This window comes from Gallinula chloropus (genome assembly GCF_964237585.1).
Source record: "Gallinula chloropus genome assembly, chromosome: 9".
Lineage (NCBI taxonomy): Eukaryota > Metazoa > Chordata > Aves > Gruiformes > Rallidae > Gallinula > Gallinula chloropus.
Genome location: NC_140094.1, coordinates 16,288,230 through 16,410,125, shown reverse-complemented (window position 1 = coordinate 16,410,125; position 121,896 = coordinate 16,288,230). Strand labels below are relative to the sequence as shown.

At 41.0% G+C, this 121,896-nt stretch overlaps 2 protein-coding genes across 3 annotated transcripts; one reads left to right on the top strand and one right to left on the bottom strand.

Annotated features, from left to right (window-relative positions):
- Nucleotides 1-22,085: 22,085 nt before the first annotated feature.
- Nucleotides 22,086-28,529, top strand: LYSMD4 (LysM domain containing 4). The gene is made up of 3 exons (XM_084268333.1): nt 22,086-22,102; nt 23,668-23,955; nt 27,761-28,529. The coding sequence occupies exons 2-3, from the start codon at nt 23,683-23,685 to the stop codon at nt 28,370-28,372; spliced, it is 885 nt and encodes a 294-aa protein (XP_084124459.1). The 5' UTR covers nt 22,086-22,102; nt 23,668-23,682; the 3' UTR covers nt 28,373-28,529.
- A 2,388-nt stretch (nt 28,530-30,917) lies between these two features.
- Nucleotides 30,918-85,235, bottom strand: MEF2A (myocyte enhancer factor 2A). Of its 2 annotated transcripts, XM_084268343.1 has the most exons (11): nt 85,058-85,235; nt 79,728-79,931; nt 60,253-60,384; nt 60,050-60,187; nt 56,746-56,965; nt 56,467-56,526; nt 46,397-46,587; nt 44,767-44,790; nt 41,048-41,174; nt 35,430-35,556; nt 30,918-34,935 (listed from the first exon to the last, which is right to left on the bottom strand). In XM_084268343.1, exons 1-11 carry the CDS (start codon nt 85,109-85,111, stop codon nt 34,572-34,574), a joined length of 1,641 nt encoding a protein of 546 aa, XP_084124469.1. In that variant the 5' UTR covers nt 85,112-85,235; the 3' UTR covers nt 30,918-34,571. The 2 variants fall into 2 exon arrangements, with proteins under 2 accessions (XP_084124469.1, XP_084124468.1); XM_084268342.1 differs by lacking the exon at nt 60,253-60,384.
- Nucleotides 85,236-121,896: the final 36,661 nt, after the last annotated feature.

Genomic DNA, 121,896 nt, shown 5'->3' with positions numbered 1-121,896 from the left:
GCTCAGGGGACCTGATTTATACCGGTAATTCACAGTGGTAGTTTCCCCCCTTGCCCACTGTCACACCCTGCTTGTCACTGTCCATGTTGTCTCCTGACCACCAGAGCCACCTCCCAGCAGCTGGACCGAGATGGGTCCCCATGCACCCCCCACTTGGTGTGGAGTGTGCTGTTTGTCCCTTAACGGGCATGGTTTGCCCATGAAGTGACCTGGCCCAATGAAACGCCACTCCCTTGCTGGCCATTTTTGGCATTACTAATACTCATGTTGAGCTGTTGAAGGATCTGCCACTGGGCTACTCTGTTATCTTAGAAGAATAGTGCTTGCTATTATTATTAATAGGAATCAAAGGTGCTTTTAAATTGCAGGGGTCATTTTTCCTTCTGGTGCTGATCTGTCACCCGCCCTAGGCAAAAGGTGGGCTCCTAAAAAGGTGCATAGGAGAGGAAGGATTTTAATTCTTTAGACTTTTCACTAATACTTTGCTGCTGGCCACTGTCACAGACCTGTGGCCTGTCCCAGTATCCTGGGTAATGGACTTCAAAGGACATTTGGGTCCAAGCTCTGGGTCCTACCTAAGGAAACATGAATTTACAAGGAATTCTTTGGAATGTCTGAGCACTGAAAAACCACCTCACTTGCTTTCACAGCCCACAGGTTAGCGTGCATCGACCTTTGTTTTTTTTTATAATCAGAAACCACCGTTAATTAAAACCTGATGCCACACGACAGCTCCGTTTTACGACATCCGCTCCCTTCATAAGGTGACAGCCTTCCCATTTTGTAATGGCCACGAAAACAAGAATAATAAAAAGGTTTAATTGTGTTCAATACTCCTGCACTTCTGTTTTGCATCAGCTTTACTATGAATTTACAGCTCTGCTCTGCCCTCCGTTGCTACATACTGGTGAAAAGCAAGCTGTTTGTTTCAGTGTATCTATGACAATACTTGTTTTTAGTTGTTGGTAAGAGATTGATGCTCTTTTGATTACAGTGGTGGTATTTCCATATTGTAAACAATACTCTGTACTGTTACTAAAGTACTGTACATTTCTAGTTGCACAACTGTGTTATTGAGTGTAGATTCTCACTATCTCATGTATGGTGCTATTGTTTGTTGGTGGAAAAGGATCTTAGCAGTTGATTATTGCTTGATATTTTATTATAATACAGGGATATATTCTCCATGGCAATATCATTTAAGTTTTTCATTACAGAGTGAAATGTATATATTTTTCCATTAGCTAATTTGCATATGTACTGTAACCATGGTAATTTTCTTTTTGGTGCTGGTTATAAATAGAAAAGATAAAAACCCTTCAAACTGAATGGAAACAGTTGTAAATGAAAACCAAAAAAAAAAAAGAAAAAGAAAGAAAAGGAAAAGAAAATCATTCCATTTTGAAAAAAATTGACTATGTTGAATAATAAATTTATTTTTTCCATAACAGCTTTAACGAGGTTTCTGAACTTGAAAAAAGTACAAAGCGAACCAGCTAGCATGACAGTTAAGAGAAAGGAGTGAAGCTGTAAGTAGTACATTATGCATCTGTCTAATACTGGACTGAGGCTTTGGTTAAGTCAAGGCTGACTGTTTGATAGCTGTTGGTAGGTGTGAAAGGTCATTTGTCACCCAAATTCTGGCATCGTGGAGTTCCCAGTGCGCCAACAAATCAAGTTGGAAAATAAAGCATGGGGAATGTTAATACCTGATTAATTAACCTGATTAATGCCTTGCAAGGTCTGTGGTCAGTGACACAACAGTAGAAAATGCTGGTCTGGAAAAAGTGATCCAGGCTCCTTTTGAGGTATCACTGTGTCAGCCTGAGCAGGCTGCAGGGACGCTGAAGTGTGTGCAGAGCGGGAGGGACATCCTGCAAGCACTCTGGAGAAGGGTTTGCTTTCAGTGTGTGCCAGTGCTGAGACAAAGTAGCAGCTTGCTGTGTGTTTAATGGTAGCTGTTCCGTAGGCACAACCTGATAATGAAGGCTACTGAGCATGTGGAAATTTATTTTGGAGCAAAATTATCCCATCCATTGGAAAGGTATCTACATAACCTAGCTGCACACTTCCCTGGTGTGAAATAAACAGAATTACTTCAGTGCCAAGTGGTTTGGATGTCTTTGTTGTAGGCACTAGCCAGAATTTTTGTACTTTTTCATTTCCCCCTCAGCATGGTGAAGGGTTTTTTTTTTTGCAGACAGCTGAACAAAGATAGGCCTGTAGGATCCTCTCCCATCCTGTCTTACAAAGATGCCATCATCTGTATCCTGTTCCAGCTCAATTCTTGTTAAAAGGACGCTTCTTGGAATGGGTGCAGCACCTTTCCAAAGCAGCCTTAAAAACAAGCCGAAGTACGGTTGGTGTGAGAGTCCTCCTCCCAAAATGACTTCCAGAAATGGACTTTATACTTATATTAAAAATAGAGCTCATTTACTGATCTCACGCTGGCTTCTTGGTAATGGAACAACGCTGATAGGCTTCCTCATTTTCAGAGGTAGCCTTAGGAGATACCAGCCCAGCTGTGATCATACACACAACTGTTAACAGCAGCAAAATTGTAGAAACTCCATCCAAGTGTTGCTGTATATTAACACATCATCGTGTTTGTGTATTGCCTGGAGTCAACATATGATTGCAATTGTTGACCTGGTTAAACAATAAAACATAGCTGTAAGCCTTTGGAAGCCAAAAGGCTTTACATTAAGCTGGGATATGGCAATAGGTGGGAGGGGTGTAAGGAATGCTGTCATACATTTGGCTTGAAATTTTCCTGGTATCTGCCAATATCTTTTCTATAAATCCAGTAGGCTTATATACTTAGTTTGCCTATTTTGCATGCTGTTTTTCTCTTATTTCTAAACCCCATCTTCTAACCAAGAAGCCAGATGATTTGAGCTGTTGTCCTTCCCTGTGATCTCAGTTGTCTGTTTATTTAAGACACCTCAACAAAGGTCGTGAAAGGCAAGTGGGGTCAGATGGCTCTGGTTCTCTGGCATAAGTGTACCAGGAGGAAAGAATAATCTCTCCTTCTGCCTCCACCACCTCCACCTGCTGCTTTCACTCTCCTGCAAGTCCTGGTGTACCCAGCAGCCTTAGCTATCTCTTGGTCCATTGCAGCAAGCTGGTGGAACCCTGCTTCCCCTGGAAGGAAATTTCTTCCCAAAAACCTCAATGTGGATCACCTTATCCTGGCGTCAGCCTGTGCATCACCCAGAGTGCTACTGTTGGAGGACCTTGCTCAGCTGATAGAATGAAAACTGTGTGTTCCTTTATGCTCTCGCCAACACCACACAGTCCATTGGGAAAGGAATGTTTTCTTCTTACTGAAGAGTGACAGCACAAAGACCAGGATGCTGTGGAGTCCCAGACAGAGAAGAACCATGCCAGATGCATCACATTCAATGCACTCAGACTTCTCACATTGTAAGGAAAGAAGCCCAGGTAACCTCTTGCTGGCAAGTTACCTCCCTCACTTGTCCTGCTGCTGTGTGAATATAGTGCACCCAAAACCAGCAGGCTGTGGGAACTGCTCCTGAATAGCATCTCTTCTGCTTGGACCTATGCTGAACGTGCTTGATAATACTTCTCCAAACAAGTGGCACTTCATCATCCTTCTGGTTATCTTGATTTGCAGGCATATCAGTGAGAAGACAGGAGATATCAAACACTATTAATGCACAAAGGACATTTATCTTTTTTGTAGGTTTGGGGTTTTTTTTGTCCTTTTCTTATGTATCTGGCTTTTCTTCACACCCTTCAGAAATGGACTGCTCTGCCTTGAGAGAGACTTTACAACAGCATAACTGCTTCAGATGAGCAGGGCTGAAGCATCTTCACTCTGTTCATCAGGGGAGAGTTTAAACAAGAGTGTATGTAAGCAGACAGGCACCACAGACTCAGCTTAGCAGTAACTTCCCGAAGGTAATCAGAGAATCCCCAAGGCTGACCTCCATGTGTCTTGCATCACCTCATCTCCTTTCATGCCCCTTTCATGTGACAGACCCCATGATGAATGCCTGGAGGCTGCACCGTACCACATTCAGGATTTTGTCAGGGCTGCCGTGTCTGCCAAATGGTGGCCAGACACTCGGACAGGCTTTCCCAATTAGCAGAGTCCTGCAGCTGATGTCTGGGGCTTGTATATGTGTTTCCTGCATGTTACCACAGCCGAGACACTGGCCAGGTCCACTCCACGCGGCCTCAGATAGGTATCCGCCTCAGGCGCTGGCCTGGGGAGAAGCAGCTGGGCTTTCTTGAAAGCTGTGGTTTCCCTCAGCTCCTCTTGTTTGGGAAAGGCTCCTGTTTGGGTGTTTCATCCTTTCATCCCTCTGTGGCCTGGGTGGAGCTGGAGACTCCAGTGTGTCTGGGTCATGCCACAGGCCTTGGCATCCTCTAATCTGGGAGAGAGCAACTCTGCACACTCGCCATGGTGGAGCCCACAGGACATCTGCATGTGGGGCTGGCTCCTGGCACAACTCAGTCTCGAGGTGAGCCCTTGCATCCTCAGCATCTCCAGTCTCTCCCAAGTTCCAGTGTAACAGCAGATACACTTGCCTTGTCCATCCTCCTATATTTCCCACAGACATGCTTCATAGCCTCGCCTTCCCTGCATGATCATTGTCCCTTTCCCTTTAATCTCCTCTCTCAGCCCTCTGAAGAAAAATGTTTTTCTCATTGTACTCCTGTAGTAGCCTCATGTCTCCCCTCAGTGTTGCTTTCTGGCCAGCTTTTGTTCTGACATCTTTGTAATGATTTGGTGTTCTTTGTGCAGTGGCACTTGGAAGTTAGAACCAGACATATGGATCTGGAAGTTTCTGTAAGGTCACTGTGTACTACATCATCACCGTGCAGCCATCCCAGAGACAGGCAGGGAAACTGCTCAGACTTGACGGATCGCTGAAAAACAGGGATCCTCTACCAGGATCTGTAGGTTGCATGAAGATCAGCACACCCACAGCCTGGCCAGCAAAGCCAGACAAGCCGTTCTTGGGTTTTATTTTCACTTTCTTGGAAAAGACCTTATTTGAACATTTTGCAGCTTCCATTTATTTCCCCAGCTCTGTATTTTTCCCCTTGATTTTGTCTCTAATGGTGAAAAGACCCAACCAGGCTGCAGCTTTGTTTGGCACCAAACTTTCCTCCCGAGATGATCACACAAGAAGTCTTTTATCACTTCGGCGGCTCCGAGCCAGAGCTGCTTGTGGTGGAAGTCGCCGGGACCATAACCCCGGGCTGTTGTGGGACGAGAGTCAAGCTCGGGCTGTCAGCAAGGCGAGCTGCAGCAGTCAGAGATCCTGCCAGGACACGTCAGTACTTCTGAGCATGCTTCCCCTGGTACTGCTCTCATTAAGGAAAAGGTATGAAATCCACATCTAGATTGAATTAGCCCTTTAAAAAAAAAATTAAGTGTTGTGTAAAATCTAAATCCTGTACAGAATCATGGTTTAATTCCTTAGGAAATCACATAAACTGAATGAACCTCCCCTGCTTCCCATTGCCTAATAATAACATGTCACATCTTGGTTTTCTCGCAGAGCTGATTCGCCTTCTGCGCCGCTTGCACCGCGTTGGCTTCAGTACCATCAGATCTGCTTTATGCCCAGGTTTGTGTCAAGGAAGGAAGGCCTTGCTGAACTAAGAGACTGCTGCTCTCTCCAGACATTGGCAAACCCCCAGAGCTGCCAGACGCTCCCGCTCGCGCCTTCTTCCCCACATCATTTCACAACACCGGCCAGCAATACCTTGAGGAGGGGACTGTGACGCTGAGCCCCAGAAATGCTGTCGGTCACATTTCCCAGATGGTAAGGAAGATTCCAGCAGTTGTTTTTCTTCCCAACCATATTTTGCTGAAGAAACAATTTTAAAGGGGGGAAAAAGAAAAACCACATTATTGTGTAAGCAAGATGGAAAACAGCTTTCTGCGGGCTCCCAGGTATTTATGTGCCATTCTCTCTGTAGTGTTACTAGCAACAACATTGCCTTGGCCAGCCAACTATTAAGCGTGGATGGTTTTGCAACAGCTGTGTGCACAGTACCTTCCTTTGCAAGTAATGCCTGTTCCCTGCCTGTCCCCATGGCTTGGTTTATTTGTATGCAAGGCAACTGTGAAGTTATGAAGGCTTCCCATCAGCTGTACAAACTCACGGGAGAATCAGCTCTGTGTGTGTGTGTGTGTATGTGTGTCCCTTCTCAAAGTTATTGGGTTTGGGTAGTAGGCTCTTGGGCAGCAGAGGAGGGCCATGAAGATAATCAGAGGGCTGGAGCACCTCCCCTACAAAGAGAGGCTGAGGAAGCTGGGCTTGTTAAGCCTGGAGAAGAGAAAGCTGCAGGGGGACCTCATTGCAGCCTTTCCATCCCTGAAAGGAGCAGAGAATCAGGAGGGGAATCTCCTTTTTCAAAGGGCAGACACTGGCAGGACAATGGAGATGCATCAAAGCTGAAGGAGGGAAGGGGTTAGATATTAGGGGGAAGTTCTTTACAGACAGAGCGGTGAGGGGCTGGAACGAGCTGCCCAAAGAGGTGGTGGGTGCCCCGTCCCTGGAGGTGTTCAAGGCCAGGTTGGATGAGGCCCTGGGCAACCTTGTGTAGCTGCAGGCCTGGAGGTTGGTGGCCCTGCCTGTGGCAGGGGGTTGGAACTCTTATCCTTGGATTCTATAATCCTATGAGAGATCTGCTTTTTCTGATGTATCTCTCTAAAGGAATTGCTGCCTAAGCTGATACTACAAGCTATGGAGTATCTATAGCCTTATGTATAGGAAAGAAAGCATATTGGCTTGTTCGCTTTCCAGCCTCCCTGTAGAATGGCTCTAGAAGCAGAACTGTCTTTTGCTATGGAAAAAACATGGACAAAAACATCCTCATATTTGTCAAAATTTTCTTAGATGTTTTTCAGGGTATCACTAGGGTACCTGCCAGGCTCCTCCCCTTTCCTCCCCTGCCTTGCCCCAAATACTTCCATTTTTGGCTAAAAAATCTCAAGTTTGGAATTTTTCTGACCAATAATGTCAGCCAAAACCCGAGCTCTTTTCTCTTAATTTTTCCACTTAATTTTTAAACTATCTTCTGGCAAAACAGAAATATTGTTTTGATGGAAAATTTTCAACCAGCTCTGCTCATTAGTTACTGCCAACAGTCACACAGGCAAAACAGTGCATCTTCCAAGAGAGGAGACTGTCCGAAGGGCCGGACACGGGGCAGGCGATGACTAACGCTTCTCTCCCCAGCTCTGTGCCCCAGCCAGCACTGTGCTCTTCTGCAGGACTCAGCCCCTAATGAGAGCCATCTTTCTTGAGATGTTTCCAGACTAAATCTCTCTTGGCAAGTCAGCTCAGTACTTTGCCAGGTTAGAGGAAGATGTGGGTGCCACAGAAGGATGCCCTCTGACTGAAGGACCACAGGACTCACATGAGCCATGTTGTGCATCTCTTATACACTTTGACCAGTGTTTGGACCTCTCCAGGCAAGTACCAGTTGGCAGGGAAGGGTGGGAAGATGGGGCTAGTCCAGCTCACTTTCAAAGCAAGCTGTTGTTTAACAGAGATGTTTACATACACCAGCAGTGAGCCGTGCACAAGCATGAGCAGTCTCCATCTAACCCTGAGGACCTCCAGGTACAAGGTTCTCAAGTGGCTGATGGGCTGAAATGACACCAGTCACATCCCAGCTGTGATCACTACACATCTGTCCATGGGGAAGGGTTTATTCACACTCAATCTGGAGCATGAATTCCAGGGAAGCCCAGCTCCTCTCATTTCCTGGGTTCCTGTGATGAACTGGGAGACAAAGAAGGAAGACATGCTTGCAGAGCAGGGCAGGGCAAGAATCCCAGTTTCAGTGTTTGGCCTGTAGAAGCCAAAGGATCATCTGCCCATTGTCTACATGGGCAGTCTCCTCAGATATAGCCACCCATCAACAGTCCCCAATATTTTCAAAGTGCTCTGAGATCTTTCAGTGAAAGACCTTTTAGTTTACAGCCCTTCTCTGACCATTACTGATTTTAGAGGGTTAAGTTAGGATCAGGAAATATAGTGACTAAAGGAAAGCCATTAAATTCCACCCTTTGCCAGATAGTCCTGTGTTATCTTTGCTCTTTCATGAAATATGTTCCAGTTTTCATTGCAGGGCATTCTTTACAGGGGTAGCAACCGAGGAGCTGTAACTTGGCACATCTCCACCTGCTTTTCTGTAGCAGTGCACATTTGTGCTCTGGGATTTGAAGAATTTCCTTTGCCTTTAGAATTGATATGCAAACAGTCAGCTGTACAGACATCATTCTGTCCAGTAGACATGCCGCGTGACCTAAGAAATAATACAGGTGGTCAGCACCATGCTGGTGACTCCTGAATTTCTGGAGCAAACAGACTCATTTTACTATGTATAGAAGACAGGGGGTCCTGTATGTACCCTCCAGTAATGTAATCTGCTGTGCTTGAGTGATCACAAAACACCCACCAAGATTTCCCTAACAAAATTCTTGATTTTTGCCAAGGAAAGCAAAGATTTGCAGGAAATGAGAGGCCTGACCTTGCCACCTCACAAATAGCTTGGAGATCTCAAGATGCTCATCTCAGCAGAGAGATGCTTGTGCCAGAGAAAACAGAGAGCCCTGTGTGGTCAGCGCACAGCTCTTCCAGCATCCCTTTCTTTACCTCCTCCAACAGACATCAGCTCTGTTGTGATGACAGCAGAAACTGGCCAGCATAGTCTTCTCCTGCCTGTGTGCTGTGTTGGTGCAAGTCACACTGTGTATAGGTACTGCTGTGTGAGCAGTTATGGAATGAGGGAAGTTAAAACCAGGAGACCGTAGTGTTGCTGGCTGCTTAACGCAGTTCATACCATCTCTCCCACTCACAATTTCATCACAGCCAAAACCTGTGCCCTTGAGCTGCTGTGCACCCTGTGGGCAGTGAAAGCCTAAGGGAAACATTTCAGAGAGGAAGAAATGGGGCTCCAGCAAGCCCCATAACTCCAGGCAAGCTGTTCTCCAGGGCAGTTGCCATTCCTTTTAAAAAGAAACTTTTCATTTCCCATTGATATTTCTCAGGTTGCAAGGAGAACCATTCTTCTGCTCCTGAAGGCCCTAACTGCAGACACAGCCTTGGAAGGGAAGCTTGCTCTCATGGCTACAGCAAAGGAATGGGAAGCACGAGATCTGGCATGAAGTCCTGCTCCCATTGAAGCCAGTGGGATGTTTGCCATTGGCTTCAGGGGGAGCCAAGATTTCTGTCTGCAGCCAGATTTGCTGGTGTGTTGAGCTGTGCTGAGAGCAGGACCAGCAAGGGTTCTCAGTTCCCTGATAAAGCCGTTACTGCCTCAGTTCCTCTGCTCCAGTTTGCTGGTCTCTCACCTCACATTGCCCCCTGCTTGCTTTCATGTTTTCAAATCTTATTCCTTGGCCAGAAACTCCTTGAGGAAGAGGCTGGCTGCATGGTTTATGCTCCTTGTATTGTCCCACAACTAGAGCTCCTGGACAGCCCCACCAGCAAAATCATCCCCTCCACTGCAGCTTATGGGCAGTGCAAGAGAATGACATAAAGCAATAGCACAGGGCTGGGATAAGTGGCTTAAATGAAGTAAAACATGGGATTTGCTCCAGGTAAATTACTGTGCCTTTTCCTTCAGGCAGCAGCTTGAATCAGCTCTAGAATTAACTCTGAGTGGTTCAAGCCAGCCTGAAGAGGTTGTAAAAGCAGTCCAGGGATGAGCTTCCCGGCTTCACATTCACAGGAGCTGCTGGGAATCTTGATTTTATGAGCACCCCTTTTTCTCTTGTCTCCTCTCTTTCAAGGCTGGCCAGAAGCCAAACTGTGATAGTCATGACCCATGGTATAGATACTCACTAGCCTGCTAGTAAACTTTCCCAGGTTAAATTGATCACCCTGCTGATAAGCTAAGTCATTTTGCTGTGGTGCTGCAGTGAGAGCTGTTAAGCAGTGCATTACACACTGCTCCTCAATGCACGGAGCCCCCATGCCCACTCGTGCGACCCATACAGCATCCACCTTTGAAACACAAGGCAGGTTAGTGCCCTGCCTGGGAAAGCAGGTGACAGAAGTGATCTCAGAGCAGATTGAGATTATTGTGTTACGTGAGCAGCCCCAGCTTTGCCTATACAGGTTCCGTTGGTTTTATTTCAATGGACACATGGTGGAGCCTCTGTATGCCAAGGGCAAAAAAACCATTGCATGTAATTCGTCTTCTCTATTTGTATTTCTCCCTGATCAGGACATGGTGTGTCTATTCATCCTGTGAGTTTGGTCTCTACTGCCCCTTTCTGGGAAACATCTGTAAACGCATCACAACTATTGGAAAAAGCATGAAAGTTTATCTCCTGGACAAAGAAGCTGCCCTGACTCTCCTCACCTCTCCAGATGCCACAAGTTTGACCGCATCTTCTCCTGGCTAGCTGTAGCTTGGGGCTTGGTACTATTCCTTTGACATTTCCACAAAGAGTACCCGGTGAGAGCAGCTTTCTGTGATATATTTTGAAACCACTGTGATATATTTTTCCCCCCAGAAGCAAGGAGTCTGTAAGCGTAGATGCTCAAAGTCAAGGTAATGTTGAACATAAAAACCTAGTAGTTGTACTGTGATTTTCTCCCCAAGTTGAAGCAAAGCTACTCAGAAGTTCAGCACTGGTGCAGTAGCGCACCCCAGCGTCACCTCTTTGGACACAGAGATTTTACAGGCAAAACTACTCTTTCTTCCAATAATAAATTGAGAAGAATGGGGAGCAAAGCAAAGAAAAAAAACCCCAAACGATGCAGTATTCTCTGCCATTTGCTTAGCTCAGCTCCACAGCACCATTTCACATCATTCTGAGATAGTTCCCAAGAGTAGTTTATCAATAGATCTTTCTCAACTTAGTGACTGCCTCTGGGCCAACTTTTTTTTCTGGTTCAGTGACTGGCACAATGTTTGCATGAACTCTAAACAATCGACTTGTTGCTCTTCTTATGGTCTTGGCTAAAATGGTCCCTCCCAGCTCTCATGTTTCCTAGGGCAAGCACAATCAAACAAACTGAATCAGGATAAACAGAGAGAATTGGTGCTCATTCTTTTCTCACAACAGACCTGTAATTTTTAAATTGATTTTCTCTGTATTAGCAAATTCAATCCAGCTAGTATTGCAAAGGTTAATTCACTGTAGCTGCTATCCACGGGCTTTGGGTTAAACGTTAATGATGACATGAGGGTATAGAACTTTGATTATTGCAAGACCTCAGCATCTGTGTGCTTTGAATTTTAAGGAATGGGGTGACGGGGCGTTGCCACGTCTGCCTGGTTCTCTGTGGTATTCATTCTGTTGTTGGTAACATCCCACCTAGGAGTACAAAAGCAAGATGAAATTTTGCACCTTTTGTCTGCTCATTTGTCACTAATTCTCATTATAGTTCCTCTTCTCCCTTCTTTTCTTTATTTTTTCTCTCATACTTGCTCTGATTTCAGTCCTCCAGGAGGCAGCGCTGGGTCCTGGCATGGCTTCCCCAGGCCAAGCTTCATGACCATCATGCTCCCATGCACCCACATACCACACTGACGGTCTCCTCATGGGTGTGACCCCGGAGCCAACTTCTCTCTGACCTTCATGGAGGACACCATGGTGCAATTCCCTTCTTACATCCAGGCCTCAGCTCTACAAAGTCTTCCCTGTGAGGTTGGTATCTACATGGTGAAACGGGACTGTGGACCCGTGAGCCTGGCCCTCACCTCTGCAGCTTCTCAGGCTGCCTGCCCGCCACTGCCTGGGTGGGCATGTGAAGCACAAGGGCTTCCCACAGCCACAGAGGGTCAGTTCTGTCCTCCCTCCCTTCATCCTGGTCTCCTGGCTGCCTGGGCACTGTGCCCAGACTGGAGGTTGGCTGCAGGACAGCCTTCGGCATACAGCTCAGCTCTGTGCAGGCGGCTACTTGCTTCTGCAGAGCGGGGTGTAGGCAGGCATTGCTGCAGGATGGGGCCCTTCTGTTACATGTGAGATGTGCCTGCAGCTGGCAGCTTTGTCTTTGACCCTTGCCCTGAGTGAAAAGAAAGATCAGCATTTGGCCCTTGGCTTTTAGGAGACTTTCCTAGCACTTGCCTCAAAACAAGTGGAAACGTCACCCTTCTACTTTGGACAAGAACCCAATGCCAGGACAAGGGCTATGAGTGGGGATTTTTCTGCTTATGAAGCTTTTGGTGTGTCAGCTTTTTCTCCTATCATCTGAGAAGGTCCCTGGCACAGTAAAAGCCCCCACTGTCCACATAGACCACTGTCCTTGTAGTGAGAATGGTCCAGAGGGAAGGCCAAGGTTTCCCCAGAAGCACATACCCATTCCATGGCTCCAATTAGAGAAGATTTGTCTGTGTTTATTGCTAACAATGTTCTTCCTCGCGTTCGGCTCAGCTGGGAGCCCGATTAGCGACTTCCCAGTGGCCTTGAAGCCCAAAGCCCATGTTTCTTTAATTTTGTCCAATCTGTTGGATAGTTAGGGAAATGCCTGGAAATCTTATAAAGCAGCTTCTGGTAGTGAAGAGTCACAGCAGAGGATTGCATACACTCCTGGTAATTATTCTCATGCTGTCCTTCTGAGGCCTGCCTGTGCAGGGAGCCGCAGCGTCAGCCTGCAGGGTTACAGCCCACATATAAAACACATTGCTCTGCCTTTGCCATACAAGAACCTGATTTGGCTACTCTGGTACCTGGTGATCACACTGTTAAGTCTTTGTGTCAATTTGCTACCGAGCACCATTTGCATTTGCAGCTTTTTGAACTCGTTGTTGACAGCCAGACACATCTCTCATTGCTTAATGCTGGCTCAACGCAGCTTCCCAGAAAGCTGAACTTTGGGCTGTGGTGATGTCCCACCATGTGCAGCCTTGGGTGAGTCAGTTCACTTCTCTGTAAGTCAGGGAACCACTGTGTGATAGTAGAGGTACCATCACAGCGTTGCTTGGCTGCAGCTTCATGAAGTACTTTGAGCTCCTTGGGAGAACAAGGTTGAGTGTAAAACTGTCCTTTTGTTCCATGATTAAGGGTTACCTGATGTTATGATTTGAAGTGAATAGAAAACAACAGAGCAGTTTGGATGTCCTTAATGCTGGTCTGTTTGTGGGTCTGGGCATTTTCTGGGGCTACAGCCCAGTTACTGAAAGGGCAGAGCCAGCTCGGGGCTGGGACCCCTCTCTTGGGCAGTGTGCAGAACACAGGAGCTGTGTCAGGGCCATGCTTAGCCTTAGCCTTCACTGTAATAATTACAAGTGATAAAATGTCAGCTTTGCCAATTTTCCTCCCCACAAGATGGTTTAAAGGGAACGAAGGCAGATCCTGCTATAGCTTAGTACACTACTAGCCAACTCAAATGACTCCCCGCTGTCTTTTCATCTACATGACACTCTTAATGCCCTAAGTCTTTGCATGTCCTGGCCCATAGCCCAATTGAAGCATGAGCTCCAACAGAAGTTTTAAATTTAAATCTGTTTTTTTGGCTACAGAAATTTGCAGATTGAAGCTGAGAGATGCAATTCAGCTATTTACTTGCAGCTCTGCAACAGCCCTGCTGTGCTATTGCGCTCGGCTCACTCAGGCAGTTGTGTTAACAGGACTTTCCAATTAAAGTAGCAGCCTTGGTTAGAGAAAATGATTTTGCTATCTGGACATTTGTCTGATTTACTTTTTTTTTAATTACTCATGAAGCACAGGGCTGGTTTGTTTCCCATCCCTTATTATAATTAATCCATCATCATTTCTGGTGACTGGGCTGGCTTTTGCTGTTTTGTGGGGTTTTTTCTTTATTTCTTGCCATTTCCAGTATCAGCTTGGGCCATTCCCACTCAGACACCACATTACTCACACGATGGGGAACACTGATGTGAGCAGCCAGGCAAATATCAGGTGCACAAGCAACTTCTGAAGTACTGCTCTCCCAGAGCAGGAGAAAAGATGCCCTGTTCTGGAAGTAGCCCTGCCAGAAAATCCCAGAGCCTTGCTGTGCAAATGATGGCCACTTCCCTCACTAAAATGTTCTGACTCTGAAAAGTTGGCTTTAAGACCTTCACAGCCAAGATCAAGGCTTTCCCCCATTACCTGAACATTCAGAGTCTCTTCAGAGAATAAGTTGTATGAATCCTGCATCTTTTGTCATGGTGCACTCAGATAAGAGCACCTTTTTTATTCCATCTCACCGAAAGGGACACGCTGGGCTCCATCCTGCCTGTAGCACAGGCAATCTCGGCAACACTTGTCCAGTGGGATGCAGTGGAATCTGAACTGACACCTGGGATTTTCACTCCAGCCATATTTGCCATTGCAGACAATTCTGTAGCTGTCTGCTGGTTTAATGTTCTTTGTAACATGAGCACAGAACTTCTTAGGCTGGGACTGCAGGAACTGGAGAAGGACCAGATGCAATGACAAAAGCACAGGTTTTGGTGCTGACATCCTGTCCCGTGAGGCCACAAAGCCCCTCTCTCCTACAACATGCTTTTCCCATAGTGTGATCAGCTGTAGTTGTCACTCTGGGCTTGTGCCCAGCACGGTGACCCTCAAGTCTTGGAGCACCTCAAGGATGCTACAACCACAGACTCCCCGAGTGACAAGAAAGCAAAGCCTGCTGCTGCCCCCATGTGTTACTTGCTCATTATTGTTGCCACGCACCAGTACAGAGGTGGGAACCCAATTGGCAGGCGTGAAGGAGAGCCAGGCTGAGCACAGCACAGCCTCTCACCTACTGAGAACAGAGATCTTGCTTTGGAAGACTCTCTGTTTCTTCTGTTCCTCTTGCAAGCTCAGGGCCTTCCCTGGGGCACCATATATCCAAAAGTTGCAAAGTCATGTTTGGACATGTTTGGAAGTGAGACGCGCCGGGGATGGAGGCAGGCGGTAGCGCAGCAAAGCATGGCGGTGCCATCGTCCCGTTCTGGAGGGACGCAACGCTCAGGGGCTGCCATGCAGCGCCGAACAGTATCAGGTATCAGCACAGCGCGTTCAGGCTTGTTGGCTCAGACCACGAGGAGCGCAGAGCGAGAGACAGCTCTTGGCAGGCTGAGCTCACATGATAAGGTCATTGGAAAGACAAGTGATGCTTTCATCAACCTGCCTTTCTCCTGTATCAGCACAGACTTCAGCAAGGACTCACTTTGTGCTCCTGTAATATACTGTGCTCCGCACGGTGCCAAGGACAAAAGCTTCCTCACAAATACATTGAAGCTGTGTTTTTCCAACCAGTGTCTCAACCCCCAACTCCGATTCTTCTTGGCTCTGTCAGGTTCCCATTTTGAACCATTAAATGTCATTTTGGAAGAGTTACGTTCCTTCTGGATCAGTGACACCCCTCAAGCAGAAGAGAGAGCAGTCTGTATTTGCTGGCTGGCTGCTGCTCCCCAACAGTTATAATTTACCTCTTGGACATCCAATGGGGACCTCATCATTTTGTCCTTCTCTGTTGACCAGTATTTTGTTGGGGTTGCACATGCTAATTTTTCTGGAGCCTGTTAATCCCCAAAGCTGCCTGAAACCTGGGGTGACCAGGTTGGCAGCAGCAACCAAACTCTCACTGGCCCAAACGGACCCAGTTTGTGGCTCAGTGGGGTCATGTAGTACCATAGTTCAGATTGTCCGCTGTCCTTTTCACCGAGAACCTTTTTCAGGCCTGGCATCATTAACAGATGGACCAAGGAACAGTGCCTCAGCTAAATGCTGTCCACAGAACTACCCTGGACACTGCCTGGACACTTCTCTCTGAGAACATCTGAAGGGAACAACATGCGCTGGCAGGACTTATGTGCTCCAGCAATTGGGGATTGCAAACACATGCTTCAGCTATGCAAGAAATCTTTGACTTGTTCTGAATGCGATTCTGCCTGGGTTTCTTCCCAGGAACATTCCTGTTCTTCACAATTTACCAGTTGCAGAAAGGGAGAAGGCGGAGGGAGAGGGATTTTAAGAGTAAGGGAGAGGAAAGGGAACAAATCTTACAGGGCTTTCCCTAGCCAAATTCCTTCAGAAGGACAGGGTGTGGAGTATGGACTCCAGAATTTGGCACAGTCCCAAGGAAATATGAACTGCAGAATTAAAACCACTTTTAATTAGTCATTTGTTTTTATATAAAGAAGAAGTGTCTGCTTTTCTGAAGTAATTCAGTGTCTGCTATCACATAAACCAGGCAGTCCCTGCCAAATGGTGCTGCGTGATAGGAGGCAAGCAGAGAGCTGGGTCTCTGAGCAAAGACACGTTATCTCCTGCGGGAGACAGCAGCGCTGTTTAGATCTGCATTCTGGTCCCGAGATAAAAGTCTCATTCCAAAGAGTCACAGCGTACGTGAGAGAGTTGCAAACGGAGCCCTCGTAGGTGGGAGTAATATGATGTCTGAGCCGGAGATGAATGACGAAGCTGGGTCTCTATTATAACACCTGCTACCTTACAAACAGGAGAAAACATCTTGTGAGGGTGGAGGGAAGAGCTGTTCTTCTGCCCTGGAAGAAATCAGAGGGATAGGGTACCCAACAACTCATACACTGATTCAGAGGGATGACAAATCCCTCTGCTCATTGCAGGCAACAGCAGGGCCCTACGTGGGGAGTGCTGCAGGCCACAGTCTCTGCCACAGGTTGCAGCCAGCCAGAGGGATGGGCTGGGTGGGGGCTGTTGAGCTGGGTGTCACACTGCTGCTGCATCTACCTTGATTAAGGACGGTGTAGGCTGTACCCAGGTTGGGCCACCCCTGAGCCAGGGATGCCCCTGCAGATAAGGTGTGAGGCTGGCTGTGAGCAGGGCTGCACAGACACAGGCTTTGTGCTTCTTTCCAGGTGTGACCACCTAAACCATCTTGTTCTGGAAAGCGTTACGTTTCAGCCCAGGACCCATCCAGGCCAGGCAATGGCAGGAGTAACATGCCTATGTGGAGTTGCCCATGGCTAAGTTTGGAATCTGCTGAGCTAGACAAGTCCTTCCAACAGGAGAAACCACTAAAAGAGGCAAGGTGTAACCTGATGCTACCAAACATGCACTCAGGGTAACCTCCTTAGCTCGATTAACTGTATTAAGTACATACACATGCCTATAATTAATTTAATTTAACTGAGGTTTTCTTCCCTGTGTTGTGTGCCTACAGTATCAATCTCTTGAACTTATTGCTGTGTATATAATTCAATCAAACATACACACAGAACCCACGTAAGCTTAGTCACTCCAGACACCAGGGAGAATATTACTTTGTTGTACTTGGCTCATTTGTCTGCTTTAACATGGGAGGGGAGGGGGGAGGGACACAACTTCCCTAAGATCTGTTATCCTACATTAGCTGAAAACCAGAGCAAAGCCCAGCATTTATATATTATTTGCATTAGAAGCATCATAGTTTCTATCATGCCATGTCCTTCACATGGATGTGGTTTGCTACAGCCGCCTGCCCAGTCTACTACAGGGAAACAATGAAGCAAAAAGACAGGAATACTCATCTTTTTTTATTATTCTTTTTCTTTTCTTTTATACTTTTCTCTTTTCTTTTCTTTTCTTTTCTTTTCTTTTCTTTTCTTTTCTTTTCTTTTCTTTTCTTTTCTTTTCTTTTCTTTTCTTTTCTTTTCTTTTCTTTTCTTTTCTTCTTTTTTTTTCTTTTCTTTTTTTTTTTTTACAATTCAGCAATACCTGTAATATCAGCACGTTCCTGTCACCTCACAGTGCTGTACAGGAGCCTTCCCCTGTATGTGCTAAACTGAACTAAAATTGGTTGAGATCAAGCAGCAGATGCTCCAGAAGTATTTCTTCAACGTGTGCTGTACATAGTGGCAGGATGGTAGTGAGGGTCTCCTCCTTCATCTTTTATTGCTGTACATTCTATGTTTTTATTGTTTATAGCCCATATGGTGAAGGAAATGGGGTAATGATTTCACTCTGTCTTGCTTTTATTAATCCCAAATTATGGATCAAGTCACATTTAATGATGGCCTTGGTGATTTATGAATTGCAATTCTCACTCCAGCTAGTGCTGGACAGTTGGAAACCACCAGATGCCAGGCTGAGCAGCTGTAGCCTGAGCATCAGTTAGCCCTGAGGAGCACTGCGTGCATGAGGGTGTGAAATGGCCCATCTCTGGGCAGGTGAGTGAACTGATGCCAGAGCCAGAGAGACCAGAACTGCTTTCTGCAGGTTGCACATTAAGGTACTGGTTTCCCAAGAGCAGAAAGCAGAAAATCACCAAGTGATCTGAAATCCAAGTAATAGATTTCATTGCAAAGTTTAAAAGGGCTGCTTAGAGAGAAGCAAAGAAAGGTGTGAGGGACATGTCTGACACTTCCAACACTTCTGAAGTGAGCCTGAAAAAAGAGGAACAAACCCAAAGCGATGAAAAGAAGCAAGAGCTACAGGAATTGCAGGGACAAAATAGGACAACTTTGTTCTAGATTATGCTCCCTTTGGAAGGCTCCAATCAAGACCTTCGGTGAAGTTTTGATTCTTTATCACACAGTGACGAACTCTGACGTTCCCCAGGAAGGAGTTTGCATCATGTCAGTGCTGGTGCCCAGCGTCATGGACACATCAGTACTTTAGATTAAGAGAAAATAAGCAGGCTTTCTCAGTTCTGCTGCCCTCTGCTTTGACCTAAGTCAGGGGTAGGAGGATTTCTTCCTGAAATTCAGGGGACCTATGACCTTTAGTAAGTTCAGTGTGTGTAATGACTGAACCATTCAGCTCTCAGACAGACTTCACTTGTTTGGGGCTTCGCTGTTCTCACAACCTATCTGCTAACAAAGGGAAATATTCCAATTATTTGGAATGATGACATCATCCATCCAACTGGCCCAGCACCAACATCAGTGCTCCTACGAAACCGACCATTATCTCTTGTTAAGGATTATCATACTCTTTGTACTGAGCACAGTTTGCAGCAATTGAGCTTCAGCACGGCGAGGCCACTGGGGAGCAGGAACTTTTGCAGTAGTAAAGCCACTGAGCACAAGCACCCCTCAGTTCATTTGGTGACCAGGTCTGAAGTGATGTGTCTGCTGATTGTTCACATGCCAGTGCATCTCTACTTCGATTTCGACAAACCTGGCCTATGCAGAATGTGGTGAAGAACTGCCAAGCTTGGAGGACCAGGAGGGACAAGCTGTTCTGAGGTGCAGAGTGAGCTATTCTGCTGTGAAATGCTTCAGGAAAGGCCAGGGAGTCAGCAAAAGCTGCTGGGATGGGGCACCCACCACCTCTCTGGTCAGCTCATTCCAGCCCCTCACCACTCTCTATGTAAAGAGCTTCCCCTTAATATCTAATCTAACCCTTCCCTCCTTCAGCTTCACTCCATCCCCCTTGTCCTGCCAGTCTCTGCCCTTTAACAAGCTGATTCCCCTCCTGTTTCTCTGCTCCTTTCAGGGACTGGAAGGCTGCAACGAGGTCCCCCTGCAGCCTTCTCTTCTCCAGGCTGAACAAGCCCAACTCCCTCAGCCTCTCTTCATAGGGGGGGTGCTCCAGCCCTCTGATCATCTTCGTGGCCTCCTCTGACCCTCTCCAGCAGTTCCACCTTGTATTGGGCACCGTGATCCAGACACAGTACTCCAGCTGTGGCCTCATGAGTGCAGAGTGGGACAGTCCCCTCCCTATCCCTGCGGGCCACTCTAAGAAGGACCTTTCCATGGGCCAGTGCAGAGCTGCCACCTGCAGAATCTTCCACAGGGAGTTAGGAAAAACCCTTCTGGATCTGTTTTGGGTTTCCATAGAAGTACTTTGTCAGTGTAAGTGCCTGTAGAATCAAAGAACTGAACTTTCTTCTGTCTTTTCCACTTGATAATGAAGGGCTGAAAGGCAAATAGTTGACAGATTTTGTCCTGATTCTTCATTAGGACTGCTGGAAGAATTTCTGGACAGAAGATAGATGGAAAAGAGGTCAGTATGTATCAGAGATGGCAGAGAAACCTGGGCGTTTGTCGGTGCAGGGGTGTTTAAATCTTGGTGACAGATTATAGGACACGTTTGCACATGGTAGTCTGGACATTGCACAGATTTCTTCCAGGGCAGGACTGCAAGCAAATGTCCCGCTCAGCCTGGACAAATACACAAATGTGCTTGAATTATTTGCCATCATTTGATGCCAGTCGAGTACTTCTGTGTTCCCCTGTTCATGATTTATGTAGACAGATCCTGAGAAGGGAAGTGATTTTGAGTCCGATTATTAAAAGCTTTTCTGTTTGATTTTCTTAACAGCTGTTTCATCCCAACAGTTGGGAGAAAAACCCCTTTTCACAAGGTTTCTGTAAGGACCTTTCAGCTGGAGCATGAAGCAATTTCCCATCTACATTTCCTGGTGTCTTTCCATGAGATCAACGAATAATTCTTTCTGCTATTTTAAAAGTTAGAAAAATAATGAGCAGCAAATGACAGTTAAGGACAAGTAGGCCAAGCCAGACTTAGCTCAGTCAGTGAAGTTCAGTGGTTTCCCCTGCATTGCCAGATCACCTTTACAGTTGTATTTTCCAGGTTTGAGGAGGTTACCCTGAGTAACCTGTATTTGTTTGACAAAGCGTGATTATTACTCATAACTTTTGAACCTCAATAGTCACAGAGAGATTATAAGTGGCTCAGAGAAAGCATTTTGGCATATCTTCATCTAGTCTCCACACTTGTAGAGCCTTCTGCAGCACACTAAATCCATCGTCTGTTGGGTCAGGAAAGTACGTAATCTTGGCTGAGCTCCAAAATCATCATGAGAAAGCTGGACCAGGGATGGAGGGAAAGAGCACCCTGCTTGGAGATGGGGTGCTGGCCAGCTGCTCAGAGGAGCTGGGCTCAGCTGCAGCCCTGCCTTGCCACTCTCCCACCACCTTCCCAGCCCAGCTGAAACCACTCAGCCCCGCAAAGAAGTGTGGGCAAGCAAAAGCTGTGAGGAAGCAATGGCTGTTGCTTAAAAAAATGATCTCGATGCTTGGGGAGCCATCCTTCTTCTCCAAGGTGTGACATTTGTCAACTGATGTTATATCTAACCTAGTGGTAGCAAGAGCTGGAGAGGAAATACTCTTCCCTGCCTCCGGCGCCAGGATTGTGCAAGAGAAGGCAAAGGGGTAGCTGGCAGCTGTGCTTAGAATGCTAATTTGACTCAAAAATAGGTTTGTCTGCCTCCTCCAGAGCAGCGTGTCCAGCAGCCCCTCAGGCTTCTGAGCAAAACCCAAGGCTGTCCCACACAAGAAGAGATCTTCACACAGTCCCCCGGGGCGAGTGGTGCCCGGTTAATTCCTACAACCAGCTACATGGAAGCATTTCTCCTCTCCCCCCACCCCAGAAAAGCTTTGCATGTGGAACTTGTTAAAGACTTGTCCTGAGCTTGGTTTTTAAACACAAGCCACGAGTCAGGATGGGCCAAGGAAAACATACCAATGCAGAATACACCTCATCAGCTCCACCAACTGCTCTGCCGGCACCGGCTTGGCCGCTGCGGGAGCCAACTGCAAGCGTGGGGTGGGGTGGGGTGGGGTGGCTGGATGAGGGGCTTGGCGCTGGGAGCCGTGGCCATGCCTCGTGCTAGCCACAAAGCCGAAGGGGGAAGGAGGAGATTCGTGGAAATCAGCACCCCCCAGCGCCACGCAGCCAGAGGAAACTCGGCGTGTGAGCCGGGCGGGCTGGCAGGGGATGTGCTGCGGGGGTAGCGCATCGGTGCGGGCATGGGAACGGCATCGCCTGCCCACGCCAGCCCCGCCGAGCAGCACAGGGCCCGGGCTGAGCGCTCCTCCGTCCGTAACCGCGGTCAGGGCAGCAGAGCTGGGCGGTCTGCCCGTGCGCGGCTGATGTACTGATAGTGTGAGACCTGAAACCGCGTTGTGACTGTAGTTATCGGCAGTGCGATGTACATCGTTGCAGCGATGCCACACGCAGAGCTGCACGCGCCGGCGCCGCCAGTCCTTCGGGCACAGCTCTCGCCTGGGCTGCGGGAGCACCGCGGGCCCTTTAAGAGGGCCCTGCCTCCTGCCGACACGTTCCAGCGCTGACCGCTCAACCAACCTTGCTTCACCCTTTCGCCGCAGCCCATTGGCCAGACGGCACTGAGGATCCCGCCTTCCGGCATTGTTATCCAATGGGAAGAGAGCTGGGCGAGAGTAGTTGCTAGGTTGGTGCGTGTGGCTGATGGCCGGCGAGTGGCGGGTCAGTGCAGGGGCTCGGGACAGGGCCCGGCCGCCCTGAGGGGTGCGGGGGCTGAGGGGAGAGGGGCCGGGCCCGCCCGCCGCGGGCCAGGGGTTCGGGTATCCCGGTGCCTGGAGGAGCGGGGCCCCCTGAGGCGCTGAGGGGGTCGGGGCCCCCTGAGGCGCTGGAGGGATTGGAGTCCCCCTGAGGCGCTGAGGGGGTCGGGGCCCCCTGAGGCTCTGGAGGAATCGGAGTCCCCTGAGGCGCTGAGGGGTCGGGGCCCCCTGAGGCGCTGAGGGGGTCAGACGACTCCTCTGAGGCGCTGAGGGGACCGGCGCGGGGCCCTCGCGCGGGGCGGGGGTGAGCGACGCGCCGGGCCCCACGGGGACCGAGGCAGGCTCCTGGTGGGCCGCCGCTGCCCTGTGGAAGCGGTGCTGGGGGCGGGCCGCCGATCTGGCGTTGGGGGTTCCTCTCCACCCTGCCGAAACGCGGAGAGTTTAGCGGGCTCCTGCCTGCCCGTGGCTGCCGGCACCGGGGTTGTCCGGTGGGTCGGTGCGGGGCAGAGGCCGGGCCCATCCGACCCAGGCGTGCGGGGGTTGGGGCAGCCAGAGCCGGGCTGAGAGGAGTTAGGCCCTCCCTGGGGAGAAACGATAGGTGAGGTGCGTCGGGAGAGCGCCCGCTGAGGATGGTGCTTGGCTTGCAGCTTATCGCCCAGGGAGCGTCCAGGGAGACCGTGGTCTTGGGTCTTTAGCTCTTCCAGCCCAGCAGTGACCCAGTGGGTGCCAGCCTCAGCACTGATGAAACGCCGTAGAACTATGGTAGTGGTTTGCCATAAGAATCCCTTATGGGTAGATTGAGAACATTGAGGTCAGTGGAGTTCTGTGAGAATGTGGGGTTTTCTCACCTGTACCCGACTCTGGCAACAAATTGTCTGGGGAGCTGAGGGCTGAGGAGGAGAAAAATAAACTTGCTGCTGTAGGCCTACCAGTAATTAATTAAAGTGCCCAGGTGGGTTCTTTATACAACAAAATTACCTTGTTGAAATTACGTGTAGCTTGAGCTGTCCCTATTAAAAAAATAAAGCAAAAACAAAGTGTACTTGCATGAAAATAAAACATGTATTCTTGAAGCGTGGAAAATTAAGGACTTGGGGAAAAGTGACATAAGGAGTAGTTTGGGTCAGTTTTTAATGTACGTTGTTAAGGGATCTGTTGTGTAGTCTTCTTTTACCACAGTTATAAGACTCTTAGATTGCTTTTTTAATGAAATTATAGAAAATAGTATTTATGGTGTGTGGCAAAGTGGAGTTACATGGTTGTTTGTCCACAGGTAGACAGAAAAAAAGTGTTTGAGAACTTTTTTCATTGTTGAAGTGTGTATACATAAGGGGTCTAATATTTCTGTCCTTGCTGTTCGTGTGGCATCATTTGGTTTTCCCCTTACAGAGATCTGGGTAAAAGGAAAGCTCTGTGTGTATGTGTGTGCGTGTGTGCGACTGCTGTGCTTGTTGGCTGTTCTCCCATATTTTACATGCTAAGAAATAAACATGTAATAGGGAAATTAAAACTGTCTGATTTTTGTTCCAGGTGCTGGTATAAAAGATGAGGCTGAATGAGAGCAGGACACGATCCTTCCAGGCTCCTGTCACCATCCATAATTACCCGGGCAGGCAGGTGTACGTGTTTCCCAATGGCCGATCTGATTCAGAAGAGTCATCAGAGGAGGAACTCAATGTTATGGAACTGCGACCCAGGGGCAAGGAGCAGCAGCGATGCAGCACTTCTCGGGACAGAGTTGGAGATGTGGTACTGCTGGAACGAGAGATTACAGAGGATGATAACCTTAACAAGCTAGCCCTTCAGTATGGTTGTAAAGTAAGAGCTATCTCTGTTTGGGTCTAATTACTTTAGAGGTATTTTACGTGTAGCTTAGTTACAGGAAAGTCTGCTGTGGTTGGATTAGTTTTGACACTGAAAAGTGTTTGCCCTGTGTGTTATATGAGTGGTTGATACCTGACTAAAACTGAGCTGGAGAAAGGAAAATCAAAAACCCAACAACAAAGAAAGAGTTCTTCAACTAGCAGCCTAGAGCAGCGTGTCAACCCCACGCCCTGCGTGACCTGCTTTCCTGTTTAGTTTGCGTGACTAAGTGCAGTGTAGCAGTCATGATTTGTACTTAGATATTTAAATAAGGGCAAAAACTAGGAAGCTGAGTACAGAAATGAGGGTGAGAGCCCTGCACCCAAGGAGCATATAGTTTCTTAAGCAATCCCAACAGTACGAAGAAGAGCCACTCTGATGGTGTCTGTTGTGGGGTTTTTTTCATTTGTTTTTTTGAAAGGTATGAGCTTACATAATTCAAGGAAGGTCTAAGTCTAACAGGGTGGATTTGGAGGAGAGATGCCAAAGTCCAGGTCACAGAATCCGGGTGCTGCCTGTCCATGTGGGTTTGGATTGTTTGCTGTCTTCCCCAGAAAGAAGGGAGCATGCGTGTGTGCTGAAGGGAGTGTGTGTGGGTGCTGGATTTTCTCTGGAGTTGGAACATGCTACAAAATAACATAGTCTTTGTTCCAAACCAGAGAGCTTTATGAGGAAAAAATGTTCAAAAGTTTTAATTACCTGATCCGAACATTAGAAATACCCTGTTGTTTAGCAGTTAAAGCTGTATTTTTAGAGCCTCCTTTATCTGCAAGCTAGACTGTGATTAAAAAGTTCCATGATGCAAACAATTGGACAGTGACCTGGATAGGGATAATGATACAGTACTGGCTCAACTGCTGCAATACTATTGCAGTCTGTCTTGCTTAACAAAACAGCTGTGTGGTGCAGCTGAAGCAAGAGAGCTGAGAGGAATTGCGACAATTCCTCCCCTCCCATTCCCTTAGAAACAAAAACAAAACAAAAAAGAAACCCTTCAAAGTTCTGCTGATGAGTCTGATGCATGTGAAGAAGCAAGTTTGGTAGGACTTGAATAGGCCTTGATTGGCACCAATGGAACATGAGAACTCAGAGCTACAGCAGTTGACTTTTGTAGTCACGACTGCTCATCCCTCAGCAATTGTGTTTGGTTTGCTGCTTGTGCCAAATCATAGCAGTTCAGTGAACTCAAAGGAGGAAGATTCTGAACAACTCCTGTTTTATGACATGAAAACTCCTGCTCTTCCCCCTGTTCAGGAGGGCTCAGTCCTCTCCGTATTGTGACTGTTCATCCATCTCCCCTGCTGCCCTGCTCCCAGAGCCTTTCATCCCCAGGAGATGCAGGTAGATCTGCTCTGCCTCACCCACTGACAGCTGCTGGATTTGTCAGGTTGGGAAAGCAAGCTGATGGGGAGGAACCACGTAGTCAGTGTTCTCCTCCCACAGGAAGGAGGGATCTGTGGCCACATATGTGTGTGACTTTAAAAAAATCCAGGATGAGCTTCTCCATGAAATTAAGGAACTTGTCTTTGGATTCAGAGCTATCAGCGCTTACTTGGGGTGGGGGTATTAAGACAGTGCACCACTTAGCTTTGTGTGTCCTACAGATAACTTGGCAGAGATGCAAAGCACTTCTTTGAAATTCTCATTTTCACTCTTGACCATTTATAGTCCTGGCCTGCTTTTGGCATTGTTCTTAGCTGGGACAAGAGGAGCTCACTGCAGCCAAAAAAACGAGTACAGAAAATAAGCCTAAATGGCTTGTGCAGCTTGATGCCCTTGTGTGCTTCCCATCAGCGTTGTTTGTTGTTTCTGCGCGAGTGCTGCTCCACTTTCTGTTACTAGAGCCTTAGCACAATATTGCAGTGTTTGATTGCAGACACTGCAGGGGATATTTACTGTCCTGATAATTTGTTTTCTTTGGAACAAAACCAAAAATTGAAGCACCACCTCAGTGAGGAGGCTTTGGGTGAGATTATTGTTTCATAACTAATTGTTCAGGGTTCAAGTCCTGATGTTACGCTGGGGCAAGCTGTGAGGAGTCTGAACCAGCAGCTGAGGATTCCCATTGCCTCAGGGACACCAGATCAGACATCCCTCTTTCAGATTTCTCAAGCTTTGCCGAGTAAATGTGAGACTCAGGCATTCATCTCACCTCTGCCCTTCAGCAGAGGTTTGCTTTCTGGCTGTGACGTAGCTGACTTGCCACCTTTCAGGGACTGCAATGTAGCTGGGCTTGATGTGCTGCTCTGTGACAGCCTGTACAGGCTGGAGGGGAGGTGGATGGAGAGAGGCAGCTCCTCTCTCCCGTGGCCCACTACAGGGTCCTCTGACCTGTAGGCACTGGTGCCAGGGAGGGAGCATTGCCTTTCCCTCTAAGAGGTGGCACCTCCCCACTCCTGGCAGCAGTGCAGCCTCCAAGTAGCACTGAACACTTGTTGTGGTGGCAGAGGAGATGTCCAGGCTCCCTTCTGGTGTATTCCTGTATTGCCTTGGAAAAGGGGATCTTTGCCCTGAACTGGCAGTGCTGTTGGCACTGATGGCACTTAACATATTTGTCCAGGAAGTGAAGCACGTTCTTGGTTTTAGTTTCTGAGTTTTGGTGATAGCCTGAAGCTTGTGAGGCTGCAGTGAACACAGTTCCTATGGTAATTGATGAGATTTCTCAAAGAACAAACAAACCAAAAACTTCCTTGAAAAGTGCTGTCTCTTCTGTATGGCGTATCAGAGGCAATTAAGCTGTTTGTGTTGCCTTGCGCTTTGGTTTGGGATCCTGTGGTTTTCTGTGTTTTGCATCCTCTGGCCTTTCCCTTGAGGTTCTTTAATGTCTCCTTGGCTGCTCTGGAGAGCTCCTTGCCCACGCTGACAGTCGTTTGCTTTCTTTGACCGAGGATTTAGGGCAACTTAGAAGGTCTTGTACTTACCTGTTAGATGCACACTGTACTAAGCTGTCCTCTCTTTATTTAACATTAAATAAAGAAACACTGCCTCGCCTTTGTCTTTTCTTTGTTATCAGCTGTCCTTGTGACCTATATGCTGCATGTATGGTTTGTTCTTTCTTGCTCTTCTTACTGCTGTTTGCATCAGTGGGCTGGGTGGAAGTGCCAGTCACGGATGGGAACCCTGCACCCAAACCACCGGAGATGATCACAGATGCACAGAGATGATACCTGAAGCAGGAGCATTTACTGACTGTGGAGGAACCAGCTGCACGGAGCTGCTGTTGTGCAGAAGAGGGGTGGTGCTTGGAAACGTGAGCAAAGGGAGAGGCTCACCTGCTCTCTTCCAGGCTGTGATCTTGCTGCTGTGTACACCAGAGGTGGAGCTCTGCTCACTCTGAAACTGCTTTCTGAGCAGTGGGAGGGTGTTGTCTGCTGGTACTGATGATGGCCTCTCAACTGAATCGCTCATGCTTTATTTAAGGTATATCAGAAACGTTTTTAAAAGGATCTGTTGTAAAGACTCTTCCTACCTTAACTTGGATGAGACAGTAAGTGAGAGAATGGTAAAGAAAGCAAAAGGAAGGAAAAACAGTATTAAGCAAAATGCAGCCTATGAGAGATACTAGAGGAAGTTATAGACTGTTTTGACATCTCTGTCCTGCAGGACCTGGAGCAGCCCTGGAACAGGCTGGGAAATCTCAAAACACCAAGGGCTTGCTTTTATTCTCTGGCTGCTGCTTGCACACTAGCTTTGTAGCTACTTCCTGCTTCAGTGCTGGATTGTCCTACACTAATACCCCTGTCCTTTTTGGATTCTGTAGGTTGCAGATATCAAACGTGTCAACAACTTCATCTGTGAGCAGGACTTGTACGCCCTGAAGTCCATCAAGATCCCGGTGAAGACCCACGGGCTGTTGACGGAGAACAGCACAGAGCTACGCCCGCCCCCCGCCGTGCCCTGCCAGGGCGGGCTGACATCCGTGGACTTCGCAGAGCCCGATGAGGGTGCGAGCAGCTCTGCTGCCGGCGGGCACCTGAGCGACTACTTCAGGGGGATTGACAAGAACATTCGGGACGCGGTGCAGGCAGAGGTGCGGCTGAGTGCAGAGTATTGTGTGGAAGCGCTGGAGAGGCCGCTGCCCGAGTCGGGGAAACCAGAGACCAGTAATGGTGCAGACTGTGGAATCCAATGGTGGAACGCAGTTTTTATTATGCTCCTGATAGGAATTGTCCTGCCAGTATTTTATATCATCTATTTTAAAACACAAGGCCTGGTGGCCCATACCTCCAACACAACAGTAACCTCAAATATTTCAACAGATGGATTGGAAGGGAAACTGCCACAAAGCTCAGTTGTAGAAAAAATATTCCTAAGGGGCAGAGGCAGCCAAACACAGCCTGTCCTTCCCACAGAGAAGCCCGGACACCAGTGACTCGAGTCAAGTGCATTCAGGGAGATAACAATACAGATTATTTTTATTTTTTTAAGTAGCTAATGTTGTAATCCTGAACTTGACTGAAAGGGAGGTGGTGGTGTGATTTATTGTGTTTTTTATGGAAGAATAAGGATGCTTTGTTGCTGATAAAGATCATCTGGCAGCTTGGCTTAACATTCATGAACTCCACTGAGGGAAAGTAGTTTAGTTTGTAGCAATTTACTCATTGTGGTTGCTCCAGGTATTTCTTAATGCCCTGTCTAAGCAGCACATCCTTTGCTGCTGAGATGGAGGGTGCAGTATTAATGTGATTGGAAAGATGGGCAGTGTTTGCATTTTAAGAAAAACACTTTTTTGCTTAAAGTAGAAGCAGGGGCTGTTTTTTTTCTCTGAAATGCCATTTTTTTGTCTCTTGCAGACCATGGCAGTGTTGGCATACTTAACCCGTAAAGGACGTGTGTTAAGCTAGGTGTGCCAGGGCAGGAAGACGCTGACCTTTTCCCCCCAGCCTTTTGGGGACGTGTTGAAGCTCAGGGTCCTTCAAGCCCAGCACTGAGAAGGGTGAGGCCAGCCCTCTTCCCTTAGATTAAATCCTTCAGAGACAGCACCTGAAAGCCAGAGTCGCTGCAGGCTGGACTGGTTGCTGAGTACTGCTTGTCCAGAGCCCGCCCTTCAACTTGACTGCAGGTGGGCAAAGAGTGTTGGAGGAGGGTGGGTGAGTAGTGTGAGGCTGTGATACATAGTACATGCTCCTCAAAGGCTCCTTTGCTGGAGGCAGGTCTAGCCAGTGTTACGTTTTAAAGCCAATAGTACTAATAATGGTGCATCTCAAAGGCCCAGTTTCAGTCTCGGCCTTGGGTAAACTTGTTCGTTGTCTTCACGTGAGGGAGCATTGCCGAGTTGCAGTTTGCAAGGTGCAGGAGGGAAGCCCTGAGTTACCCTAGCCAGGGAAAGAAGTGCAAAGCCTTTATAGCAGGGGGACAATTAAGCTGCTGCATGTTAAATGTTTCTGAGACCTGCTGATGTTTTCATTAACAGGCTTCTGAGTGCATAGGACAGACCAGTGAAGCTTTGGAGGCTGGTGGTGTCCCAAGATGTCGGTAAGCCTGAGGTCTGTGCTCTTTAGGCTGAGCCAGTAAACACTACAAAGTAGAGGTGAGCAGAAAAATGAGGCTTCGGGGAGCTTTGTTGCAGAGAAGCATTTGTCTCAGAACTAATTCAGAGACTGGGCCGAGGTAAACGTGCCCTAGAACCAAACACTAGGGAATTTTGCAGCCCAGGTGTGTGAAACTTGGCCAGGGACAGGGTAATGTAAGTGGCAGCACCTGACAGCAGCAGCTCTGTTTCCATGGGGGTCCCAGCCCTATCCTGGGCCATGTGTACAGGGCTGGGCTTGTCTCCTGCTGCAGTGCTGGCAGCTGCCTCGTTCTTGAGGGGGAGAGCAGAGCTGGCACATAAAGCCCTTGGTGTCCCATCCCCCCGCCTCCTCACCCACACTGGCCCCTGCTGCCCCAGTTGTACCTTCAGCGAGGCCACAGCAGTGCTGCCTTGGGGCTGGTGGAGGGGTGCATTTGGGGTCAGAGGGATGTATTTTTGTTGCTTACAGCTCTGTGAGCAAAGGTGGAGGTGAGTGAGAGCCACAGCACCAGCTGCTGTGGCCAAGAGGTGAGGCTCTTCCTGGCCAGAGGCTGAGCAGGCTGACAGCGTCTGTGTGGTGGGGTGAAACGGGGTTGAGGCTTCCCTGGCGCTGCGCGGAACACCGCACCGAGCAAGCAGAAGGGGGTGATGTTATAACGGTAACTCTGCCTTGCCGCAGCTGTCCGTGTGCACGGGAAGCCTTGAGGGAACCTCATTTCACAAACAAGGACTCTGAGGTATCTTATCCTGAACAAAGCCTTGTATTTTTCTTCTGTGAAGGAAATGTATCTGGGAGGGGGGATTGATACATTTTTAAATAAAACAAAGTAAAAGCACAAGGGGCACCAACCCCCCAGGCAGCTTGTACCTTTTTGGGGGTTTTTACCCGCCACCAGCGGAGCTGCTGCGCCGCGCAGGGCACGTCCCCACAGGTGGGTGGGTGCCTGACACGAGGAAGAGCCAGAACGCGCCGGCTTTTCTCTGCAGGGTTCTCACGCCAAAGCTGTTTGGTTCACAGCCGCCCTGAGCTGGGGGTGGTGCTGCTTCCTCTGTGCTGGTTTCACAACGCTGAACTGTGGCCACAGAGGCAGCACCACAAACTGCAACTCCCCAGCACCTCTGCACCAGCTCCCTGGCACCAACTGCCAGCAAAAAGGGGGGATGGAGAGCAACAGTGCCTGGAAAGGGGAAGAGCCAGCCTGCACCCCACCACCACCCTCCCTGCCCCTCCACATTCTTCCACAAGGGCTGGTAAGTTCTTCTGGTGATGCACTAAGGAGTACAGGCATCCCCAACTCCATACTTAAACTCAGCACCCCAAAACCCAGCCTGAGGAGTGTTTCCGCTACCTGGAGGGGGACACAGATGTGCCAAACAGGCTCTGCAAACACGAGAGAGGCCGGAGTACACAGTAAAAGCCAGTATCTTTACTTTAGTGAATGCAGGATACAAATATTTTACAACAACCTCTAGCATTTCTTAACCATTTGATAAAAAGTTCACTAGAATATTTATTGTATATTGAAGAAAAAACAACACATTCAGGGAAAAAATTGAGATTAACTTATTTTTTTCTTAAAAGATTCGTCTCAAGGATGGCAACAAAGTCCAGCTTGTGCCGCCAAACGGCTTATCATCATTAAACCGTGAACAGCTTCTTTGTGAACTGTTGACTACAAACATTTACCAAATACATAAATCTCTTTTAAAAAAGCCATTTTAAATATAGCAAAGCAGTGTTCTCTTGCACAGCAAAGTGAAGAAAGTTTCTACTACGATTTAAACGTTTACATTTTTAAGTCTTTCTTCTTTCACATTCTAATTTAACTTCTTCCCATGATCAATTGTTAGGAGTTATTTTGTTCCTTATTTACTATGTATTTCTTGTGCGCACAGTAATTCGCAAGTTTCTGATGCATTAGTGTCCTTTGAGTGAAAGGAAAGGCTAAAGCATTTTTCTCTGACGAATCCCTGATAACGTGTATTTTTAAACACTACAGTGAGAGCCCGAAGATGGAGAGGTGATTTGTCACGAGAGCAGATAAAAACCTTAAATCATTCAGACTCGAATGGGTTCAGACTAGGATTGGATCCACTTGCAACTTCATTCAGTCTAGGTAATTTAAAAAAGTATCTTTTCTCCTGTTGAAATACCTGTGCTATGTCTTTTTATTTTTTTTACAAAACTTTTATTTTTTTTTACAATTCCTAAAAAAGTATGTTCCAAAGTCAGTTACTTGTTATTAAAAATCAAGATTCCCATTTATTCAACGGCATGAGATCCTCCCCTGCCGCGGGAGGTCTGCGGAAAGACTTGTTCTGCTGAGTCTGGTGGTGGGTCTGGGGCAACACGAGAACAGTCCCTGGAGTGGTTCTTAAGAACTGATTATATTTTGTTTTAATACATTGGTGCAATTTCAATACAAACTCTAACCCTTATGTAGCTTTTTTCTTTAAGAACACAGTAATAGTACTGTTTAAAAACCTGCATAGAAATAAAGACTATTGAGATACAGTCAGCAAAGCCATCTTATAAGGCACACAAGAAAATAGACAGTAAATGTGAATGCAGAACTCCCACTCAGATGTACAGCAAAGTTCATATATGTGCATAAATAATGAAAAAATCACATAACTTTTCAGAGCATTAAAAGGTTCTCTGAAGTGGTAAGTGAATTCAGCCACTTTGGAAATGGATTTGCCATTAGAACAGGTTTTACTTTCCTCTGCACTTCCATAAACTGATCACTAACTGCAATAAACGGGGCGTCATTTGTTCCAAAGGTAAGTGGCTGAAAGGAACTGAAACCTGTACAGTTGTTAAGTTACCATGGCAACAGGAGCATGGTTTGGGGAGCTGTGGGTACTGGCTTTGTTCTTCACTCACACATGAAAGCAAGCAGACAGGAGGTCTCTGTCCCTGCTGTTTTTCCATTTTTCACACTTGTGAGTTACAGTATCAAGTGACTTTTTGTAATTACAAATAATTAAAGCCCAAGCATAAACATCAGGGATAAGGTGGAGGGCACGGGATAGCAAATGGCACCGTACTTTCTCTGCCAGAACTAGGACTACCAGCAGTAATAACTCAGCTGTACTCACCCAACTTTGCTCCTAGGACAAGGGAGGGGAGAGGCACAGCAAGGATCATAACAGAGACCAGAAAAGGTAGGCACGCTCCCTAACCCAATCCAGTTGGTATGAGCCAACACACCGAGCTGCTGGCTCCCCAGACTTTTTCCTGCTCACACGCAGCTCCTGCCCCTCGGAGCAGAAGTTGCCAGTGGAGCAGGTGGTGCCCTCCCTGTCCTTGCCTCACCTCACGCTACCCAGCCCCAGACAGAACCAAACCTCCCCTTGCCAGCACCAGGCCAGCCACACTCCCCCATTCCAGCGAAGGGAAACAACAAATTTGCTTTATCCCAAACCACTTACCAACTTAAACAACCTTTTGTGCTCATCTGATATGTGTTATTCCCTATCATGAGAAATTAGGTCAAGTTTTTCCACTTTTTTCTCCTTCCTCAGAAGAGGCAGTTTTAACATGATGCCTTAAAATGTGTTGTAACAGATTTTTTTTTTTATATATTTATGCAGGATGAACTTAACACCGGATTTTTTTTTGCCACTTTGCTATTTATATACATATATATAAAATGTATAATGAAGCTTAACCATACAGCACAGAGATTACAATTTAACGGCACACATTCACCACCAGTGAGGGGGACAACCCCTTTATACACCCTCTGAAAAATCTGGATAATAATATTAATAATAATTAAAATCCAAAGAAAGTACAGTATATTTAACAAAATAGTAAATATTAAACAGTGAATACTCTACTTAATAATAAGGACCTCGCCTTTTTTCAAGTTGGCGTCAATCCACAAAAATATACTTTTTAATCTGGTGAACGTACAATACATAGGTACTTACACCAAAGGTGATAATATATTTAGGATGCTATATACACAAAGAGTTTGGCTCAAATTTAAATTTACATATAAGTGTTCATGGCTTATTTTTCCCCCAAGGTTCCGCCTGCAAGTTTTTCCTTTTCATCTTTGAAAGCAAAAACTAGAAAGTCAAAATAAGATAAAACTATACTCTACAAAAAAGCTACAACATACAGCTTTGGCTTATATAAATAATTCATAGCAGAATGTGTTCAAAAGTACTGTATATAACTTTATATATAGTCTTCAATTCATTAGGGTATTGTTTTCTTTAATATAAAATATACATGAGCTAAAATCCGTTTCTATATTTTTCAAAGGTATGAACGTAAAAACAAATTTGTCAAACATATTCCAATTATAACTTAATATATTAATTTTATTTTGTTAATGTTCTATTTTCTAGGCTAATATTTTCTGAATATTTCATGCGAGTTCTCTATGTCTCTCTTTCACTCATTAAAAAAATCACTTCTTTGACCCAATACACTATTTTTTTTGCACGTGCAAAACAGGGTTTTTGTGGGGTTTTTTATTTCTTATAGCATCAGCCCTTCTCCATGCACCCTCTGCAATAGAGACCCATGCCAGGTTGGGTAATATAAAGGTCATTTTATGTACAGTATTGCTTTCTTCTTCCTGCTTTTCTACTGCTCTGCTGCTACAAAGCATTATTTCTTAACTACAAGTAACCATACAGCTTGAATAAAACACACAGGGACATTACTACAGGCGAGCCCTCTTGGTTTCTGCAATCTAGTGTGGTAGGGTTATAATGCGGGTACAAGGTTTCTCTGCAAAACAGGATATATTATTAAAACAACAAGTCCAGGTAAGTGCCAGACTAGATCAATACCTACGGGATTGTTCTGTTACGTTTTACCATGGGACAGCTGCAGCTATACAAGAAGTTTGTCGTAAGTGCCTGATGATTTTGTGTATGCTACACACACTAGCACATATATATGCATGTGGAGATATATATATGCATGTATGTATATACATATAAATATACTTATTTCATGTCCTTATTTATAAATTTAGATATGTCAGGACAGTTCATTTTGAGAACACAAAACTGAAGAGGCAACACTGCAGGCTTATGTCACCCATGTGTCCATCCTCATTCGTTTTACCGATGGACTCTCTCTATCTTCGGAATTCGGGGGCCTTCCCAGCACCACAGGTGAATGGAAATCGCTCCTCGGGTCTTCCCGGTCGCTGCCATCGTAGGAGCTGCTGGAGCTGCTCAGACTGTCAACAGGAGAGCGACCCATTTCCTGCCGCGACTGCTGTTGCTGCTGCTGCTGCTGCTGCTGTTGCTGCGGTTGTGGCTGCTGCTGCTGCGGGAACCCAGAGGGAGTTACACGGTCCCGGGGAGGTGAAATTGGTTCGGATTTTATGTTGATGTTTTGGTTGGTATTAATGGATAAATTTGAACCCTGAGATAGCTGGCTGCCAGTACTGGGAAAGAGAAAACCAAAAGGCAGAAATAAGACAACACAAACAAGGGAAAGAAAGCAACAATTCCTGTGCCTGGGTGATGGTGTGGTCTCGTGGTTCACCACCCGCAAAATGAGAATACAAATCAATGCAACTCACTGAGGAAACAAGGTTGAAAAAAGCATCAGTTAAAGGTCTGAACGCAGTGAAGAAGTCAAACTGAACAGGACCGTTTCCAAACAGCTCCGTTTACCAGGCAGGTGACTCCCCTGGTAAGAAGCTGGGCCTGCAGAGCTGCAGCCTGTCAGCTGGCGTGCTGACCTGACCAATGGGCACCCAGGAAGCACACACGCCTTTGCAGCCAAGGAGCAAACGCGAAAGGCAATGCAGCATCACCAGCCAGTGGGAAACCACAGCAGTCCTGGGCTAAACATCTCCCAGAGCAGGTTATTCAGCTTGAAGAGGCAGAAGCTCCCGACTGGGCGCAGTACCGTAACCTTACCGGCTGTACTTACACGAGAGAGCTGAGGGCCGCTGGACCGAGATGGTGCTGTTGCCAGGCAGATACCTGCCCTAAGGACAGCATCCCTGGGGAGTTAAATCCCTGCAAGGCAGACAGGTCTGCACTAGTCAAGGAGTAATCTAAGAGGGGAAAAACAAATAAGTAGTTTATAGATCTATTTTTGTTTATCTATATGTGTATGTGTATATGCACACACAGAAATACACAAGAATGAGATACACACACACAAATATAAATGCTTTCTGCCCAAAACAAAGGCCAGTGATCAGAAGGAGCCCACACTTGAAAACCCTGAAGTCTGGGAACAATCCTCCACATTTCACCAGGACCTTAACAGGACATGAGCCTCCAAACCGATTTTTTTTTGCATCCTGCTTTCAATCTGTACATGTTCCTCTCACAGCTGCTTCTCAACCCAGAGGTACAGCACATTTACAAATATATACATCTTACAGCAAGACAAGGTTTGCATTTCTGTAGATTTTGTTCTGTGTGGAAGTTTCAAAATGAAACAAAAAGGGAAAAATTCCTGTAAGTCACTGGGAGGGAACAGAGTTTCTCACACTGAGTGTACCAGAGACATCCCGGCCCTGGTTCAGTTCCCAGGCAGGAGGCAGCAGTTAGTCAGACAAGGCGCAGACACCATTTATCTGGCTCATGTTCCAGCCCAGTTTAGTCCTGCAACAACCTGTCTCCAAAGCCAGTGGAACAGCGCTGGCTGCTGCTGTCCTGGCAGGCAGAGGACTCAGCAAGGGCAGGGACTGGTGCCCACAGCAGCGACCCAGCCCGCAGAGGGATGGGGCACAGGCTGCCCTAAGGGGTAGGATGACTGGGGTCACTGCAACCCCTCTGCCTACTCCACACTCATGCAGCCCCACTGTAACACATCACCTTCTCCCTCTCCACACACCAGCTTCACTCCTTAATTTGTCACCTCTACCACAAACATTTTTGGATTTTAGAACAAAAAAATGTCATTATTTAGCAATACAACTCAAATGGATAACAGCAAACAATATATTCCTAATCAACAGCCTGTAGCTGGCTGTTACTTCTGGCTGGGTTACAATGCTTAGACAGTTCTCACGTCATTCACAGGGGTGAAGTTATTTTCACTCCATCATTATCACCCATGTTTTTCCTTCAGGTTTTGAAACAAAGCCGCAAACACTTCTCTGCTTTTAATTATTTTGTAATAGAGCCTCCCTAAAATAATTTCTAGACTCCAGAGAATGTGACAAAACACTAGCAGCCAAACTTCCTTTAACTGCCAGCAGCTGAACCAAGGTTTGTGTTTGGCTTTGGTTTGTGGGGCAGGGTTCTTTTGGGGGTGGGGTTTTTTTAGTGTTGTCCTAAAAAGCCACCACCATGATTTAGCTCCTGAAATAAGCTGGCTGGAACAACCTCCCATTCCCATCCACCAACTCGTTTGCTGTGGACAACTTCAAGGTTCCCCTACTGCCTGCAGAGGAAGGAGAGCTGGTGCCAGGAGGGTATTGTGCTTTTTGGAGAGGCAGATGCATCACTCCAAGAATCTTCCTTAAGACCCTGGGAACTCCAGCTGCACCCCAGCAGGTGACCCTACCTGAGCTGCCTTTTTGGTTCTTTTCTCAGTGGATATTTGTATCACAACTCTGAAAATCCCTCACAAGTGTTTCTGCACAGAAAGATTCTTCCCCAGCTGATTGATCCAAATTGTCAGATGTTGGAACAGGCTGCCCAGGGAGGTGGTTGAGTCACCATCCCTGGAGGGGTTTAAAAGAAGAGTAGATATTGTACTTGGTGACATGGTCTAGTGTTGGACCCAGTAGGGCTGGATAGATGGTTGGACTCAACGATCTTGAAGGCCTTTTCCAACTGAAACCATTCTATGGTTCTAAAGCCCTTGTGCAAGACTAAAACACTTAGAAAAACAAGCTAAAGAAAACCCAAACCAAACACCAACCCCAAGCAGCCCCCCAGTGACTAGGAGGTGCACTCTGACATCTAAGCAGCCAAACCTATAACAACCTGCAAGTGTCACAAACACGAACACCCGAGGTGGATGCACTATTCTGTGCCAAAAGGATTTCTGTAAGAGCAGACCTGAAAAAAATGTTTATAGGAATTTAATTTCCATGTATTTTTTTCCTTTGCAATTACAGCTTTTATGATAATGGGCAATTAACTTCAGACAGAACATGTCTGATGACAGGGGTTTGCGGAGATACTTTCCCAAGGAATACATATGCCACCACACAAATAGCTGCCTTATCATTTCTCTAAGTAATCCTGTATCTGCTAGCAGTAAAAGCAGGACACTCACTTCTAGGCGAGTGGCTTGATATGAGGAGGAAAAGCTGTGTGGACATGAGTGTCTTCTACATGATGGAAACCATTACTGCTGTGACCCTAACAAGACACCTCTGCCTCTGCAAGCTCGCTGACCCAAAGCCAGGAATGTAACTCATGGCTAGGTATGTTTGGGGATGTTCTGCTCAAGCTGAAGTTACTATTTAACTGCTCTCTGTAAAAATACTTAAAAAAAGCAAACCCCAGAATGTTTTAGAAAAAGTAACTCTGCTCATCTCAGCCCTTCCTCCAGTAATCTGCAGAAAGAATACTTCTCCAGGAAAACAAATTATATAAAATATCCTATTTATGCAAATCTGATACCTGACATTTTAATTAAGAAGCTAAGAGCTGAATCTATCCCTTCCAGCCCTAACAAAACACCCCATCAATCCAGACAAACAATTTAGGTGCTTAAATTTTATCTCAGTCCTTGAACTACGAAACTGAAATTGCTCCGTAAGTGGTGACTACTCTGAGAATACCCAGATGACAATTTGGTTTCAACATCAAATTTCTTTTTGCAAATCCCCTGGAAGGCTCAATCTAATAGAGACCATTTTAAAGTGTTTGAAAAACACTAAAGGCTAAAAGCTTTTCAGAAATTATTGCATTATCAAAGGAAATGGGCTGGTTTTTAAAACCATATCCCAGCGATAACAGCACTTGCCCACTGCGTAGGACACCAGCGTCAATTGTCTTCGCTGCTTCCCAAGACTCAGATTACAGCCCCTCTCATCTTTTTGATGGTTTAGCCTGTTTCAGTCTTCAGCTCCCAGGTTATTCTGGGTGAGGGTCATATGCAGCACTGCTTCCTGAAACCAAGACAGCCTGCACGAGAGCACCATGGGATTTGTGGGGTCACGGGTAAAGCTCAGTGTGGGGCTTCTGACCAAGGACCACAACTATTTGTTTGGCTTCAACAGCCACTGAAGGTACCAGATAAACACCTGGTCTGGTGGAAGGTGTCCCTGCCCACAGCAGGGGGTTGGAACTAGATGAGCTTTAAGATGAGCTTTAAGATCCCTTCCAACACAAACCAACCTGGGGCTCTACAATCTTTGTGTCAAGTACCAAACCAAGATCTCTATGTCCAGCAGTGTCACACTTCAGTTTATAATCCAAACCAAGTCACCAAGCATAACTCTTCACTCTGCTCATTCTACTCTTAGTGTAACTCTATTCATTTCTTTAGGCTTTATCCCTCCTCAGGGTTGCCTTCATTTGCATAAATGTTCAACAATTTGCTGGGGTGCTACTGCAGTATAAATATTTAGTGTTGTGGATGACTAAACAGCCCCTCCCCAAAGGCAAACCTCAGGCACCCCAGTAACTGCCTGGGGGGGCCAAGACAGCCGGAGTGGCTGAGGGGCAGTAAATGGCAGGTTACAACCACACTCATGCAAACAGATACAAATACAAGACAACAGGAGTTGTTTGGCTGGAAGGTGGCTACTAGTCTAAACTAAAAACTATAGTGAAGACTTTGAAAGCTAAAGAAGTGGAGAAAAATGTATAAAAATCCTGTCTTCTCTGGGAAGAAAGCAACTGTGACTGGGTAACTGTTCTATCTTTTCCACCTTCCAACATGACATCTCCTGGAGGTGCCCCTCCTCAGGGAAATAAACTATCAAACCTTTACAGTAAGTGGGTTTGGGGATCTGCTGAAAGCCTTGAAGGGTGTTTGGCTGAGGCTGATGGGTTTTTTTTTGTCCTGACCTTTGCACAGGACTAGGAACATTGGGTCACTGACAGTGGTTTTTACCCTTGCTTAAAAATGTCCTCACAGCAGAGCCACCAGCGCTGCCGACGGGCTCAGCCTCAGGCAGCAGCAGGTACATTTGGAAGCCAGCTGAAAAGCACTCGCTCCATCTGACACTGAGGCAGCTCCTGATCTATTCTTAGAGAAACCACCCCTGCACCATGTGTATCCCCTATCCCCACCCCCAAAACCTTACCACCTAAGCCAAATACAGCAGCTCCTCAAGGAAAAAGGGATTTATTCCTTCCTAAGTACACCCTGCACTGCCTCCCATCTTCTTGAGCATCTCACACCTGCCAGCTACTGGGTACAGCCAAAGAGAATACAGCTTGCAGGAAGAAAATGCCCCTGGGGAATCTCCTCTACTGGAGACTGAGATCTTCCTGGATCCATAGAAAGATGACAATAATTCTCTCAAGCCCTTCTGTCTACCCAGAGAGCTGATCAGCTGTTAAGGGAAGCTCAGAGTCTAGGAGGCACCATCGCAGAAAAGAGAAGCAATACTTTAAGTCTTGTTTGGTAGACTTTCAAATTCTAAAACTAATTTTAAAAAACACCACCACAGTGGTCCCCCAGTTCAGAAATTCCAGCTCTAACAAATTATAGCATTTATGTTTGAATGTCTTAATTAGACTTCATCTAAAAAGGACAGTGAACTGGGGAATTATCTCCTTTGTTTTCCATTTTAGGTTTAACCAACAGCTATTTTAACTTACAAAATTTATTGACACTTATCTGCGATGTAGTTTCTCTGCAGGTGCATTTGAAAATTAAACTATGCATCACAGATCAATGGTAATCAACCTGACACCATCAAGCCTGCAGCCTTTCAAGGAATTGATTACAAAAAAATTCCTTCACTGATTACACAGAGGGTCTGTAACGAAGAAAAAACCTCGAGATTGAAGTCCTAATTACTGCTACTGGTACGGAGACAGGGCAGGAGGCACCACATTGTGAACCACTTGCTGAAGTGGCACTTGTATTACCAAATTCCTTGCTTTACACACCTCTTGGATAAAAAGTCCTTTTAAGGTCCTTTGGATGACAGGGACTCGCGCTGGTGAGCGGCCAGCGACGCCTTCCCAGGAGTGACACCTCCCTCCCTCTCCACCAAACCGCTGAAAGGCGGCAGCCCCGTGGGTTGTTCTGTCCAGTGGGAGCCCCGGCAGAACCCCACTGCCTCCCCTGCTGGGGCCGAGCGGGGCAGCAGCAGGGGAGGCCTTTCAGCTCTCAGAGGGGCGGCTTGAAGACTCTTGCTGTGCGCAAGGCGCTCTCCTGCGTCTCTGCGCTCAGCTGTGTGCCAGCCGACTGACTGAAAGCTGCTTCCTGACTTCAGTCTCAACATTTACACGTTTTACAAGCTAAAGACTCATTTCTGATGAATAAGAGCCTTCACTTGAACTGAAGAGGAAAATAAAGTGAAGTGTCACAGAAATGCAAATTTTCTTGGCTTATGAATCACAAAAGCCTTGTGCATCTGACAAATCCAGCCACTTATTAGAAACAATGCTTACCAGTGTTGTAGGCAGTAGGCATGGCCGAGTACACCAATCCCTGCGGAGGCAAGCTCGGAGTTGTCACAGACACCACAGGGGTAGCAAGAGGCTGTGTAGACTGAGAACTACTTATCCTTTGGGTATTCTATAAATGATTAAAAATAACAACACGCCTTGTGATATCAGTTAGAACAATGGAAAATCAAGTGCTGATATAAAAAGAGCATTAAATTAAAATGTGTTTCTTCGCTTTACTTTTTAGCTACAAATACATCTTTTTGTCAGGATAGATTCTTCTAGACAAACTGAAACATTTCAAGACAACCAAACTGATCTTGGCAAACTGAGATGAAAAATTAACTGGTCCACTTCCCATGCATGCAGATTTCAGTGGTGTTAAGAGTTGGACATAAAAAATAAAAGTGATTTCTTAAGGATATACACAAGAATTCTCAGAAGTTCTTAAGTGATTTAAGAGCTTTTTGGTTGTATTTTTAAAGGGGGTTTGTTTCAGTGCAGATGGTGAGGTGCTGTTCCACCAGAAAAAAAAGTCTCCCACTTCCCAGTTGTTTATCCAGTTTTCAAAATTTTAGCTGCCAGTTTTGACACTGTGCTGAGTACACCTGTCCTGAAAGGAACACAGAGATCTTCTAAATTTGTGTTGATAAGACTTCAGTGATAAAATAATCTTGCTGTTCCCATGGTTCCTGACAAACTGAGAGAGTACTTGTTATAATGCAGATATGTTTCAAAGCAAATGACATTTGAGTTCACACAGAGCAACTGTGCTTTTTGACAGGAGAAATAGCTGAACTAGATCGTCTCAGATTATCCGACTGTAGGCACAATGTGCCCTTTTAATCACCCTCTCTCCTTCCCATATACCGGAATGAACGTCTGTAGCTAACCCATCACTCAAATTAAGCTCCTAAACAAAATTTGCTGGTTAGAAAGCCTTGTGTTCAACCCTGGGGTGAAGACCACCAGACAGCAAAGCTCCTCTGTCACAGAACATACTGCTCTTCACAGAGGCAACTTAAATCTTTCTTCATAATACGCACTTCAACATCATTTAACCATGACAGATACTGTCAAGAACAGGAAGTGCTGCATTTATTTTTAAGCAACAGATTTACCTGCAGTAGTCTCAGAAATACTAGAAATAGAAGGCTCTACAGCCTCCACAAGGCTCAGCACTTCTACATTCTTACAGACCTATTCCCAACCAAGGGAACTGGATTTTGACCTGCTGAATATGTGTGTTTCAAGCAGACCTGCCTCTCTGAAAAAATATTTGCTACAGAAGTAGCAATTTTTCAGCTCTGGTACAGTTCCATTTCCTAGTTTTAAAGACTGAAGATATTAAAGATACTGCTACCTGTGTTTCAGACAGGTATACAAGGATTTCAATATCTGCAGCACTTAATTTTTCCTCTCTGCTCTGATCTTGATTGAGCCAGCAGTATTAAAAATGCATGACTCCTTTTTTAATAACAGAAGCAGCAGGTACAGAAACAGGGCTGTATTCAATTTTAAGCTTAAACTTGCAAAGATGAACTGAGGGCTACAAGTCCTTGGCTTGTCTGTCTGTTCAATTTAAAGAGAGACTGTACACCACAACTACCACGTTCAAGTTAGTTACAGCCTTCCACTGGCCACCTGCTTCTGCTCTCTGCTTGCCTGGCTGCTGTGGAAATCCCACCTTTGAGTTGAGTCTGGCAGCATTAAGGTCTCTGCCATTTGCTGAGCAGACGTGCCCACTCCACTTCAGAGCTCCCACATTTCAAAGCTCGAAGTCACAAAGTCCCACTGATTTTCTGTGCAATTTATCCCTTTAAATCACTTATGTACTTCTGAAAACCTCCACTAGACCAAGTTTATCTGGCATAGAGATATGTTATTAGAGCAGATTTTTGTGTCTGTCAGGAATTGACCTTTTTCCAAAGCTTTCTTGGATGGCAGCCTATAAAGTTGGGATTACTATATAATGGAAAAGTTAGAGGAGTATACTGGGAAGCAATCCAGACCAGAGGATTTCCCCATGGGATTTTATGTTTTCTGTTGTTGAGTGGCTAATAAAGGTGGTTTTCTGAGGTAATTTATTTCTGAACACAATTCCTCAACACTCAGCTGTACAAAGAAGACACTAGGAAACAGTCACGTGTCTAATATTTGTTGCACTTGGAGATTCAGCCAACGATCATGGCAACTTCCAGGAATTTTTTCACTATTTTTTAACCTGGTGCAAGCAACAGCAGGGACAGGAAGAGTTCAGCATCTTCACTTCATGCTATGCTACCCTTCCCCTCCGTTTCTCACACTCAGTTCCCAATGTGTGCAGGCACATGACGTGGAACTGCTTTCCAGCGCGGGAATCGGCATCAGAAATTAGGGTGGGCAGGAGAGGCAGCGTTGCAGGTGTTCCTCATATTTCTTTACAGCAACTGAGGAGGCCACTGCTGCCTTCTCCCCTCCCACAGACGAGGGCCTGCGCCCCTGACACTGTCCCCACACCCCTCCTCACCAAGGCGCTGTGAGGAGCACAGCGGCTTTTAGCAGGTAGCACTCCCTTGACTCAAGGGCTTTTCCACATTCCAATTGCAAAGCTGTTTTGGTGAAGTGTTTTCCCATTCAATTTAAGGTCTATTTCTTGCACTGGAAAACAGACACTCCTCTCTGAAGGTGAGGGGAACATGCATGACAGCTGTTTGTAACAGCAAGTCATTCCAATAATCCCTAAAAATATAAATAATGACTTTCAAAAATCATTTCCCATTCCTTTTCTCAATTGATTGCTCATGTTTAAGGGGAAAACAAACCAACACAAACCATGATCAGCATGCATTCATCAAGAAATTTATCTAAATGACTACATTTTCCATGCTTTCATGCAATTAGAGCCTCATATTAGCAACAGGTCCATGTTCAAAACCAGATCAAGGTATGTGGCAGGCAGACTTCTTTGTGTATCTTTACAATTGCACTCTGATGCAGCATCTTCTGCATGGTTGATGCTACAGCAGCTAAAAAAATTTGCATTTCCCTCTAAAAATAAGTGACAAATTATTTTTGGCTTACGTTATTTTCCAGACAAAATGCCAAACTTTTTGGAAAAAAAATAAGAGAAACCCCAAATCCCAAGAGTTTCCTTTCAAAAGCAGAATATCTTTCCACTGGAAAAAGGTAGAATTATTCATTTGCAATTCCATATTCCTTCTGGTAAACAGGGAACACCCCTGTGGTTTGATAATCTCACGCAGGATGAAATAATTCTAAACTCTGAAAAGGTGACCTCACCAGCAATGATGTAATCTCCTTGAAATGAAGAGAAGTAACAAAGGGCTTGTGTTACAATCTGAAGAACTTTGTAAGTGAAGCCACTTTCTAAAAATATTCCAATAATTTTGGGGTAAGTGGGTATATTTTACATAAAAGACAGCCAATATCCTATACACATGGACAGTTACTCTGTAAGGCTCTTTTCCAATGTTCCCTCCAAGAAAAACAGAAATATGTTCAGGAAAAAAATTGTTTACAAATGGAAAGCACTAGACTTTGGATGTGTTTTCAACTTGAATTGGTCAGGTTTTGAGTTTGATATAACAAACGTTATTTTTGTCTGCTACCAAGGGAACACTGGAATTATTTAAAATATGTAGTGAAACTACAGTTAAAAAAACTGTAGCAAAAGGCATTTTCAGCATCTTGCTCTCTCTCAAACAGTAGCCCAAACTCACCAACTCCAATTCATCCTCCTCCGACTGTACTCAGCAAACAAGAGGGATAACAGAGTTACTAAAAATAGCATTGCTTTCAAAAACGAAAGAAAAAGTCACATTTGTGCTTCAAGATTTTATTTATTTTAATTAATGATGTGAATTTGCCACTGAATTCTGTAAATAGGACTAGTAGGAAGTAATACTTCACATAATTTGGGTCAAAGACACTGTGCAGGAAGACACTGTGCTTTGGCAAAATGAGTGCAGAAAGACCTTTGTAAAGACAAGGACACAGCTACACATTGACAACATATGTGGATATGGAGCACAGCAGTTTCTGGCTGGACTGATCCAACAAACATCCAACTCAGTAACAAGCTATTTTTCACATACACCCATTATACCATCCCAGCATCTGCACTCTGAAATCTCTTTCCAATTTCTTTAACGACAGACAAAACCTAAATAGGTATTGTACACTATCAACATTGAAACAACTACCATTATCAAGACCCTCAAGTATTTCTAATGAATTTAGAAGTGTATTTTCACTTTTAAAATTAGCAATGTATTCCCTAGGTCTTCTACGCTTCAATATTCCTAGAAAAACCTTAAATTTCAGGAACCATTACTCTGAGGATAATTATACCTTTTGTCACTTGGATTAATCTCATATTATTCATCATGAATACCAGTAACAAATGTAAGCACTTGTGGTATCTTAAAAACAAATAAGAATTACACAGGGAGTACTTGTATTGTTTATATCCTGCTCCTCTTGGCTATGGTTCATCCTTCCACACACAGAAAACAGAAAACACACACAGAGATGTTTAAAATTTCTACATGACAGCAGAAGACTAAGACCAAAGTATTTGGCCAACCAAATTAAAGGAAAAATAGAGTAACTCTTCCTGAAAGACCTGTTCTGGTCTGAGCGCTGTGGTTGCCTCATGCCTCACACGAAACGCGTGTGCTATTCCAAACCCAGGCTGAACAAACATTACTGCCCACATGCCAAACTGCACAGTAGTACTGAAAAGTACACAAATGGGGACTGAGCCTGATCCTCATTACTCTTTTATGTCTTCACTGACGACACGACATCCACCATCGGACACTCAAGGTTGCATTCCCACACGCCACATCAAACAAGCGCTTCTCTCAGATCATCATTACCACTGAAGCTCCATTTTACATCCCACAACCACTATGACCCAGGAAAAACAGGTACAAACTGTGCTTTGGGGCACGTTAATAGAGTTCACATCAGGAATGAACCATTCCTCCACAGCATAATGCAGAGCCCTTTTTAAAACCCACATCCTCCAAGCCAAGGTTCTTGGTACCCAGTCAGTGAGAGGTCAAATCAAAACAAAATCCCAAACTATGTCTCTAGGATTGCAGTCTAACCACATTTAGGACAGGCTGCTATTTTACATTTTGTAAAAAGAGAATTCCTTACAAAATTTAACTTCTCCCCAGGTAACAACTTGAAGTTTCAATTTTCATCAGTGAATTTTGGTAACACAAACACCTCTCTATTACTGTAACCTACAGTAAGCAGATGAGAGTTTCTCCCTGTGCACACAGACAGAACACTTCACTTTTACACCACCAGCTAAGGAAACAAAATGTTTTAACTTACCAGTGGTGGCATCATACCCTTGCTGGAGGGTGGGATGACAACACGGAGGTCTGGTTTGCGATTGTTCATTCCAAGATTGCCTCCTCCAGGTGGAGGTGGAGACTTTGTAGGCATGACTTTGCCCAAGCCATTCCCACCACCAGTAGTTCCGAGTAGACTTGGTGAAGCTCGAGAATTCACAAACCCATTTCCTGAAAGAGGGAAAGTGAACGTACCATGAGACTAAAAAGCAGCAGCACTGCATGGATTTGGTGCACAGGTACAAATGATGACCTGTTTCTTTTGTAAAACTTCCAGTAACAAACTTCACGAGGCGCAGCACTGAATAATCGAACCAGCCCCAGCCCCGTTCGCAGAAGATCGATACGTGAAGGTAACAGCACCTCAAGGACACGCTGTGGCAGCGCAAACGCTGAGAAGAGCAGATTGTCACAAACCTGTTTCTAATAACATCTGCTGCGTTTTTTTATTTTGTCCTTTGAAGTTCCTGCAGGCTGAGCTTGCAAAAAAGAGTGTGGTTTTGCACAAGCCCACTTCAGCCCCACGCCAGAACAAGACCTATACTGAATTGTTGCCTGTGAGAATCAAACAATCAGCTCTTAAAGTCTATTTCTAAAAATGTAGTCTTCAAATATCTTAAAGATCGTCTATACTCCAATATCTATTCACTCATACAGTTACTTTCAGTCTCAAACTTATCTTGTATCTGGCAACAATGAGGGGAACAAATCCTTTCTTTTAGAATTCATTCCAAGCTTTGAACACAGATATACACATCATTTATTCTCATCAATTTATTTTTACACAGGTTGTCTTCTCCCTTGCTACTAACACTTATTCCAAGTACTGTCAAGCAAAAGCCTACAAGTCTTCAGCACTGAAATCTCAGAAAGCTAAATCGGCTCAAGCCTCAGCTTGCACTCAGAACAGGAGAGAAAAGCAGCAAGGCAGTACAGAAGTACCTAGCAATCCATTTTCCTCTACTGAAAAAAGCACCAATCACATTTTTTCAAAATATATTTATCAGGGAAAAAATGTAAAGCCACATTCCAGTGAATTTATCATATTTATAGCAACAATTCCCAAAATACACACACCTTATTCAGCTGCAAGTGAAAAAAATGCTGCTAAGCCAGGGGAATTTCACAACAGGGCACCCTATAGTTCACACTACAGAACTTGTGTGTGTATAAATAAATACAATTCATAGTAAGATTATGTTCATACTAACACTGCATCTCTGAAAGCAGCCTTTATGGTCACAATTCAGGGAAAAGTCTGTTACACAAAGTTCACTCTGTGGAAAACTCTCTTCTAATTGCCCGCAGTGCCAGACTGGCACGAGCTTTGCATTATTATTCTAATTTGAATAGGTCCCTATGCCCAGTGCAATTTATTACATTAAGTACATATTAATCTAAAAGCAATTTAAATAAGAAAGTTGTCAGTGTCACATTCTACCTTCTTTAGCAAGGTTTTTAATGCATTTAAAAGCTTTGAAAGGATGAACAGTAACGTATCAGTAACAGCACCACACTTCATGAAGGTGGCGGGTACTGAAAGACACTTCACTAGTGCATGTGCAGAACCAAGGTGTGAGTTCACCAGGATGTTAATAAGGGAGCCTCCTTCTTTGCTAACAATACTTGTTACATGGCAGAGGAACTGCCAAATGCAGTCCTTTCATTTTCCCTATCCTCCAGAAATGGAACCCTATATATTACCAGTGTAGAAATGGAGAAAGAATAGTATATAATAATATAAGAATTAAAACAAAGCTCCTGTACTGATCTGAAGATATGTTCCTGAGTTTTATAAAGGTCATTTGGAAACAAGTATTGCTGAATACTCTTAAAGAAAAAACCTAAGTAGGTAGAACTTGCTAGCCTGGAATTTGCAACCACAGTATTCTTGTTCACACGTGGATCAGCAGTAAATTTACAACTTTAAAACTAGGATTTCAAATTCTTGATTTACTGTCTTCATGGATTTCTCATGTGCCAAAAGCCTGGCCATACATGGAGGATTTGCTATGTCCCTTGAGTTTTTCAAGGCTAACAAAGCAAGGAGGAGTTATTCTAAGTAGTATTTTCATGAAGCATTTAGACAGGTGGTATGGGAATGTCTTCTGCTAATTCTACCATTTAACTCAAGTTATGGGGAAAAGAAGGAACACAGACAGCAGAAAGAAGAAAAATCTTCTTATGTCAGCATTCTTCCTTCTGTATTAAAAACCAGAGCAATACCTCATTTTGTGATTAAAGCATCTACAATCCTCAGCAAAACACAGCAGAATTGGGATACTTCTAGGTTAGCGATTAAATTTTAAGTGGCTAGAACTGAGAACACCAGAGCTAAATATACTCTTTCTTGACTGCTAGGTGAGAACTAGCCACAGCTAGGTCACACAGAAAACCCAACCAACCAAAGGGAAATTAAGTTCCATTGCACCATAAGGTTCCTGAAACAGTGAGACAGTTTTCATAGAATCATAGCTTTGTTAAATACAGTTGTGCATCAATACCCATGCATTATAAATGAGTATAAACATTAGTTACAGACAGCCTACATAGCATCAGATTGCAAGACAAACCTTACACAACGGACAGAGTAAAATTTCAGTGTATTTGGAAACAGATGTGAGGGAGAAAAAATTATTAGAGAATGCTATTAGAGAATAGCAATTATTATTATCTTCCATTTTCATCAAAACCATCTGAACACTTAAAGAACTCACTGTTACAAGAGTAAAGTCTGAGCTTTAATCTAATAGTAAATAGCATTTTATTACTCACTAGGTTGTCAGCATCACCGTTGATATGCCAAAGCTGCCGTGTTGAATTCGAACTTCAGAACAATCACACTCTGTACAAACAATGAAGTTCTGTACAGCATTTTAGTCTCTCCTATGATACCATTTCCTGTCCTCTATGGTTTCAAGTATTTCAGTAGCTCATGTGTTAAATCTGGACAGTGTCTTTCTCCCACACCCATTACGGTCATTTCCTGCAGCCCTTACTGCAGGGCTCTGCCAATCCCTCAGAAACATTTCATGCTTTTAGCAGTGCTGTCAAAAACAACAAAGTCCTTGCCACTGCCTTCTCTGCACAGTATCATTCAGCAGGGCAGAGTCAAAGCATTTGTCCTAACAAAAGGCTGAGCATTTCTTTAAAATGAGGGTTTAGAAAAAATATATATTAAGAAGGGGTGAAAAAGCAAACCATAAGTGTGCAATACTGTGGGTATTATTGTAGTACCAGCACTTTGTTATAAATAACAAGCACAGAACATTTAAACACTGAAGTATCTATACTGATTATTATTATCTATGATTATGTGAACAGCCATATGCTGGGCCTGCAAGACTGTAGAATATTCATTTTTAACATGAAGCTTGAAGCCTTTTTCCTGTTAATAATCTAATAGGAAAATCAAATTACAAATTAAGAGTAAAAGAGTAACTTAAAACATGGTCTTTCTTAGAAGAGGGTCAGGAGCCAGAAAAAGATAATGATTACAAGATGATGCAACTCTACGGCAGGTTGCCAAACTGAGGCTTTAACAACCCCATAAATCCTACTTACTCTTTTGTGTAACAGAGAAATTGTACCTACCCCACCCACTATAGATCTTCCCCAAAGAGAATTACTTTATGTTTAAAAACACTATCAAACTGCAAAATGGGAACAGAATATAAAATCCTGTATCAGTGTCCAGACTAGTGGTTTGACTTCTGAAGAGTTTTATTTAAGCCTAATTCTTTAAAACAGCCTATGAAAGCATTTCAAAAACCTTCTTTGGAAAACAGACACCAATGCAAATAGGATAAGCTCTCAATTACATGAATCATTTTAAACAAGGATTAAAATTATAATTCAATTAGATTTCATGATAACAAACACTGTCAATGTACATTAGCATACTATGCTAGTCAGAAAATGTTTACTTTTGAACTAGCTTCTTTTCTGAAGCTAAATATTAAACCCCACACAGTTTAACCCCTGTGTATTCTACCTTCAGAAAGGTAATATAGCTTAATCTCATTTATTGTCCAGCAGCCCAAGACACAGCATTCAATTACATGAGCCAGACTCGTATTTCACTATATAAATCCCATCAGCTGAAACAATGGACACACGTGGCTGGAAAGTACTCCATGTCCTTGTTACTACTCAAGAAATAAATTACAGTCATTGATGCCATTAATTTTTTTTTTTTTGTGGTTCATTTTTGGAGAAACTGAGCAGTTATGCAGAGTTTGGGAAAATAATTGTGGGCAAGCAGCTAAGCAATGTAAGATCAAGCAAAAAGAAGAACAGTAGTAAATAAATATTTATGCCTCAAATGACATCATACAACCAATGTCATGTAATTAGAAGTAAACAGAGAACTGTGTCTGCAGTAAGCCATTCATTCACTGCACAACTACAAGACCAGATAAAATCTATTTAAGAAAAACATTTGCATGTAGGACCTTGAGGCAAAAGTAAATGCAACAATAGCATTTCTATGTGCATTAGCTGCTCAATTATTATTTTTAGTATAAAAGCTTTACATGGAAATTAAAATAAGCCAAACAAAATCCCTAAGTCTTTTTGCATTTCATACCAGTTTTAGCTTTGCACAGAAATCACTGTCAAATCATTTCAAAAGGCCTAAGTTCTCTGCTAGCTTAGAGACTTTACATCTCAAGGAAGCTGAAATACTTTTATTTACATTTATCAATACGTATCTATTTGTCAGATAATACAGTAATTTAAGATTTTACAACATTTTTACTTTTAATGCAGTACTTCAGATATTAAAATGCAGCAAAAAAAAAAAAATACAGATGACTAAGTGCCAAGGGAATGCTTCTCCTGTTACAAAACTAAAAAACCTCATTCCTCATGTTGCTGGAAATTTTTTTTGCCCAGAGCTCATAAAGGGAGAGAGAATTGTCAAGGATATTTAGGATTTAAATGGGGCTTCTTCAAGAGTAGTGTTATTATTCAGAAAGCAGCAGCAAACCTGAACAAAGGCATATTGCTTTTGTATCTAGATGTTATTCAACTGAGTGTGAAACATTAGCAGTGGCAACTGAAAGCCTTTTAGGCCTTTTGTCAACTAAAGCATTTACAGTTCATGAAATCAGAGTTCTACTTTCTGAACTTGTTGATTTCTCTGTTTCAATAGGAAGCCAGTATAAGGAACAGGCAAGAGAAATGGTATGCTTACAACATCTGAGGATGTGCATTGTGGTATCTGTGGCACAGTGACTATGTAATAGTTGGGATTTCACACAGACTGCAATACTTTGATTCAGCTGGGACATTAATAATTTGTGATACAGGTGGCAAATTCTAATCAGAATTGTCTTGTACCTCTATGTAAATCAGAAATTGTAGGGTAATGAACACACATAACATATGAAATATTAAATAAAAATGCAAGGGTAGCTCTGGGGCCGAACTGACCACATGTGGATGGGTGGTTTCCAAGGAAAGGCTGCTACAAGTGAGAAAAAACCTCCATGAATCAAAAAACCAACAGTCAACAACACTCAAATACTTTCATCTACCAGCATATTTTTCATGCTGATTTCAGCCAGTCATTTCTTGTGAGCTGATCTAATCAGAGGATGATGGATGGATCAAACTTTGTTATTTGCTGACAACATCTAGCAAAGGAAAAGGATTCAGCCTGCATGCTGTGAAACAGCTGGTCTGCAGTCCACTTTCAATATTTCTTTTCTTTGAGGAAAGCTTGGAAGCTGCAGGGTAAATAGGCTGTTCTGAAAGTTCTTCAGGGATCCTCCAGCTTCTACCTTGGAGTAGGGCAACACTGACTGTTGTATTTACCTGCATGAGCTTAAAGACCAATGCAAGGCAAAACATTATGCCAACACAACTGACATTACAAAGCAAGAACCTTTGCCCATTGCATAACCTCTTTCAATACCAACTAGGAAGAGCAAGGAGCTGTCTAGTGGAAGACTACCTGTGACAGGTACTACCTGTCACACTGAGGAGAAAGCTGATAAGAAACACCACAGCAACACAGCCTTAAGCAGGAATGTGCTCAAGGTTTACAGCTGCTCTCCTAAGGTGGTCAGCTACAACAGCGCCAAGCCTTTTATCTGATGTACATGACACAGACTGATGAGTCAGAGTGGGTTAGAGGGAGAACAAAGTCTGTTTTCTTAAAGAAGCACCAATCCAGTTTCAAGCAAGATTCCTGCAAGAGGTATGTTTTTCCAGAGTTAGTTGGACATTACAAGCTGCTTTGTAATTTAAGCCTTCTGGTGTATTCTTGAGAACTGCAGCATATTAGCCACTTGACTCAGACTTGTGAAAGACAAAGCTGAAAGATCCTTTTATCCTCAGATGTGTAGGAAAAAAACCCTCTCCCAGTCAGGCAAGCCCTCAAGATAAAGGGAATCATTTACAGGTGTGGCCTTTCACAGTTTTCTGTCTTGATCCCTTTCTGACAGGCAGTTTACAGGTGCACACAAGCTGTCAGTTCCACCTCTGCATAATCCCCCATGAGGCCAGGATAGAAAATCTCCCATGACCTAGACTCGCTCTTATTAGGGATCCAGTAGCTCACATGACAGTTTCTCAAGCAGGTAGATCCTTCAGTTCTATTCCAAAGAAATTAAGTATTCCTACAGTTACTTCACATGATCAGAATCTGAAGATCAGTGAAGACATTAAGAGAAAATACAGCTCTGGAACAGAGAGGAGAAATGCAGTACTCTAGCAGATCTTCCTTACTCATTCTCCTGAGACAAAAAAATTTTAAGAGGAAAAATAGTTTCTCAGAAGAATAACTGGGTCCATAAACTGCATTACTGGCCAGAAGGGCTGCTTAACTGACAATGAAAAGTATAGACAGATAATACTGTGTCTTTGCAAGACCACAAAGAGCCTCCAGTTCCAACTGCTCTGTCAAAATCTGGGAAGGACTTAGGAATCTCAGTCTAAAAGGCTATAGTTTTCATGCAGCCTCAGCCAGGCAGGTAACTCACGTCCTTTGCATGTTTCCAGCTCAATGCTATAAATGAAAGGTATGGAAAAAAGTAGAGATTGGGCAACAGTGGTGGCAATTTTGTGCCTCTCTGATCCTCAGTCTCCTCAGGGATGGGACAACCAGAAGTGCACCTCTTGGCAGCCTCTAGATGATTCAAGGCATAAAACCCAATCTGCTGGAACACAGTAAATCAAACCTCCTTGTTACAAATATGAAGGTAATCCATCCACAAAGTCCTTTCAGTTCAAAGTCAAAGAAACTCTTCCCCATATCTGGGTGCTCAAAGCAAGTGAGGCTATACTTTGCCTATTTAGAATCCACAGCCCTTTGAAAGGAGAATAATATAGACACACAGCATGTGTTCAAGCCACGATGATGTTGAGAACAAACAGCTAGTTGTACACAGCCTGGTGATACAAGATCTTTGAAGCATATTAGAAGCCAATCACAAGTTGAACAGGTTGCTCATGGTCACTGTTAAAACAGTATCCTTAATTAGATCAGACATTTTGGAGCTAGAATTTTAACAGAAAAAATGAGTTAGTGCAAAACCAAATATTGTTGTAATATTGGATATTTTTCCCCCTCTTGAATATGATAAAATTGCCAAGTAAAAACATTAAGCTTATTTTTTTGTGTGGTGGGTAAAATTTGAAATATTAAAAAATAAAACTGTTTTTTCAGTGTTATGAAATAAGCTCTCAGGATTACAAAATGATCACAAATTTTCTGTTGGAGACATAAAAAGCACCTAGCAATCTTTCCCACAACACGCAGATATTTTTACTCAAAGTTATTTTCTATAGAAAAACTGTTAAGTTGGCAGATCGCCTGCTAAAGCAAATCAGATCTATTCCAATCAAGTTACACAGGACTTGAGTCTCATGTGAAGCAAATGAGAGCTGTTTTATGCAGTTTGTTTGAACTGGGTCCTTTGTTAAGGTGGCCTTAACATGCTTTTTGCTCAAAGGCATATAAGTATCTTTAAATGAAATGAGAACAAAACCTTAAATGCTCTAAATTTCATCATGTCAAGTAAGTCTTGGGTTTTTCCTTTGTCTGTAAGTGGATATGGGTATGCCAGCACTCCATCTTTGTTTGACATCTCTCCTATAAACTAGAGCACTACAAAATTGACACATGACCTGTCACAACTATATCCATAGGAGAATTCTTCATTCCTGAGAAGTTTAAAAGATTGAAAGCTAAAAGAAGAAAATATTGTTTTTAAAGTGAATTCTACAATAAATGTAGCGAGAAACTCAACCCATTGTTCTCAGCACACATAATTAACTTGATATACGCACTTCAGTGGCAGCTGTCAAGACCAAATTGACAAGTTAGCAGATTTACTCTATCTGGTTATGTATGGTTTCTTAATTTTGGTTGCAATTGTGAAGGTTACTGTGCTCTTGACAGTGTTTAAAAGAAGCCATGCTATATCCTAGCAGAAAATGGAGCTCTGACAGCATAGGGTACTCTGTGGCTTAGCATTCTGGTGTTAACTAGATAGTTGAGTTTTACTGGTGGTACTTCTCATGGATGTTCCACTGTTCTTGTGCAGCCAAACTTGTATGAAAAAATTCTTTCTAGAAATGAGTGGGCATATGTATAACATTTTGGGTGCGATGTTCTGGAAAGTAAGAGATAAGCAATGCATTTTGACTTTTCACATAAACTATTAATAAATGCAAGGAGGAAAACATTTTACTGCATTAAATATGTTCACCAAGCTGCTGTAACTGGGTATTTCTACAGCTTAATATTCTAAAGCAAGAGCTGTAAACAACTGTTTTATTTGCTTATTGAAAGAACGAGTCTTAAATCTGAGACTACTGTTACTAAAACCTGATTTTGGAGAAGAGGCCTGAAACAACTTGATAAACTTATTTAGTCTGACTTGAGAATACTATGGACATCAACATCTGTCTAAAAATAGTAATTTTTCTCAAGTGAGGAAATTTCCTCCATTTAAAATCTTGCTTACCCACTGGAAACCACACTTTAATATTTCATATCTTTGCTGCACATAGCCAAAGAATGGATAAAGAATGGAAAGTCAATCCTGTGCTTTCAGCCTCGTAGCTGCAGCATTTTTTAATGTATAAAGTCAGTTGCCTGCCTTCATCTTCAAAACACTTTTCCCAGTTGCCAGACTAAGTGGCCAACGGGCAAATGCTGAAAAGTCAACAGCTGCTTCTCCAATTCCTTCCTACGAACACACTGTGAGGAGAGTTACATCTATTCCCAAAATGGACCCTCAGTCACAATGACACCTTAAGGAAGGGACATGCAGGAAGTGTCATTTATTTTGTCTTTCTTTGGCATGATAATTTTCAGTGGTTGCCTGCCCTCTACCACAGTACTGAATTTTGTTTAGGGGAGACAAAATATTAGTTGAATTGAGACATGCTATCATATCTTTTCACTGAAGACCAAAAATACCATGAACTTGATTTCTGGCAAAATCTCTAATTTCTTTTTGAAAGAAATTCTGATTATCTTCCAAAATTAAAACACAGCCTAGCTATCAGCTTCCAAGATTTATTGCTTTCCTAGTATAACTGCTAGAAAATAATGAGCAAGAAATGCTCAGCAATACAAACAATACAGTCTGTATTTGCTTCATTTTGACTGACCCACCACCACTAATAGCAAACATCCAGGTCTTCTGAATTAAAAGTTGAGAATTCAGCTGAGTTGCCTTTAGTGTAATTGATAGGCTGTATTTCATAGAAAGTAAGAAATCTGGCAAACAGAAGATCTCTTTAGAGTGCTATAATTACACTTGCAGAGAAACACAATAGCAAAAGCAGCATGCTACAACTGAATACCACTGAAATAAAAAAATGCAAATATCACTGAAGTGGAAAGGGCATGATGGTAAGAAGTTAAATGCCTGCTAAGACTTGACAATTATAAGGCAACTAAGAAAATTATAACCTTTGTTCGTTCACAACCACTTCTTCCAAGAGTAAAAAAAAAAAATTGCTTTTTGAGTAACTGTGGAACTAAAACCACAACACTGTTTTTCAACAAAGACACAATAGCATGCTTACCAACTGGACTGGTACCAGCTCCATTTGGCACTGTGAGGTCAGTTGTCCCCAGCATTCCACCTAATAAAAGTAAGACAGAGCATTAAACTAATTTGCTCTCATTACCTCATCATATCATTTTGTACTTCAGAAGTTAAAACTATTAAAAAAACCCCAAACCAATACTACTAAAAAAGTACCAAATTCTTGTTTGAGTTGGTTTGTGTTTTGGGTTTTTTGAAAGTAAAAGAAAAAAAAAAGAGGGTATAAAAGGAAAGCACAACAGTAGAGAAGTCTTACCTGCATTGCCAGTACTGGGTGGTCTCTGAGGGGCCCCAGGTGATACGTTCCGATGCAGGGTGGTCTGAGGTGGGGAGAGCATGGTCGTGTCCGTTAATGATGAACTGGCTGCCAGTGATGGGGATACAAGGGAACTCCCTGGGTTACTGTAGGTTAAAGTGTTCGGATTGGACACTGGGACTGTAACCGACATCGAGAAGTTCTGAGCAGGCAAACCAGGCTGGAGGAAAGAAGACAAGGTACACACAAGACAACAGCATTAGCATTGACTTTGTTTGCAGAAATAACACATTACAAAGATGGACATTTTTCATTTACCAGCAATTACTCAGATTTTTTTAAACAAGTTAATTATGTTAGTTTTTAAACTGTATTAAGCATACAATTTTAAAACATCCATTTGCTGTAGAGTATGGTGTTAAACTTTCACACATCATATAAATACAGTTCCAGAAGAATTACTCAAATGTCTAAAATACTGAAAGTTGAAATACAAAAAAAAAATATTGGAAGATATTAACATGAACTTGCAGGCTCAGAAATACAACAAATTTATCAGTTAATGTGGATTATTACAAAGCAATGAAAAACTAAACATGTCTACAAATCAATGAACTGCTGCACCTTCAAAATGGAAGCATAAACATGCACATTATATAGTCAGTTATTAAACCAAAAAAGAAAAAGTTAGTAATAACATTTTTAATAACATTGCCAATATATTGCCAGCAATTGCTAAAACTGCTTTTTCAGACTAAAAGTAAACAGATCTTTAAAAATTCACTACACCCAGTAACTTGAATTCAAACATTTCAATTGTCATTATTATGTGTTCCATAAAACCCTGCTTCAATAGCCACTCCATCTTTCTTCTTTTGCAAATCTCTTTTTTTAAAATTCTAATTTTTACAGCATTTGAAAGGCAGCTATTTTTCCTGAAGTATATATGTTTTTTATTCAATAGCTATTTGAATCAAAAGCTTAGATGCCTGCCCATCTATGGTACTCCTTTTGTTATGACTAACTTCTTTGGCCTTTGTTTCATTCCTATCCTTTGACAGTGATGAGTTTCTGAAACAAAGAGGGACTATTTTCTTTCACAACTTTTGTAATTACTGGAACCAAGCTGACAGGTACGATTTAAGGGTACAAATACTTTAGTATTTGTTGACAGAATATAGTATTTGCATTTGACCTCTAAAGTAGAAGCAACAAACACTCATGACCTATTAAGTATATTTAAAAAAAAAAATGCACATTTATCAAGTTCAGCTTAAAATTTACTTAGAATGACACTTCTGTACGACAATTTTGATAGCATTAGAACTACAACAATAACTATACTAATTAAAACAGCACAATACATATCTTAGAAGAAACAAAATCTCTTACTAGCAACAGCCAATGACAGTGTCCCTACTGAAGCATTCCTAAGAATAATTATCAATTTTTGGCACAGACAAAAGGAAAAAGTAATGAAGCACAGCAATGTAATGCTAGCAAATCTTTCACAGTATCTAACTAATGACAGGCTGTACTGGTGTTTGTTTAAAAGGGAAACTACTTCAAGAAGTTATTTAATATCTGCAAGAAAAAGTCAAGTAAAATTAAACCTTAAATACCTGATGTGTACTTAAAACAATGCTAGAAGTTAACAATTGGAACAGATTTCCTGGAGGTTTCTTAATAATAAAGCTAATAAATGACAACTTCCCCCCACACCTTACAATAAAGGCTGCCTCTGCCCATCTATGGTGCTCATTTGGTTAGGCCCTGATTCTTCCCACTTTGCCTCATTCCTATCCTTTGACAGTCATGAGTGCACTAGAACAGAAGAAACCCATAAATACTGGAAATAGAACCAGAACAGGTCCAGCTCAAGCTATAAACACAGAGCTATTGAGCTAAAAAATAATGTCACCTTTTTTATTTACACTGATGGCCACATAGACCATTTAGGCTGTTCAAGAAGACAACAGAAAATCAGGAGAGAGCAGGTTAACTGTACCATAGTGAGAGATGAGGCCTGAAGCTAACACACAAATGCTGGGAAGCAAAAGCTTTAAAACAAAGCAGATATGGGTTTCAATCAAGTATAAAGAACTTGCAGAGAGGAGCAACTGGGTGCCATGGCTGGCAGTTTGCTGTTTAAGTCCCCAGAGATGGCCTTATTGCCCTGAATAATGAAACAACTTCTACTATCAGCAAGTCATGTGGGGACACAGGACTCAATTACCCCATGGTCTGTGCTGGTTAACCTAGCCCATCTATTTACTTTAATTGCCACAAGATTTGCAATATTAAAAAATTTAAAGGCTCTGCCAGGGCCCTGTATTAGTGTTCTTAGAAAATGCTTCCCATGTAATACTCAACACTAATTGGCTTTTGCAGATGGAAATTAAATGTCATCACGTACACCTCGGGGAAGAACACTCAAGATTCATGCCACTATTATCCCCAAACGTCTTGGGTTCCAGAGTCCAAGAATTCTCTAAGAGTCCTTCTAAATCATCTTTTTGCCATATACCCTAAAACTGAAGAGGATATGTGAAACTGAGGAGAAAATGAACAATCTGCTCAGTCAATACATGGGGTTCAAACAATGGTAATTTACCTTCTGATTTAGGTAACTCTAAAATGAAAAATGATCATCTGATCACCCTATGGGATAGGAGATCATATCTTTCCAAAGCAATTTGGTGACTTGTGGCTGCAAATAGAGCCTTAGCACCATGGACACGTTTTCCAAAGTTCTTTCAGTGCCCAAGAAAGTATCTGTTGGAATTTCAATAGGAGTAAGACACCAATCTTATGAGGCACTCATAGCACACTAGTCTTCATCTTTAAACATCTAAATACCTTTCTACATCCAGTCTTCAACAAAATAAAATTCCACTGTTTTTATGATAAAATTAATCCAATCCAAGCCTGCTTGTTACATACTGTAAAAATCTCAATTAATAGATATATGAAATGTAAACAAACTATCCTACATCCCACGGCAAAAATCTATCTTTATAAAAATATTTTAGGTAGGGCTCCTGAAATTTAGAAACATTATCTCATGTTCACAAGGTACGAAAAGCTGTGAGTGCAAAAAAGAAGCCAGAGATGTCTTCTTATTCTTAAAGGTAAAATTATTTTAACAGGATCTAGTATCAGCTTCTCATTCTTCCTCAAAAATACATATTCCCTTCTCAAACCATTACATACTCTTGTCTCTGCAGTGGTTTTCAGTGGTAAGCAAACACTGTGAAAGTTCTCATGCACGTAATAGAAGCACAAACCATACTTAAGTACTCACTGCGATTTTATGATTCCGCATCATATTATCAAACTCTTCATTAATTTTTTTATATTTTTCTTCTGTATGTGGCGTGAGCACATATGAAGTGTCAGGGTCCGGGCTGTCGCACCCTCTGTGTTCCTTCTTGTTCAGAGCCTAAATAATGAAGTTAATAAAAAGGATCAACAAATAAAAAGTAGAGATAAAATAAAAGTACTTACAGGGCCTCGCTTGAAAATAAAATCACTATCTTCATTTAGTTTGCTGAATCTGTCCTCCGATAGTGGACTGTGCTCAAAGTAATCGTCAGCATCAGGGCTCTCACAACCATTAAGGCCTTTCTTTCTTAAGGTCTGAAATACAATTGGAAAATTCACATACAAATCATACTAACTTGCCAAGAAGTTTTGTACACTACTGAATCATTCAGAGCCACTGAAACTACATGAAACTTTCACAGACAAAACTCACTGTTCAACAGACAGGCTTAGTCTTTCAGAATAGTGGCTTAATACACAAAGAGAAAAGGTTCACTCAGAGGCACAGACTCTCCCAGGTGCCATCTCATGGGTAACCTTAACCTACAACCACTTCATCTGCCCAGTGTCCCATGCAAAACCATTTTTAGATACTCTCTCATGGAGTAAGGTTCCCTGACATACAGGGAACATTCAAGCCTATGACAAAGCAGTTGATATCATCTCTGGCAATCAAAAGCCAATTTACCAGATCTTTAATATATTTATTTTAGCATCCCAATTTTAATATTCACATTTAAGGAGCATACACTTATATTCTGAGAAACACAGTGGCTAAAATCATCGATCGAATTCAACAGCCGTAGTACATCGATATATGTAAAACTTGGTCTTGGTAGTTTATAAAAGCAGGATTTTTCCTGCACTTCTGTCATCCCATATTAGAACAAGAGCTGCAAAAAATTATAAAAAGAAATTACATAATTCCTCTCCAAGATGACTTAAGTTTGCTAAATATACTTTTTTTCAGACTCCTTTAGTCTAAATTTGATGCAACAGTTCTATTGGTCTACTTCCTGTTTTCTGATGGAGAACTAACATCCCCTAGAATAAAACCCAAAACCTTGTCTACAATATAAGCATTACAAATAAGAAAGGATGTGAAACTACAGGTCTCATGATCAAATGTTAAAAGATACTTGTATTCCTTGTCGTTTTTCACTTTCCTCCTATTACACAATCAGAAATCTTTCTTTGCAAGTTCTTGTTTATAACAACCCGAGATATGAAATGCTACATACAGAAAAGTCTTTAATGTTTTTTAAAAAGGTTTCAAAGAGAAAGCAATACAGATTTTTAAACAGGTACAGATCAGAACATAAGGCAGCAGTATGAATATACAGGCATGAGGGGATTTGTGTGCTTTCCTATGGTGAGAAATTTTCTACATTCTATGAAATCTCCATGCTGACATTCTCAACACCGTAAAGAAATTGCATCTGTTTTCCTACAGCAGCTATTTCTCCATAGCACACTGACTTTCTGATTAAAAGAAACATTTTAGACTATAGCACTGATCAGGATTTTTTTCTTGAAGCGCTATCTACTAATTACTAATGCAATAAAAAGCCCACAAGATTCTCTCACTATTCAAGTCCATGCAAAATACTGCCTATTTCTACTTCAGTTTTAAAGCGCTACTTGAAAATTCAATTACACCGCCTGAAATTCTTTAATATCACAGGTCACCATAAGCTGTAATTCCTTCTCAAGTTTCTTGGCTTGCTGCACATATCCCACACAGTATCTGGAACTCCCACAAAAATGTAATCACTAAATCAGCATATGGGGAAAACAGGTGTAGGTTCCTCCAGCACCTGTCACAGCACTGATCTTGCTCCCCTAACCAATCAGCTGGACACGTATAGGGACTTGGCCATACAAGGGCCGGCTGTTCAGCCTCTCAAGGTCGGAGCCTGTTATCCCTCTCCCAGCCCTTCCTAACAAGTCAGCTTACCAGTCTTCTACACTTTGATATCAGTAGGGAAAATGTTAACACTGTGTAATCTGGATTACACTTAACCCCTGCAACCCACAGGATTCTGTAAATAGAATCCAAACGTATCTTTACACAGTGCTCAGCATCAACACGCATACGCAGTGCCCAAGACACAATTAGAAGCTGCATCTAGATACTATAAAGATAGATCTTGCAAGAAATACACATACTGTCTATTTCACCTCCTTTGATAAAGATGTTTGAGCAAGCTTAAGTATTGCAGCATTCATTAATTCCCCTTTCAATATTCTAAAACAATCAAATGAGAGCTTTTAAGCATAATGCTGCTAATTTGTCTTCCCGGATCTGATTGAGAATTGTACTCAAAAGTTCTAATATAAAGGAAGAGATTTAGTTAAATATAAAAATGCATCCTTCCTCTTGGCAACCAGTTATTTTCGGTTTTGATAACAATGGGGTTAACTCTGCTTTGACTCATGAGGAAGGAAAATGCCTCAGTATCTCCCGCTTCAGATTCTGGAAACCTTCACTCCAGATGGGGTTCCTGTCATTGTGGAAGGATTTAAGCCACAGTTCACTGTTACAGATAATAAGTCTGGGTCCGATATCCAAAGCTCTGTCTCCTTATCACTTAAAGCATGAACTGCCACTTTGAGGACCTAACCATAAAAAGACTGCCAACTTTATCACTGCCCAGTAACATAATAGTAAAACATTTCTGCTCCGTGGCTCGTACTAACAAGTGGAATGCTGTGATCTGTTCACAGGGCCAGGCGAGGCCTACGCGAGACAGCCCAGCCTCAGCTTTCTCACAGGCTGCACAGAGAGACGCGATAACAGGCCCTCGCACAAGGGAAAACAAGGCAGGCCACGGCCAGTGGGAATTGCTCTGCTGGGGACACAGGAAAGCCACACTCCATAAACAAGTAATGACTCCAGCCCTGAGATTCTCTATCGCTAAAATTTGTTATTGCTCCAATTAATGTAAATAACTCACCCTCCTTGAGCTATTTCCAAGACAGTATCACATGGAGACTGAAATTTTATTAACTCTGAAGATAAGAGAGGGGTGAGAAAAAAAAGCAGCATATAGTGAGGCCAAGTAATATTTGTGGAACATGGAGAGTTTCATTTCCCTGCTGTGATACACAAGTTTGTTTAGAATAAAAGCAGAATTCTTGCAGTGGAGAACATAAGTCTTCTTACTACAAGAGGGAAAAAGAACATTAAATTTCAAGGTTTGCTACTGAACACTTACTGCAGTTACCTTCTGGTGTTAAGTCTTATTTTCCAGATCATCTAAAGGAGCGTGTAACATTTTGAGTTAACCTGTAGTACTTTCCACTTCCTCTAAGACTTACCCCAAATCACTGGAAATTGTTCCAACATGTTTGCCAACACACTGATATTGTGCAGCTTTGATATGAGACTGGACTAGCTAATCTGCTGAAGGAGAAGTACTGCTTTTTTGTCAGAAAATAATGCAAGGAACCAAGGCAGGTGTGAAATCTATTGTTTGCTTGATTCTCTAGAAAAAAATAGTTGTGTGAAATACAACGCTGCTATACAAGTGTTCCACACAGCTGTGGTCATCCTGATATTGCAGAACCACCCAGAAGTTTTAAAATACTTTTGGTTCACTGTGGAAAACTGAAATGTGCCAGTATTACAACTATTCGTTTAATATTGGTTTATTGAATTTAATTTTTTTTTCATGCCAGAGTTTTAGAAAAGTGCTGTATGGAAGTGGCTGGACTAGCTATGACAGGTTTAAATATTACATTTAAGCACATGGCAGAAGAGCCCCAATATTTTCCCAAACCTCCCCACACATATGCAAAGCACTTTTTAATTGCACTGCATTTTGCTAATTTAAGAAGCATGCCTTGGCAAGAAGCATCTAAGGAACACAAGATGTGCTTCTTGCAAAACAAAAATTAGTTTCTCTCTATAATTCAACATGAATTTTGCTGAAGCCAATAATGCAGATACCAAAGAGCAGAAAAATAAAGATATCTGTTGTATGATCCATGAGGAAGCAAAGATGTTATTCAACCATCACAGTGTAATTCTCTTAGCGTAAGCTTCCTTCCACAAAATCCAACAGAGAAACATGAAATGCAGGAGCTTATGCCTGCTGAGACTCCACAGCATGGTATCAAGTCACTACCTTCTCCAAGGCTTGTTCCAGCCAAGCTGTGCACAGCTTCTCACACAAACTTACACTGGCTCAATGTACCAGTCATCAGCAGTTCTGGAAATCAGAACCTCTGAACTAATAAACACAGATTACTGCTACCAGAGGTGAAGTTAACTGACAACCCCCAAATGTCCTCCTCCCCATGAAAGATCCTAGTTTTTATATCTGACTCTGAAAGGACACATTGCTAACTGTTAAAAAAAAACATAATGACCATGCTTTGTGCTCTGATTCAGTGAGTGTGGTTAAAGACAAGACTTCTGATATTAGACCAGGCTCCTTACCAGCTCTAGCAGAACCAGAGAGAACTTAAGGTTATGCTCACTGTCACCTCAGGAAGTAATATTTTTCTGCCTTGAAGCAAAGTAGGGTGACCTCATATGTAAAAAGTGTTATGAAGTGCAAAAAAGCATTAGTTCATTCAAAATATTTTCAGTGTTGTGTTTCTTGTAATATTACACAAAAAGGAAATGGTTGCTGCTATCAATGCTACTATGTATCATGTTAACAGCTCTATTTTTGTACTTACTATTGGAGCTGGCCAAACAGGATTTTTGTTGGTGTTTGATCCCAAACTATGAGGAAAAACATCTCCAAAATTTGACTAAGATTGAAACAAAAAGTGTTTTCCCTTGGAAAAGGCCAACCTTTCACTGAAACCCAGCAGCTGTTGCAGTGAGAGCATGGCCAAAGCTGTGAAGCAGCACAAATTTGGAGTAATTAAACTAAAAAAAAAATAAAATTAAGTATTCCTCAGGCCTAAAGTAATGGAAAGTAGTATTGCCAGACATTCCTGTTACTCCAGTAGGCACGTACACCATGGGTATCAAAAGGATAAGCAATTGAGCAGTCTACTGATACTCTAGCAAACTGCCATGCAATAGTGGAGAGGGAGAGAAGACCACTACCTCTTGCACCAAATGCCAAAGGCCCCTCACCCATAAATGCAGCCACTGAGCACTCTCAAAGCTCCGTGCAGCAAGGACAGACCTGAGCATCACTCTGACATCTGTGATACAAATAACGGTATCGCTGAGGCAAGAGATGAAGTTGACACCTCACATGAATCAGACAGAAAAAGTCAGCACTGTCAACCTAGGCTGCAACAGTGTCTATCCTGTCAATGTTCAGGATCAGTCTCCTGTTGCATCTTTACAGACAATTAGAGAAATCCAAGATCCATGTTTTAAGGTAACCACTGCTAGGTTTGTTTTCAGTTTTAGCAGGAATAAACTAGTTCACCCATGTGTCAGCTGAGCACCACAGTTACAAAGGAGGCAGAAGGAATGGCCTGTGCTTTCTGGCAAGCAGCAAACTACTGCCCCAGTCATCACTGATAAGCGCATCCTACATAAAAGCCAGAGATTCTGAGAAGTTCACAAAATGAAGGACAGATACAGTTGTCACACCATCAGACTCCCACCCAGTTTTCGTTCTTGTTATGTGAAACATCAGTGAAAAAAAAAAAGAGGGCATATTCCTTTAATGCAGTTCAGCTCCCTTCCCACAGCAGAGAGACTTCAGCTGGCAACAACAACTGCACGTCTCACTGCAGACTTTACATATAGAAAAGTCATGCTGAAAGCATGACAACTGCTTTATTATTTGCTTCCTGTTACGTACAGTTGCCAAGAAGCTGAGCCTAAAACCAGGATGGATTTTTCTTTTATAACCCATTTCACCTTCATTACCCTGAACAATACTACGGTGTATGACCCTTTACATGAAATAATTTCTTCCCTATTTATATATAAAACATATCCAAGGAACACTTTTAGTCACTGAAAGCTATTTATAGCTTTTAAACTTCCTGCAGGTCAGTTTGGCTTCAGAAGTATCACTATTTCTATTTCTTTTGTCAGAAGTTAACAAGGTTGTGCAAACTCAGAGCTTCACCCTGCAGTGTTGGGTGTACCAATTTCACCACTGTCTACCAGACAAGCAGGATTGAATCTTAAGTCCACCATACACATCAAAAGTGAACACTCAGAAGAAAAAATAATCCGTAATTCAACTCAGTAATGGTATTTTGTGTGTGAAGCTCATCAACATTATTTCTGTAGGCTTTAACTTCCTCCTTCGTAGTTAGACACACCGTGCAGTTTCATGTAATGTTTACAAAATGCCTAAGTTTTCCTTGGGCTCTATTAATATTTTCAACTTGAACCACTGAAGCATCTGCAAATTTCATCATGAAGCTGTTTTCCTTTCCTTTGAATTGGGAGGCTACTTAAGTTTAGCCCTAATACTATTCCCTTTAGTACCCCCGACACATTTTCAATTGCCTTTTGCTATGCTGTTAGAATTTCACATTCTCATTATAGCCACAAATACATGTATCTCAAAACAGCACAGTAAAGCAGAGTGTTGCCCAGCTTTCAAAACTTCAGTGAAATGCAGAAGAGGTCAAATTAGATTATGACAGACATTTCCATGAGATAAGCAATTTGGAGAGCTTAACTGCTTAAAGAACAAGGTCTCACCAATCTTTCTGGTAGGCTCCACAGCCAAAATAATGTACACTAAGTAAAATCTGAAAAGCTGACATACTTTTTTAGCTCACTTATTATTTTTCATACTTGTGCTCAGTTAGTATTGGTATTGTAACAGGAAAAATTTTCAAATGTAAATAATTAATATTGTGCATAAATATCTAAACAGACAAAATTCTGAGTACAGTACTTAGAATCTGTTCCAATGATTATATTACTTGGTCAAACAATGTAATCTATATAGGGGGTGAAAGGGTCTTTAGGCTTAATTACTTATTTCAGGGTTTGGGGTTTTTATAAAATAATAATTACAAGCATGCCTAGCAACAGGCCTTAAAATATAAGGGACGGCCCTTTAAGCAACACGCTGCTATGTGCAGTTTTAGACAAAGGCATTCATCAATTACAGATGAAAAATGTCCATGATTTGAAATTTTATCAGTGTCCCTGTTATATACCACTCTAAGAAAAGACAGAGTCTTGTTTCAAATGTTGGAGCACTTCCAGTATCTGGCAAGTTTTAACATGCATCCCTGGCTTGCCAAACATGAAAGCTAGCTGTCAAATTCCTCTAAGATATGATAAAGATGGCACTCAGGATTCAAACTCTCATTTATATAAAATAACACATACAAAAGGTTTTTAGACCTGATATGGTACAAAGCTCAAATTCTAACTTGAGGTAACTTTGCAGTGAAACGTTGTTTTAAACAGATAAGCCACAAGCATTTAGGAAAGAATAACCATCATATTGGCTACAAAATCCACTTTTCACCCCCAGAATATTACACAATCGACTAGAAGATATATGAAGAGAAGCTCCTTCCTTACATTTGTGATTTCAGAGAAATACTATCTGTAAACTGTGGACTGGTAAGCAGTTGCTGACCTACAAACAAGCTAGATCGCTCATCCCTAAACGGACTTCTTGAGACCTGAAGCGATTAGTGATCCATTAGCAGTGCTAATACCATTTCCACAGTGAAAGCTAAGCCAAGCTCTCAAAGTCTGATGTTTGATGCATTTGTCTTCATTTCACTTTCTATACAACTTACTAGATTATTAAATTTTATACTGTTGAGCAGGTTTTCATTTTACCTGCTTTATAGAAAGTACCAGCAACTAGGTTTTTCCATTACAGAATACTAAATTGCCAGTCTAAGTCGATCTTACTCCATCTTTTTAATAAAACAAAAGACAAAGTAGATCTATGTTCATCTTCAGGAAGCAGAAAATATTCTGTAGCATATAAATTAAATATATTTTATAGTCCTTTCAGGGAACACAGTCTGCAACAAACAAAATTAATGGTAAAACCTAGCCAAGAGCAGTTCTATGTCAGAATGTTCAAAGATATAAGTACTTCTTCTAATCCTTACTCAAGTGACAACATAGATATGTACATGCACATCTTCCCATATATACCTCTTCACATACTTGCAATGGTTAAAGTATAAATCAGTAACAGCAGTAGCTGACTGACTGCTTCCTTTCAGCAACAGTATATTGCAGATAAGCCATATGGAACATGAAAAGTTTCCAAGTGTAGCAACCCATCTGCATAATATCCTTCATAATCTTTTAGAAGTTTGCCAAGAAAAAATTTCTAAACTCTGATTACAATTCAGTGATATAAAAAGAATGGCTTTCTTTTGATCTACCTGCCTATGCATTAACATTGAATTATTTCAAACATTTCTCGTCCTGAATTTCTCCTTACAGCTTGAAAATTTGAAAGAATAACAGAAACTATTTCAAAATCTTACTACTGCAGATAGCTTCATATTATCAAAATGGTAGTTACAACACAAATAGCAACTATTCCCAAAGAAATGTTTAGGGGAATCTAAGGATTTATAAAATTATTAAAACACCATTGACATGTAAAGATTATGGGAACTGGCTACATTATCAGAACAAGTTTTAATTACCTTTAATACTGGTATAGAAGTGCCATTTCGTTTCAACTGAACAGTTGTCCTACTGTATAGGCAAACAGTAGGTGCACTTTTAAATAGGGGTTGTGTGGGTGTGCAAACATTATCCCAGTTCATAACATCATGGCAGAATATTTACCAAAGAAACCCAAAAATAAGCAAGTTAACTAAGACAACTGAAAGCAGGTACTTGAAAACAGCCACTGAGATAAGTACATACTACAGGAAGCAGCAAGTCTCTCCAGAAATAAAAGTAGGGTACGAGCAGATACATCTCTCTTTTTACTGAATTAAAATAATTAGAATGTAGGACTTCAAGACACAAAGCTGTAATAAGTATGTCACAACTCATGTTTTGAATACTGAACTTCTCAGTTATGTGTCAAAGGAATATACTTAATATGTTTTTCCTTGCATAACCTTCACTTAGTCTGAATAATTCAAAAGCCAAAGCATCTCTTTGAAGACTGTCCTTACCTAACCTGAAAAGGGGCTGGGAAATCAAAGGAGGGACCTAGAAAGGTAAAAACTATATGGTAATCAGGGACAGTGAAATATGACTAAGCTTTAATCTATCGTGTAATTCATGTTTGATATTGGATAAAGACTGGCTCTGGCATGCCTGATTTTTTAACAAAAGTCACTCTACTCAGCAAGTACTGAATGGTAAGTTAATGCCAAAAAGAACAGGGCTTTAAGCAGCATTGGTGTGTTACAGTTAGAAGAGTTTCAGGGGGACGACACACAAGAGCTGTGAACTAAAACCACATTCACAACATCCCCAATGAATCTGAGAGTTTTTATTTTAAAACATATTATTCATTTCTTATTCCAGGTAATTAATACTTCAAATAAAACATCGTTTAAAAATTCACACTGATGGCCAATTCCACTAACTTAACTAGCATTCCATAATCTACACTATAAATTGCAGGCATGTAAGGTCCCACATGAAATATTACATCACTGATATGACATTAACAAGAGGTAATAACTATCACTGGTAAGTCACAGAGACATTAAGACTTCACGGGTATTGATTTTTAAGCATTATCAAGAACAAGAATTATATTATATGCTATACTAAGGGCTGTTAGGAGCTTCACAGGTCTGTACCGCAAGAACTACCATCAGAAACACTGTATTTATTCAGCTACTATGCAAAACACACCAGGCAAAAGGATCAACATTAAGTCCTTTGTTCAGATGAGTGTTGAGAAGGTTGCTGCCTAGATGGGCCACATCACTTTGACTAAGACACTGGCAATGAACAAACCACAATCTCCATCCTACGATCAGAAGAATCTCATCACACCCACATAAACCTGTTACACAACCGTGCAGTTTCATGACAGGATGAAGATCTGGGTGATTTTTTTATTGGAGGCTAGAGGTGCAGAAGCACCACCTGAAGGCCCAAACATTGAGATTATTCAAAAGCGAAGTGTTAAAACCTTTTCAACAGAAACACAGCAAGTGAACATGCTGAGGTCCAAAAGGCCTCAAAGGAGTGAAACATCCTACACGTGACCATCTCCCTCCTTTTTCACAGTTTATGCTGAAACACTGGTTGATGAACAGCAACCATTAAGAAGCTAGCACCTGTGCTGTCCCTTCTGCAAGATAGTTAATCCTTGGCAGATCGGCAATGTTGACACCTGAATACACTACCAAACCCAAAAGCTGGGGTTACATTAACTCTCCACTGAAATCAAGAGGCTCACCAGAAAGGACAACTATTTGTATTACTGTAGTTCCAGGAGATTCATTGTTCTAGAATCTGTTTTTTCCATGCACTGCTTGTGTAAATTCACTCTACTCTTAATTCCCAGACACCAGTTCACGCTTTGAAATGGTGAAGTAAAAAAAATATATACATTAACTGTCAGTACAGAATTTCAAAAGCACCAAGTTCTGCAGCAGCACAAGGACTGCAGAATACATGAGACCAGCACAGCTTGAAGAACTTGTTAATACAAGTAAGCAATTAAGTCTTTGTGTGACTGCCTGCATGAACTCCAGCATTAATAAGCAGTGAGCTGTTACAGATTTTCTTGGAGTTGATTTCAATCCTACTTAGCACAACGTCTTCGGAAACGGATCTTCAATATCTTTCCCAAGCAGTGGGTGTGAGAACTGGCCTGTGTGTCTGCCCTATAAATTCCCAAACCAAAAACATTCTCCAAATACACTGCAGAATCAGTTGCACAAACATCACTTGCACAGCTGGGAAAAAGAGAAGAATTCATAACAGAGAAGAATCACTGCTGACTGGCAGCACACATTAAATACTAAAAACAGTGTCCAAAGAATGAGAGGCGTATGTAATTCACTAAGAAAAGAAGCGATATGAAATATTAAAGAAACCCTGCTTCCATTAAGTTTTGATTCTTTGGAATGTGTTACCCAAGTCTATTCTACAAACAAACAGATAAGCATGCAGCCTTAATCACCCTTTGCTTTTAAAGGAAGATGGCAAATAAGAGATATAGGATGTAGTAATCACTCAAAGAAACCCTCATGGACCAAAAAACTCATGGATGCAGGATAGATCCTTAGAGAATCTCTAAAAACACTCCTAGTAATTCCACTTGAAAGTGTTAACTTTATTATACAAATGTCAAAGAACACTTGACACATTTTAGCTTTCTACAGTTCAAAGTTTATACTCTAATAAATATTTGTCAGGAAAGGTGGAATAATTATGTTAATAGTATCTGCTAATTTGCAATATGAACCAAAGTCAAGGGCCATTTTCTTAGGAAACACATGAGAAAGACTTACAGTAACTATCATCTGAGGGGGGGAATGTGTGGGGGGAAGGACAGATTCCACCCAATGGCAAACTACAGTGGAAGGCCTCATTCAAAACCACAATTAAGATTTCTGCACTAAAGTGAGCAAAAGCAGAATTTATTTTTATTCCAACCTCATCCTAGCAAGTGACATGTACATTGTGAAAACAAGTTTTGCTCTTACTACTTCGGGCTGTTGAATATTCTCATTTACTACATCTAGATAACTCCACTCTGCCAACAAAAGCATACAGAAAAAAAACAAAAAAACACACCACCACAACACACAAAACCTGAAAGTATTCAAATCCAAAATATTAATTTTGTTCATTAGCATTGCTATTCCTCTCTTTAATAGTTATTATGTCTAGAATTCAGTGAGACAATTCTAAAATTCTTACATCATCCAAACTGAAATATTAACAACTTATGTTACCATTAGAAACCGAGGAATCAACATTCAGATAGCACTACTTTCCCTTTAGATAGTCTGCACTTTACAGTCACAGTAACAGGGTTATACCCCGGACTGGTAGGGCAGGACACTGAAGAGTCATGCCCATAAGTCATGCCTGCCACATTCAGAACTGTTCTAAGAACAGGAACACACCTCTGGAAACAATGAGGTGTATCTTGTAGCTACATATACAGATTGTGATGGGAACAGAATCAAGCCATGCTTTAAATGGTTATCTGTGCCCAGTAAAAGTTTTATTAAATTAACATTGTTATTTTAGGTTTCATGTGAAATTCAGGAAAAATGTTAACAGTGTTTGACAGGAAGAGAAAGGAAAAGATGACAGAGTTTACTGTATTAGTTACACTTTCTCATCAGAGAAATTTAAGAAAGTGCTGAAAGAGGGGAAGAAATGATCTGTCACAAAGAGAATTTTAAACACTGGCCAAGCATCTAGCTCACAGGACAATTAACCTCTTCATTAAGACAAGTAGATCCAAAGTCTGACAGATTACAGTGAGGAAAAGAAAGATTTAGGTATTTTCATTTTACTAGTGATATTTGGACCCATAATATCATTAATTTCCCTTTAAAAAGAGATAATTTTAAGGAAAAATATGCTATTATAACCAACTTAAAACTCTTGGTGTGTCTCCTACGTGAAATACAAAGTTACCCTGGTTCTTAAAATACATCCACATCCACTATCAGTAGGGCTGCTTCTGCAGAGTTTTCAGTGGGCAGGTACTATACAAAAGTCCTCTACCAGCATTTGAAATAGATTTAAGATTCTGGTCGACACAGCAGCACAGCTTCCTGAAGAGCCATCTGATCCAAATTGAGATTCTACTCATGTGGAGCCAAGTACGCTGTCATTCATCAAGTGATTAGACATTTCTGCTGGTTTATTTAAAAAAAAAAAAAAAGGGGGGGGGGGGGGGGAGAACATCACAGCTAATTCAATTTCTATATAATCTCACTAGTATAACTGGTGTAAAACTATTGTAGGACTTCAGAGAGCAATCCAAACTGGAACTACATAAAACAACTACTGGCAATAACCATTATTAGCAAGAGACTTCAGAAATTATATATAAAGATGCATTCTAGACAAACTTCACATACTTTTATATATATATATATAAACAACATTAAGTAGGAGCAAAAACTAGCACTGTCAGCTTACAGCCACCAACAATCTGTAATTAAGAGACAGAGAGCATTATAAGTATTAACTGTCCTGCTCAGCACAAAATACACAGGTGTCATCTGTCACTGCATTCAGAATCAATATTTGTTACCCTGACCAAGTTCTAAACTTAAGGACGCTGTCTCTTCCTGAAGCCTCAGTGGGAAATAAATCCCCAAAGCGTAACCTGTTTGCCAGTCAGGTTTATAGTAAACACTTCTGCTAGGGAAAAACCCTTGATTCAAGCTAGTGCACATATACACAACAGGTATATTTTTATATGTTTCTGATGAATCATAGTCCAGATGACTTTTGTTTTTAATGCATTCTTTCTCCTCTTAAGATAAGCCAAAAGTGATACATAAATCCTCCTCAATCACCTCCTTAAAATGTCTCAAAGGCATTTGTGTGCACCATCTCAAATTATTTGAAATGTTACATGCAGTATAATTACATTTACATAATCATTTAGCAAATCAAGTCCAATAATGCCTACATTTTCTCAGCATCATGATCAGATTACAAAGTAATTTCTTTGCTTCACTGAAACCACTTTCAAGCTTTCCTCCTTCTAAATACATACCAGTTATTTTCACAGTGTGGCCCATGACCATTTGGAAACCAAAGCAAGTGGTCCAAGCAACAAAACCACATAATACTACTCATAGGGCTCATCCATATTTTTCTATCAACCCAAAGCTTTTTTGTTTTTTCCTCCACACCCCCAAGCATAGCCCACTTCTGGCAACCCCCCATCTATCCAATATGAAGGAATGCAAAACAACATTACCTCATCAGCACTGTTAACCTTACCACAGTCTCACGTGTGTGCACCTAACCAACAACATGCATGGTCTCACCTCTCAGGACTATATCAGTTCCATAAAGCTATGTTGATATTCATGTAAATACGGAGATTTCAGTCATCTACAGAAAGCATCATTTTTCATTTTCAACTGAAGCTTGTTGTAGAGTCTTGCTTCCCTCTTAAAAATATCTTTAAAAATTTAACATGTAACTTCTCTTACGAGACATTTCACAGAAATGGATCACATCCTTCAAAAAAGGGTAATTTCCACCATCTTTTTACCTTTGAAGAGCAAAATTTGGAATCCCAAATGGCTTGTGAAATTAATCTCTAGATTGGACATACCAGATATCCACCAAAGAAGGAAACAGGATCAAGTAACTGTATGTGCCTCATCTAACTTGAGGTACAATTCCCAAATTGAGATACAATTCCCAAAGCCTCAATTTCATATGAAGTTCACCAAAACTTTTAAAAAAAGCTATGTACCAATTCAAGTGCTGCCAAAATACTGCAACTACTGTACTGTGTGACACATCAATAATTCAAAATACATGTTGGTAATCCATAGCCTGGAAAAGAAGCAATGATGGGGAGGTGGAGAAAACTGGATAAATAACAAAACCAAAAAGCTTTTGGTTTATAAACACAGTGTTTCAACACCAACTTTTCTGTTTATGCTCCTCACACTGTTACACTTGTCTCTTGGCATATGCTCCATCTGGCTGTGGAGATGCATCTGCTTCTTTATGCTGCAGGCTCTACATGTGCAGATGAGCTCTACATGCTTACTCAGAGCTACGATCTGACAATTGCATCTCAATGCTATATATGTCTATGACTAAAGAACAGGCATTGCTCCTATAACAGCTCTTGCTTAAAATTTGAAAAGGCAGAGAAAGAGAGTGCCCATTTGATATTTAATCCAAGATGATGCAGTGAATACAACTTCTGAGAGATTAAATTGGCTTCCTTACGCTACTCTAAGTAGCAGCAGGTACATTCACCTGCTTTCGTTCTTTTTTCTGTCAAAAAGATGACATGACCACTATCAAACCAAGCCATCAGGAACATTACTTCCTACTAGAGATAGCATTTCCCACTTCAAGAAATCGAATACTAACATCCAAATCACCAAGAAACAATTATGATTATACCAAGACAGTCTTTTCACATGGGTATGTTTACAGCAATTGCATGATATATAATTTATTATTTAAAAATACTTTTTTGTTCTAATTTTTATTATGAATTATTGCATCCGACAGCTGTCAACATCTGGGGCACAACCTAAGCCTTACACAGCAACTTTTATTATACTGAAAACAGCATCAAACTACACAGGACAGAAGTGGCTCATTAACTGATACCTATCAAAAATTCTCAGGGTCACAGATGCCAACGACCAAAAAAAGGTCACGAATCAAATCACCTCAGTTTGATGAGGAGATACGATGGAACACAAACAGACCACCCACAGCCAAACGTATGTTAAAGATACCATGTTTTGCTGTATTGCTCAAGGAACAAAGCATGGAAAAGATATTCAGTGGAGCTAAACAAGCAAGAACAACCCATCTTCAGCCCTCATCTTCCATAAAAAGCGAGGCTGGGAACAACTGAACAACTGCTGCTTTCTGAGCTCCTCTTGAGGGACAGAAGGGCCCAACATGGAAGTGTTACCCTGAAGAGAATCTGTGATAATCTTAACACCCCCTACACTAAAGAAGATTGAGTGGAAGGTGCCTGTTCATTTCCCTCTTTTCCTTTGGATCAAAAATGATGAACAGTCAAGGTCTCAAATTGTCTTTTATATATTAAAACATTCTGTCGACCATATGGGAACAGAATCCTGATAAACCCTGAAATTCTTCCCATTTTACTGTACAGAAATACTCTACTCTTCAGGATAAATAATTACTTGCCAAGAATAATGCATTACAGCAGCAAGTCCATGAACATTAAAGTATCAAATGCCTTAACACCTACAGCAAGTCCTCCCAAATTGTAGACAGAATTTCAATGTAACAATCCTCAACTGTGCCATTACATCTTTGTACAACAAAATACTTGATCTGAGTATTTCAAGAATTCAAAGCAGATTTCTTTTTTTTCAATATTCCTCTATGGTCCATCTAACCTGACAACTTAGGTTTCAAAATTGTGGAAAAAGGTTATTTTGGAGTTTCAACAGAAGGTTCATTTTTTCCTTTCATGAGGCTTAAAGGAAACATTACACTCACCATCTCCTGAGTAAATGCCTTGTACTAAAAAGGTCAGGAGATCAGCAATCATGAGCAAAGTTTTGCTGTCCTCACTAACATCAGCTGTACCCACCTTCCACATTTTAATCTAAAAACCACATTAGGCTAATTGTACCTGATCCTGATAAGCAAGGAAGCTTTTTCACAGACCTATAATGTTCTGAAGATTTTAAGTGTGTTAATCCAGTTTTCCCTATTGACCTCTTTTTTCCAATGCTGTAAAACAGATTCAAACAGCAGGAAAGTTGAAGATTACAGAGGTTGAATTCCAGCTCACAAATGCCACACAAGCTATCCTTTAAAATTAGTTACAGGTCATCTGTTACAAGATCTTCTCCCTTAATTGTAAAAGTAGCAAATGGCAGATAATGGGCCATCCCCAAGTATACTGCTGTTAGAAAACTTCACTTACATTAAAACCACATTCTGTAGCTTCCAATTTCAGCTATTCAGAAGTCTGTGATTCTGCCAAGATGATTGAAAAACCATATTCCTGACAACCATATCAGTTACAAGTTATCAAGTAGCTATGAAAAAGTAAAATTATGAAAACAAAAGCCTGTGGTAAGAAATTGATAAAGCAGCCAACAATGTATAGATAGGTAGACTGTTTAGAAATTGAATAAAGAGGAGGTACACAAGGAAATACTACAAATTAAAAGTGGGGCAAATAAAAATACATGAAGGACAAAAAAAGAGAAAAGACTAGGTAGAGGACAGCAACAGAGCATTTGTATCTACAGTAACACGTGCAGTGAAAGACATAAGGGCATGTATCAAAAAAATTCTAGCACTCATTTAAGACGCCAGTGCTCTCCCTCCTACTATGTTTTCACACAAATGTTCCAGCAGCAACAGAGGATACCAAGCTCTGGGCATATAAAAGCAAATCTGATGCCAAAATTGAACAGGAGGCAACTATATGGGGAAGATGTCTCATCCATTTCACTTAATCATTTACAACATTACCATCTACCCAGAACTGAAATTAAGTAACAGTAGATTTCTTTCTTCCCTTGTAACAGTTTCTGAGCTGTGTAGAATTAAGTTTCTTCCTAGCACAGACGAAAAACCACAAAAACTTCTGTCATGCATACTGGGAACACAGTGGGTCAAGACTAGTTTCACAGTGAGCCTACATCACAATAAATACCATCTGTCATATCGAAGGGGGCAAGTGAATTACTAAACTGTTAAATAAGATATATACATCAGCTATAAATCCATAGAATGAAATTTACTTAGTCTAAGAGGGGGTGGGGGGGTTGGGAGTTTCATTGTCATTTTTATTTGTTAAAATAGTATTTCTATATGTTTCCCACCTATGCTGTACCTGTCATTGCATCTGCTCAAAAAAACACATCGTATTCTCCATTGAACCAATTCAGCTCTGCTGTAAAGCAAAAAAGTAGATAGTTTTCCACTGAAAAGGAATGTTTTCCTAAACCAAAGACATTATTTACTTAGAGTGGGAAACAAACCATTCATGAATGATATCTCTTAATTGCTAAAGAACAATATCTAATAGACTACAAAGTCACTATACAGACAAAGCAAATCTGAAATGCACTCAGTTCTAAAGAAGGAAGCTGCAGAGCTCTCTGAAATACTGTACACAATTTTTTCCTAGAATCCAACCAAAAGGAAACATCACTCTACCTTTCACATGCTGAGCCTGCATCCTACCAATTTAACTTTCCCATCCAGAACAGCCATAAACTTAAAGAACGTATTTCCCCCACAAAAATGTATACACTCCCCTCTCTGGCTAAATAACTTTTTCCTAAGAAAGAAAAAAAAAAAACCAAAAAAACCCACCCCCTGCATTTCAATCAGACTACAGACCACATGCTGCTAATCTGAAGTGACTGAGACATGCACTTCTAAATTATATTATGTTTGAAAAATGAGAGTAAAGTCCCAGATACTACACTAGTAGCATATAGTAAACCTACAGAAGAAAATCAGAATTAATCTGCCCGCGAGTCTCTGCGTGTTCCCCCAGAACAGAAGTGATACATGCACTTGGGTACCAACTGCACTTAAAGTGGTTGCCAGGGTCAAATGCTTGACACCAGTTTAAGCACTCCACCACCACCAAAAAAACCAACAAAACCAACCCCCAAACTACAGGCAATCTTGCAAAGAAATTATTTTGGAAGAGATTCTTAGTCCTCTTGATGTGAAGAGTCACTATTACCACAAGTCCTAACACAAAGGGGCTTTAGATGCCAAATAAAAATCAGCCTGGCTCACGGACTTGCTCACATCCCTATCTCAGATTCACATCTGTCACAATCAAAAGCTCATCTTGAAAGAATTAGGTTTTCCCTTCCTCTACAACGGCCATCCTTTATTTATACTAATCTGGTGACTAAGTAATACTCCTTCAACTCTTCAAAGCTTGTATTATCCCTCTCATTAGTATTCAACGCTGAAGACAGAAGTTCAGGAGGTTTTCTTTCTGATCATAAAAGACAGTTGACAAATTAGCAGAGAATTTTCTTAGGAAGAAGTATAAGGCATTTCTCTATTTCTCAGTCTTGTCAATCTCATCTTTGCTTAAAAAATTATTTACAAGATCAGCTAGTATCCTCCCTGTACTCTGTGATCCCCTTGGCAATAGGCTCTTCAGCTATATAAGGCTAATCACCATTCTTAAATCGTTCCTAAAAAGCAAGGCCTTTGTTCAGAAGACAACTTCAGAATTTAAATTAAACACTTAAGACAGCCACCTGTTTTGGTCTATTTACAGGACTACTGGAGACATGACTTATCTGAGATGCAGTTACATCACATAAAGGCTCCGATTGCCAAGAAAATCCTTGATTTCTACTGCACCTAATTTAGAAATTATGTACTGGGAAGAGTTTCTATTTAAAGCACGAGCATAATAAAAGTAGATGAAACCAATACCTTTGAGTAAATATATTCATGCTATTCTACTACTGCAGAAACTGCAGTCATTCTACTGCTATGTTTTAACTGACATACAGAGTGACTAGCCAACAAATTCAATTCAGATCATTTGCTCCACAGACTGACTTTTTTTTGGTCAGTTGGGTTTTTTTGGGGGGTGGGTTTTTATTTGTTTTCAGTTTTTTGGCTGAACAAGGGGCCACATAGTCTGTGGCTGATTTGATCTGTGGGCACCATTTGACTGGAAAAAGGAGCCAATCATAATTGTCTGTCAGGCTGAGGGCATTCTGTGGGCCTTATTCTCCAACCAATTGATTTTTTGCATTAAAGCCTTGAACACCTTCCCCCTCCGTCCCCCAGAAAAACAACCACCTTTCACACCTCTATTTCCATTGCCAAATGTGGTTGAACGCAAATGTGTTTCCTAGAAACTGGCAGGGGGTGGAGGGCAGATGGGAGAACAACATGGTTGAAAAGACAATTCATTGCCTTAGAGAAACCAGACTAAAAGCAGCTGTTAACTTGAAAACTTTACCATAAAATTTAATTCAATACATTTGTTTAAAGTATCTTAAAGTCCGCTATGTATGAAGTATTAAGGAGATAAGAAAACTGATGTGTCTTTTCAAATTGTTACCTCAACGATATCTGAGTTGGTTCTGCTTTCATGGGGCTCGTTGTATTCTGTGTATTTAAGTAGAACTTTGTCCATATCAGTGCTGGCATACTGAAAGAGTTTGTTAGAGCTGTTAAAAATGATGAGTGCTATTTCACAGTCACAGAGTACACTCAACTCGTATGCCTTCTTCATTAATCCAAACTTCCTCTTTGTAAAGGTGACCTAGAGAAAAAAGAATAATGGTATTTTTTTTAAACACAGGACAAGGGTTTGAATGACTATAACAACCAAGTATTTAAAGAATATACCAGCTGAGCGTACACTATTCATTCCTTCTTAACAAGCAATATAACTGAACGCGTGTCCCAGTTTAAAAGAACTGCCTGTCATAATTAGGTGTTACTTTTAGGGCCAATGCTAAGCTAAAGCTTAACTTATGCTAGGCCAAGTTAAGCAATCACACTCCCCTCCCCTCCCAACTCTTCCACTGGTATATAACTACCAAGGAGAGTTAAAAGTCTGTGGGATCCTTTAGCCTTATTTCCTTCTATTCAACCAACACTGACTTACCACATACCACAATATTTTCTTCTGTGATAATTAGTTATGCTGTAAGCAGTTTACAAATTACTCACAACCCTAATTCTAATAAAATTGAAGAAAACAGCAATACCAATGGAAGCAACACCATTGCTATGTAATGTGATTTCTAATTATGCAGAGCTAAGAAATATGCTTATTTTGTTGCTATTAAACCACCTAATCATATTTAATCATATACTTAAGCTGTTTAGCCCCACTTGGGAACATCATGAAACAATCATTCTGTCCAATTAGAGCTGTTACAGGGGAAATAAATCCATTACAGACCATCACAAAGGAACATTTGCCCATCAGGGAAGGAGAAAGACATTTAGTTATACAAATAATAAATTATTTTAAGACCTTTTAAAAAAATTATTCCTTTCACAAGATTTCAGTTAGAGAACGTAAGAGCACCAATGTATTTGACATCAAGTTGAATCAAACACAGGTCTGATGCTACGGCCAGCTTTACTTAAAGGACAATATTTTCACTAAACATCCTCAAGTGTGTCAAAAAAGGCACTTTATCTACAACTATCAAGATAGACTTTTTAAATGAAGATGCTATTTTTGGACGTAGCCTTTCAATCTGAGCTCGTGTTGAATGGAACATCCCTGTCTATGGCCATATTCACACCCCTATATTGCAGTACAATGTGTGCATCTCTGATGGGTGAGTGACCTGCATTCCCTACATGTTCAACAGACAAGAATACTTTTGCAGGATAGGAATGAAGTACAACATGAGAAACTATCAAACCAGTTTTAGGTGTTTTTATAGTTAAACCAACATCAGTTACCTAGATGCATATCAAGTTTCTGAAAGATGGATGGGGAAATTTTGTGCATACACAGCTCAAAGCATTTTTTCTAGAGATGAGCCTCTCATGCTTACAATTTAACACTACCCATAATATAAAATACACACCAACCTTTCCACCAAAGTCTCAGAGGGATGCAGACATATACTAACAGCATTATATACATAGCATGCTGACAATAACCAAATTATTAAAACAGTATGTGCATACTTTCCTCTTGCACCATAAATGTTCCAAAGATACTGTGGACCCAAGATTTCCCTCCAGCTATAAAACAGAATCCATGTCCACAAAAAAGTAGCCAAAAATCAAAAAACTGTTTTAGTATGTGCTCCCTCGCCCTAAAAAACACACTGTGCCTGTCATTTTTGAAAACCTGGATTGTTAACATTTAGCCACAGTAGGCTAAAGAGGAATAAACTGAAGAGGTAATAAACAGAAGGCCTAGAAAGATAAGAACATTGAATGCCAGGCATGTTACAAAAACTCCAGTTCCACACAGCTCCTCTGCAGTGTTTGTAACTTAGAAACTTAGGGTTTAAAAACCACTAATCACAGAGCCTCTTGTGAGGCTTGAATAATCTGTGTGCAGATGAGAAGTGAGTACTTACCATAACTTCTTAATTCACCCCTTTTAAAGTACATTTTGGTGAGAAGCTCCATTAAGAGGCAATTTTATGTAAGAGTGCTGTAACACTTGAGATTCAACTAGGGTAAGCAGATCTTTTTATCTACTTATTAACAATTACAATACATTAGTGAGACAAGACACCAAAAAATATGACAGACTAACGCCTCTTCTGCTAACATTTTATTTCCAGTTATGAATTCAGTAAGTTGACCAAGTTCCACCGTTGGTTTTACCAAGCTATACTTTTCCCAAATGCCAGTGGAAATTTTACTATCCATATATAATACAGCTTCTTTTTAAAACCGGATCTTCTGTAAGTATCCTAACAGTCCTGTCATTTTACACATGCCTTCTTTCAGAACACCTGGGATTTATTTATCCTACCTTGGATGGGACACTAAGTATTACTTTGTCTGGATTCCTGTGTGGATTTGGGGAAACTAAATGAAAAGTCTGAAGGCTTAGATCCATTGCAGACCTGTATAACCCTGGGAAAGGGATCTTAATTTCTCTACTGAAAATGGGATTTTTTTTCCTTGCCTCTTGTAAATCTATTTTACTTGTTCGATCTCAACTAGCATCAATTTCTCACTTTGTGTTTGGACAGTGCTTAGCATAAACCCCACTATGACACCAGTCCAAGCCTTACTTGATTACATAGATTACTAGGCACAGAATTTTCATTTAAAAACACAGAAAGCAGAACATTAGTTCTGCACATTTATTCTTTTTCTCCCCTCTTTCTGTTTAGGGCCACACTAAAAACAATAATATGTATCTTTATTGCAGGCCAACAGCCTCCACAGCACAATTCTAATACTGCTTAGTAAAACAGGGCAAGGAGGAGAGAGCAAAGGAAGCAAGATTGAGCTCCTTTGATATCTAATTTACTGTACTTTATTCTCTACAGCTTAATGAAGATAAATGTCCTACAGCTCATTCAAGCAGATAAGACTGCTTAATTAATAATACAATGACAGTCTCATGACAATTATAATCCCGCGGAGTAATGGTCTATATATGCTGTTTGGAGCTCACATACAATACCATCAGAAATAAGATGCTTCTGTGAAAACAATGTATTTTATTCCCACATTAATTATATGAATTTGCTCTGCAGGAAAAACTATCCCATTCTACTAATTCTCACACAAAAACCTAAACATGAATATACTGCATCATATGCAGGTTCGGAAGGGTCCTACTAACCAGCCGTAGAAAAATTAACAGACAAGTGGACTATACTCTCCATTTTGACACATCGAACCCTAAATGCCCTCCTGACCTGGGTCAATGCAAAAAAAATTCAGAAGTAAATTAATGCCTAATAAATATTTTGTGCAGCAGGGCATTTTACCATGTTAAAACTCTCTATGCTAGCTACCAGAAATACAAGACAGCATTGGGTTAGAGAACATCATTGACACAATTACTAAACTTGGCTCCATTAATAAAAGCTATTTAGTCTCTTTAAAACCTTTTAAAAACAACGATGTAGTACGCTATCATCTCTGAGTTTACACAGAAAAAGGATAAGGCAAGCCATTTTTAAGTTAGAGCTTCTTCCTAGTCACTAGAAAGTGCCTAAAAGCACTAACCAAAATCAGCCAGGACCAAATTTTAGAATTCAATCCCCATATTCTGCTTTAGTCACAACAATGGTACTAGAGGGTTAAAATTTGATACAAATACACTAATTCTCCTTCTCTTCATTGTTCCAACCTGAACAATAATGGAGACATGGAAAAAACATACTCTCCTGAAGAAAAACCCACAAAACCCAAAAACACTAACCACACCAAAGTCAGGGTATAGTACAATATTTTTATGTCAAGTAGAACAAAACCAAGGTTGTCCAACTTACTCCAAATCAATTAAACAACAAGGGAGTGGGATCAATTTCTACTTCTTCTATGTGCCTGAAGTTGCAGAGCAAGGTCTGAAAGAACTGAAGTTAACTCATCTACTTTTACTACGTGTACTTAAGACATTTATCTGCATCAAGCGTACAATCACTGTGTGATTAAAGCTGTTCAAACACAATACTTGGCTTTCTCCCAAAGTTCAATATTACTTTGCTTGCTATATATAGTCTTCTTAGAGTTTACATTGCTTTAAAGTGATACAGGGAGAAAAACAATCTTCATTTCACAAATAAAACAATAGCCTCTGAGCTGGTATGTCAGCAGCAAGATAATCTCATGGAATTCTGACACTACCCCAACACCAAGTCGGTGCTTTGAAGAACTTAAAAGCAAATCAAATTATGGGAAGAGCAATAGAGAACAAACACCTGCACACTACTATGTAAGTCCATGTTTTGTATGCATTTTGATTTCTGTGCAGTTTTTGGTCCCTTTGCCACCAAATATAGTGTGGCAATACTCAAAGAACTTTAGGGAAAAGTATCGATAATGGTCACACAAAACCTCAATAACTAGCAGAATCATGACTAAGCATAAAAGAAAAAGGTGTTTCTTGAAACAACAGGTAATGGACCTATCAGAAATCTTAGCCAAAAAATGTTGTAAATGCTACAGCTTTAGAAGGGCTCAGAGGATGACTGAACAAGTTCACTGGCAGGGGGTGAGGAAAACAAAAAAAACCACCCTAAAAAATCCATTAATGGTTACTAAATATACGGAAACCACATCCAGCTCAGGAAATCCCTGAGCTAAGAATAGTTAGAAGCTGGAAGAGGATTAGAGTAGAACAACATGTGTGTCTCTGTTCTACACTTATTTGCTTATGACCATCAATGGACAAAAGATACTGGTCTAGCAGCATTTTTAGTCTGGCCCACTATGACTCTTCTTAAAGAACCTAAATAATTTCTACAGTACTTTTCCTTAAAAATAGTAGCTTCCAGATAACCCATTATACATACCATTATTCAATTAAAATTTTATTTCCTATCTCATGTAGCAATTTAGCAAGTTAGGAAGAAATACTGCTTCTGCTTTTGGTACTTTTCAAGTTCATAGGACACCTCTGTATCAAGGCAAGATCAGCAAAGTAAGCATTTTTCCCTAAAACAGTGCACTTTTAAATGACTTTCTGAAAACTGTTGTGGTAAACAGCTCTTATAAGGAATTTAAATCAATGCTTTTAGTTTTATTTATAGTAGTAATTGATAGTACTTATAAATAATTTTTCTTGAGTTGTAAAACCATTGAGACATATTTCTTACTTCTATTCTGTACATACATGAAGACAAAACTGAGCTTAAGAAGAGTGAATTAGGATGAATACACTCAATATCTTTATTCAAGATTACTGTGAACTTGTTCATGCAGACTCTTGTTTCTCACCTGTCTGTTCCGTTCATCCATTATCCTTGTGATCTGTATTTTCTTTCTCCCCATTTTCAGCCTCTTCTTTCTTTTACTTTACAATCCAGAAATACACTAATCCAAGAAATGTCAATCTTCAGTATTCTAACACATGATACAGTTTTCTTTTACTTTGTCTTCAGCTTGAGAAGAGGTTTCTACTTCTTATAAGCCCCTAAAAAAATAAAATTTTGGATAAAAATTATTTCTAAATTACTAAAAAGAAACCATCAAACAGTTTTATGACCGTAAAACATGTGCATACGCAAAATAACGCCAGTGAATATTTAAGCATTTCCATTAGTAAAATATTATACTACATACTTTTGTTCTAATTAAAGTAACTCCTATTCATTTGCTAAATTCTACCTAAAACCTACAAATTTAAATTTATAAATGATTTCATGCACTTTCAATTGTATGCCTTGAAAGCCTGCAGTTGTCAAAAGGGGTGGTGGCTCATCACTCTACGTTTTAAGCCTTGAGTTATCTGAGGTTTCAAAAATCTACCCACAAAGTTTTGGTAAACTCCATTCATTATTTTACAAAACCTTAAAGAGAAACTGCTTTGTGTTTCCTGTTTGTCTCGTGATCATCATGACAACGAAACAAAGCCAGGACAACATGAAGCTTCTGTTCCTAAACTACGTCTCATTTTGTAAGGCAGTATTTGGGGTTTTACTAGGAAGCAAAAGGGAGAGGAAGAAGTATTTTTACTTAAAGGATAAAAACCATGGAAAACATTTTCACAACACAACTGTTTCACAGCTACCAAGACACCAATGAATAACTAAGATATTCACATAGTAGGTTATTGTAGAGAGAGGAACAAGTTACACATTTGCCAGTAACTAATTACGAGTCCAGCACTTGTTTCATTACAGGAAATTGTTTAGAAGGTACATTCACAGTATCTTTATCTTGTACCAATGCCCTGAAGTGACTTGTAAAACACTGGTATTTGACAAACTTTAAATGCATTTTCAGTATTTCTTATTCCAAACATACTGCTTGAACTGCAGGATAACATTAATTTAACAAGACTAGAGAACAACTGAAAGATATATAACCAGTAAGACATCAACTTGTATACTAGAATGTATAAACATGAAATAGGTACACTGCATTCTACTACCACCCAGTATTCATTGAAACAAAAGGAATAAACCAGTCACAATATTAGCTTATAGCCTCTCTAACTTTCCAGCCCAAAATGTCTTTTGAAATCAATCCTTGCATATTTTAATATGGGTGTCAGAATGCTGTATCCTTGAGGCCACGTGTAGAAAGTGGTGCAACCACATCACCATCAGATAGTTAATAAGCAGAGACAGCAAGAGGCGATTAGTCACAGGCTACACTTCACAATACATTCAATTTACACTGAGGAAACAACCCTGACACTCTGATGCAGCTTGGGAGGGGAAAGAAAAAAAGAAGGTGGAGGAACATCACAAAATGAAGGGATGTCATTTTATATTTACCTGATATCAACAAGGACCACTTTGGTAAAACACCCTGAAATGCCCAATAATATTTAGAAATACTATTCCATGGAATTTAAGATTAAATCAACACTAAGATTATGTGATATCCCTTAGTCAAAAGGATATGGTGGTACACATTGTTTATGTATCAAAACACTAATGCACGCATCAGCACTGCATTCTTTTTATTTTCTTTAAGAAAAATATTTCTTCCAATGTTAAAAAGGCATTAATAATTAGCCAAAGGCCAGATGAATAGTCTTCTACACAACCAACAGCACACAGCACATCTTTTACAGGGAATGCAACAGCTGGTATAAATTTATACCTTTTCGTTAAATAAAATACAAAATACCAAAAAATCCCTACCACACAACTAAAAAAACCAACCTCCACACTACCAAGAATACCTACCCAACTCTAAGTTTCAATTCGTAAAACACCCAGTCTTGAGTCAGCTGCCCCACTTATGAAAACACCCAAACATCCCAACAAAACAGAAAACCACCTCTCAGTGCATGCTACAACCACACATTAAAGTTAGTTCCACAAAAAATCTGATTGCATTCCTTGAAGATACCTAATGAAAGGGTCTTCATAAGCAGCTCTTAAATTTTAATTTTTCCATGCGTGGCTTCATTTTTTAAGTATACCATACATTATTGTAACAGTTCTCTGAATACAGAATTATCAGATTCTTTCTGCTGTTTCTTAAAACTCCTCACCATCCTAACTAGCAGGTACAAACAGGCACTGCATGTGAAACCAAGGATACATCTGGTCCAGCATTTTATCTATGGCTGCTAGCAAATATCACAAGGATGGCATAGAAGGAACATCAGAATAGAGTAAGCATTAATTGCACTTAAAGGCAGTATTTATCAAGCATTTTAACCAAGTATTCAGTGATTATTTTTTTTTTTTTAATCAGGATCTTCTGAAGTCATGTATGGAGTCTTAGATTTAAAATTACGCATCAAATTTTCTTCCATAAATAATGCTTTTGAATCTGTGTAAATTTATTACTTAGAAGCAAGGAGTTCCACAGCTCAGTTGTGTATCCGAACAGAAAATACATTCTTTATCTTTCATGTTAGTCTTGATTTTGATGCCTATACTCTATCTTCCTTCAGCTACCTTGACTCAAAACTTAACAATCCTACTCCAATCAACCATTTCTTACACAAAAGACATTCTCCAGCTAACCATCCTGTCCTCCTCCTCTTGCTTTCCAGTTATACACAGTTTATTCTGAATCTGAACTCACCGTGAGTACAAGTATACAAGATACAAAGTATGTAAAATCCTATTATGATCTACCATAAATGTATAGAGAGGCATAACAATATTTTATTTTCTATTGTGTTTGACATATACCCAGGCAAATTCACTAGTTCTCAAAGTTCTCCTAGGGAAACAGACTCCAGAAGAGTTTTAAACCCCACTGTGGGACCAAACACGTTCTTCATACGCTGCCATTGCATTCACCCAGCTATTCAACCTTCCACAACAGGTACTCAAAGCAAGTCTGTTTGGTGAATAAGGAGCTCATGGAAGAACAGGGTAGAGAAGAGAAATATGATGTGAGATTATGCAATATAGATACGCAAGGACAAAATCAGAGATGCACAAACATTTCTATAAGCCAATGGAAATGCACTGCAACACTATCTGTTCCATGTACCATCACACAAAGGGAAATAGGAATTTTCACCAACGTTTTGTTAATAGTTTTCAGACCTTATTTCAGGTCTTTTAAAAATTAGTATCTATTAGGCATAGACACATCGACCCATTTCCCGTTTATAATCTCTGCTTCACCCTCTTTAATCAGTACACTGTTTCATCATCTCAGGTCTGCTACTTTCTTCAACCTTAAGCACTTTTCTCACTTAGCAGATTCCAAATTGCTATTTGCATGTCTGTCCCCATCTGGGTCCAGCCTCTCCTCCCTCTTCCATAGGTTGCTATGGACACCAGAAACCTGGCTTTGAAACACACTTGCCAAGGGCAAGCCAGCTCTGAAATACAGCATCCCTTTCATTTTGAAGTCACATACAAGATGATTTTCAAAGCCAAGAAACACAAGTTTGGCAGGAGCTTAGGGTAGAAAGGATCTTGACACTAACTGCAAAATCAGAGTACACTGTGCAGTCAAAATCCACATTTCGTGTGTGCTCAGAACATACAAATGGGGTTACCACCAGTGACAAACACACATTACACTTCAAGGGATCCGTGACTCTTCCTTTCTCTAATTCATCATCACATCAGAGTTGCAGATTTTTTTTCCTTCCTGATTAGCAATAAAGCTATGCAAGATGTATGACTGCCTACTACAGGATTACATCAAACATGTTTTAATTTTGCTAAATCATAGTCACAAACATCGGTAAAATGCTTAAGCTACGAAACCATTTCAACTAGAATCAACAAAATTCAGCCCAAATAAAGAAAAATTAGCAGACATATGTATGAAAAATCAACACACATGTCTGAAAATAAACATGAAACTAATGTTAAGTAACATTGATGAAGGTAAAGTTCTACTTCCTTAAGTGACAGAATCGAATTACAGCCATCAAAAAATTACTTCCTTCACTTTTGCAGGCACACAGAAGCAAAATCTTTTTCTTTTTGCCAAATAAGAATTTCAGGCATCTGTTAAAAAAAAATAGTAGACAGAGAAAAAGCAGGAAAAAAGCCATGTGCTTCATGATGAGCTTTAAACAGAAAATGTCAGTTTGCAATAATAGCGAGAAAGCTGCCCAAGCAAAAGCTTCTATTACTGTATAAAAGTAAACTTCATTCCAAATGTTCTGGATTTATGTCCTTCTCCGACACATGTGAACACACCACACTAAGGACTGAAACACAAAAGAATCATATGCAAAAATACACACTCATGACTTCCTATTTTCAACAACACAAATGAGTTCATTTGTTGTCAAGGTTGCTTACAGTTTCAATACTACTTTGCAAGCAAGGAAACTGTATCTGACCTATTTAAAAGGATTCTTTCAGGGGTTCAGTGGAAACAAGTTATATCTGTGCAGAACTCCACGCGCCTGCAAGCCTTCTGGCACAACAGGTTAGGAAAAACCGTGTCAGAATTATACTTCTTCCACTTATTTTCCTTCTACTTCCCACTGCCTCCCTTTGTTTTCTTGGAACTTCCATTCCACCATCATGGTTGACATTTGACAGTAACTGTCTTACCACAGCTCATTTACTGCAATGCACACAAAGAAATGAGTGTCGTGACGTCAGATCATTTGCATAACTCTCAAAAGCCACAGCTGCATAAGCACACAGATCTGTATAGACGGATCTTACACTGATAAGGCTTAGGTAAGGCTTACTAAATAACAGATAATTTTCACTAAATTAAGGTTAGTAACTCTTTTTCTTGTCTTGAAAGAGCCTGTCCAGGTATTTTTGCAGATTTGGCCCCTGAGCATCAACTCATGGGCTTAGACTGCACAACCAAATCATGGCCGAATTGCACACTCGCTGGCAATTCTGACACTGCACGCTTCCCAAGGACATGACCACAATAAAAATATTCCCATACATATGAAGATGGATGAGACCTATCACCAGGTGCTGACTATTTTACATTAACAAGGCAGATACTATGAAAAAGTGACATAACAGTGTATCTGGAAACACCTAAGTCTTCTCCTTGCCTGCTCCATAACTCAGAGGAAATAACTAGAAAAAACACCACCTAAGAATCAAGTCCTACCTTCCCCAAAATAATTTATCAACAGCTTAATTAAAAGGTTCTAAGACTCTAATGCACTGTCCAGAATTAAGAGATAAGAACATGTTCTTCTTGATAACCTCAAAGAGAGTGCAAACCCAGGCATACAACTTGAGAGGCTTTCGTTTACTGAATTCCAAAGTGATTATACAAAAGTATATTCACTCAACAGTTCAATCTGCACAGAAACATGTAGAGCGCCATGGGATGTTATTACTGCACCCAGTCCTGCTCCAAAATTAATTTTAAAATTAAGATTTCAAGCAATGGGACTCCATCTACCTATATGTTTGCACTTAATAGAAATCATCCAACATAAGTGTTAAACAATAGCCTTGCCTTCCCCTTCAAAACAATACTACTTGTTGTCATTTATCTCACATTTCTTGCTGCACCACAATATTAGGAAATAAATCATTTTTTCATCCTCAGTTTAGAATCCATTCTTCTACATCCAAGTAGAGCCTTACAATAAATGAGAACAGCTCCCGAGCTCCAAGGTCCTCAGCTAGCAAGCGATACACAAGCATTGTTAGAAAACAATAATACAACCCTTAGCCAAAATAACTTTTTTTAGAGTGGGACATTAAAAACAGGAAGCCATAAACAATTCTTTATCGATAGTCTTTCTTATGCATCATAAACCACTTGTTTCTGTCAGCTGGGAAGAACAATGCACATCTTTGATACTAGACAATTTAAGTAAACCCTACTTCTAAGGGTGGATTTTGTGGAGTTCCCAACCAAACACGGTCCTAGGTTTCCACATTAATCTGTTTTTGAGCGTCAAATTTGTAGTTACATGGCTTTTGAAATACAGTTTTAAAGGTATATTAGAAAAGATTTTTAAGTACTTGAAAAATATGGTCTTACTGAAGAACTGCATTTTTTGAATACTATTTAAATATACTATTGCTCAAAATGACCTTTTCTGCTATTTTTCTATCTAGCAAGTCCTATCTAAGATGAATAATTATATTTTCTTGCAAACAGAACTAGAGAAATCCAAGTTGTATGACAAATGAACTGAGATTCAGTGATTGGTTTGTTTTTAAAGGAAGCTTTATTACACCTATAACACACTTTTTTTTCAAGAGAGACTTTGTCCAAGCTGATGGACAAAAATGTTTTTGAGCACTATCAGCATCACCTACAACATACATGCACTCCTAGACAATACAAGAGATGTGGCCTTGACCAGGATCAGGATCAGCCAGGAATTCTGCTCTAGTTAGCTATATACAGTTAAATGATTTCACATTTCAATTAAACTCCACACCCAAATTTTTTTCACACATATGTTGTTTTAAACTTTTTTCTCAGCCTACTGCTTAAGTCCAAAAATTAAAGCATCCTTGTATTCTGAGAATTTATAGTCTTCAGAAACAAAGAAGCCACTATCAAGCTATCTGTAAAAGCATGCATCTTTACCACGTATTTTTGAGTGACATTAAATTCTAATTATTCCCATCCACAAAATCAGTTTTGATATTCACTATCATCATTTACCTTAGCATTCCCAAAACCACATTAGAACACTGCTGGAAAACAGAATCTGGAAACTGATGAGCTAACAACAGGGAAAGACAACCACAGAGAAAAAAAACAACCCTAAGTTCTCAAAACTTAATTCAAACCCAATTTTAGACAGAAGCTGAATTTCAAAAATTAAGTAACCACAAGAATTCTGTTGTAAACTTCTTCAAAAAGAAATTCAGAAAATAACTGTATGACTGAATAGCAGTCTGGAAAACAGGGTCTAGAAAGTTCATGAATAAACTTGTTCCTAATTCATAATGTGTCAAAAGATGCTACCTCTCCATTGTATACAAGTTACCCACAAAGTAAGATTACGTCAAACGTAATTAATAAAACAAACCCCAGCATTTAAAAAGCCATGATCAGAAAGATTCATTTTTGAGTGAATCAACTATAGCTTTTAGACCAACCATGTTAGTTTGATCACAATTTTAAATCTTTTGACTAGATAATCCTCCCTTTTTCCTCCCATTTACAGATCATGGAAAATTAATGAACTCTGTGCAGAAATCTAAACTTATGTTTAGGTATGATGAAACAGAAGACCATTTGCAGGTATTTAATTAGTTTAAAAGTCATATGTTTCATTGTTTTCACAATTACAAGATTAAAGTGCTAATAAAAGCATTCAGGCACAAGATTTAAACCCACAGACCTCTGCAGATGTAAGCCACATAAGGAAATATAAAACGTATTACGTTTTTCAAAATCAAAAACATCAAGTTTATTGTGAATCTGTAAAGGCTGAGAAACTTAACTACCATGTAGCAAAAATCCTAACAAAAAACAAAAGTGTCAGAGCCCCACAGGTCTTATCAAAACTCCCTTCTGCTTCAAAAGAAGGGAACCACATGGATATGTCTTCCCAAGTGCTGATAAGAACACGTCTCCTAAAGATGGCTATAAATTATACACCATTTCACCCACAAGAAAAAGCTGCTACAAGAGAGTTCTCCTCTGTTACAGAAGAAAAACCAGAACCCTATGAAATGAACTTTTTACATTCATCCTGGGGGACTGAGGGTGGTGGAAATCACTGATAACATGTTGCTATTCTGAGCTGGGGAAATAATTTCCGTTCTTTAAAACTTGCCTAATGATTCAGTAAGAATCAGCTGAAAAAGATACCTTCTGAGCAGTGGTAATTAACAAAATAGCAAGCACCTAATAATGTGCAAGGATGCACAATTAAAAGGTTCATTTTTGTATTATTCTTCTTCTTACAGTAAGATAGAATAAAATGAATATACAGGACCGTTCAGTTTCCAATTGATATGTTTACCAACCAGACTGAAGCTTTCTTCTAGCTTTGCAACATCTCAACACTTCATCAGTCTTCTTCAGGATCACTGATGCACCTTTAGATAACACTAAAAACATGTTACATACCACTAAGTTAAGTCATGGATTTATGGAAAAGTATTATCATTGAGAAATCTATTTCCAGGAGTCTTCATGTTTTATCAGTTATGGCAGTGACACTCAAGCTTTAATTACTGCTATCTTGGCTCACTACTTTTCCCATCACAACTGAAGTTTATCTGAATTCTTCTAATCTATTGATAATCTTATTTGGCAAAGGTACAGCTGACTATCTCACAGTTCTCACAATATCTCTGCCCCACTTGTCACATCTATATTTATCTTTACGGAAATCAGTAGAGCAAATCTGAGTACATACAGTGAGTAAGACTGGGGACTACAAGTGAACAGAACATACACAGTTACAACACCTGAATACAGTTCTAAAGTCAGTTCTAATACAGTCTGGTCAGATTTATATGAAATTCTAGACAAACTGCATCACCTGTCTTGGTTTCTTTGGTTTGTGTACGTGGTCACTCACTGCTTTCGTCATTTTATAGATAATTAAACTGAAACCCTTGCTCTGGACTTTAACATTGCCATGCCAGGCTGAAGGCAGTAGGAGCAGCATTTTAAACACTACCAACAACATGTCAAAGTAACCTTAAAAATTCAGGTTCCTGGCATTTCTATTCGGACATCCTTATCCATAAAGGAGTATTTTGCTTCTATTTGCCCCGAGACCTTTTTTGAGGAGCATAGCAGTTTTTTTAAGCACTGTTTTTTTGTTGCTCATTTTACTATCAATTAGAACCTCAACAAATAACCTACATATAGAGAACTGAACAATGATACATTCGTCAACCAAAAACTAGACAAAAGTATCCCTCTGTATAAGTTCTGATGTATCAAAATATCTCACAGCCAGATTATATGGAAAAAACCCCCCACAAATACCTGAAAGCAACATCAGAAAAATACAAGTACAACTTACTACTTCTGGACATTGTTCAAAATTAAACAAGCTACCAAGCTAATTCAAACAGCATCCTGACATAATTTTTATAATTTTTTTAAATCTTAAGACAGGCAGATAAAATATTCAGAAAACAGCACATGCTGTAGGGCAGTGTTGTGAAATTTATTACTCTTATCCTTCAAACATTCTCTTTAAAATTGTATTCAAATTTTGCAGGCTGCACTTCAGTTTCCTTGTAGCAAGTGCCAAATAAGCAATTCTCCAGTTAAGTAAAACAGTGTCTGTTCTCAGTATATTAAAACTGACTGGTGTATAACTGGCACAGTTTCCCAAGGCAAGAGTAGAAACTGTAGCAGATTTTTCCTTAGGAAGTATGTATATAAAAAGACATTTGATTGCCTCTGTGGTTTGGGTTTTTTTTTTTTCTTCTACTGGAAAAAACCAAAGAATGTATCTTGAGAGGTAGTCTTATTTAACACTGGTTTTACCTGACATAAAAAAACTACTCGTTTGGTACATCAACAAACTGATTTTGTGATTTGCAGCAAGATTTTTCTAAATCTTGGTGCAGTTCTAAACACTTACCAGTGATTAAACTTTTAGTCATTCATTTTTATTTTTTAGTAAGAAGAAAACTGTCCACTCTGCCTACAAAGTACAAACTGCTGAGGTAATGCAATGAACAGCCACATGACAGCAACTGCAACACATGTTACTGAGCAAACATTACAGCAATCAAAAACGTTTACAGCTGACTTCAGGAATGTAATGAGATACAAAGGCCACCATAGCTTTCAAAGGGCTCTGCTTATACCTTCTTCTAACAGAGATCTTCCTCAAACTAAAAAATGCCAGATTTCATTAAAGGGACAAATGTGAGAAGATGAGAGAATGGAAATATTGAAGGATTATAAATAAGATTCTTCTTACAAGACAAGTCTCTGCTTCCAAGTTTGGCTTCAGTCAACGGCAGCTCTGTGACACAGAACACAGTATGCTCCTATTTTGTACTTACGAATGTTCTTCCCAAGGTTTAGCTCTTTTTTTAACTACCTGCTGCTTCCTGATCCTACATATCAGCTTTTCTTCATGCCCTCCACAAGTTTCAAGCTCCAAGCTTCCTGCTTGACTCCACCTTTTTTTTTTTTTTTTTAACCTGCAATGACAGGTAGTGCCCACAACTATTTCCCTCATGAGCATACTCTCTCATTGCACACACATTTCCAGTCTTCCAGAGGCAGAGAATTCCACATGATAGAGGCACCCCCATTTTAAAGGGAACAGGACAGGAAAACAAAGAGAAAATAAAAGAGGTATCACACATCAAAGAATCTATAAGAAGCTTTAAATCACTGAACAATTATCCAGAAAGCTTTCTTGATAATTTATTCGATGTTTGATTAAATGACAGCATGCAGTCATACTGTTGAAGTGCAACAATTATAAACCAGACAGACACGACAACATAATGCTTCAAACAGGCTGCATGCCTCAATAAGACATTCAGTAAACCATAAAGACGCCTACATGTTTCTAACAAAGACTAGTGGTAAGATTCTTTTTCTGTGGCTGCCATACCCTTTGTTCAAAACTCAATCACTTCTTAAAATTTAGAGACACCACCAGCTCAAACTTCTAAATAAAAATTAAAAACAACCCAACATTGTACTTGAGAGAGATTACAATTGAATTTCAGTGACTTATTCCCATCCTTTTAAGCAAATAACCATTTTGTATTTAAGTTTAAAAACCCACCATTACTGCTGGGGCGGCTACACCATATCATTAAGCCAATCCTTTCTAAACACACATGGAGACTGTTTCTTCCTAGTCTTAAATTTCAAAGTCTGAGGCAGACAGGTGGCAAATAATAACATAGAGGAGATTAATCCACTCAGCTACATCTCAAGGGTGGTATAGTGGGGAAAAATTAAATAAAGGCAGAAGATAGGCAACAGCAGTGAACTCGGGAAGATGGTGCTTGGTACCCATGGTCAAAACAGTCTGATTCCCACAAACACTAATTTCAGCATCCACTTTTAAAAGCAGCCTAGAATTAAAATCCTTAAGGAACTAAAACAATCTTATTCATCCAGGTACTTCATAACCTTTTTTACTCTTCCCTCCTGCCCTACCCTCCTTCGGCCCTGGCTAGTGTTACCGTAGACCATCTGGATGTCTGTATTTTCTTGAAAGCAATCACAAGCTAAGCCTGCCCAAATGAAGTACAGGGCAGGTCATTAAAAACTAACACTAACTATATTAAGATACCTCAACACCTAAACACACCGCAGTAAACTAAGTTTCTACTAAGAAGCAAGAACATTATTCAAAATATTTTCAGCTCCTGCATATAAACATTTTCCTTTATTGGCAGGTGATGTCTGGCAGTCTAGGCATTCACATACCATTAATATAACATTAACCCAGCCACTTCGATTCACTTGCAAGAATGTTATCTAAACTACATTGACGATAGCACACTGAATCTTCAGGTAAGATCTGTTCTCTGAATAGAGACCTAATTCTAAAACCATCTACCCAACTAACTATTTTTTCCTTAGCACTGGCAGCAAACCAGCATAGAGAGTCAGTTCATATGGTTTAGTTGGTAAGTGGAAATTCATCACACTACCGTAGCTCCATTACTTGCCATACCTGCAAAGCAGAGCAAATGATAATATCTAATTATTTCACCTTTCTTGCATATTGCTCATTTGATCATTTGACCCTAACATTATTGCTTCACAACAAGGCTATATGATTCAAGTGGCAGATAGCAAAATGTATTAAAATATCTGTTTAAATAGCTTCTGGAATGAAATACTCAATGACTCTAATAGAGAGCAGTCTGACCCATTTGTTCCCATCATTGTATTTAAACCAGAAATCCTTAAAACTTCAGAAATTTCTCAATTTTTCTTCTCATCAACAAACCCTGATAAACATTTTAACAAACAGAGCTACTAAAAAGGCCTGAATGAGAAGATGCAGCTGACAAAAGCCTAAGTGAAGGCCCAGAAAAACACTAAGATCCCAAGCAAGAATTAAGGGATCCATACATAAATGCCTTTCTGATAAACTACTGCACCACTAGAGTTAAACAAGAGCAAAGAATATTGAGAAAAGCAATATATCACAAAACCTGGATCATAATGTATTTTAAAGGTACCTGGCCCATTTTCTATCACATAAAGTAGCCAGGAATGTTACGCAGAAGCCCAGAGAGGCTCAGAATATTGTAGGCATCCTGTACTGAACCTCTCTTCCATCTTAACAGCTATATTCATTTAACTTTGACATGAAACATTAGATGCAAATGCAAACTTTTGAAACTGTAAAGTAGACATTGCCATCTTCACTACTCCATCAGCTGATGCAGTAACTGCCTAGACCCAACAATAACCAGAATTAGTCAGGAATCTGAGACTAAATATATTGGGCCATCCAGACCTGCAGTGATGGATTAAAAAACCCTAATAATACAGTCACACACAGCTTACTACCCTGATTTTGGAAAAGGAAAAAAGCCACTTATCCTCACTACAAAGGAACTGCCAGAAATGCCAAGAAGCAGCCCTGAAACAGTTCCAGAAAGGCATGCTTCATGATCGGCCTCAGTCTCTTGCAGTATTAGATGATCAAACTGGACACCTCAGCATTTAATTGCCTCAATTATTCAAACATACTAAGAAAATTACACAAAACAGCACTCATTTCACACACACTGCTGGATGCCTTCCATCCATGCTGCCAACTTGTTCCTCTCTGACAAAAAAAAAAAAAAAAAACCTAGCTAGGAGACCCAAGGAGTATATTTGAATTGTAAAGTAAGATGCAGCAGTCAGACACGAATGACTTCTCCTTTAAGGTATTAGTTTTAACTGCTGTGTTAGCAATAACTGCTCTTATTTCAGCAAGAGCAGTTGCATCCCACTACAGAACTCTGATACTGCCTGTAGCCCTGGTAGATGGAAGTGTACAATGTGCAAGTTTTGACACCTCTGCCAATGTGAGCTTGATGAAATTGGTGGTTAAAGCCAGTGTCAAATGCCTGCATGTCAAGTGACAAGACTTAGACACAGAATTTTATATTGTTTTTAAATTCTAATAGTATCACTAGAGTACATGAGGAAGACACTGCAATCTTTTCCATTCCTTTCTGGTATAATTTTTGGTTTTTTTCATAAGAAAACATATATACTTATTTCCCTAAAGAAAAAAACACCATAAAAAACCCCAAAACAGAAGAACTCACACATTAAATGTATTCATGACAGTGGATTCTGTATACTAAATAAGATGCTATCTTATTTTACAGCATCTTGTCTTATCAGTTTTAAGTAAATCACCTGTGAATAACTCCATATAAAGAGAACCTCAGCAAACTGGCACGCAGATTACAAACAACGTTCAAGAACCTGCTTAGAAGCATTCTTGCACCTGCAAGAAAACTTAACTCCCCTTAAAATTATTGTTGAGTACTCCAAGCCTTCAGGACACTAAGACCGTTTTGGTTTTTTATCCTACATGCTGACTGGAAGCCTTGCAGCAGCTGAAGCAATAAATATTGACAGCTAGCTGGCAAACAGCAGATACCGTGCTGGTAGTCTCCAATTTCACCTGCACCAGCAAAGACAAAGCCTAGAAGGGACATCATAACTAGGGCCCAATATGTTCATCTGTATTACTGCTGCTTTTGCCTGTATTAAAAGCATATCTTCCCCTCAGTAAGACTGGAGTACCTCTGAATATACCTGTGTTCATAAACTACTCTGAAAACCTTCAACTGTCAATTAAAGCTCATTGCAACATACAGCTATATAGTAATAAAGCTCTAACTCTGGTTACAAATTGTACTGTGAGACGCTTCCAGCCTCCAGTTCCACCCTTTCACACTCTTCATTGCTCAGCTCTTTCTCCCCTAACTGAAGCTTCACAAGTTTTGCATATAAGGCCACATACTGCTTAACAAAAACGAAACTGTCAGCTTATAACAAGAAAGAATTAGTAGAGAGAATTTTAATTAAGAAATTGTATCAGTGATTGAGTTCTACTTTTCTCTGTTCTGATATCCTCTGAGGCAAGATGACAGAAGCTGTAAGGAAATGCATTTGGACTTGCTTAAAGGAAAGAAAATTAAAACCAAAAACAAAACACAAAGACTATATAAAGTGTATCTCCTCACAGGAACAAAGGTGTTTTTCCAACAATCCAGTTCGCAGTTCAACAAACCACAGACTGATAACTGCTTTTTAGTATAGCTCATTCTGCTGCCAAGCTAAACAGATTCTTAAACTGAGATTTGAAGCAAAGACCTTTTAGCATAACACAAAATGTTGGCCACCAAGTCAGAATTAGTTCTCAAAACGTCATCTTCTAATTTCATCTGAAGCTCACAGATTTTTACCTGTGCACAGACACACCTAATATTACGGTCTGTGTTTAGATGTGTCAGAATTCACCAACATAGCATCATCATTTTCTGCAGCACATCACTACGGGGAGGGGTGGAGACATCCTCCACACTAAAAACATTTGCCTGCTTTCAAAAGAAAGATAGGAATCAAAACAAGCTTACCCTGTACTTCTAGCAAGGACTACACTGAACATTACATCAACCAATACTTGTGGAGATTCTTCCTTTTAGCTTCTTGTAGATTTTATTTCCTTTCTGTCTACAACTGAATATATTTTTGATTGTAGTATCAGATTAACATCATTAGCAAGTCTTCATAGATGATAGGCACTCCCCTCACAAACCCCTTAGGACTCTGCATCAGAAAACATACCACACAAAATCTTAAGACTACCATAAATGCACAGTTCAGTAACAGACAGGCATGCATGAGCATAGGTGTGCAGCATCTGGAAAGCAGCAATGCACAGAGTTTTATTTAAACAATAAACTAAGGCTGCTACTCTTACATCTTAATGCCGTCAAGTGAGTCAGTCCACTCGCGTTATTTGCAAGATAGCAGTTTGGGCACAGAAAGGAATAAGTACTATCTAGGGAATCAGATTTAAAATCTTGTTTTATTCAAAAAGGTACCCCTGCTTGATTTTTTCAGTAGGTGGAACTGAAGCCAAAATACCCCAGAGCAGGATTGTAATATTTCTATATTCTTCCCATATAGAAATGAAACAGCACTCAAGCCTCACTGTTCATTCTTTTGTGGAATAAGTCCAAGTTAACTTCAGTGAAGCTGCACACCCCACATGCACTAAGTCACATGCTCTGACTTGGCTGGCCCTCTATGCAGCCAGGAGTTGGACTTGACCATCCTTATGGGTCCCTTCCAACTCAGGATATTCTATGATTCTGTGATTGAAAAGAAGGGGAAATCCCAAACAGCAGTAAGAAGCATGATGGAGGTCAGCAGCAGAAAGCGTTAACAACAAATTTATCTGTAGGGAGTTTTAGCTGTGGCATTTAATCCAATTTGATGACATAAGTGTAGAACTAAGACATGGCTTTTTAAATTTAGCAGATTCAAACAGACACGAAATAGAAACTGGTTCTCATTCATTTTTAAGGATTTCACCTCAAGGGACAGTCTTTCAAGGATGTACACAGTAGTCTTTGGCCTCCTGAAAGCAAAATCAATTAAGCATACAACTCGGCTTTTGTAATGAAAATTTATTTAGAAGAGCCATGAGAAAGAGCAAGCTAAATCATGAAACTGAATTTAATAAGTGTTTGTCAGTATAGCACTGACAAGCCCACTACAAACAAGTGGCAGTTTTTGCTAGACACCAGTTTTCACTGCAGGCTTTGAAGTATCTCTGATCCAGACTGATAGAGGAAAAACAAATTGGGAACTCTAAAGGGACCTTGTTTTCATAAGCTATTAGTTGAGAACCTTGATATTTTGAAACACTTATAAAGACCGACCACGGTTTCCAAAACAAGCATATTCTGCACAGCTAAGGTATTTAACTCTGAGCACATGATATCGTTATGCCTTATGGAATAACTTCAGTTCTCTATTATATTTAAGACAATTTAATGCTGCTTTACCATGTGTGTCCTTAAAGTACTCAAAACAAAATCCACTGAGCTTCCTTGTCATTTTTCTGGAAATGCAGTATCTCCCAAACCCAGATAATTCAATAGAAACTATCTTCAATCTTTGAAGAATCTTACTAGTCCATAAAGACAGAGCATTTAGAAAAATGCCATCAAAACCAAAATTCCAACTATCCATTATCTGGAAAAAAGCATCTGCATTGCCTTTTGAATAGGAAAAAGGTGGAAAAAGTTCCCAGCTGGAAGATGTGCAAGCTAAAGCACAGACGAGGGGGAGATAGAACCCTTTGTTCCTCTGCTTTTAGCCAAGTCTTACGGGCATGACCTGTGACCACAGGACCTGAAGAAAAAAGGAACTCCCCATGCATACAGAATGCATCTGAATCTTCAAGGTTAAGGAACACAACCGTGCAAGTATGAGATTAAGCAAATCCCTTAGTAACGGGTTGTCAGAAATACCCATATTCAGTATTAAAACCGCACTCTGGCAGTTCGATCCAACCTAGGACATTTTTATTTACCTGGGACCATATCTGCAGTGAAGAATCCTGCTGCCACATGCTAAATGGTATCATCTAACAAACAGGAGATGAGCAAGTCATCTCTCTGCTCAGCACTGAACATCAAAAAAATCTTAAAACAGTAAACCAATGTCAACATCATACTTTCTGCAACAAAGCTGCAGAGTAAGTGCTATTAAACTTTAGCAGTGGAACATAACATCTCTTATGCAAAATCCTAAAGAGATTATCCACCTTGTAACATTGTCTTGATAGAGGAATTATGCCACTCTTTCTGCATATCATCTACCAAATGGTGACCTGTTAAATCTGCAGAAGGCATATAACCAACACATTAGCTTCTAAGGACAGATGAGTCCAAGAAATCCTAACAATATCACAGTATTGCCAAAATTTACATTTGCAGCTTTTCTTAAGGATTAAGTACCTGAGGATCAGATGCTATTTTCAGATTTTATTTAACATTAATATTTAGTCATTATGGCAGCTGAAAACTGAATCATACCAGTAAAAAAAAAAAAAAAAAAAATCTATCTACTTTTGAATTCTCAATCCTCTTTCAGACTGAAATGCAGACACGGTGCTGCAGCATTCCAATTCCGCAGTTAACTGTATCTCAGTTACAAACTGAGCCTCTTCAAATAGCTTGATAACATTTTATTTAATTAACAGAGCTCTGAAAACATTCAGAGAAACTATAACTTTTGAGAATCACACTGTTTTATTCATTTGCATAAGATCACATGGTTACTAGACACATGCGTGCTAAATATATCAAATGCTATCATGGCAGCAGATCAGTTCTGCACAAGCTGCTTGTATTAAATTTCTCCTATAAGCAACATTAGAGTTTAGCTTTGCCACGGCAAACATAGGAAGAGGCCTCACATTCTAAAAACTATGCCAACAGAGTACTAAGCACGCCGGTGCTACTTTAACCCGTTTACTATTTTAAAACATACATGTAAGCCTTGCATTTGTGTTATCTGTATTATGAATTTTAAAAAGATTCAAAGCTCCAAAGCTAACTGGCTTGTCTTCCTCTGTTGCTATGAAAATTCAAAGGAAAGGTCACAAGATTATAGTCTGTAATATATGACATGTACTGTTTTGAATTTAATGTTAAGTGGGTAGGATATTCAACTACATTTGAAATATTTTACTGGTTTATTAAGCCAGCTGGGTAGACAGTAACTACAAGAATACACTTTAAATACGTATCATTGCATACTGCTCTAACAATTTCATAGCAGATGTTCTCTATAAAAGATACTGACATACAAAAAACCCACACATTGTCTCTACATATCTTGACATATATAGAAATACACACACTGGCACCTAAAAAGTACAAACAAATCTGAGTTGCCAAAATTAATGGAGTACACATAGAAATATTTTATCAACCTCTGTCACAATGCTTTCCTACGTCATACTGCAAAAAGGGGACACCACCACTGCAGAGAAAGCCAGCCTGCAGAGAAGGCCATCTCTTCTAAAGGCTGCCTCTGGATTATTATTTCAGATAATGGTGTTTCACAGCTTCAGACTGGTGCCTTAATACTAAAATGGCAGGGAAAACGGATCTGATCACAGGGGTCAAGACAGATTAGAACAGTATCTGTATCCTGCTAGAAGAATAAAGATTAGTCATCTTCACAAGCATAGAGAAAAGCCTAACTCAAACTCAAATACTGAAGAGTACATTCACAGTAAGCTTCATCACCAAAGTTGGAGGCAGGGAGAATCATGCAGACCTCCAGTAAATATTTCGGCAGCTAGACCACATAAAAATCTCAGACTGTTGCTACTCAAGTGAAATCACATCCACACTAGCTAGTTTAATGTCATCTCATATCTACTTAAGCTGCAACTGCATGCTTGCTGCATACTGTAATCACTTCTCGACACTATTCCTCATAAGTAGAAACTTTGTGAGACTGTTCATGTATCACTGGTTCTCTCCATCCTCTAGATGGGGAACATCTGGAAGCCAGATAGAACTATCACCAGGTAGCTGAGTTACCCACAATAAAAATATGCTATGGGCACATCAAGAGAAAAAAAAAGGGAGGCATGGGTATGCTGTAATAAATGGTTGAATTTTGAGTAGATGATACTTTAAGCTAGCTCCTTATTCAGAGTCATTCCTTAATTAGTCTGCAGAGAACACTAGCATTTACCAAATAATACACTGACAGAAAGATACAGAATACCATATTTTTACAGAAGAAAATGATTAGACCAACTGCAATTTTAGTCACTGAAAGGTTAAGTACTAAGTTGTCTAAAGTCTACAGTATGATCCTGATACACTCACTAGGTTTCATTTTGATATTAGAACATCTGTACTAAGGGACCACACTGGAGGTATTAAATAATCTTTAATATAGGAGATGCACTTCTCCTCATTAAAAAAAAAGTTAAATGAATATTCTGTGTATAGCTAATGTGTGTTACACAAACACGTGACAAATACTTCATCTGGTCAAACAGCACCATACAAAGTGCTAACACACAACAGTGCTCTGCCTGACGGTTTTAACATCAAATCTGGGCCATCTTTGCACTTAACAGGTCTCTATGCAGCTGCTGGCAAGAATTCCCCACCCCTCAACCCATGAAAGCACAGAAGCTGTCACTGCAAAGGGAGGAGAAAACCAAAACCACTCCTCAAGAACCATGTTTCACCTTCGCATAACTGTCAAAAATATGAGCCTGGCCAAATCACAATGTTCCAAGTCTTCTGCTAAACCTCCGATGTGATACTGCTCTAATATTTTAGCCATCACTTATTTACATTAGACATTAACCCATTTTTTCGTTACGGTTTATTTCAATTTTTTGTCCATCTTGGTGACTGAAGAGTTATGGACCATTCTGATCTGTTACTAGCAAAGTCACAGCACTGAAGAACACACACGGAAGTACTAGTACATTAGAAGTATAGAGCAGTTAACACATTTAAGCAGTCATACTCTATTCCTTTTGCAAAGAAAAACACAACTAAAAACACAGGTAAGTAATAAAATAAGGGAACCAATAAACTTCATTATGAAACAAAACTAGGAAACGAGATCAATAGAATTCATCTACAAAAGCATGCTTTTCATCCTTCTAATTAACACATATCTGAAAGCACCATTAAAAGTGTAACTTCCAGATTTCACCAAGATACTACACACTGAAGAAGCAGCGTTTCTACTGCAAGCAAACATCAGGGTCCTACAGAGAAGAGTTAGTCTTACAGATCTTCTAAAACCAATTTTGACCAAGAACAATAAACAGTCAAAGATATATACTGTCCTCAACAGAGAGCTTGAAATTAAATTATGTGCTCCTATTTCAGAAGCAACAAAAACCCAAGAATAACAGAAATCAAAACTTAACTAACTATTATCAATAAAGGCCAAGCTTGCATAATGTAAAACAATGCAAATTGTCTGTGGTTAAGATCAGATAGTAATTATTTTGTTTCTCCACAATTGTTGGTACATAACTGATCAGTTTTGGAGCATCTACTTTTCAAGACCTGGAAGTTTATTCATGAGAGCATTAGGAGACGAACCACAAACTGAAAGGAAGATATTAAGTAAAATACAACAACTTCGTGAGAGTAGAATTCACAATACTTTCTATTTCTAAACACACTAGCGCTTTAAAAGATAAATCTGTCAGCAAACTTATCCACCCACTGGGAAGTGAAATGAATGAGAACTAAATAAAAAAGAAAAGGCAGCACACAAGGACAGGAGCAGGCGGCGCAAATACTTTAGGTTTACATGCAACTATCTCTCAAAAGAAAAAACATAAAGAATAAACAGCTTAAGTCTGACATGTTCACTCTTCCAGATCCTCACACCAAAAATCATATCCAAAATACCTTCTATTGTTTACATCACTTCATTCTAGCCAAGTCACATGGCATGCCATAGCTCTTTTCAAAATACTGTTCTGCCCTGTCACACTGACAAAGAACAGGACAAGAGATTGTTAAATTGGACAGGAGGATTAAGGCATTTGCACCAGGGTCAGAAAGGAACAGAACTTCAAAGGCAAGGCACTGATCTTAAATTTCCTCAACGGCAAAACACTCAAAACAAGGCAGGGTTTGCCAGTAAAAGTAACATTTACTTCTGAAGCACTAGATTAGCAGACAAGCTTTGACACAGAGAAGTCTCCATTTGACAAAATAAATTTTAATTTTAATTTACAGGTATCAACTAAAGAATTGAAAACAAATATAGAAACGTAACGCACCAAATAATTGCTTCTAATTTATCTCTCATATTTGTAAACAGCAAGAGCTGATGGAAAGCACTCTTGGCAGAGTAAAGCTCTTAGTTAAAGCGAAGTCTTTTCAGAATCAGGTATCCATTTGGCTACATTAAATTAGAACAATAGAAACTATCACTGTCATCACCCACATATCATCAACACCCCAAGATCTCTGTTCTGGACAGTTCAGAAGCAAATGTCAGATAAAAACAAAACCAAAAATTTTTACCTTCCTAGTTTTCCTGATTTGTTTAAGGTCACCTGAGCCAAAACTTTCTTCCTAGAACAGAGGCATTAATCTAGTCCACAGAAAAATTTTGAACCTACAAGTTTTACTGAAAGCCACAAAAGTCGTTGTAGTCTGTCTAAATTAAATACGTAAATAAAACCCAAGTATTTTTAAGGGTGACTGATTTATATTTGTCACACAATAATTACAAAGTATTTGAAGTTTATTTTCGAAGGCATTTCATGCAGCATGGCTTGCTACATAAAAATCTAGGTATGTTCTCACAGTATGTAAAAAGTGACCAAACCACATTTAATAAAGAAACTAATGGAAAAAGAATAGAAGTTGGTGGGTGATGACTCTCATTGGTTTTACTGGAACATATCAAATAGTTTCAGCACTCTTCTGCTAAAGATATGAAGAAAAGCTGAAACAGGAATTCACAGCTACAAACCACACGAGACCATGTGATAAAACACATGCACCTCAAAAACGCAGGTGCATTAGCATCCACATCTTGCTAGTGAATAGTCATAACTGAACAATTAACCCCATTTCCCAAAGACCTAATAGATGACAAATATGACTCTTAAGACATGATCTCCAATTAAAAAGAAAACACAACCAGGCTTGTCCTATTTCAGTACTACTACCTAACACCATGGGTTTTCAAGTGGTAGGGATAAAAAAATACATGCTTTCTGTGTAGGTATTCTAACATGTCATTGACTTAGCTACATTAAGCTAGTTTAAAGTAGCCTGTATGAATCTATCTACACAGATCTATTACACTATAGCTTTACCTTAGATCAAAAGAGGCAATCTGAGGATTCTAGCTAAACAGACTAAAAGACCATTCCTAAATTCAGTCTCTAATCTGGGAGATTGATCTAGTTGGTAATATTTTTCACACCGTGTATTGTTCAGTATAACACCTTAGCAAGTCTTTAAAATGACAGAATTATTAAAATAACCCATGGAAGTTGCAATATAGGAAAAACAAGTAAAGACACATCTAAGCATAACTGCACAGACTTATTGGATACACAGTTCTAAGGTCCGGGTGAAGAACTTTCTGGTTTCAGGAGATTTCATACATAAATTGCCCAAGACTAGTAAAACAGCACCATAACCCAGAAACACCTTTTAAAGAAAAGCTATTAAAACAATGCAGACATCACTGTTCCTCATTATCCACATGACTTTGAGCATCTCCAGATCCAGTGCATCTTCATCACAGGCAGAGTACGAACCCCGGGCAGCATGAGGGCTGAAACCTCCTGTAACAGGCACAGCAAGAGAGAAGGGCTGGCCGCATGCTGACTGGGTTGGACAGGAAACTGTGCACACCCTTCTCTGCTACTAAACAACAGCCAGAGCTCCCTTCACCTTCCCCAAAACTCTGGAATTCCACAACAGCATCAGAACCCACTGAGGAATTCTGGAAAGTAAAGAGTGGCAAGGAAGTGCTGATCTAGAACAGCAGGACTTCAATATTTATCACAGCTCTCAAACAAATGTACAGTTTCTCAATAAATGACTGCAGACGTTCTCTAAACAACAATAATCCAGTTAGGTATCACTCATTTGGAAAGATACATTACTTTATGTTCAAATTGTCCCCTATTGCTACAATAAAAGTTAAATAATTTAATTTGGTATGGAAAAACAACAGAAGAGACAAAGACTTGGATTTTAAAAAGCGGACGTGAATGCCAAAAGGAAAAAACCATGGTTCCCTACACACTCAGGATCCATTAGAATCCTGTAGCATTTTTTTGCCAAACATGGTTTCATGTATTTTTTAATAGTGTTTTAGAAAGTTTTACTAAGGCAACTTGTGTATATAGAGCCAACACGCTGTGTTATAAAGAAGACAATAGCAAGATCTGACTAATGTTTATTAAAGAAAACACATTCACTACCATGGGAACCCTGTTCGAATTCACCATTATTTCAAGTAGTCTACAGGAACCTTTTATGTGAGTGACTTCCTCTCCTAATAATCTCTCTACTACTAAGACATGAACATTAATACTATAACTGGGAACAAGCACACAGGCAATGCCTCTGGCCTGCAACATTTTCATCTAAACAGATCCAAGAGACAGAAGAGAACATCTTACAGAGTCCCAGTTAGCCTTTCAATGGTGGTCTGCCAACTCAAACCCATAAAAGCATTACTTACAAGTTCACTTTGGGGGGGGGGGGGGGGTTGTTGTTTTGTTGGAGGTGTTTTGGTGTGGTGTTTTTTTTTTTTTTACAGGGTTTGAAAGACCAAAAAAAAAATAGACCTTAAAATGTCAGTGAAGTTTTATTAGACACCAGAATGAATAGTGATCAATCAAAAGATAAAATAAACTTCCCTAAAGAGCATTTTACACATAGAAATAATAGAACTAGATTTTCTGCTTAAAGCCAGGAGCACCTAATATTTGTATACCTAGCATTAGCTCCCAAGGATCTGAACATTTCACCAAATAGCTACTTGGATCACACTAAACACTGGAATGCATTTTAAATCAACAAAAATCACAGCAGTTTAGCACATAATCTTGGGGGGTGGGGGATGGGGTATGAACTTCAGAAAAAGTAGTGCTCTTCTACAGAATCCAAACAAGAAGATGTCTTCCAGAAAACCTGGAATAAATCATATCACAAGCTGCATCCTGAATGTATTGTATATCAAGTTCCTTCTCCTGCATAGCAACAAGAAGCAAAAAGTATTCTAATCCCTTATTCAATATTGTAGCAACTACAATAACAACTGTAGCACAGGTCCTTCCAAAAATACACATTTTAAATACAGAGCTTATCCTTCAGAACTAATACAACAATCTTTTTCATTAACATATGCAATTATTCCCTTATCCAACTTTTATTTGGGTTTAAGGAGTTGGAAATGGAAAAAGAAGATGAGATAATTATAAAAAGTAGTCAAACCCAGAAGTAGACACATTAATGACAGGACACTTCAAAGTTTAAAGGTCTGAAAACAAAAATCTTCTCTCAACTTCAGGAATATGAAGTTCTCTCAAGTGTTAAAGTTGACAAACCAAGCCAAACACACTCAAGTTACAAATATAAAAAACAATTTAAGAAAGAAACAGCCTTGGAACTGTAATTTTTATCTTCATTCCACTTGTACGCTGGTTGAAACAACAACCACCGAAAGCTGCTTTCTAGTCACTTTAATTGGTCAAAAGCCTGAAAGAAAACATCTGTAAATCCTAACACAGGTGGGCTGAAGCATTCAAGATCCATTTGTATCTTGGAAAAAGTTCCACCTACTCCTTTCTTCCCTATGGCCCAAACACCGACACACCAGTGATTGGGCTGGCTGTTCCTTCTTCACTGTTCTGATACTGCTAACAGACCAGACTATTTTAAGATAAGCTAATTATGCCAAAGAAGTATCTTATAAGCCACTAAGTAGAAGAGACCATGAAGAATTAAAAGCAGTGAAGCACAGACAGGACAGAAGCAAGAATTGTGATCTCAACTATTCAAGTTAAAGTCTGGAAGATTTCTTGTCAGACTGCAATTCTGAAATTTACTGTGTACTTACTTTCTCCTGCTTCTAACAGTTGTAACAAGCACAAAAGAAACTTCACATGAAAGGCTGTTGTTCCTTACACCTTCAGAAAATTAGTCATTCAGGCCTCAGAACAACACACCACAATCTTTGTGGCTTGCTTGTAGGCATTACTTACATGCATACAAGACAGCTACAGAAACAAACAGATATCTTGAAAGAAAGAGAACTGAAGAAAAATCCTTGTATTACAAGTTTGCTGCACAGAAAGTTTAAGACGTTTATCAGATCAGCTTCTCATTAACATTTCACTACAGGAATGCATGATGGAAAAGCAGGTCGAAACCTCTTCTGAGAGCTAGTCAGGCAGTATCTTCAGGAACACTGAGGTACCGTTCATTGCTGAACAAAATTCAGCATTAAAAATACCATGTTTAAAAAAACAATCCTCAATGAAACACAGCTATGAACCTCACAAGGGGTGTGGGGACAGATTTTTAAGACATTTATTAGCATCTATTAAGAAGAAAATAAGATACACCCTTCTGCTCTTGGGGGTGGGTGGTGGGTGATTTTATGGGGGTTTGCTTTGGGGGGTTTGGGAGGAGGCAGGGGGGATTAGACACAAGGTATTGAAACAGAAAAATCTAAAGGGTTTCTAAACAGGTCTTCTGACTTTCTTTGATGCAAATAAGCTCCTGCTCCCTGACCTCCAGAACGTATACATAAGAGACGTAAACGGCTGTCCAAAACCATATACAATTATGGAATTGCAGTCCAAAGTCTGGCAATGGAAAAGCAGACAAGACAGTCACACTGACAACCCATTGAGTTTCTATTCTAGATCACAAGAAATCAAATCCCAGGTACAAATGCTGCAGAGTCAATTCCCTGCACAAAGTCCCCAAACCATTACAGAACTTGCAAACAGCATCCTGACCAGAGCCTCTGCACAGTGAGAAGTAACAACACATCTTCCCATGTGTTTACGAACGGGCATCATCACAATGAAGATCTATCTATGATTTAACTTTATTCTGTTGAATGAGTGAATCACAGCCTAGTATGACATTTATATCAGATTAAATACATAAAAAGAAAAGCAAATTAAGAAACTGAATGTGAAGTTTTAAATCATCCTACCTTTAAGCTTATTTTTATAAAATTAAATAAAACCACTTAATAAAATAACACTGCTTACTGATATAAGATTAGGGCATTATCAGCGATGGCTCTAAAATCTTGAAGATGGAACTGTCTATTACCCACAGCTTTCTAAACCTGCGTTCCTAATGAAATCAGATTTATGTGAACACAGTTTATTCTCCCCTGTTTAACAGCTTCTGATTTAATTGGCCAGTTTCAACCAAACACAACTCTAAAAGTATCAATTGTTTTTAAGACTCCATAAAAAGTGCTGAGAATTTTGACCTGGCAGTTGCTGACAGACCCCAGTCAAAGCACCTGACCCACAGCAACCAGAGAGGCAACAGGTTCTGTGGGATCACTCAGGCAGTAGCTTGCATGTGTACTCAGCCTACTCAGCTAGCAGGCCATTTAACATTTCTAAAAAACTTAGACAAAAACATTGTATAGAAGAGTACACTGAAACATCATGGAATGGTAGAATAGTGAAAAAAATGAAAATGGAACTTCTGTAAGTTTTATTACATGAAAACACACTACTTCACCATTACTGTACAGGCTATTTTTAAATTTACTCCCACTGTTTCTCCAAGTCATATTAAAATACCATAAATAAAATAGGCTACAGTACACAGAATAAAAATTTTCATATACACATTGTCTTTGTTCTTCCCTCTTCCCCATAACATGCTTCATTTGCTCCTCAGGAACCCAGCCATAAAGCTGGAATCCTTCTGTCTCACGCAATCACACTGGCTATGCTTGCCTAGAGCCAATATTAAAAGGATGGTCTACAGATCACTTAATGACTTCCATCTCCTCTTAGAGAAACAAGGTAAAAGGGAAACAAACATGGCCGCAAAACCCAGAAGTACCCATTAGTAACATCAAGTCTTTTGTAGCCAAGGCTTGTTCTACAGTATTTTTCAGTCCTGTAACAAGACCTGGTGGTTATACTGATTCAGAAGCCCAATCAGGACCCCAACTGCTGCACAAGCATGTTTGAATCACCAGAGGGTGCTGCAAGGGCTCATAACATGACTATGAACACTGCCTCCTAACATGGGGCAAGTTCTTGACACAGCTTTTCTGAAAAAGCTGTGTTTACTTGGGTGTCTCAGTAGTCGTAACACTTCCCCTCTCCAATCACATCTTCTGAAGTGAATGACTCTGTTCTTTTTGGATAGAATCTGGTGCGAGTTTTCCATAAGCATCTCGTGCTAACACACTATTCATTGTAAATACACATGTACTCAACAACAGGGTTCATCAACTAATTTTAGGGCATCCTCAAAAAAAAAAAAAACATGTCTAGACAAACAAGTGTATCACTGCTAGGCTTAATCTGACAGCACAGGAGTCCATCTCCTCAGCAAAAACATACAGGGAATCTACAAATAGAAAAAAAAAGGCTACAACCCACTGAACTAGAGATGTCTCATATATAGGGCATGATGAAAGTATCTGCAGAAAGATTTACTGAAAAGCAGCTAGTGGGATAACTGTGGGCTATCAGGTTACATTTTATCTTACTGTGAATCCAAGCCACCTATGTAGATAAGCCTGTAAAACAAATTCAACTAGGAATCACTAGGAGCATCCTTTAGAATGCTAAGGCAGTTACAGTAGTTAAAATTCTCAACTCTCCCATAACCCTATTTCTTCTCCTGAAGAAATTATTAATCTTTTAAAGCACTTCCTTCCTATTTTGCCATAAGCATTTAAACAGCTCCAGAATTTAAGAATATTAATCACCTATATTTTAAGATCCAGAGCTTTCAATCATTTGAACATTGCATTTTACTAGTTCTTTGAAGCTACTGATTTTACAGTGATAAATACAAACACTGACCAATGGCTTTTTTTTTTTTTGAAGAAAGAATAATTTGGCAATTATCTTACAAGAACTCTTGTTGTTTAGCCTCTCCTCTCAAATTTCAACTCACATTAAAGTCATTACAAAGTCTGGGAGACTTTTTGCATTTCTGTGTCCTTCACTGAGAACAAGTGTTTCTGATTCATTAATATAGATCTGATAAGATATATTTTAAAATTTCAATTCAATTGACAAGTTTCCCATTACTTTTTGAAGGCTATTCAGGCAAGCAGTTTTCATATTTTTGACAAAGAAAACAAGCAGCTACTTAAAAAATTAAAATTATTCACTGATATTCAGGAAAGCTATTACATGCTCTACATAGTCCTTGTGAATTTTTAGCATGTGTTAATCAGAACATCTAGAAATATACCCATATTCCACATCTCCAATATCCACTGAATACCTGCTTCCACCTACTGATCACATCTCTCTACAGCCACACAGGATTTTGTCTCCTTTCCCCCAAATAACTTCTAATTTAGCGCTTCCTGATAGAAACCATTTATACCTTCACTGCCGGCACCTTGTTTTCCCCACAGTCAAGCCCAACTGATATACTGTTCAGTGACAGAAAGTTAAGACACCACCATCTGGGATGTTACGAACAAAAGATAAGAACAACAACAACAGGACAAAACAAAACAAATAAAACACACAGCACCACACAAACCACAAAACCCCTAATGCTCCAAAAGAAACACAGGAGGATATTAAGGAAGTCTGTCAGAGGAAATCCTTCCACACTCAAAATTTCCAAATCCCAAAAGAAAACTAGCCCATTTTAGCAAAATTTTAGCAAAAAGCACTTTTCACTTGACTTGTACAGAAATGGAACAGTGTAGCTCCTGCTGTACCTTTTACTTTGCCCTCTTTTACCCTGAAACCAATGAGGTTCTGAGCATAAGGTTAAGACACCTGAATTGCAATTAAAACTTCATGTAATTGCACACTAATTTTAACAGCTTCAAGGAAAAATAAAAACATTTAGTTCCTGAAATATTTATTAGCCTCACTACATGACAACATAATGCAAGCACAGTGATGACGGAACATCCCATTTTCTCAAATACTCTCAGAAGACCCAGTGATTTGAAAGCTCACGGTGGAAAAAGCAACATTTTTGAACTGCTACATACACAAACTTATTAGCAGCCATTCTTGTCATCTTACAGTTTTTAAAACAGGATGCATGCAGTCATATCAGGAAGAGGGCAGCTGCTGTGAAAGAATGATACCAAAAAAAAAAAAGAGATGTCTTTAATGTTTGATAACCTCACACAATGTTGCTCTACTATACGAGTTTTCCATAACAGTAAGACAGCAAATTAAATACAATTTGAAAAACTGAAAAAAGGTGGACACTTAAAAAGTCAGTTTTATTAATACGGGGGGGGGGGGGGTGGTGGGGGGGGGGAGGGGGGAACGGACAACATGGACCTCACCTATTACAACTTTCTTAACCTCCTGGACACAATTACTGCAGATTTTGCATGATATGGGGGAACGGGGGGAAATCACCTTATCATGACACTGGTTTCTGTAACGGTCACTGTCAAGGCAAGTCTGTTCTGTCATTTATGACCCCTCATCTTTTTGTACATGTGTGTATCTGAGTCTCTCAAGACATAACTACTTGCTTACTTTCTTCTCTTACAACTGCTTGTAATCTTTTTACAATTATAATACCTACCTATATATCATATGGGATATCAAAATTACCTCCTCAGAACTCTCTCAACTCTGTATGTCAGTACCTTCAAGGAAAAAAATATTTACCAGGATAGCCACAGCACAGCTCAGTTATGCGTGTGCTTACAGAATTATATAGCTAAAAGTTTAATAATTTATCCCCCTTGACCTTGCAAACATTGTAATTGATCACAGAAAATTTCAAGACAAGGCCTGTGTGCACTGGTACAGCACTCAATACTGACCCTGACCACAGCTTGCAAGTATTACTGCAGGTATCAAGATGACAGATCTGCTTCACATATTCTCACAGGCTTTCCAACTATAAAAATAACGTTGGTCTAATCTATGAAATACTAAATTAGTGTTGGAAGCAATCTGGTTTTCAAATGAAGCTGAGTTTCAAAAACACCTGGAAAGTATTTGAGGTAAATGGGGAAAATCCTTCTTTCCCCATTATCATCATAAAAGTATCATGAGCACAACCCCATCCACTCTATACCCCACTCTTTTCGGTGATCTCTTACCACTACAACAAAGGCAAACACATTTTTGTCCTAGTTATGTAACTCTTCATTTAAAAATTTTTTAAAAAAGCCATAGTAAGAGATGTTTTGTCATCAATGCCTGATACACAGACACTTAGAGCAAGCACCTCCTGACAACTATGCTTGGCTGATAAATCCTAACACTTTCTATCTCAGCATACTTAAAATAGGCATACAACAATACTTAGTAACTACCAGTGAAATCCAGCTGTGCACAAAGCAATACAGAATGCACTTTTCAGTCTCTAGTTAGACCCATAAGGACTTATGCAGAATTCAAAAGCTCTTCAGGGATAGAGACAAATATAACTGTGAGACCTACCTAATTAAGCATCACTAACATTCTGAATATAAAGTAGTTAATTCCCTGAAAAATAATTCAATTAATCACACTCTTATTAAGAGGGACATATTTTCCTCTCATCCTATAGGCACACTTACACTGTCACAACACATGAGGAACAAAAAGCATAGTGCTTTCTGTAGAAGGGGTTCTATTTCCCCCTGCATTAAAACTCTGAAAAAAGAGTGGCCGCAAAATTTCGCTATCTTGACCCGACAGTCATTCCTGCCTAACTCCTCATTGCAGCCTTAGATTAAGCACAAGAAGAGAAATGAAGATTACCGTACATATTATTGAACATATTCTGTATCACTGACTGTTTTGGAAGAGAGGGATTAAAATCTCAGTAACAAAGTTGTCTTGCAAGATATTAATTCCTCTTTAGTGTCAAATGGAAATGAGAGTATACACTACAAGGGTTTACGTTCCCAAAGAAAAGCATATTTCAGTTAAGGATAATGAAACCTAGGAAAGGTTCTCACAGAACCATTAAACATATATCTAAACAATATTGTTTATAAACAAAAATAAGGAGTCACTTAACATGGAAGAAAAAAAAATTCTTTCCTTTCAACTCCAGAAGCAAGACTGTGACAGATCAAGTGTTAAAATAAGAATGCACCATAGGAGGTCATGGTAAGGGGTAAAAATCAGATGCTAATTTTAAAATAAACAAAGCAAACTACAGTCTTGCAGGCCACAAACTTAACTCTCCATGGCATTATGTATTAGCTAGTGCTCTACCCCAGACCACATTCTGGGCAAGAAGGGGGAAGGGTAACCTTGGTATTACACAGCTGAATTCGATTTTAACTTAGTTATACTATGTTGTTCATTCACTAGATACTGTATCAATGATACTATATCTCTATTAGTTGCCCCAAAAAAGTTCCTGAAGTCTTTTACTGGAAGGTCAACAAAATTAACTTCTGGGAAAAGAGCAAAAGAATGTTTTGCTGTAATCTTACAAGCTTCCCAAGACACCAAAACCACCTTGTAAATATTCAGGGGAAAAAGCTGTATTTAGTTATTTAAGGATCTGACTGCACCTTTGGAGACTGTTCATTTCAAGATAGGAGAAAGAGTTAAACTAAACCCACATTCAGCACCACTTCACTAGCACCTTGGCACCTCCACTCAGATAATTACTGTGTTAGCCTTGCAGAGGAAAGCACACAAGAACAAAAAAAAAAAAAAAGGGGGAATGGTGGGTTTATTTTCCCTTTACCAGAGCTGAAGGAACCGAAGGCGAACACAAGACAATGGACACCAAAATTCACCCTTATTAGCACAGACAGAGATTTTTCTTACTTTTGTTCTACCTGATCAATTGAAGAATACATTATTGCACATGTGAAATAATATCTTTCAAATACAAGAAATGTGAAAGCGTAAAGCCATGTTGTACATTAGGAAGTTACACAGCATATATGTCACCACTAATTAATTCAAAGTCTGGCTTGAATAAGAAGGAAAAGCATGTCCCGGTGTTTTGCACACATTATCAGGGTGCTGTCATAGCAAACAGGCCCAAAGCTGAAGCTTTACACAGAGCATTTAATCCTGTAGCCTTTAGAAACAAAAATGAAGAATCTGGTGAGTTGAAGAAAGTGTGCTTTCTTTTCTCTGAAGTTTTTTTTTTAAATGACCTAAATAGTTATTACAAATTCAAAATGCTTCTTATTTAAGAAAAAAACTTAGTTCCCAAACTAATACTCGTTTGCACATTAGGCAGCATTATACCACACCACTACTACTACTGTTAAGGAACTGATTGTTTTGCTACACACAGCATGACTGAGAGCAGGCAAGTCAGCATGGCATTGTTCACGGGCTCCCATGGTGCTTCCAGTCTCTCTGAAGCAGCTCTCAGGACCCGAATACTTAGAATGACATCAACAAGTTATCCAAGAAACTTGGCTAACATTCTAAAATAAACCCCATAAAAGCATTGCTGCCTGCATTAACCAGGTTCAGGTAAACCACACACACTTCAGCTCAAATAAGGTTTCTAAATAAGAGAAGTCTTCTGCCATAATAAGATGTTTTATTCCAGAATCATTTCAAGTTTTAATTCAGCCAAGTCCTCCTTATCTTACTAGCCCAACGTGACTCAATTCTGTAGATCAATTCACCTAGCTTCATAAAATTCAGTGTTCACTTACTTCTTCGTGCCTCGTTCTACAGAGACAGAAACTAATGTTATGTGAAATTATAGGACTCTATATGCAGATATCTATGCATATGCAATGCATTCTGCTGGCCCATTAATTTATGCAAGTGAGGTATAGCCACATCGGTTTAAACACACACATAAAAATGGTGCAACACATACAGGCTAAGGGCTAATATATTTCTATCATAAGGGACAATCTGTAAACACCTTCTTACAAATAAATCATCAGAAATCCTTGAACTTTAAAACTGGTTTAGATGAGTTGTGCTTGCAGAAAGAGAGACTGTTGTCTACACTAAAAGCACTCTCAAGTAGATCCTGTCCCTCTCATTGAAGGATTCTTCTCCTTTACTGATAATACTCCTCTACTACTCCTGGTAGAATATGTCAACTACAGATTTAGAAAAGAATTATGGGGAAGTACAATAAATAACCAGGGCACTGGGTTATTTTCCTTCCTAAGTTCCAAACTGAATGCCCTCAAACAAGGCTCTTCTCCAACTGGCCAGCACTATTATAATCCCTTAACATCAAAACAAATTGTTCCATTCTCTCATTTTTTGTTTTGCTAGCTAAAAAAAGTATAGAATTCTAAAGTGTCATTTAGTAATTATGCCCTTTAGCGACCAGCAGTGTTAAAATTGCATCCTTTATTACAATTAAATCTAAATTATGTAATTGAAAGACATGTCATTTTGCATATATTCTAGCACCTAAATGAAAAACTAGACTGGAAGAACCTCACGCTTCTCCCCCACACAAAAATCACTTGCTAGAGAAGAGGAAATAAACCTGAAGATTACATTCTTACATGTAAAAAGTAGAGATAAACATTTTAAATTATTTAAAAAACAGAACAGATTATAGGAGCATTGCTCTGACACCTTCTGTGCAGGCTGTTTAAACACTAGCTAGCAATAACAAGACAACAGAAAAATTACCAAAATGTAAATACCTAGAATCCTCAAAATGAAAAAAAGACTTGAATAAGGAACAATTGCATAAACAATTAACATGCTTCAGTTTGAGTCTTATAACCTTGCTTATACCACAAAGATTTGCCACACTGTAAAGAAAAAGGTTTAAAATAGGTATTGCCTATATTATCAGTTCCATACAAAGCCACTTTTTTGCCCCCTCTACTACTCTTCACAAATTACCCCTATTTTGTTGCTCCTTTGTAGCTCCCAGAACCCCTTTCCCACCAGTGTTCATAACAAATTTTGTCTTTGTATGACTATGAGACACAATGGTTTTACACCAAGCACTAAAAAACAAAACCCAAAGCCCACCCTCCTCTTGAATTCTTTTTCCTTCTTTCAGAACTCCAGTTTCTCAAGTCTGAAATTAATCACCTGTCAAACAAGTCGCTGTGGCTTAGTTTTCCTAAGCTACCCCACTCTCTTCACCACCTAGCACCTCAAAGGCAGGTATAAATGTATTGGAACGCTTATCTCCATAAACCCCGAAGAATGTACTGCCTTTCCCGTCGGAAACAGCGCGATCTCATCTCTTATCCTCATGACTTCTGCACAGAGCCGGTGAACGCAAAAATCCTACTTCGCAGAATAACACGGTTGCGCCTTCAATCCTTCTCCTTCCCCTGGACAAAACATCCTCCAGTTCACACACCAGAGCGAACAGTTTTCTTCTCCCATTCGCAAGGCACCTTCACGCGGCGTGCGCCGCCCGTCACAACCTCCACCTCCTCCCTCCCCGACCCCCCAAGCGCCTCCGCTGGCGCACACGGCGGGCAGGCTCCTAGGAGAGGGTATTTTTCGTTTGTTTGTTATTAAACGCGATGTCGCTTACCCAACGCGGCTGCCGAGGAGCAGGACAAAAGGTACTTTTCCTGCCCGCCTTCCCCAGGCACACACACACACACCCCGAGCAGAGAAGTTGGCCACCCAGGCGAGGACGATCTTACCTCAGAGTTCCCCGAACGCCGGGGCCTCGTACCCCACCCTCTCTCCCTGGTGCACCAGCCCCCGGGCAGACTCCGCTGGCCTGGTCCATAAATGTCCATCCTCTCCTCAGGCGAGCGGTGCAGGAAGTTCTGGAGAGGCCCCGGGCGCGGGGAACTTGCCCACCCGCCGGACCCCGCGCCCGCCGCCCCCGCGCCGCCCCGCGCCCCTCCCCCGCCCGCCCCCCACACCAACTTCCCCGCCAGCACCCCCCGCTCCGCTCCGCCACCGTCGGTACGACAGACCGGGACGGGGACGGAGGGGAGACCCTCGTTCTCCCTCCTCCTCCTCCTCCCCGCCTCGAGCCACCCCCCTTCGGCGACTGCCCCCGCCCGTCACCCGCTGCCCCTGCCGCCGACCCCGCTCGCTCGCCTCCTCTCGCTCCTCGCCTAGTGGACCCTCGACACCGGCCGGAGCCGCCGGGCTCGAGAAACGCTCCCCCGCCCTCCCGCGCACCCCCAAAATCACGGCCTCCCCCCCGCCCCGCTCACTCACCCGCCCGCGTCCCCTCGCTCCCCGCCGCCGCCGCTCCTGCCTCTTCCCCGCTGAGGCTCCTCAGGAGACACTGACACCGGCGCACGGATACCCGCTGGGCGCTATTTTTGGGAAACAAGGCCCAATCGGGGCCGGAACTACTTCCTCTGTCACACTCTCTCGTCAGGCGGAGCAATAGCCTCCAACGGATATCCTTCCGCTCTTTTCTCCTGGCAGCTCAGTCGCCGCTGAGGCCTCTCACCCGAGACAAGCCGGATCGGGACTAGGAGGAAACCGTAAGGAAACACGAGGTGAACCTATTCCCGGCGACGGGTCTGGAAACGCTCCGGTTTGAACATCCAGCATCGCCGGATTATTTTGTTTTACCATGGGAGCGGCCGGGTCTACATTCTTCACCGCCGACCCAATCCTGCGGCTCCGCGAGCCGATAGGGCAGCGCTCTGGAGTGAAGGGGCAGCAGAGCCAATCACAGCGCCCGTGACAAACAGAGACTCCGGCCAACCAGAGAGCAGTTGGTGGGCCGGGCGTAATGAAACGTGGGAGCCTTGAGTGACAGGAAAGCGCTCAATCAGAGAGAAGGCGAGGGGAGCGACAGCCAATCAAAGCCTAGAGCGTGCGGGCGTCCGACGAAGGAAGGTCTCGGCCGTGCCCACTCCGCCCCAACCTTGGGGCAGCGCATGCGCACAAAGGCGCTGTCGCTCTCCGGGATGCCCCGTCCCTCGCTGCGCCGCCAGTGACGCACGTAGCTAAGCCCGCCCCGTCACGGAGCGGCGCGTGCGCCAAGACGCCTGGCCCCGGCCGGGCAGTGCCGCGGGCGCTCGGTGCCGCCGGCGGTGACACGCCGAGGGGTTGCCGGGCGCGACGGTTGCGGCGATGCCTGCGGGCGAGCCGAGGCTCCGGGCGGGCCGCGGCCTTCCTGCCCGCCGTGGCCTCCTTTGCCCGCCGCGGCGCCAGCCGGTCTCTGCCCCTCCTGCACCCGCCCGCCATCTCAGGGCCCCGCACGCCCCTGCCGCGGGCCCGGGCCGCCTCCCTCCTCAGGCTGGGGGCGAGAGCCCCGCTTGTGCCGCGCAGCCAGCAGAGCTTCCCGGCCCTGCTCTCATGGCTCCAGCAAGGCGCAGCTTCGCTCCTGGGGCCCAAACCCGTGCCCTTGAGTTGAGTAGGAGCCTTGGCGAGCGATCCCTGGCCCGCCTGCCAGCCGTGACGGGTGGAGGATGCGGCAGGCGTTAACCCAGCGTCCCCTTCCTTTCATTCCCGACTGGCTTTCTGTCACAATCGCCACCGTGCGAGGACACGAGCGCTGTGCTCGCTTTCAGGCTGACGTGCCAGTCCACCTTAATTCCTCCTCCATCCATCTCCACCTCAACATTATCCCTTTGTCAGAACCCCCATTAATTTTGCTTTAAGTAGAAAAGACTACTTGGGAATACATAATAAAGGACATAAAATCGGCGCCTTTCTCCTTCACAGAAGGCAGCCGCTGAAGAATGACCCAAAAAATAAAATTTTGATGATAAAAAGTTACTTGTGCAAAATGATCTGTGCTCTACAGCTCCTCCAGATTACTCCTGCAAGGCACCCGCAGCCTGGGAGCGAAAGGACGGGAGCCATTTCAAAGCATGACATCAACTGACCGTGCACATCTCTGCTTCAGGACACAAGAATTACAGGTGCTTTCTCTGGAAAATGGAAACCAGGGGGTGTTCTTCATATTTGTAAGACTGAGTACAAAATCAAACCAAAAAAAATCGCTCCACAAATGGTTAGGAAACAGGATGCAAGAAATGATGGCACAGACACCCAACTCGCAGTGTGAAAACCACACCAGGGGAAGGAGAAAGGTAGAGCCTCCCAAGTTCATTCCCCCAAAAATGAATGCAAATTTCTGTTTTCAAACATTTCCCTCAAATGG

Coding starts and splice junctions, on each gene's coding strand:
- LYSMD4 (XM_084268333.1), top strand. CDS start 23,683: ATGAGGCTGAATGAGAGCAGGACACGATCCTTCCAGGCTCCTGTCACC. Junction 23,956..27,760: donor CCCTTCAGTATGGTTGTAAA/GTAAGAGCTATC, acceptor TGGATTCTGTAG/GTTGCAGATATCAAACGTGT.
- MEF2A (XM_084268343.1), bottom strand. CDS start 85,111: ATGGGGAGAAAGAAAATACAGATCACAAGGATAATGGATGAACGGAAC. Junction 60,188..60,252: donor TTATTTTCAAGCGAGGCCCT/GTAAGTACTTTT, acceptor TTCATTATTTAG/GCTCTGAACAAGAAGGAACA. Junction 41,175..44,766: donor AGGAGGATGAATTGGAGTTG/GTGAGTTTGGGC, acceptor AATCATTTATAG/AATACCCAAAGGATAAGTAG.